The sequence below is a fragment of the Dendrobates tinctorius genome, unplaced genomic scaffold, assembly GCF_039654945.1.
Source record: "Dendrobates tinctorius isolate UK_male_01 unplaced genomic scaffold, ASM3965494v1 ptg000030l, whole genome shotgun sequence".
Taxonomy (NCBI): Eukaryota; Metazoa; Chordata; class Amphibia; order Anura; family Dendrobatidae; genus Dendrobates; species Dendrobates tinctorius.
The window spans coordinates 37,329,004-37,473,182 of record NW_027361698.1 but is presented as its reverse complement, the minus strand read 5'-3'; positions in this window follow the sequence as shown (position 1 = coordinate 37,473,182).

Genomic DNA, 144,179 nt, shown 5'->3' with positions numbered 1-144,179 from the left:
TATTTTAAATTTTTGTGGAAATTCAAAAACTGAAAAGTGGGGCAATATTATTCAGCCCCTTTACTTTCAGTGCAGCAAACTCACTCCAGAAGTTCATTGTGAATCTCTGAATGATCCAATGTTGTCCTAAATGACTAATGATGATAAATATAATCCACCTGTGTGTAATCAAGTCTCCGTCTAAATGCACCTGTTCTGTGATAGTCTCAGGGTTCTGTTTGAAGCACAGAGAGTATCATGAAAGCCAAGAAACACAACAGGCAGGTCCATGATACTGTTGTGGAGAAGGTTAAAGCCGGATTTGGATACAAAATGATTTCCCAAACTTTAAACATCCCAAGGAGCAATGTGCAAGCGATTATATTGAAATGGAAGGGGTATCATACCACTGCAAATCTACAAGACCCGGCCGTCCCTCTAAACTTTCATTTCAAACAAGGAGAAGACTGATCAGTGATGCAGCCAAGAAGCCCATGATCACTCTGGATGAACTGCAGAGATCTACAGCTGAGGTGGGACAGTGTGTCGCTAGGACAACAATCAGTCGTACACTGCACAAATCTGGCCTTTATGGAAGAGTGGCAAGAAGAAAGCCATTTCACAAAGATATCCATAAAAAGTGTTGTTTAAAGTTTGCAACAAGCCACCTGGGAGACACACCAAACATGTGGAAGAAGGTGCTCTGGTCAGATAAAACCAAAATCAAACTTTTCGGCAATAATGCCAAATGATATGTTTGGCGTAAAGGCAACACAGCTCATCACCCTGAACACACCATCCCCACTGTCAAACATGGTGGTGGCCTGATTTTCTTCAGCATGGAAGGGAAGATGGTTAAAATTGATGGGAAGATGGATGGAGCTAAATACAGGACCATTCTGGAAGAAAATCTGTTGGAGTCTGCAATAGACCTGAGACTGGGATGGAGATTTGTCTTCCAACAAGACAATGATCCCAAACATAAAGCAAAATCTACAATGGAATGGTTCACAAATAAACATATCTAGATGTTAGAATGTCCAAGTCAAAGACCAGACCTGAATCCAATCGAGAATCTGTGTAAAGAGCGGAAAACTGCTGTGCACAAACGATCTCCATCAAACCTCACTGAGCTCGAGCTGTTTGCCAAGGAAGAATGGGCAATAATTTCAGTCTCTCGATATACAAAACTCAGAGACATACCCCAAGCGACTTGCAGCTGTAATCACAGCAAAAGGTGGCGCAGCAAAGTATTAAGTTAAAGGGGCCGAATAATATTGCACGCCTCACTTTTCAGTTTTTGTATTTCCACAAAAATTTAAAATAACCAATAAATTTTGTACAATCTCACAATTGTGTCCCATTTGTTGTTGATTCTTCACCAAAAATTTACATTTGGTATCTTTATGTTTGATATGTGGGAAAAAATTGAAAAGTTCCAGGGGACCAAATACTTTCGCAAGGCACTGTATATTCAATGCATTATTCAAGGATGGATATTATGACCAATGTATGTTTTTAGATGATTTTAAAAGTTTTGTTTTTGTATGTCCTTGGTAATCAATAAAGTTGTGTATATACATTTTTTGTATTTGATCATGTGTGCACACCATTTTTGTATTGGTCTTTCTCTTCTTCCCACATGCACTTTGTTTTCCATACAAGGTGTGGAAACCTGATATTCGCATATCCCCTTCCTCTCAGCATTCTACATCATAGGTGCACCCTATTTTCCTAATATACTGCCCCCGCCTCCTGTCAAATTGAGTAGGAAGAGGAAGTCTAACATCAGCTGCAGCCCAGACTTCCTCTTCATGTTTGATTTGTCCTGAGGCAAGGACAGTGACTGATTGGGCGCCAGCATCACGTGTCACAACAGCCTCACTCAAGCTCCGGGGAAAGCGACTCCTGACACCACGGGAACAGCGATGGCACAGGAGGTGAGTATAGGCTTTATTATTTTATAGTGCCAAGCATTTTGATCCAGAAAAGGCTGTCCTAGTAGTATAGAATTAATTTAAGGTAAGAAACTAAACCAGAAACTCGACTTGGAGATATGTTTTGAAGTATTTTCCCTTCATCAATGCAAAGCAGGACACTGGCTGGGTGAGATGCTTTTGGTAGGGGATTTAAGGGGTAAAGTTTCTCTTTGTAGAGAGTGCAATGTTGGCCAAATCAGACCTCCTGCTTTGTGTTGATGAGAGGAGAACACCCCGAAACATGTTTCTATAAAATTGAGCTTTTGGTTTGGTTTCTTATCCTAAATCATATGGGTTGATATTGATTTTTAGGATTGCTGCTTCAAATAGGTCACACTAGAGAAGCTATTCTCTTCTTCATCAAGCATTTAAAAGAAGTGGTCTGTCAATTCTTTTGGTATTTTATTATTATTATTATTATTATTATTATTATTATTTATTGTTATAGCGCCATTTATTCCATGGCGCTTTACAGGTAAGGAGGGGTATACATAAAAACAAGTACAATAATCTTAAACAATACAAATCATAACTGGTACAGGAGGAGAGAGGACCCTGCCCTCGAGGGCTCACAATCTACAAGGGATGGGTGATAATACAGTAGGCGAGGGTAGAGCTGGTCGTGCAGCGGTTTGGTCGATCGGTGGTTACTGCAGGTTGTAGGCTGTAGGTTCTGCTATTAGGCTGTGCCATAATAGACATCGTGGGGAAAACTACAAAAAGACACCTTGGCATCTCGTTGAGCATTTTTTACTACCATTTACTAATTATATATTACCATTTTATTCATTGCTTAATGAATTTAAAGAAAATTGCTAACAAAAATGCTCTATAAAGATGCTTGCAAAAAATGCTTAATGAAAAATGTTAGCAAAATGCTTCAAGAAACAAAAAGCTAACACAAATAAAATATGAAGGAGCATTTTCTGAGGCAGTTTCCACTTGTAGAAATAATCATTTTTGACCACTTCAAAAAACTCAGTGTGTACATACCCTTGCTATAATTATTACATGTGAAGACAGCTTTCAAGGTTCTGAGTGCAATGCTATTGCATCAGCATTCTTTGCTTTGCTATGAAAATGTGTTCAATATTCTAAAACAAATTCCCGGGAAAGAATTAAATTATGGATAAACCTAAAGGATTATAAAATCTAGGTTTAAGACAAGCGGACTAGAATATGAATCGGACTTGTGCTGTTTGAATTTTGATCGGATTGCATACGGACAGCAGACTGACAGATGTTAATCAATACAGCTGTTCATATGAACGATCCTACTCTTGGTCCGACCGCCCGTGAGACAAAAATCACAGCATACACTACTGTGGTCCCATTTGTGGACCAGAATTGAGCATGTAAATATAGATGTATTAAGATTTAGGAAATAAATACACTTTTGGGCCATTTTTTTATTGACTGGTCTACAGAAAATAATAATAAATTAGATTCTGTGCTTTTAAAAAAAAAAAAAAGCAACATCAGGTTAATGATGTGTAACTAATCCTCTAATGTAGTTTGGTCATGTGGGTAATCAAGGTAATGACTGGTCTGGTATTAAAATGGCTCCACAGAATAACTATGTGACTGATTATGCAGGCAGGTAAATTCATATGAAGATTTTTACTTTTAATACACTGGTTAGATCTCCACCAGGTGAACCAGTACTTTCCAAGAATATTTTACTAGAACACTGTGTTTTTATTCTTAAGATCGGGATCACACATGCGAGAAATACAGCCGAGTGTCGCATCTTAATACCCGGCACTGTTGCTGGCACTCAGGAGCGGAGCGTGTGGCTCCATGCATTGCTATGCTGCCGCATGCTCCGCTCCGTGTGCCAGCGGCAGTGCCGGGTATTAACATGCGACACTCGGCTGTATTTCTCGTATGTGTGATCCCGGCCTAAGATTTTTACTCCTGCTCTATCATGAATCAGGCACTGCAGTTCTGTGTTAAAAGAGATCTGCCACTGTCACATTACAAATCAAAGAGTACAGCGGCACGTTGTATGTGTTAGGCCTCTTTCACACTTCAGTTTTTTGTGTCAGTTAAAATCCGCCAAAAAGCCGGAAAAGCGGATCCGCTCCTAACTGATGTGAACGGACGAAGAATTTTAAAGGAACTGCTGGCCGGGAAGGAGAGAGAGAAAGAGAGAGAGAGAGAGAGAGAGAATTTTTTCATCCGCCAGAAAGGATTTCAGGGTTAATTTTCTCCTGACTTCCTTTCTCCGGGCATGCGCAATGGAAAATGCGGATCCAACAACAAAAAAAACATTGCAAGGTCCGTCCAGGCATGCCGGCGGACGCAAAAAATTTGATGGATCCTCACAAAAACGGATCCAACGGATGGCCATTCATCAAGATCGGCCGGTAATGCAACTCAATGGGGAAAAAAACGGATCCACAAAATAAATGGCGGATCCGTTTTTTCCAAACCTGGCGGATTTTGACTGATGGTCAAAAACGGAAGTGTGAAAGAGGCCTTAGATACATGCAAACACTGATTATGTGAAATTTAAAGTGCATTGCTGTCATCTAGAATTTAATTATAAAATGAAGGTACTTAATGCACAATTTGGTCAATTCACGTGTGCTGACTACAGATCACATATATTACATAGTATATGTTAGACCTGATGAAGCTGATGCACTTACTTTGAAAATCCAATGACTGTATAAATGTTTTTGAACGCTTTCCTGTCTAATATTAAAATTAGCTGGCTTATACTGCCTTATTGACATTGATTTTCAAAATAAGTGCATCTGCCTCATCCGATCTCACAGATCTATTTAGTAATGTATGCATTTCTCTTGATAAATACAAGCTTTGTTATTATTGAAAATAGTTATTGATTTTTAAAGCTTCTAAATTAGGGGTGCTTTCATTTCTTTGCCATGTTCAGTGGTCCCGTCGGGGCTTATGCCAGAACACCCTGCAAAAATAATAACAAAGCTTGCATTTATAAAGAGAAACGTATGACTAGAGATATACCAAACTTCTTAGCTGTTGGACCTTAAGTAAAAAAGACATGCCATGGCAAAAAAAATAAAAAAAAAATATATACACTCACTGGCCACTTTATTAGGTACACCATGCTAGTAACGGGTTGGACCCCCTTTTGCCTTCAGAACTGCCTCAATTCTTCGTGGCAGAGATTCAACAAGGTGCTGGAAGCATTCCTCAGAGATTTTGGACCATATTGACATGATGGCATCACACAGTTGGCGCAGATTTGTCGGCTGCACATCCCTGATGCGAATCTCCCGTTCCACCACATCCCAAAGATGCTCTATTGGATTGAGATCTGGTGACTGAGGAGGCCATTTGAGTACAGTGAACTCATTGTCATGTTCAAGAAACCAATCTGAGATGATTCGAGCTTTATGACATGGCGCATTATCCTGCTGAAAGTAGCCATCAGATGCCTGTTCTTAGCTGAGAGGAGTGGTACCCAGTGTGGTCTTCTGCTGCTGTAGCCCATCTGCCTCAAAGTTTGACGCACTGTGCGTTCAGAGATGCTTTTCTGCCTACCTTGGTTGTAACGGGTGGCAATTTGAGTCACTGTTGCCTTTCTATCAGCTCGAACCAGTATGCCCATTCTCCTCTGACCTCTGGCATCAACAAGGCATTTCCGGCCACAGAACTGCCGCTCACTGGATTTTTTTTCTTTTTCGGACCATTCTCTGTAAACCCTAGAGATGGTTGTGCGTGAAAATCCCAGTAGATCAGCAGTTTCTGAAATACTCAGACCAGCCCTTCTGGCACCAACAATCATGCCACGTTCAAAGGCACTCAAATCACCTTTCTTCCCCATACTGATGCTCGGTTTGAACTGCAGGAGATTGTCTTGACCATGTCTACATGCCTAAATGCACTGAGTTGCCGCCATGTGATTGGCTGATTAGAAATTAAGTCTTAACACACAGTTGGACAGGTGTACCTAATAAAGTGGCCAGTGAGTGTATATATATATATATAGATAAAAGATCATTTAATTCTACTTAATTTTGTCTCTGGTACTCTTTGGATTAAGGATGAGTTTATGAAAGGGAATGTTTATGAGAGAAGAGTGGATGTTTAGAACACTGAAACTGGATAAGATGCATAACGGGGTAAACATAGTCAGTAATTGGTGCTGCGCAACCACAGTGTGTGAGCCTTTATATGTAAGAAATAGTACAATCAGAGTAGTGGAGTCCTCATCGAGATTCTTTTTTAGAAGTGTTTCTGTGTTTCTGAGGTGGTAGGTGAGTAACAATTTATTCATAATTACAATTGGAACAGTACAATATAAATTGGTTGGTGCCAGGCTTCCCAGGCAAAAAAAAGTCCCAATATTTTCCCAAAATTAGACAGGAAAACAAAAGTTAAGACAGCACTCCATGATATTTCCAGGTGAAAATATGATAAGGTTTATTCAGACCCACATGTCTGGGCAACGTCAAACTGAGCCTTTCTAAAGCAGTGGGTATTGCAAACCAGTGTGATTATATAGACATAATTAACAATCATTAAGTATTCATCAACCTGTGTTAAAGTGCTTCAAAAATACATTACATCCAATGAATAAAAAACGTCATGCTTCATAGATCACCATTCCATCTAGATAAAGTGATATTGCGCTAAAGTGCAATTTCTATAAATATTCATTTCTTCACATTTCATACTATCACATGTCAACATACAATTTTATTGCTGTTATATCAAGTGCAGCTGTGCAACAGTACTTCATACCATCTCACTGCCATAGGATGACGCTATCCCACATGGAGGACGCCATTACCGCTGCTTCCAGTGTTTGTTTTGGTTTACTGCGCATGTCTCCACGCAATGTTATGTAATGTTAGGCTGTTGGCCAATACTATTTGTTGTTTGTTCACTTCTAACTAGCGCATGTGCACTTCCATCGGTAGGTGTCCCAGCGCCATCTTGTGCATGGTATTTCCAATCTTCGCATGTGCACTTATTACTCCTGGTGCTTCAACGCCATACAATTTACAATGTAACAGCCAAGCCAAACATCACAGCTGAGGCTAGCACCCCCAATCCACAAGGCATCTTCAGCCTATACACACCCATGTGTACATACAGCTCTGACAAAAGTTAAGAGACGGCTGCAAAATTTTCAGTTTTTCTGATTTTTCTCTATAGGTATATTTTTGAGTAAAATATAAATTGCTCTTTTCTATAAACTACTGACAACATGTCTTTGAATTTCCAAGCACTAAATTTTGTATTTATTTTCAGAAAATGAGAAATGGTCAAAATAACAAAAAAATGCAGTGCTTGGAGAGCTCAAATAATGCTAAGAAAACAAGTTCATAATCATTTAGAATCAACAATGCTAATGTTTTAACTCAGGAAGAGTTCAGAAATCAATATTTTGTGGAATAACCATGATTTTTAATCACAGCTTTCATGCGTCTTGACATGCTTGCCACCAGTCTTTCACACTGCTTTTGGGTTACCTTATGCCACTCCTGGTACAAAAAATTAAGCAGTTCTTCTTTGTTTAATGGCTTGTGACTGTCCATCTTCCTCTTGATTACAATCCAGAGGTTTTCAATGGGGTTCAGGTATGGAGATTGGTTTGTCCATGACAGGGATTTGATGTGGCGGTCCTCCATCCACACATTGATTGACCTAGCTGTGTGGCATGGCGCATTCTCCTGCTGGAGAAAACAGTCCTCAGAGTTGGGGAACATTGCCTGAGCAGAAGGATTCAACTATTTTTCCAGGATAACCTTGTTATGCAGCTTGATTCATACGTCCTTCACAAAGATTAGCCTGCCCAATTCCAGCCATGCTGAAGCATCACCAGATCATCACCAATCCTCCACCAAATTTCACAGTGGGTGCAAGACACTGTGGCTTGTACCCCTCTCCAGGTCTCCGTCTAACCATTTGACGACCAGGTGTTGGGCAAAGCTGATAATTACACTCATCAGAGAAGATTAACTTACTCCAATCCTCTATGGTCCAATCCTTATCGTCTTTGGCAAACTTCAGCCTGCTCTCCTTTGCTTCTCATTGATGAAAGGCTTTTTTCTAGCTTTACATGACTTGAGTCATGCCTCTAGAAGCCTGTTACAAACTGTTCTTGCGGTGCACTTCACCCCACCAGCCATTTGCTATTTCTTTTGTAGGTCACTTGATGTCATCCTGCAGTTGCTTAGTATCATTCAAATAAGATGCCAGTCATCCCTGTCAGTGGAGAGTCGTTTTTGTCCTCTGTCGGTCTGTAGCTTTGTTGTCCCCAATGTCTGCTGCTTGACCTTGTTGAAATAGTACTGCCATCTTAGAGATTTCAAGGATGGAGGCAACATGATGCTCACTGTATCCTTCTACTAGTAAAGCCAGAATTGAGCCCTTCTTTTCCTCACTCAAGACTTTTCTTTTCAACTCCTTTGGCATGGTTAAGTTATTTTTTCATTCCTATTACGTTTGGGATATTACTAGCACTTGTTTTGCCATCCAGCCAGTCCTATTGCAAGAGGATTGTGAACACCACAGCAAGGTTTTTTATACTTTCCTTCATTAAATAAGATTTGGTTCAGGTGATCACCTAATCAGAAGCACATTAAATAGAATGAGGTGTACTCTGGTTGGAATTCAACTGACACTGGAATGGAATAGCTGTCAGACATAGCTGTCTGACAGCTATATATATACCATTTTTTTACATTGTAAAAATTACAAAAAGGAAAATAGGCTGATGCAAAAGTTTGTGCACCCTGCATGGTTAGTACCTAGTATAACCCCCTTTTGAAAGTATCACAGCTTGTATACTATTTTTGTAGCCAGTCAAGAGTCTTTCAATTCTTGTTTGAGGGATTTTCATCCTTTTTTCCTGAGAAAATTCTTCCATGCACTGATATTTTGAGGTCTTGCCACAGATTTTCAATGATGTTCAGATCAGGAGACTGTGAGGGCCATTATAAAACCGTCAGCTTGCACTTTTTGAATAGTCTATTGTGGATTTTTACTTGTATTTGGGATAATTATCCATTTGTAGATGTCATCCTCCTTTCATCTTCATCTTTTTTTTTACAGATGGTGTTATGTGATGAATGAGTCACCGTAGGAGGCAAAAGCAGAAATACAAGCTAAGTCCAGAAAACCAGAGAAGTTGGCAACTATCAGATTGCAGACCCCTGAACCTATCAACACAACTAGCAGTAGCCGTGGGGGGTTCCTACGATGCCCTAGACCCCTCGATCACAGCCAGAGAATTACATAGGCCTAAAGAAAGAAAGGGGAAATCTAAACTGCCCCAGAGCAGACCCCAAAGCAATAGGCAGCCCCCAACATATAATGACGGTGAAGAAAGATGAAAATACTAACACAGACAGAAAGATAGACTGAGCAAAGACGGAGCCCAAAAACTACCTAGATAGGAAAGTACAGGAAGGCTGCTGTCTGCAATCTGCCAAAACCCTATCAAAGACATAAGCCAACAAGCTGATATGAAAAAGGCCCTGAAGCAGCTAGGCTTCAAAAACTAAATCAGCACTCAGGTATTTTCAGAAGACAGAGCTAAATGAATTCAGCACACCCCAGCAGGGAATGGCAGAAATCCAGAAAAACAAAGCAAAACAAAGTCAAGCACCAAAGCAAAAGGCCGAGCAGCAAACTTAGCTTTAGAGGAGCAGGAATTTAGACTGGTCTCCAAGGATCCCACAGAGAAATCACCCGCAGGGCAGAAGGGTGTCGGCAGCCTTATATCCAGTCAGTAACTCCACTCAACCAGTCATCATCATCAGCCTCAGGTGTTTGTTAATCAGGCTCACTACCTTTCTTTACCAGAAGAGGGAGTTCCTCGGGCCTCAGTAATGAAGGGGAAAATGAACTCACAACAGTGTTATGTTTTCATCAAAAATTTGTTTAAATTTCATTTAATCCATTCTTCACTCTACACAAGAAATGTTCCTTGTACCATTGGCTGCAACACAACCCCAATGCATGATTGATTCACCCCCATGCATATTGGTTGGCAAGATTTTCTTTTCCTGAATTTCTATGCCCTTTTTCTCCACACATACCTTTCATCATTGTGGCCAAAGGGTTCTATATTAAGCTTATTGGTCCACAGGACTTGTTTCCAAAATGCATCAGACTTGTATTTTGCAGTCAAGTGGGGGTTTTGATTTGCCTCTTTAGTAATCCTAAAAGCAGTTCTCACTGAAATGTTGCTTGGTTTTCCAGACCTTATCTTGACCTGCACTGTTCCTGTTAACTGCTATTTCTTAATTATATTTCAAACTGAGGAAAGGGCAATTTTAAATTGCTTTGCTCAGTTCTCGTAGCCTGCTCCTGCTTTGCGTTCCTTCACCATTTTCATTTTCAGAGTGCTAGGCAGCTGCGTAAAAGAACCCATGGATGCTGTTTTTTGCACAGGGTTAGAGGAGGCTGGGTTTTTATGAAGCTTGGAAATTTGCATCATCTGGCCTTTCCTATTGATGATAGTGAGCAAGTTATAACCCTAACAGGCTAATTAAGATATGAAACTTTGGTCAAAGTTATCTGAACGCACAAGTCTCTAAAGTTGCCTAAACTTTTGCATCTGCCCATAATACATATATATGTACCCTACTTCATCACTATAGTGAGTCTTATGATCTAATCCACTCTGCTACATCACTGAACTAACTCTGCTGGGCCACTCACTCTACTCTGCTTCTTTGGTCTTTGTACTCTGTGTCTTCAGCCTCTACAGCCCTATTCCTCCATATGCTCTCCATTAGAGTTGAGCGAAACGGGTCGAAAAAATTCAAAAGTCGCCGACTTTTGTCAAAGTCGGGTTTCATGAAACGAAACCCGACCCTAGGATGAGGTCGGCCACGAGGTCGGCGACTTACGCGCCAAAGTCGCGTTTCAAAAGTTTGTTTTGCGCTCTTTTTCAGCCAATCAGGATCCACGGACACTGTGGGCAACGTGATGACATAGGCACGGGTCACCACCATCTTTCAGAAGGGCATGCAAGTGATTGGCTTGCTTTGGTGGGCGTCACAGGGGGTATAAAAGGGCGTGCACGCCGACCGCCATCTTACTTCTGCCGATCTCAGTATAGGGAGAGGTTGCTGCTGATTCTGTAGGGAGAGCATTAGGCAGGGAAGAAGACCAAAAAACTGCTTCTGCTGCTAGCGATTTGGCCTGCACAACACACCAGTCACTGTGTGTGCAGTGCAAGGGGAGGCTATATAGTGGTGTATCAGTGGTGTTGGTTGTTGGGCTGCCTTCTAAGGCTTCCTGACAGGCTGGCATTGCTGTTTACCCACTGCTCCGCAAACTGCTTGTTTAAAAGCAATCCAATCTCCCTTATCCTCTAGTCACTTTGGTCACAGCTGTGCCATCAAGCCTGTCACATAGCGCTCAGATATTCATTGGGCCTCAAACTGCTTTTTTAAAAGCAATCCCAATTTTTTTTTTGTCCTGCTGAGAAGAAAAAAAAACTGCTTCTGCTGCTGATAGCAATTTGGCCTGCACAACACACCAGTCACTGTGTGCAGTGCAAGGGGAGGCTATATAGTGGTGTATCAGTGGTGTTGGTTGTTGGGCTGCCTTTTAAGGCTTCCTGACAGGCTGGCATTGCTGTTTACCCACTGCTCCGCAAACTGCTTTTTTAAAAGCAATCCAATCTCCCTTATCCTCTAGTCACTTTGGTCACAGCTGTGCCATCGAGCCTGTCACATAGCGCTCAGATATTCATTGGGCCTCAAACTGCTTTTTTAAAAGCAATCCCAATTTTTTTTTTTGTCCTGCTGAGAAGAAAAAAAAATGCTTCTGCTGCTGATAGCAATTTGGCCTGCACAACACACCAGTCACTGTGTGCAGTGCAAGGGGAGGCTATATAGTGGTGTATCAGTGGTGTTGGTTGTTGGGCTGCCTTTTAAGGCTTCCTGACAGGCTGGCATTGCTGTTTACCCACTGCTCTGCAAACTGCTTTTTAAAAGCAATCCAATCTCCCTTATCCTCTAGTCACTTAGGTCACAGCTGTGCCATCGAGCCTGTCACATAGCGCTCAGATATCAGTGGGCCTCACACAATCCAAAAGTGTCCAGTGTCCAAAAGTGTGTGCAGAGATTCAAAATCTCACTTATCCTCTAGTCACTTAGGTCACAGCTGTGCCATCAAGCCTGTCACATAGCGCTCAGATATCAGTGGGCCTCACACAATCCAAAAGTGTCCAGTGTCCAAAAGTGTGTGCAGAGATTCAAAATCTCACTTATCCTCTAGTCACTTAGGTCACAGCTGTGCCATTGAGCCTGTCACATAGCGCTCAGATATTCATTGGGCCTCACACAATCCAAAAGTGTCCAGTGTCCAAAAGTGTGTGCAGAGATTCAAAATCTCACTTATCCTCTAGTCACTTAGGTCACAGCTGTGCCATCAAGCCTGTCACATAGCGCTCAGATATCAGTGGGCCTCACACAATCCAAAAGTGTCCAGTGTCCAAAAGTGTGTGCAGAGATTCAAAATCTCACTTATCCTCTAGTCACTTAGGTCACAGCTGTGCCATCGAGCCTGTCACATAGCGCTCAGATATTCATTGGGCCTCACACAATCCAAAAGTGTCCAGTGTCCAAAAGTGTGTGCAGAGATTCAAAATCTCACTTATCCTCTAGTCACTTAGGTCACAGCTGTGCCATCGAGCCTGTCACATAGCGCTCAGATATTCATTGGGCCTCACACAATCCAAAAGTGTCCAGTGTCCAAAAGTGTGTGCAGAGATTCAAAATCTCACTTATCCTCTAGTCACTTAGGTCACAGCTGTGCCATCAAGCCTGTCACATAGCGCTCAGATATCAGTGGGCCTCACACAATCCAAAAGTGTCCAGTGTCCAAAAGTGTGTGCAGAGATTCAAAATCTCACTTATCCTCTAGTCACTTAGGTCACAGCTGTGCCATCGAGCCTGTCACATAGCGCTCAGATATTCATTGGGCCTCACACAATCCAAAAGTGTCCAGTGTCCAAAAGTGTGTGCAGAGATTCAAAATCTCACTTATCCTCTAGTCACTTAGGTCACAGCTGTGCCATCGAGCCTGTCACATAGCGCTCAGATATTCATTGGGCCTCACACAATCCAAAAGTGTCCAGTGTCCAAAAGTGTGTGCAGAGATTCAAAATCTCACTTATCCTCTAGTCACTTAGGTCACAGCTGTGCCATCAAGCCTGTCACATAGCGCTCAGATATCAGTGGGCCTCACACAATCCAAAAGTGTCCAGTGTCCAAAAGTGTGTGCAGAGATTCAAAATCTCACTTATCCTCTAGTCACTTAGGTCACAGCTGTGCCATTGAGCCTGTCACATAGCGCTCAGATATTCATTGGGCCTCACACAATCCAAAAGTGTCCAGTGTCCAAAAGTGTGTGCAGAGATTCAAAATCTCACTTATCCTCTAGTCACTTAGGTCACAGCTGTGCCATCAAGCCTGTCACATAGCGCTCAGATATCAGTGGGCCTCACACAATCCAAAAGTGTCCAGTGTCCAAAAGTGTGTGCAGAGATTCAAAATCTCACTTATCCTCTAGTCACTTAGGTCACAGCTGTGCCATCGAGCCTGTCACATAGCGCTCAGATATTCATTGGGCCTCACACAATCCAAAAGTGTCCAGTGTCCAAAAGTGTGTGCAGAGAATCAAAATCTCACTTATCCTCTAGTCACTTAGGTCACAGCTGTGCCATCGAGCCTGTCACATAGCGCTCAGATATTCATTGGGCCTCACACAATCCAAAAGTGTCCAGTGTCCAAAAGTGTGTGCAGAGATTCAAAATCTCACTTATCCTCTAGTCACTTAGGTCACAGCTGTGCCATCAAGCCTGTCACATAGCGCTCAGATATCAGTGGGCCTCACACAATCCAAAAGTGTCCAGTGTCCAAAAGTGTGTGCAGAGATTCAAAATCTCACTTATCCTCTAGTCACTTAGGTCACAGCTGTGCCATCGAGCCTGTCACATAGCGCTCAGATATTCATTGGGCCTCACACAATCCAAAAGTGTCCAGTGTCCAAAAGTGTGTGCAGAGATTCAAAATCTCACTTATCCTCTAGTCACTTAGGTCACAGCTGTGCCATCAAGCCTGTCACATAGCGCTCAGATATCAGTGGGCCTCACACAATCCAAAAGTGTCCAGTGTCCAAAAGTGTGTGCAGAGATTCAAAATCTCACTTATCCTCTAGTCACTTAGGTCACAGCTGTGCCATCGAGCCTGTCACATAGCGCTCAGATATTCATTGGGACTCACACAATCCAAAAGTGTCCAGTGTCCAAAAGTGTGTGCAGAGATTCAAAATCTCACTTATCCTCTAGTCACTTAGGTCACAGCTGTGCCATCAAGCCTGTCACATAGCGCTCAGATATCAGTGGTCCTCACACAATCCAAAAGTGTCCAGTGTCCAAAAGTGTGTGCAGAGATTCAAAATCTCACTTATTCTCTAGTCACTTAGGTCACAGCTGTGCCATCGAGCCTGTCACATAGCGCTCAGATATCAGTGGGCCTCACACAATCCAAAAGTGTCCAGTGTCCAAAAGTGTGTGCAGAAATTCAAAATCTCCCCTGTCCTATAGACACCTTGTACCTTGTTTTACATACTATATAGTTTGTTGGATTTTGTCTACATTTCTACCAAAAATGAGGAAGGCTGGTGGAAGAGGCCGTGGAATTGGGCGGGGGTTGGCAGCTGGTAATGATGGTGTTGGTGGTGGATCTGATGGTAGTTGCAAGAGCAAAATAGGACCGAATGCAGGAGGTGTTGAGCCTGCGTCATCGTCTGGCTACATAAGGCCTCGAATGCTTAGTTTTCTAGGAGTTGGCAAACCGCTTTTAAAGCCAGAGCATCAGGAAAAAGTTTTGTCTTACATTGCTGACTCAGCCTCCAGCTCTATCGCCTCCTCTTCTTCAGTTGTAAAAAGTAAAAGCACTGTGTCGTCATTGAAGGCTCATGTTCATGAACCACACCTTTCCTTGTGTCCTTCACCCCAACCAAGATTGAAGGATGACGCAGGCCATACTACTGATTACTCCATGGAGCTGTTTTCACATACCATGCCTGGATTATCAAGTGAAATGGTGAATTACCCAGGCCAAGATGAATCTGACATGGAGTGCACTGATGCACAGCCGCTGATGGATGACTCTGCTGGTACATTCACTCAGAGCACTACATTGTCCTCGCAGTGTACAGAGCCAGATTCTGACCCTGATGAGACTCAGGTGCCCCTTCCCGCACACTATACCACCATACACGGTGACACAGAGGAAGGTGCACATGACATAGAAGAGGAGGTGATGGATGACCCAGTTGTTGACCCAGATTGGCATCCATTGGGGGAAGAGGGTGCTGCTTCCAATAGCTCGGATGAGGAGCATCCACAGCAGACATCGACATCACAACAGCTGTTATCTGGCAGGCCCGGAGCACTCCAAAGACAGGTTCCAAACATCAAAAGAGTTGCTGGACAGCTTGTCCAGAGGGTCAAAAGATCACAGCGTGCTAGGCCGCAAAATGTCTGCCAAAGTAGGAAGAGTGCAGTGTGGCACTTTTTTGAACAAAATCCTCATGATCAGGCCAAGGTTATCTGTAAGAAGTGCGCAAAGACCTTTAGCCGAGGGAAAAATCTGAAAAATTTGAATACCAGTTGCATGCTTAGACATTTAACCAGCATGCACTTGCAAGCGTGGACACAACACCAAACCTCAAGTGCCACATGTGCAACTGATCACAACGAAGGTAGTCATCAATGCTACATTGTTTCCCCCACTGTAAGCCCACCAGATAGCACAGCAGCAAATGTTGAGGTGTCGTTGCAAGGCCACAGCAGTCAGGGAATCCCACTGTTATATCAATGAAAGACTGATTCTAGGCCATCAGAAAGAACACCAACTCCATCACCATCATCAACCCTCTCTCAGTCCGCCCTGTCCACCGCTACTTCCACCATATGCAGCTCTCAAGTCCAGCTCACCCTCCCAGACACTATGAGTAGGTCAAGAAAGTACTCAGTCTCTCATCCGCGTACACTGGGTTTGAACGCCTACATTGCCAAACTAATCTCGTTTGAGATGATGCCCTTTCGGTTGGTGGAAAGCACAGCTTTCCGCGAACTCATGGCCTATGCAGTACCACGCTATGACCTACCCAGTCGCCACTTCTTCTCTCGCAAAGCCATCCCAGCCCTCCACCATCATGTGAAAGACCGCATTGTCCATGCACTCAAGCAGTCAGTGAGCGGAAAGGTGCACCTCACAACTGATGCATGGTCCAGTCGGCATGGCCAGGGCCGTTACGTGTCCATCACTGCGCACTGGGTTAATGTGGTGGATGCAGGGTCCACAGGGGACAGCGGTGGTGGGACAGTGCTGCCTAGCCCACGGTATAGGAAACAGTTGGCTGTAGGCGTTCCACCCTCCTCCTCCTCCTCCTCCTCCTCCAGAAGCGAAAGCTCGTCCACAGAGCGCAGTCGTACGAGCACTCCATCTGCAGCTGCCACTGTTGCACACGATGTGTCCCCCTATCGAGCAGCTAGTGGAAAGCGTCAGCAGGCTGTGTTGCAGATGATGTGTTTGGGCGACAGACATACCGCCGAGGTGCTGTCCGAGTACTTGAAGCGACAAACTGAGTCATGGCTGGGCAGTGTACATCTTGAGGCAGGCAAGGTAGTTAGCGATAACGGCCGTAATTTTGTGGCAGCCATAGCCCTTTCAAAACTCAGCCACATACCTTGCTTGGCTCACACCTTGAACCTGGTGGTGCAGTGCTTCCTCAAAAATTATCCGGAGTTAACAGCCCTGCTCCAGAAGGTGCGAAGACTGTGCGCGCACATCCGCCGGTCGCCTGTACACTCCGTTCGTATGCAGAAGCTGCAGCGATTGCTCCACCTTCCCAACCACCGCCTCATTATCGACATTGCAACAAGGTGGAACTCCACCCTGCACATGGTGGAGCGGCTGTGCGAGCAGAGGCAGGCCATAATGCATTTGTGGGAGGATACACGGCCAGGCACTTTGAGAGCAGACATGGAGTTGACAGGTGTGCAGTGGTCGAAGCTGAAAGACCTCTGTAAAGTCCTTCAGTGTTTTGAGGAATACACACAGCTGGTAAGCGCAGACGACGCCATCCTAAGCATGAGCATCCCACTTATGCGTCTGCTCATGCAAACTTTGACGCACCTTAAGGAGCAGGCGTCTGCAGCCAATGTTGATGAGGAGGAAGAGGAGGTGGGAATCCTTGATGACATTCAGCCATTGTCTGCTCAGGGACCTCTCCTGGACGAGGTGGAGGAAGAAGAGGAGGAGGAGGAGGATGATGGAGATGATTACTTAGGGGAGGAGGATGCATCTCGTGGGGCAAGTGAAAATGTTGGCGTGGCAAGGTCTGGTACAGGGTTTGTGCGTGACTGGAGGGATGTGGATTTGCCAGAAAGTGCTCCTCCAACCAGCACTCGCAGTGCATCATTGACACCGGGAACATTGGCCCACATGTCAGATTATGCCTTGCGGATCCTAAAAAGGGACCCCGCATTGCCAAAATGATGAACGATGACGACTACTGGTTGGCCAGCATCCTGGATCCACGCTATAAAGGCAAATTACAAAACATCATGCCACAGGAGAACCTTGACCTAATATTGGCTAATAAACAAGCAACTCTGGTAAATCGGTTGCTTGAGGCATTCCCAGCACACAGCAGCGGTGATGGTTCTCACACGAGCCGTACGGGCCGGGGGCAGCTTGGCAGAGGTGTTCGTGGTGCACACAGCAGAAGTGGCGTTGGAGACAGGGGTTTCATGACAATGTTGTGGACTGATTTTTCAAATACCGCTCACACAACTGGTAATACTGCATCGATGGAAAGTGACAGGAGACAGCAGTTGTCAACCATGGTTACAAACTACTTTTCCTCCCATATCGATGTTCTCCCACACAGGTCATTCCCCTTTGACTATTGGGCCGCTAAACTGGACACCTGGCCTGAATTGGCACAATATGCCTTACAGGAGCTCGCTTGCCCAGCTGCAAGTGTGCTATCGGAAAGAGTCAGTGCAGCTGGATTAATCCTGACAGAAAAAAGGACCCGTCTGTCAATCCAAAATGTGGATGATCTAACCTTCATTAAAATGAACCATGCATGGGTTTCCAAGGATTTTGTCCCACCTTCCCCTGATGATACATAGGGTGACAGAAAAATGGCTTGCTTTGGTCCACCTCTTCCTGGAACTTGACCTATTTCACCTTTTGCATCAGCTGAATGTCCAACATCAACATATGCCACTTTCTAAAACTCCCTAACTGTGCTGCCTCCCCCCCCATGGCCGGGGTCACCACCTAGCGCATGACACCGTGCGAGTGCCGTTGCCCTGGACAGGTGGGTAGGCCGACTCTTGGGCGCGGGCACTGGCACAGGGTCCCTCATAGTGCAATCAAGTGTCTCTGACGGTGGTGGTGCACACCCGCCGTCAGACACACCGCTGTACTATGAGGGGCCCAGTGCCAGTACCGACGCCCACGAGTGGGCCCCCCTTGCTTGGGCAGGGCCCCAGCATTTGCAATCTTTACCTCTCCCTGCTCCTCCGCTGTGTAATCTGGGCCGTCAAATCCATATTGTGCCTGACACCGTATGAGCCTGCCTCCTGAGACATATATTTTGAATGTGTACACTATCCATACATGTTATCCAGGGATACGGTACCCTTTCTAACCTTTGTGCAATCACGTGCAATCCATACTGGGCCTTACACCGTCTGAGCCTGCCTCCTGAGACATATATTTTGAATGTGTACGCTATCCATACATGTTATCTGGGGATACGGTACCCTTTCTAACCTTTGTGCAATCACGTGCAATCCATACTGGGCCTAACACCGTCTGAGCCTGCCTCCTGAGACATATATTTTGAATGTGTATGCTATCCATACATGTTATCCGGGGATACGGTACCCTTTCTAACCTTTGTGCAATCACGTGCAATCCATACTGGGCCTAACACCGTCTGAGCCTGCCTCCTGAGACATATATTTTGAATGTGTACGCTATCCATACATGTTATCTGGGGATACGGTACCCTTTCTAACCTTTGTGCAATCACGTGCAATCCATACTGGGCCTAACACCGTCTGAGCCTGCCTCCTGAGACATATATTTTGAATGTGTATGCTATCCATACATGTTATCCGGGGATACGGTACCCTTTCTAACCTTTGTGCAATCACGTGTAATCCATACTGGGCGTGAGAACGGCTGGCGAGCTGTTAAGCAAGCTACAGCACCTGTGGTTTGCACACGTAAGTTTTTCATTTTTTCAGGAATGACGGTTAGGCCTAATTCCGGAACTGCAGTTGACCTGCACTTACTGGGAAATCATTTTCGCGGGTAATAATTGTAATCAGTGATCCCCATCACTAACGTTGTTCAGCGGGTTATCTGCACCTGTAAGCGACAAACGCTGGCCTTTCAGTGTAGCGCACATGCAGCCACGGACATGTAAGGGCATGACACACCAGTTATTGGCCAATCTCATGTTCCAGAGCCTCACGTGTCCCTCTAGTAAGCCGGACTCGGACCGCGGGGCATTACGGAGTCTCGTTCGTTAACGGAATTAAGCTTGCAATGTGTGCATCTGTTCTGTAGCTGGCATGGTTGAGGTTTCCCAGGTGGAGTCGAATTTAACCGTAGGCTCCACTCCTGGTGGTGCCCTTCTGGACATTCCTTTAAGGTTCAGCTTTGCAACCATACTGCCCACGTAAAACAAACACTTTGCCTTCATGAACGCTGTTTGGAGGGTCATGACTCGTGGGAATAACACCGCCCAAACAGTTAACCTGCTAGAGAGATCGTTCATTGCTCCAAAGCATGACAGCACACTCCCTAGGAAGAAGGTAATGCCACTGTGGCGACCGTACTCCTGGGGGCGACACAAGTGCACTGATGCCCAGCCACTGCTCGATGAATCTGCTGGTACATTGACCCAGACCACTACATTCCCCTCGCACGCTACACGGCCTGAATCTGACCCTGATGAAACTCAGGTTACCCTTCCCATGTACAGTTCCATCTTACACGGTGACAAAGAGGAAGCTGCAGATGAAAGTGCAGGTTCGACCCACCTGCCATCAGATACACCACCGTACTATCAGAGGCCCTGTGCCAGTGCCGTCGCCAACGAGTGTGCCCCCCCTGCTTGCTCAGGATCACAGCACTTGCAAGGTTGAAATACTGTGCAGTGAGATGGAAGATGGGGACGACGAGGAGTCCAGACTAGTACAGGGATTCCCTAGCGAGGAGACTTATTTGATTGTTTTCAATGTTGGGACAGCAATTTTTGGGGAGCACTATACTCTGGAGAATGATAGATGGGGCCCACCATACACTGGAACATTCCAAAGGTGGACATCAGACACTGGAGCAGCATTTACAGGGCCCATTATACACTAGAGCATTAGAAATGGGGTCCATTATGTTTGGAGCATTATTTGGGCCCATAAGACAGTGGAGCTTCATCCATGGGGACCAACATATACTGTAGCATTATGTGGAGCTCATCATATACTGTTTCAAACATTATATGGGACCAATGATTCTGTATGGAGAAATAGATGGGCCTTGTCATGAGATGTAAAAAGTGAAGTATTTTTCATTGTACTATACCGCTATTTCTCTGGCGTATCGGAGCATGATGAGTTGTGGTATGTGTTAAAGGGGCGCTCTTTCGCCCAGGGCACATGAAAACCTGCAGCCAGCCCTCCCCCCCACAACTTTAGCCAAATAACCCCCATTTTTCAGTGCGTAACTTGTATTATGAAGTTAATTAAGGTTGACAAGCTTAAGTAAGAAGAATTGATGCTTTTGGCATTCAAATGAGCACTGTAGGTGTGTTTCCTGTCCTCCTCTCACTGCCGCCTTTTATTCCCCATTGACTTACATTGGGTTTCGTGTTTCGGGACGACCCCGACTTTTCCCTATAATCGGACTATCTTGCTCGACCCGACTTTTGGAAAAGTCGGGTTTCACGAAACGAAACTCGACCCTAAAAAACCAAAAGTCGCTCAACTCTACTCTCCATCCTTAACAACCTTTCTTTCTCCAACCAGTATACCATGGTGAATCAATGTCATCTGTCCTTGTTTCACTATGACTTCAGACCAAGGGTTTTGATGACCCAGCTAGTCGCATGAGACCTAATATAATCTCTTACATGCAATTAATGAACAGAAAGAAGTCCTGTTACTTTTATTTTGAAGTGTTTAATACAAAGATTAGATTGAAAATAGTGTGATTGCTCGGGTCTGACCGATGAGGTCCCCACCAATTCCTACAATGGTCCATACAGTTATAACAATTACATGAATGTAAATAGGGCTAGATTCAGAGGGAAGTAGTGCAGACAAATGACTAGACACGCAGAAAGGAAAATAGCACAGATGCATGCCAAAATATAACAGTCATTGTACATATAAAGATAGATAAGGAAATAACAGCATAACAAGGATTGTCAGAGGAATAGGCAAACAATAGAAAATATAAGCATTAACACATACTGAGATACGTAAGGTCATTCATCCTTGACCAAGCATAAATCATTCTGACTCAGATGTTAAAAAAAAGAGTAAAAATTAAGCAATAAATTAAGCAATTTAAAAAACATTTTTTTTACATAAAAAAAGAAATGGATGTGTTTAAATAGAAAAATGGTGGCACACTCACCTTCTACAATCCCTTCAGATTCAACTCCGGATGTTCGTGAGATCTGCACCAGATATGAAAGCAATGTAATTGGCTGCAGTGGTCAGATGACTATAAAATCACATTGTCAGATAAATAATGACCTGCACTTGTACCCACAGGGGCGCAGGTAGGTGAATATGCCACCATTTTACATTTTAAGCACATAAATGACAATTTTTTTTCTAATACAGGCAACCACTTAAAAGAAAACCAGTTAGTCGATTTATGCTGCCTAACGCTCAAGCTGCATGAATCAAAGCCTGATTGTATGATTGCTCTGGTGTTTTAACCCCTTAGTGACAGAGCTAATTTGGTGCTTAATGACCAAGCCAATTTTTACAATTCTGACAACTGATTAGGTTATAGCTCTGGAACGCTTCAACATATCCCACTGATTCTGAGAATTTTTTTTTTGACATATGGTACTTCATGCTAATGGTCAAATTTCTTTGATATAGCTTGCATTGATTTATGAAAAAAATGGAAATTTGGAAAAAAATTGTGAAAATTTTTCAATTTTCAAACTTTTAATTTTTGTTCCCTGATATCAGAGAGCCATATTGCACAAAATAGTTATTAAATAACATTTCCCACAAGTCAACTTTACATCAGCACAATTTTGGAAACATAATTTTTTTGTTAGAGCGCTATAAGGGTTAAAAGTTGGCAAGCGATTTCTCATTTTTCAGCAAAATTTACAAAACCATTTTTTTAGGGACCACCTGACAGTTGAAGTGAGTTTGGGGGGTCAATATAAAAGAAAATACCCAAAAGGGACACCATTCTAAAAACTGCACCCCTCAAGGTGCGCAAAACCACATTCAAGAAGTTTATTAACCCTTCAGGTGCTTCACGAGAGCAAAAGCAATGTGGAAGGAAAAAATGAACATTTTACTTTTTTCACAAAAAGCTTATTTGGAACCAATTTTTTTATTTTTACAAGGGAATCAGGAGAAAATGGACAACAAAATTTTTGTGCAATTTCTCCTGAGTATGCCAATACCCCATATGTGGGGGAAAGCCACTGTTTTGGCAAATGGCAAGGGCTCAGATGGGAGGGAGCACTGTTTGAGGGAGCACTGTTTGACTTTTTGAATGCAAAATTGTCTGGAATCAATGGTGGCGCCGTGTCACGTTTGGCGACCCACTGATGTACCTAAACAGTGGAACCCCCAATTCTAACTCCAACCTTGACCCCAACACACCCCTTACCCTAATCCCAACCCTAACCATAACCCTAACCACAACCCTAACCTCAACACACCCCTAACCCTAATCCCAACCCTGACCGTAATCCCAACCCTAACCGTAAACCCAACCATAACCACAACCATATCTTTAGCCCAACCCTAACTTTAGCCCAATCCTAACCCTTGCCCCAACCCTAACCATAACTTTTGCCCAACCCTAACATTAGCCCAACCCTAACTTTAGCCCAACCCTAACCCTAATGAAAAAATGGAAATAAATTCATTTTTTTATTTTATTATTTTTAAGTAACTAAGGGGGTGATAAAGGGGGCTTTAATTTACTTTTTTTTATTTTCATCACTGTGATAGAGTCTACCACAGTGATTAAAATAAACCAATAGGAAAAATTTCCTATTGTTGCCAGTTGCCGGCCGCCAGATCTCAGTGGGCGCATTGCGCATGCACCCGCTATTTTCTTCCCGGAAGAAGACCCTGCCGGCAGGGGGAAATCATGGGGGATGCAGGAGGATCCAGGGACACATGAGGAACCAGGGGGGAATCAGGCTACCCCATTTCTCTCTCCTCTGATGTGCAATCACATCAGAGGAGAGAGAAATTAAATGGGAAATCGGACTTTTATTTTTTGCGGTTGCCGCTATTGTTAACAACGGCGATTTCAACACTGGGGTTGGTAATAACCAACCCAAATCATGTTCTCTGGGGTCTCGGCTACCCCTGATAGCCAAGACCCCTGAGAAATTCCAACACTGGGGGGGTCGCTATACACTTATTTCTCAGCGCTGATAAAAAGCAGCGCTGAAGCATAAGTACCCTTAACTGCCACCATTAAAAGGCATAACGGCGGTCATTAAGGGGTTAAAGAAAATATAATTTAAAAATCTAGCTGGGAGAGATATAACTAGTCCTGCACCGCTCACATATGGCTTCTCCCCACATTGGTCTAGGTGATTGACAGACATGTACACACATGAGAGTGACTTAGAAGTTCTGTAAAAACCTAGAGAAATTTTAGGAGAAGCTAGCCGGAGTCGGTGCCAGTCTTGTCGTGTCTTTCCTTATGGTCCCTAGCCTGATTTTTAAACTATGTTTTCTCTGGAACATTTCAGAGAAACACATACCTGCAATTGTGCAGCCAGTATCTGATTCATGTTGCCTGTGGTTTGGGCAGCATGAATTGACTGACAGGTTCCCTTTAATAATACATATATTTTTGTATACAGTGATGTGATTTAGAAAAAAATGTGTTCTCTTTTGAACTGTTGAACTGTTTTATAAATTGTCTATCCTGAGAGCATCCCCCTATGGATGTCGATATTATACCAGTACTCACACTAAGAGCTTTGTCAGACAGGGTCAACTCAGCTGCAGAAGCATGTATGAAGATTCTATGGGAGCTTTATTCTCAGACTTAATTCTTGAATTATGCACACAGTAACAGCAGGTGAAAAGATAATTCTTAACCAAAGATGTACAGAACATGTACCTGACAATGAGGGCTGACCAAATACTAAGTGAGGAAGAATAGAGGGGTTCCTTACATCAGAGCAAGACTACAGGGAGGCACTCAGGACGAAATGCAAAATGTTTCCTGATTGCAAATCAATATAACAGCATCAATACAATCATACTACTATACTGTTTAATTCCCAAGTCGTTGGAAATGACATTGTCATCACATTGTCAAAATTACATTGTATGCCTGATTGCTTCAAACTAAAGGCAAATTAAGTATTAGTTTTGTTTTTCCCTTCCCCTCTTCTTTAACATGATCTATGTGGCACCTTAGGCAATTTACAGAATTTTGCTTTCTCACACCTAATAAGAGATGAGCATATCTTTTGAAATTCAAATTCACCGGGGTTTGCTGAATTCATCCTAAAAATTTGATTTGCAGCAAATACATTTACCATGAATCGTAATACTGAAAGGTCACTAATGAAAACTTACATACCTTAGGAATTCTACAATTCATTTCTATATTGTCATGAAGTATAATGGACCTAAACAACGTTCTGGGTGAATATGGAGATGGAATCTAACTCTGCTCGGCAAACCACCAGTCCAGCTGTGCTCCCTCTGAGACCCGTTGATCTTTGATCCCATGGATGGTAAGGAAGCAGAGGAAGCTCCTAATGGTGTGTGCACACGCTGCGGATTCTGCTGCAGTTCTGCAGCGGATTTGGCCGCTGCGGGTCTGCAGCAGTTTTTGCTGCGGTGTACAGTACCATTATTCCCTATGGGAGTAAAAAAACTGCAGTGCAGACGGTGCGGATTTTTCTGCGCGTTTTTTCTGCGGTTTCATTGACATGTCAATTCTTTCTGAGGATTCCACTGCGGTTTGCCATCTCCTCCATTGTGGAGATGAAAAACCGCAGGGCAAAACCACAGAGCAATCCACAGGTAAAGCCGCAGGTCTTTTGACCTGCAGATTTACCTGCGGATTTTACAAAATCCACGCGGCCAAATCCGCACCCCATTCCGCAGCGTGTGCACGTAGCCTAAACACTGCTGTGCAGAGGTGAGATGTGGAAAGGAAAAAAAAATGCAACAAAGCACAATGAAGGTTATATGATTCTTACTGCAGGGAATATCTCAAGTACTGTTCCCAGCCATACAATGTCTGAGAATCCACGGGATAGGGTGAGATAGACCATGTGATGTCATAGCTGCAGGACATTATGGAGAAGCCCACATGGCAATGCAAAGAACCATTTTCCCACTCTCTTATACTTTAGCAGTGTGTGAAATGGTGTTGGGCACTTTTTTCTTTTGCGATCCTCGCAAATTGAATCACAGAGTGAACCGTAAATGTTAGGAAATTCGAATCGGAGTCAATTCTTCACTAGTCAGTCCAGTCATCTCTACATGTTACAGTTCTACAAAGAAAAGACAATTTCATCCAGTTTAAAATGCAGAGAAAAGGAGAGTACAATGGCTTTTTAGTACTTTTACTACTGATTTTATTAAAACACATAAAACATATTGTGATGTATGGTTAGGTATGAAGTTTGTTGAAAATCCAGCTTTTATATTAGGTTTCTGAAAGGCTGATTATCAAAGGTTTAGTATACACATGCTATAATTGAGCACTGGAAAGAATGTAAACATGGAAGCCTGTAATTTCTCATTTTATTATAGCATTCACATAGTTTCTGAAACTACAAAAGACCTTATAATATATACATAGTGATAAAAAAGCATGTACAGAGACATTTTCCTTGCATTGTAAAAGCACATGTCTATGTAAACATACTGCATATTAGTCCATGCTAGTGTAACGTGGCGCAGGGCGGTATCTATGTGTAAGGTACTCATCTCCTACACTCCGGCACATTATACGAAGGTGGGGGATCTGGCTGGATGTGTGGACCTGTGCTGTGGGGGCGCTATGTCCTTGCAGGCTGCATGTAACTGAAGTCATTGTTTTGCCAGAACTACGTGTTGGACAGTTAAATGAGGGCAATCAACATTCAAAATAAACTTTTTACTAAACAGGAACTTGGTAGGGAATATATACAGTACTTAGGGGGTACACAACTTTACAACCGTTTCCTTCACGATACAGAGCATTTTTAACAGTTACAACGCCTTCCTCTTTACTCGCTTATTCTGTATCTTCAACGTTCCTTTTCACTTCACCACAACCCAGCTCAGCACTACAGTCCAGTTTGTAAGAGTCCTATGCTCAACCCACATCCTTTTCCCCTTAGGGGAGCTACTTTGCCAGTATGGCGGGTACTTATTTCTTCTGTCTCTGACGCTCTGGAACTCCCACCCAGGGCACTCTGTTTGTCTTACATACTCTTTCTCTTTACTTCTCTTATATGTAAACTCTAGGCCATACTGATAGGATTCCTGACCTAGAACCTATCAACAATGACTATATTCTTTCACTCACTTCTCTTCTACTTCTCCGCTCATGATCTTGCTATCCTCTGTCTCTATGTTCTCTCTCAGTAAGCACACCCATGGCATGCGGCCCTGCTCTTATTAGACCTTAGGTCTTTACTTTGCCCACACTGGGCCCTTTCTAACATTCTAACAAGAACTGTCTCTTGTCCCTTAAGCTTAGCCCCTCCGACTTTGGGCTATTCCCAAACATTAACTCTCGCTTTCGCTGCAGTCAGGCAACACCCAACATTAACATCATTAATGCCAGTCATCATTCACATAACACAACATCACAATGTGCTTGTTCTTCAAGGGGGAATGTTGGGCAATATGTTCATTTCCTTACACTACATTTATGGGTCCCAATAGATGTGGTGCACTCAAAGCTGAAAGGCAGCTTATCAAAAAGTTTTCATACCATTTGTAGAATGGTTGCTTATGAAGTAGTGTCCACCCTGCTTCTTTTCCAAGATATACAGTATTAGGTAAGGTATCAATGCCCGGGAAAGGTTTGTACAAAGAGAAAATAACTGATTACAGACAAATTAAGAATTTAAAGACATAGTAATTTGCTAATGTGGATCAACAGCCAAACTAGATGCTATGGATCCATGGTTTTATGGGTGCTTTGGCTTCCTGCCAATCGTGTGGCTACTTGTGCCCACATAATAAGTCTCTTGGGTGGGGTTCAAAGCATCAGCATCAGCCGGCAGGTTCCTCAGTCAGCTCACTCTGATGGGAATAATCCTGTAAAGAGAGCATAAAAATTGTTGGAAGTTAGAGCTGAGTGAAACTTTTGAAATTCAAATTTGCCAGCTTCATCAAAGTTTCACAAAAAATATCTCAATATTGCAAAGCCTGACCAGAAAAATTTTGTATAAGACTGAGGTCCTCTGAAACTGTATTGAACCCCTTTTACTGTTTAGCACAAACACATCCTTTTTAATGTCTCTGTGACCTGTATCTATCTCTCTAAGGAGGACAGATGGTAACCAGTAACAACTAACAACCTATTTAACAACACACTACAGTAATAGACTTTTTGGGGTACTTAAATTGCAAATCTAAAATAGGCTGCTGTATTCAGGTGGGTTTAATATTGGACTTTTACAGCAGGTGTGTTTAAATTTCTGGAATGTCAAGAATTTTCTTTGGTCTTTAAAAAAAATAATAATAAAGGCAAAAGAAATATAAAAAAATAGCTTATGCCAAAATGCACATTTTTTGTAATTTGCTTCGACGGGTATTCGGCAGAACGGCACTGGCTGCCTTTTTTTCTGGGCCATGAAAAGGTTGGAAAAAAATGCCTATGCTCATCTCACTAATCACCTCTCTGGCCCCTCCACTCCTCAGTATCCCCTGCCCAGCTCTAATGAGGTCTGGGATAGATCCCTACCTGTGAACACAAAGTGACGTAAGTCATTATGTCATAATGACCTTATGCTCACTTGTGCAGAAACATCCTGCCCAGAGGATGCCCAGGGGATTAAGCGCTCACAGTGATGAGCAGAAGAAGCAAAGAGGAACAAATTTGTGATGGTGGACATGGGAGAGGAGGAGAGTTGAAGCATTCTCTTTATTTTTTACACTATACTATTATAATGTATGGGGTCTGGAAAGAAGAGGAGAGACATTAAATTTGCGAAAACTAACTTCTGTGTGAATTGAATATCCAGGGAATAGGCAAAGTCGAATTTTGCCAGATACATCTCTACATAAGCTAGAACCATTGGTTTCAGACACCACAACCAGATCTAGGTCACTGTAACTGCAAAGAAAAGCTGTGCACTCTGATCTATTATCCAAAGGCTGTAAATCTTAAACCCTTTACCCCCCAACCTTCATGACCAGGCCAAATTTTACAATTCTGACCAGTGTCACTTTATGGGGTAATAACTCTGGAACATTTCAACAGATCCCACAGATGCTGAGACTTTTGTTTGTATCATATTGTAGTTCATGATAGTGGCAAAATTTTTCTATACGACCTGCAATTATTTGTGAAAAAAAATCTGAAATTTGGCGAAAATGTTGAAAGTTCCACAATTTTCTAAATTTAAATTTTATGCCTTTAAATCAGAGAGCTACGTCACACAAAATAGTTAATGAATAACATTTTACATGTCTACTTTACATGAGCACAACTTTTGAAAAATGATTTATTTTGTTAGGAAGTTATGAGGGTTAAAAATTGACTAGCGATTTCTCATTTTTTAAACAAAATTCACAAAAAACATTTTTTTAGGGACCTCATCACATTTAAAGTGACTTTAAAGGGTCTACATGACAGAAAATACCCAAAAGTGACACCATTCTAAAAACTGCTCCCCTCGTGGTACTCAAAACAACATTCAAGAAGATTATTAAGACCTCTTTCACACTTCAGTTTTTTACAATCATTCACAATCCGCCAGGTTTTGAAAAAAACGGATCCTCAATTTTCTTTTGAGGATCCGTTTTTTTCCCCATTGACTTCCATTAATGGCGGATTGTGACGGATTGCGTCCGTTGCATCCATTTTTTTTGAGGATCCGCCAAAAGTTGCTGTCCGTCACCATCCTCAAAGATTTCAAAACGGAGCTTGCAACGTTTTTTTCTGTGGCGGATCCTCCAGACACTCATTTAACCCGAAATTCTTTCTGGGTGCCGGACACACAAAAAAAAAATTCTCTCTCTCTCTCTCTCTCTCTCCTTCCCGGCCAGCGGTTCCTTTAAATTTCCTCATTTTCAGGATCCGTCTGAAAACGGATCCTGTGCCATCCGTTCACATCAGTTGAGAACGGATCCGCTTGTCTGACTTTTTGGCAGACTTGAACTGATGCAAAAAAATGAAGTGTGAAAGAAGCCTAACCCTTTAGGTGCTTCACAGGAAATGAAGCAATGTGACAGAAAATAATAACATTTAACCTTTTTCGCAAAAATTTTACTTTCCCAAGGGTAACAGGTGAAAATGGAGTAAAAATATGGTTGTGCAATTTCTCCTGAGTATGCCGATACTCCATATATAGTGGAAAACTACTGTTTGGGTGCATGGCAGGGCTCGAAAGTGAAGGAGCACCGTTTGACTTTTAGGCCGCCACAGCGGAAACGCATAAAAAACGCTAATAAAATGCATCCCCATGCAATCCTATGGGATTCCACAGTTGCTGTGTCAATGCTGCGGATTTTACCGCTGTGGAATCGCATAGCCATTGGAGAGAATTGCGCACTCCTTCTGAGGAAGATATTGAAACGCGCGTCAAGGGGTACACTGCAGCAGTGAGGACTTTGGGTAAATATGCTTTATTTCAATTCTCTCCAAGTGTGCTGATATTTATTGTTGAGCACGTGATTGCTGGCCATGGTATATAGAGAAATATGCATCTTGTCTATCGTCTAACTATTTATCTTTTATGAACAGGCCAACTCTTTACTATGAGTTTTGTATTGTTATTACCCTATTCAATCTCCTTTAGGATTTGTTCTAGCCTTTAATGTATCTATTTGTATTATACAGAAATTATTTCCATATGTGATGATTATAGGCGGTACTGTCCTTTCTGTTCAGTGTGTGCATTTATAATTTTTGTCTTGTATGTGATATTCCCTTTTTATATGTTGACATGGTTCAATAAAGAAAAATCTTTTAATGCATTTGCTGGAGGACTTTGTTTCTTTTTGGTTGTTGAATTATTGTTTTGTAAGGATCTGAGATGTGAATTTGGTCTCCTATTGGCCAGCTCTTAGTCACATGGTCAATAGGAGGAGCTGTTTTTCCAGACAAGTCTAGAATGTTCTTTAGTCTGAGGGATGCCTTCAGGGAGACAAGAACACATGTGGAGGAGGTTTTTATCTCAAGATCTCCTGCAGGCGTAAAAGCCTAAGTTCCCTCTAACCTCTGCAGACATCATTCTATTTCTGACAGGATTCACCACATGTAAAGTATTGCTGACAGGATTCACCACATTTAAAGTATTGCTGACAGGATTCACCACATCTAATGAATTGCTGACAGGATTCACCACATCTAAAGTCTTTATGACAGGATTCACCACAGTTTCTAAATTCACCTATAAGTACTTGTGCACGTGGCGTGACACACTGTGGAGATAACCCCAAGTACAGGTCTGTAACCTCTAATTGCTGTATCTACCTCCCTCTGTAAAATTCAAAAAGACACTGTCCAGTGCTCTTAAAGCTCCAGACCCCAATCACATCTCAGCATCTAAGTGTAAACTGTAATTGCCGTGGACTACCCATGAGAGACTGTTCCTTATTTGTTCCAAGTTATAATTACCGCTCCTGCTGAAGTAAAAGCAACTGTTATCCCCGAGACCGGTGTGTGTCATAATTCCTTAGGCTGCGGACACCGTGTGGGGGTGGATAGCAGGGAATGTTCAGCCTGGTCATTACACTTGTGTTTTGTGGGAAAACGCATGCGAATTCCAACATGGGCACTTAGCCTTAGACTGCAAAATTGTCTGGAAATTAGAGTGAAAGTCACGTCACGTTTGGAGAACCCCTGATATGCCAAAACAGTGGAACCCCTCACAAATATTCCCATTTTGGAAACTAGACTCTCCAAAGAACTTATCTAGATTTGTGGTGAGCACCTTAAACCCCCAGGTGCTTCACAGAAGTCGATAACGTAGAGCCGAGAAAATAAAAAATCACTTTTTGATCCACAAAAATGATATTTTAGCCCCAAATTTTTTATTTTCACAAGGGTGATAGGAAAAAATGGATACCAAGTACTGTTGAGCAATTTCTCCTGAGTATGCTGATACCCCATATTTTGAGGAAAACACTGCTTGCGCGCCGATATGACTGAACAGTGGAAACCCCGCTACAAGTGACCCCATTTTGGAAACTAGACTCCTCCGTGAACTTATCTACATTTACACACAGGCTGGTGTTGCATTAATAAGTGGTGTTCTTGTATATCCCCCTTCTGTAACACACTCATCACCTCTTTTGCAACCTTCCTTTTTCGTGCATTGATGGACCTCCCTTGTGAAATGTTGGCTTGATACAATATGAGCACTTTCAGTTCTGGAAGTACTTGGGCCCATTACTTCCTAATCTCCAAAGAATCACTTGATCACTACTTCCTGGAACTGAAGGTATGATGTCTGGCCTGCACATTTTGATTGAATGAAAGCATTATGCATTGCCATCTGTACGATGTGAACAGTCAGGTTGTTGTACCACACCTTGGCTTTTCTCATGGCAGTGTACAGCTGAAGGACTTATTCAGAGAGATCAACTGCCCCCATACTCTTGATGTACCCCAGTACACAGTGTGGTTTGTGGACCTGTGTAGAGGTACCTTGTACAGTGTTGGGGGTGCTGCCGTCACTATGTATAGTGGTCAAGAAAAGGACATCACTCTTGTCCTTTTACGTGACCACCAGCCTGTTGTTGCTAGATTGGGTTTTGCTCTCACCCTTTCTGAGCAGCTGCTCAATCAGCATCTTAGGGAAATCTCTTTGATTTTTGCAGACAGTATCACATGTTGCAGTAGCTTGCACAGAGAGGGACTTGAAGAGTGGGATGCTGGTATAAAAGTTATCTACATAGAGATGATAACCTTGATCCATCAGTACATGCACCAAATCCCACACAATTTTCCCACTCACTTCCAGGACAGGGGGGTATTTAGGTGGTTCAGTCTGGGAGTCCTTCACTTCATGAACCCTAAACTTGTGGGTATACCCTGAGGTACTCTTACACAGTTTGTAGAGCCTAATTCCGCACCTGGCCCTCTTATTGGGCAGGCGTTGCCAGAATTTGAGCCTCCTCTTGAAATGGATTAGGGACTCATCCACGCAGATGTCCCTTTGGGGCATGTATACCTCAGTAAACCTGTTGCTGAAGTGATCAATGACCAGCTGAACTTTGAAAAGACGGTCAAAGTTGTGCATTATCATTTTAATGCAAACATTTTGTAATGGTTTCAAAATGTTTACTGGTCATTGCCATGCGGAACACAGGAGTGTTGGATGAAAACATCAACACTCCAATATTGCCGTAATTCTGTCTTCTTTCACTATCCCTATGTGAAGGACCAGGCCCCAAAATGTCATAATTTCTACTCAGTTAATTTCTACAGTTTTTGTTCGAAAATTATGAAGCGCGGTTTTGTGCCAAAGATTGCCGGGCATACAAATTTGTTTCGGCCGCCATAAGGTTTACAAAATCTTCAGAGAAAAAGATTTTAAAAGGTCCATTGCCTGAGGCGGTGGTGTCAAATTTAATTCCTGATTTCATCATAATCTTCCAGGGGGCGAAGTTCATACTGGGTGAGTAACGGTGGGTGCTGGTTCAGTTTCTGTTCAAGGGGGTCTGCATAGCAGTTCACAATCACTTGAAGAAGGAAGAGGAGGAAAAATAAAGGAAGGTGGGAGCCCCTGGTCCGGACACACCCAACTACAGAGTCATGACACTGACTCAATTCAGTGAAAAATACTGTAGTAGATGACGATTACTATGGTATATTTTTAATGTCCCTAATCTAAATATTTTTTTTTTTTTTTCACAAATAAAACACCAACAGCTGGAGGTTATTCACTAATGTGCGGTGATCAGTGCTTGAGGGCTGTAGTATGCACACACGGATGTTATTCTTCTTTTCGGGTGCAGACACTAGCTCAATTCAGTAAAGAATACTGTAGTAGGCAATGATTACTATGGTATATTTTTACTGTTCCTAGTCTAAATTATTTTTTTATTTTCTTTTCATAAAAAACGGATTTTAATCACTGAAGCACGGATGATTCCATTTTTCTGTGCTGACACTAACCTTAACTCAATTCAGTAAAAATACTGTTGTAGACGCCGATTACAACAGTATATTTTTGCTGTCCCTAATTTAGTGTTATCAACTAATCTAAATGATTTTTTTGCTCAGATCTTTCTTTCAAAAAAGTAGAGTACAACAACCAGGGACTGATCAGTGATGTTCATCATTGACCAGCGGTCGACGGCTGTAGGATGCACACATGGACTTGGTGCAAAAAGGGGACACATAAAAAATTAACAGGAAAAAAAGTCCTTGCCAAAAGCGAGCACGGGTGCTAATCAGTGGTGTACGTCTATTCAGCGGCTCAGCTGTTGTAGGAAGCACACACGGAGTGGAGCGAAGGTGGGTAAAAAAATAGTTAGCAAAAGAAACAGTTGTGGAAAACAGCAAGTTTGAGTGTTGATCAGTGATTTGCGTCACTGATCAACTCTTGGCAGCTGTAGGACACACACTCAGAGGTGGTGCAAAGGGGTGGTGAGATAAATGGTCAGGGACAAAAAAAAGTCCTGGAAAACAGCGACCATGGACGTTAAACAGTGATTTGTATCACTGATCAATGCTTGCTGGCTGCAGGATGCACAAGAAAGAAAAAACTGCTAAAAATCGAGCAATCAAGTACAGATTAACACTTGGCAGCAGAAATAGGATGGGGAAAATGGGGAGAAGAGAGGAGAGGAGGTTTGGGGTGGAATAGGAAGGATAAGGCAAGGATCAGGGAGGGATCAAGAACTCTTCTTTCTTCTTCAGCAGCAGCAGGAGCACAAACACCAGCAGTGATGGACAGGCTTCAAAAAGTCTGTGGTACCATAAGACTCAGCACGGCACACAGAATGACACAGTCAGGTCAGATGCTGTCTGTGCGCTCTGACTGGTGCGATAAATGCAATCAGAGCTGGTTCTGGTGACTCCATGGTTTCTAGGCTCAAGCCTACAATCGGTGTTCTTACAGCACCAATTGTAGGTTGCACATCAGAGTTTCAATAACAGTTATCGTAGTTGTGGGGGGGGTGTCGCCTCCCAAAGGCAATGACTCCATATGCCCTCCTGTAGGATGGCAACGGGAATTTAATGCAATCACTGTGACTGGGGACAGTAATAGTGACAAAGCATATTCAGGAGGAGCGAGTAAATGCCAATGCAGCTGGCCACTCAGCACCAGATGAAGCTGCGGCAGCGGGGTCAGTAGTGAAGAGGGACTCTGGTTACTGCTTCTTTCAACCCTATACTTCCATCCTGTGGTGAGAGGTTCTCTGGTCACGCCCACTATTTCTCGGTGATAAAGACCAGTACCGCTAGAGTTTATTTGTGGGTAAATATGTCTTCTGCCACTGGTAGAGGCAGAGGACTTGAATCATCCTTGGAAGCTAGTATCAACAGGTGTGGATTTTAGGCACAGATGTATAGGAATAGACGGAGAAAGAATAATGATTCAGCTATGGGACACAGCTGGACAAGAGTGCTTTCACAAGAGCATGGAAGAGCACTACTATAGGAATGCATGCTGTGGTTTTTGTTTATGACATCACCAACATGGCAAGTTTCCAGAGTTTGCCAGCCTGGATAGAGAAGTGCAAGTGGCATTTACTTACCAATGATGTGCCCCAAATTCTGGTTGGAAATAAATGTGACCTATAGGACTCCATTCAAGTACCCACTGACTTGGCTCAAAAATTTTCTGATTATACAGCCTACTAATGTTTGAAACCTCTGCCAAGAATACCAATGGCCATGTTGAAGCTATATTCATGACACTGGCGCACAAGCTAAGTTCTGGAGCTAAGATGTCTTTTTCATGCAGTTGCTATATTTGAGTTTTATGATAGCAGTAAGGCACAATGGAGAGGCCCCTGCAGGAACCCTCTCTCTGTATGGTTCAATCTTCAGCAGTCTGTGACATGGCACTAAGTTTTTGCTAGAGGAAGTGATTACTCCTTTTTGGATTAGTATCAGGTTATAGTCTGCAGCATGTATCAATAATATGGCCACATAATGATGACATTTAGGGATGAGCGAGTACTGAAGTATTCGGACTCGCTGTACTTGTTACGAGTACCTCCTAATACTCGGGTACTCGCAACGAGTAGCGAGTCCAATGTAAGTCAATTGGAAAGGCAAGAAATGGGCTGTGTGTGTGAGCTGGGCTGGGCAGGGACTGTGCAAAGACTGGGCCAGGCTGTGCAGTACTGTGCTGGCTTGTGCGAAGACTGTGCTGGGCTGTGTGGGACTGTGCTGGCCTGTGCGAAGACTGTACCAGGCTGTGCGGAACTCTGCTGGCGTGTGAGAAGACTGTGCCGGGCTGTGCGGGACTGTGCTGGCCTGTGCGAAGACTGTGCGGGACTGTGCTGGGCTGTGCAGGTACTGTGCGGGGACTATGCCGGACTGTGTTGGACTTTGCAGGTACTGTGCGGGGACTATGCCGGACTGTGTGGGACTGTGCCGGCCTGTGCGGGACTGTGCTGGGCTGTGCGGGGACTGTGCCAGGCTGTGCGGGACTGTGCGGGGACTGTGCTGGGCTGTGCGGGGACTGTGTGGGCTGTGCCGAATATTGCGAGGCGAGTAGTGAAATACTTGCCAGGATTCGAGTACCGTGAGTACCGCGTTACTCGCCGAGTACCGAATCCTAACGAGTATACTCGCTCATCCCTAATGACATTATTTAATCTCAGGGCTTAGGGTGCATGCTCCCTCTTAAAGGAACAGAGCACACTGTCCTAAATTGTCCCCGGCCAGTGGCTGGGAGACACTTATTATTTTAGACACCTCCACCTGATGGAAGGTGCTTGAGCAACGTATTCACTCTGCCTGGTTGCAAGCTTTCTAATTCTCAGTTCCCCTGAATCTTAAAGTAATTGTCTGTCCCTGCCTGTCCCTGTGTTTTTCTGCTTGTACCTTTCTTCCCCTACCTGCTGTTTGTTACTGCATTATAGTTCTCAGTTCCCCTGAATTTGCCTGCATCTGCCAGTCCCTGCCTGTATGCCTGCCACACTGCCTGCATCTGCCAGTACCTGAATGTATAGCAGCCATACCAGCCTGCACCTGCCAGTGCCTGCCTATATACCAGCCTGTTATGATTAGGTCACCGAGGAGGATAGTTGGGAATAAGCTAGGCAACCAGAAAACCAGAAAGGTTGGTAACTAAGCGAATTGCAGACCCCTAAAACTAACAACTAGAATTAGCTGTGGGACGTACCTACGCTTCCCTAGACGCATCGGCACAGCCAAATAGTTAACTGAGCCTAAAGCAAGAAAGAGGAAAGCTAAACTGCCCCGGAGTAGAACCCCAAAGGAATAGTTAGCCCCCAAACATATATTGCCAGTGAGACAAGAGGCACAAACACAGGCAGAAAATAGAGTAACCAAATGGTGGGGCCCAAACTGTCTAGATAGAACAGGACAGGAAAGATACTGTCTGCAATCACGCAAAAAACCTAAGAAAAATCCAACACATCTGATACACAAAAATACTGAGGGCACACGATCTCTCCCCCACTAGATCAGCATTCTGGTGTGAACTGGAAGCAAAACAAAAGATACTGATATAACAGGGGACTAGCAATACTGAACAGACCGACATAAACTGTGGCATTTGGAACAGGGTCCAGCACTGGTCCCAGCAGGGCACAATGCTGAACCCACACAGAAAAGCAGAAAGCAGAGAAAGGCAAAAACTGGATCAAATGCAAAAAGATTCCAGCAAACAAATAACTTATCTGAACGATGCAGGACCAAGCAGGGGGCAAGCGGACTTCAAAATGCACAGGAAGAAAAACCAAATCACCAGCAACAACTGAGGGAAGCTTGCTGACTTAAATCTTCCCAGGCTTTAACACCTGACCTCCAATCATCCTCTTCAGGTGATTGACTTCTGTCAACCTGACCAGCTCCATTACCCGCAGCAACCACCAGAGGGAGCCCAAACTCAGAAGTCAAAAGAGTTCACAACACCAGTCGTTCCAGCCTGCACCTGCCAGTACCTGCCTGTATACCTGCCGTACCAGTGTGCACCTGCCCGTGCCTGTCTGTATACCAGTCATCCCTGCCAGCACCTGCTGTTCCTGTATTCCTGACGTGTCTGCATGTACCAGATAAACTTTCCTTCTGGGCCTTTCTAACTTCCTGCCCCTTGGAAGACAGCTGCCATGCATCCAAGGTCCATCCTGGTGTAGCACCTGGTGACTATCTGGAGCCAAGTATAGCTACACCATCTGGGGCTCTAGTGAAGAGTCAGGTGTTCACCTAGTTACGCCCCTCCAAGCTCTCATCGAACCATGGCACAGTGGTTCCACAACTCCTGTTACAGCTAGTACTGGAGTTTATGTAGAGGTTTTTATACAATTACAATATGTATTATTGTAGTGCTCCGGCCGGCGAGTCTCGTTTACAAGGTGCAGGGGGACCTGTCCGGCATGCCTCCTCCACTCCCTTGCTCCCTGGTTGCAGGGGAGTGAGCATAGGGCGCGCACACATCGCTGTTCAAGCATTTAAAAGGTCATCGCACACATTTTCCTGAAATGTCCTCTCAGCCAAACGCTGAGAGTTCTGGGTGTAGTTAAGGTCCTCACTTCCTTTGGGAGGTGCCTGGACAATTTTGTGTTGTATTCTCAGTTGCCGTCCTCATGTCTCAGACCAGCGGTTGCTTGTGTGGTCTTTATCTCTCCTTTCATTAACACGTGTTTTCTTCTAGTTCCGTTTCCCGTCCATCATCTGTCTGTGGACTCTGTCGGTACCCTCCGGATCATCTGGTACTTCTCCTCCGGTTCCCTGGACCTCCCATTATCTTCTCTGGTGTGTCTCTGTCCCTCTCAGGTCTGCCCCTCTGGTCTTGGAATCGTTTCACTTGAGTCTCCTTTGTTGTATCTGTACAGTCCCTGTATAGGGGTTCGCTCACCGGGGCTTCCTCAGAGGATTTTGGTGTCTCGGCCAGGGAGTTTTTCCTGTGGATCTCCTTGTGTGAAGTCACCAATAAAGTCTTGCAGTATCTTACGTCCTGGTCCAGTTGGTTCGTAGGGTTCAGCTTTCACAGTATACTCTGTTGTCCAGTGGGTTCGCTATCTCCATTCCGCCTGTGTTTTATCAAGACCAAAGTCAGCGCAGATGTCTACCAGAAAATTTTAGAGCACTTCATGTTTCCCTCTGTATATGATTTCGCTATAGAGTATCAAGTAAACATGTTTTTTAAGCTTTTAATTTCGAGTTACACATCATGGGATATGTCAAGAGAAAAGGAAAGATAATGAACGACACCTACTACTATACATACCTGACTAATAATACTGTTTTGCACCACCACAACCAACACTGCAAAAATAATATATTTTGCAGTGTCTAAATAGTAGTGCAACATGTTGCTTAAATACTTGAATTTATGCTGCCTAATTGTGTGTGTATATATATACATATATATATATATATATATATATACACCTCAAAAAAAGTTAACACCAAACACTAAATTTTTTCGAGCAGTATATATATATATATATATATATATATATATATATACCGTATATACCTGTATGCAGCTGTATGCAGCTCTGGCAAAAATTAAGAGACTGCTGAAAAGTTTTCGGTTTGATTTTTCTCTTTACAGGTATATTTTTGAGTAAAATGTAGATTGCGCTTTTATTCTATAAACTACTGACAACATGTCTTTGAATTTCCAAGCACTAATTTTTGTTTTTATTTTTCAGAAAATGAGAAATGGTCAGAGTAACAAAAAAATGCAGTGCTTGCAGACCTCAAATAATGCTAAGAAAACAAGCTCATAGTCATTTAGAAACAACAATACTAAACTCAAGAGTTCAGAAATCAATATTTTGCAGAATAACTATGATTTTTAATCACAGCTTTCATGCGTCTTGGCATGCCTTCCACCAGTCTTTCACACTGCTTTGGGTGACCTTATGCCACTCCTGGTACAAAAATTTAAGAAGTTATTTTTTTGTTTGATGGCTTGTGAATATCTATCTTCCTCTTGATTACATTACAGAGTTTTTCAATGGGGTTCAGGCCTGGAGATTGGGGTGGACATGACAGGGATTTGATGTGGTAGTCCTTCATCCACACATTGATTGACATAGCCGTGTGGCATGGCGGATTGTCCTGCTGGAAAAAACAGTCCTCAGAGTTTGGGAACATTGTCTGAGCAGAAGGAATCAACTGTTTTTCCAGAATAACCTTGCATGCGGCTTGATTCATACGTCCTTCGCAAAGATTAACCTGCCCAATGCCAGCCATGCTGATGCATCCCCAGATCATCACCGATCCTCCACCAAATTTCACAGTGGGTGCAAGACACTGTGGCTTCTATGCCTCTCCAGGTCTCCGTCTAATCATTAGATGACCAGGTGTTGGGCAAAGCTGAAAACTAACTCATCAGAGAAGATTACCTTACTCCAGTCATCTATGGTCCAATCCTTATGATCTTTAGCAAACTTCAGCCTGACTCTCTTTTGCTTATCATTGAGGAAAGGCTTTCTTCTACAGTAGCTTTACATGACTTGAGCCCTGCCTCTAGGAGCCTGTTACGAACTGTTCTTGCTGTGCACTTCATCCCAACTGCCATTTGCCATTCCTTTTGTAGGTCACTTGATGTCATCCTGCGGTTTCTGAGTTTCATTCGAATAAGATGATGGTCATCAGTGGAGAGTCGTTTTTGCCCTCTGGCGGTCTGTAGCTTTGTTGTCACCAATGTCTTCTGCTTGACCTTGTTGTAATGGACTGCCGTCTTGGAAGTTTTAAGGATGGAAGCAAAATGACGCTCACTGTATCCCTCTGCTAGTAAAGCCAGAATTGAACCCTTTTTTCTTCACTCAAGACTTTGCTTTTCAACTCCTTTGGCATGGTTAAAAGTTATTTTTCATTCCTATTACTTTTAGGCTATTACTAGCACTTGTTTTTTCATCCAGCTTGTCCTGTTGCAAGAGGTTTGTGAACATCACAGAAGTGTTTTTTATGCTTTCCTTCTTTAAATAAGATTTGGTTTAGGTGATCACCTAATCAGAAGCACATTTAGTAGAATGAGGTGTACTCTGGTTGGAATTCAACTGACACTGGAATGGAATGACTATCAAACATGTAGAGAAGCTGATTTTTTTATAAAACTGTGCAATGGTCTCTTAATTTTTGCCAGAGCTGTATAATACTAGAGCAGCATGGGTTTCCTCAAACTGCTTTTAAAGTGTTTCTTAGCAGCAGAGTGCAAACTGTTAATAACAATCCATGCTGGCAAGAAGGTAGCAGTCTATTGCCAAAGAGCAACTGAGCTCACAATCAAAATTGATTTCAAACACTCTGTTGATTCCTTGCAAATTGATTGGCTCATATTATGGAGCTGCAGATCTGATTCTTCTCGTAAGACCAAGTTCAGATGGTTGTATTTCACTCTCTGTATACAGAGCCAAATGCTCAGTCTGACCAGGTGTCTACTGATCCAAACGTACAACCTTATATATGTTGCTATAAATTTCAGTCCATGATCAGTCCATGCATTGCAGTCTGTATACAAACTGTGGAATGCAGCCACCTGAACCCAATCTAAGCTGAGTGGTGGACTTGGTTAATGATAATGTTTATATCTTTTCTGCTCTGTTTTTGGCTTTATGTGTGTGATTATCAGGGTAGTAGACATAGCTGATGCTATAGGACCCAAAAGCGAAGGAGGTCCATCTTCATTCAAACATCAGGTGCAGTAAGTGATGACTATTGAAGTAGAAGGGTAAAGAGAATATACCCTATGTCGCTAATCAAAAACCTAATAATACATAGGGATCAAACGATAATATAAAGAAAAAAAAATGATTTCAAAATAAGGCATGAAATGAGTATGAAATGAGTGTCTGTAGCACCAGTTTAGAATTTCTGAGAAACAGTTATGTCTCAATTCTGTATAAAAGGCCATAAAGTCGACACACTCTGCATTCCATAGCCTTATTTTCAGCCTTTCTAAATTCCTTACAAACGATCTAGACTTCCAATTGTTAATATCTTATTCTTTTAAAAAAAAAATGTGAGACACCCTCGTTCTTACATCAGAAGAACACTGGTTCTTCTGTCTTGAGATTAACTGTTCCCAAGATCTGAAAAGAAAAGAAGTTGTTTAAATGGAAAGGGAAAATTCTTGTTCACTGTCAGAAGCTCGGCTTATCACAGCAGCCCCCTATTTTAACTCGATTGCAAACGATATCAGTGATCAAAGGGAAAGAGCCCCTGCAGGAGCTTAGGTGAACAGCATGGCAGCCGCAATTCTTCCTGTTGATCAGAAAGCAGGAAAAGACTTTTGACATGAAAGACAGCTTAACCAGAACAAGAATGGCAATAAACCATCTGTAAAGTGCTCAAGGTTGCCCTTGAACTAATGCAAATTGTTCCAAACAATTTTTCCCTTTCTTCAGCTTGAAGGTTCCCTGCAATGTCATTTATTCAGTCACATGCTTACCTACAAAGGCTCTATATAAATAGAAGTACAGTGCTCTTGTGTGTGTCTTCAATGCTCAATCTCTGTATTGTTTAGCATTTTAACAGTTATTTTAGTTACTCTTTACTAAATAAACTTTACCAAACACAGGTTAACAACCACTCTTCAGGGTTTGTGTAATTATTAACATATAATGAAAAAATCTGACTTGAAATACGCAAGTTTTAAAGGCCTAAAATAAACAACATAAAGACCAATAGGCAAAGCTGATAATAATGTGTTATGTTATGCTTGTAAAATCTGGATTAAGAACCAATTGCCCAATATATTTGACACAAGCAAATCGTTTCAGTGGACCCAGCTAATTCAAACAATTTGAGATTTGATTCGCAAAAATGCTTGCTGCTATTTTACACAAATCAGCCAGAGAAAACTCAAATTACCTTGGACACAGCTGAGCACAGTCTATCAGCAGGGACTGTGTATACAAGTAAATGCATGGAATGCAGCAGCCATTTTGAAGTGAATCTGGATAATGCTGTCAGAATTGACAGGTTAGTAATAGAGATAGGAAGAGAAAGCAGTAAAACACTGAATAAACATTACAAATAGTGTATGACAGATCAATAGTGAAAAACAGTCATCATCTGTTTATCTATAGCTATATACTGAAAGTTAAGGTCACTTTGAAATTACTACTGTAGTGTAATTAGTTGTATATAGTCCTACAAAACTCAGAGTGTTATACATGTCTTTTCAGGGCAAGGGAAGTTCTTGTGATTCACTATGAATTGATTCAAATTTGTCAAAGCTGATGAATTTCATCTTTAAGGGTATGTTCCTCACGGTCAGTAAATACCTATTCCACTGACGCCCTTGTCTCCTGGAAGAGGATTAAAATAAAAAAGCAACAACATCCTTACCTGTCAGCTGAGAAGATATACATCCTGTCAAACGACGAGCCCAGCTCTGCTACATCTGGATGCCTTTGGCTGAACGGTGGATTTATGCCACTATTCAGCCTGACATCCAGACCACAGCTGAGCTTGAAGATGATCACTGGAGAAAACTCGACTGATCGTGAGAACTGCAGTGTACGTGAACTTCCGACTAAAACATGGTACACCATTATTTAAATTAGTACACATGCATAGTAAGCTGCATTCCTGCACTTAATACGCATGCGATTAGGAAGATAATGTGGTTTTACCGCAGACTGAGCATTTCCACTTTATAAATTGACATGCTGTGGTCTGGAAAGAGGTGCCACATATCTGTCTCTGCGGGTGAGCCGCGGACATCGGTGCACACATAGTGGGCATGGGATTTCTTGAAATCCCATCCACTATGCTGTACCATCTGGATGCTGCCGGTTGGACACTGCACAAATACGCAGTGTCCAACCCCCAGTGTTTACTGACTGTGTGCACAATCCCCAATATATCTGCAAACAGGAAATTACTTTTTTCTTTCCTAGAAGCCAACTTTCAATTAGCTTTATCTAGAGTGACAAAAAATGCATGCGATGAAAAAACACATAAAAAACGCATGCAAAAAATGCATCAAAAACGCATGTAAAAACACGTCAAAAACACAGGTGACCTTAGATGCAGATATGGTACAGATTTCACCTGCATCAAATCCTGAACAAACACTGAGCCATTCATGATTGTATGCACATACCCTAATAAGTATATCTATTAGCAGCTAAGATGGTTCATACAAATTCCATCCTGAGGCACCAACCCATAAATTTGGCTGCAAGCCCCATTTTGCGGGCATCAAACCTTTAAATCGTACACAATAGTGACCTTCGTCTTCCCCCCATCTTCCCTGGGTGAGTCCTAAGATGAATGCTTTTTTACAGTTGTGCTCAAAAGTTTAAATACCCCAGCTGAATTTTTGCTTTCTTGACCTTTTTCCAGAGAATATGAATAATAACACCATAACTTTTTCTCCACTCATGGTTAGTAGTTGGGGGAAGCCGTTTATTGTTAACCTGCTGCATTTTCTCTTTTTAAATCATGACAAAACCCAAAACATTCAAATGGCACTGATCAAAAGTTCACATACCATGGTGATTTTGGACTGATAACATCCATAGAAGTTGACATAAATGGTTTGAAGGGTTACTAAAGGTAACATCCTCATTGGTGACCTGCTTGCTTGTAATCAGTGTGTGTGCATAAAAGCTGATTGAGTTTCTGGGATCCAGACAGACTCTTGCTCTTTCATTCAGTCACTGACATTTCTGGATTGTGAGTCATAGGGAAAGCAAAAGAACTGTCAATGGATCTATGGGAAAAGGTAGTTGTACTGTATAAAACAGGAAAGGGATACAAAAAGATATCCAAGGAATTTATAATGCCAGTCAGTAGCGTTCAAACTGTATTAACAAATGAAAAATCAGGGGCTCTGTAAAAACAAAACCACGGTCAGGTAGACCAACAAATATTTTGTCTGCAAATGCCAGGAAAATTGTTTGCCATGACTGTATATATAAAAATAAGCAGAACTTCGTTTAAATGAAAAAAACTGGAGGACTCTTTATTAGCCGATATGGCAACATGTCAGTTCCATCGGAGTGCTGCCTATGGGTATTCGTTCCAAAGCTATGCATCCACTGCACAATATTTGCTGCTGCTCCATTATAATATACATATGTAATATGTACAGTTGAAACCAGACATTTACATACACTATATAAAAAGACACATATGCAAGTTTTTCTTAATATCTGGCATGAAATCAGTATAAACCTTTCCGGTTTTAGGTACTGCTATTTTGAGGTCTAGCCACAGATTTTCATTGATTTTCAGATCAGGGGACTGTGAGGGCCACTGTAAAACCTATAGCTTGCGACTTTTGAGGTAGTCTATTGTGGATTTTGACGTGTGTTTAGGATCATTTGTCCATCTGTAGAAGCCATCCTCTTTCCAACTTCAGTGTTTTTACAGATGGTGTTATGTTTGCATTGAGAATTTGTTTAAATTTCATTGAATCCATTCTTCCCGCTACCCATGAAATATTCTCTGTGCAATTGGCTGGTTCACAACTCCAAAGCATGACTGATCCAACCTCATGCTGAAAGGTTGGTAAGATGTTCTTTTACTGAAATGTTGTGCCTTTTCTTCTCCACACACACTTTTGATCATTGTGGTCAAAAGGTTCTATTGTAACCTCATCGATCCAGAGGACTTATTTCTAAGATCTATCAGGCTTGGTTACATGTTCTTTTGCATACTTCTGATGCTCAATTTTATGGTAAGTATGCAGGAATGGTTTTCTTCTGATGAGTCTTCCTTGAAGGACATATTTGTGCAGGTATCTCTGAACAGAAGAACAATGTACCACAACTCCAGGGTCTGCTATTTCTTAATTATATTTCGAACTGAGGAAAGAGCAACCTGAAAATGCTTTGTTATCTTCTTATAACCTTCTTCTGATTTGTGGGACTCCACAATTTTCTTTTTCAGAGTGCTAGACAGCTGCTTAAAAAAAAACCCATGGCTGCTGTTTTTTGGTACAAGACTGGGTTTTACTAAAGCTGGGAAATTTGCATCACCTGGCCTAACGATAATAGTGAACAAGCCATAACACTATCAGACTAATAAAGGTATAAAATATTTGTCAAAGTTATTTGAGTACACAAATCTCCATAGGTGCCCAAACTTTTGAAAAGGCCCATTTTACTTTTTGTAATTTTTAAAATGTAAAAATTGAACAAATACATATATTTTTGCCCAAAAAACAAAGGAAATGTGTCATCTCTAACTTTAGGCCATTTAGAGATTATTTCATCTTCAAATTGCTTCACTGTTCACGATAACAGTAATTTTGACCAGGGGTGCATGAACTTGTAAAGACAAGTGTATATATACAGCTCTGGCAAAAATTAAGAGACCACTTCCAATTGTTCAGTTTCCCTGATTTTTCTCTTTAGGCCGGGGTCACACTGGCGAGGAATACGGACAAGTGAGAGGCGTTAAAAGCACGCATTACACACGGACAAATGATTCTCTATGGGGTAGCTCCCAACAGCCGTATAATTCTCACCCGTATTCTACGGACCGTGCCAATTGCAGCATGCTGCGATTGTCAGCGTACTACGCCCATAGTATGCCAATGCAAGTCTATGGGTGCGCAAAAAATATATAGATTACACAAGGACCACACGTATGACTTGCGAGAAATACGCAGGTCTTTTGGCTGGTGACAGGAAATGGGCCAATCCATCATCAGGAAGCTTAGACATGCAAATGAGCTCAAAAAGCGCTCCAGACATCCAGGAAGTATGCCTCCACGGAGTACATCAGCGTCATGGCGCCATATTTTCTGAATGTGGAGATATTGATTGTGTTACTGCAGAAGCGGCCAGAACACTGGGACCAACGTGATGCCCATTATGCCAACTGGGCAAGAAAGGAGGCGTCATGGAGGCGCATATGTCGCCAGATGTTCCTTGATTTTGGTGATCGGCCATGTGAGGAGCAGCAGCAACTGAGTAAGTACAATCCAAAAACTGTTTAGAAATACCTCACATCAAAAAATGCATATAGAATCAGCCCCACCCTTCCTGTGCTTGTACTTTTTTCCTCATGAGGCGGGTAGATTTTGATGTGACCCATGGTTTTACACTGCCATCATTTGGCACAGGCCACAAGCTCCTCATCCTCCTAGCCAACCAAGTTATTAAGTGTAGCTACTTGATACATGAACTATTGTGACCCTGTGTATCTGGCCTGGATGGCCCAATTAGATATGCCTCCCTGGGTAGAAAGCACACCCCAGAAGGCCACATGCCTAGGCTACTGGTAGCAAATTTGACCTATCAAATATGTGAAATTGAGAATATTTCCTGTCACATTGCAGTGGAAGATGTGATGAGATGCTGGCGCAGCATCCGCGACCAATACAGGCGGGAACATCAGCAGCGGACCAGGAGTGGTGATGCGGGCCACACAAAGAGAAAATATATTTATTATGACCGCCTCTCCTTCCTCGCCTCTATTCTGGATCTGAGACCGTAAGTAGATACCTCACACCACATTACACAGATATTTTACAGGGCCAAAAATATTGATTTATTTTTGGCACTGTTCTATTTCATAACAGAACTCAGTCCAACCTTACGGAGAGAGGAACTGGCTCAGATACAGAGCCCATCATTGATCCTGTAGGGGATGAGGAGGCTGGCCCATCTTATCCCCCTATAAGAAGCATGGGTGAAGAATCCTCTCAGGAAAACCCAGTGCCTGTGCCACAAACCCCACCACCAGGACCACATCCACAACCAGGACCGTCTGCTGCTGCACATCGTGCCCTTTCCCGTGAGGTAAGGCTCCGTATTCGAGGATGTTTTCAGATCCTGCTTGATGCAAGCACACACCCCAATACCCCATATGAGTTATTTGAATACCTGGAGAGGTGGCAGCTTTCACCCAGAAATCTAATGCACCTTAGACCACCCACACACATGCTTGCTCAAGCAGGCTCTGCGGATCCTCAAATACGTGGGCCTACACCTCACCTCCTTCCTCCCCCTACCCAACCTTTACAACAGCAGTTACATATGTCTGGCTCTAGCCAACCTCACCAATATGGCCACTTTTTCCCACCCAGTGTTGGAGGCTGGTCCCAACCTGGTTGGGGTCGACATGGCTATATTGGTGGGTATGAGACACGGGTCTACCCGACCCAACAAGATGCCCCTGTTCATTATCACTCTGGCGAGTACCAAGCCCAATCCCAGGAGGCAGTACACTACCCACATCATGGGCAACAGTATGCCCCCACACAGGGCGATGGGCAAGTTGGGCAAAGTAGCCAGCAGCAAACACAGGCTGGTCTTCCACCTTCTCCTCCCCCAACATACCAAAATGTATAATATTTCCATTTTGTTATTGCCTAATGTTATTTTTGTTGTTTTCTATGTGTGCAAATTTTATTGTCACACAATGTTCACATCTGCAAAAAGGCCAATTTGGCCCATTGCCACATTTCTGATATGGCAAGAATATGTTTTGCTTTAAAAAAAACAAAAAAAAGGCAAAAGTAAACATTTGTCTACTACATTTTACGTCTCTGTCTCAATTCTAAAAAACCGTGTCAGCATACTAACATAGCTTACCAATGCAATTAAACAGTCATAGAATCAGAAGGGGAAGAAATATATATATTTAGACACACAGAAACCAAAATATTATAACATAGACACAGCATGCTCTTGCCAAGAAGTTTCCTCCTCAGGTGACATAAAGTAATTTGTGAACATATCACGCACTTTGAGGCCAGAGAGCGGTCTATGTTGAGCATTGATAGGTGTCTCGCCCTACGCACATTGTCCAACCCACGCACAAAACCAGCAGAGGAGGAACAATCATGTATCCTGGTGAAGTTATGAAGAGTCACACAGGCTTTAACTACTTCATTAACATTTTGTTCACTCAGCTGAATGGCAGACTGGAGTACCTGCCATTTTGCACAAAGAATGCCAAAGGAACACTCCACCAGTCGCCGAGCACGTGATAGGCGCAAGTTAAAAATTCTGTGCCGGTGGTCAAGGTTGCGCCGGGGATATGGCCTCATGACATTGTGTGTTAACTGAAATGCCTCATCTGCCACAAGGACATAAGGGACAGATTCTTGAGTGGAGCCTGGTAGCTGGTGTGGTGGTGGTAGATCCAACTGGTTGGTGCGTAACCGCCGAGCCATAATGGAAGTATTGAAGACTCAAGAGTCTCACGTCCTTCCATAGGCCCAATGTCAACAATTATAAACTTGTATTGAGGGTCGACGAGAGCCAACAATACAACAGAAAAGTATTGTTTATAATTAAAGAATTGGGAGCCAGAGTTCGGCGGCTTTCGCACCCGGATATGTTTGCCATCAAGGGCCCCAATACAATTAGGAAACTGGCATTCCTCCTCAAAGTCCCTTGATATCTTCAACCAGTCTTCCATCCTGGGCTTGGGCATGATGAGTTGATGTAGTCTTGACCATATTTCACTACATGTCGACCTGACTATGCCAGAAATGGTAGATCTTCCAATCAGAAACTCATGGTGGAGGGCGGCATAAGACAGGCCAGTGGACAGGAAGCTGAAGAACAACAGAAAAGGAACATTTTAGAATGCACAAATTAACCAAAAAACAGGTACATACATACCAAACTTATTAGAATTTCAGATCTACTAACACACACATATTTGGTCGCACAATGACTATGTGATATTCAGTACATACGTATTACACATAACATTCTGGTCTGTAAGTTTCAACATACCTGGAATAAGATGAGGGCATTAAAATTAGTCCATGAAGCAATAAATACATTCTTTGGGCAACACATCATGAACATAGAGAATGTGGTTGTGTAGTACATACCGTAATGTGAGTATAAGTCGCTCCCCTGCAGATATAGCTTTGTGCATCCTTGTGTCCTGAAAGGTTATCCCAGGGCGCACTGTCTCCAAGAGTCGATCAAATGTTGCAAGGCTCATGCGACAGTGTTGGTAGAATTTTGCAGGATGCTCCCGCAGAGAAGAATAGAGGCGGTGAAAATGACCTCTTGTGAGTCGTTGCCTCAAAAGTGGATGCACCCACATGCGTCTCCTCCTCCGCGGATCCACTATCACTGGGTATGGTTGACCAAAGCGGCATGACAAAAGCCAGTTGAAGAGAACCTGCTCAGTTGTGTTGAAACTCAGACTGTCTGCCATGTTGCACATACAACATCAACGCACCTAGTGAAGGCAAGGTCACAAAAGGACAGAATGGAGGCTGCCACCTGTTCCTGAGGCAATAAATAGGGTGCAGGCTAATTATTTAAATAGTTAGCAGGCCTCAAAACCGTTAAATGTCCATTTTTCAAGCCTGCGAGAAAATCTTGCAATATGGATTCCATACGGATTCCATACGGACTGCATATGGATGCTGACATGTGCAAAATACGCGACCACACCTTGCTTACTGATGACATACGGAGTACTATTTAGGGGTCATTCATCCGTATTACGCATGTAAACTACGGACCGTATTTTGCGTCAGTTAGTGTGACCCCGGCCTTATAGGTATATTTTTGAGTAAAATGTAAATTGTTCTTTTATTCTTCAAACTTCTGACAACATGTCTCCAAATTTCCAAGCAATATATTTTGTTTTTTTTTTCTGAAAAGGAGAAATAGTCAAAATAAAAAAACAGTACTTTCAGACCTCAAATAATGCAAAGAAAGCAAGTTCATAATCATTTAGAAACAACAATACTAATGTTTTAACTCAGGAAGAGTTCAGAAATTAGTATTTTGTGGAATAACCATGATTTTTAAAAACAGCTTACATGCGTCTTGGCATGCTTGCCACCAGTCTTTCACACTGCTTCTGACGCAAAAATTTTAGCAGTTCTTCCTTGTTTGATGGCTTGTGTCTATGGATCGCCTGCCAGGGCAATGGGGATACTCGGTAGTGGGCCACTTCTTAAAGGGGAAGTGTCACAGCAGCGACCCAGTCCGTGACCCTGGGCATCCAATAAAAGGGATAGCAAAAAAGGGATAATAAAGTTTGTAATAAAGTGTTCGGGACGCCACCTGTGGTATTCGGTCAGGGGACCGACAATGCTATGCAGGTCCTCTGGGATGGTGACAAGGCAGCAGAGATGGTTGAGCTCTCCACAGGTAGAGTTGTATCCCAGGGCAGTTTGGGTGTAGATGTTAAAGGTGAGGATGGTGAATGTGGTGCAGGGCAGGTGATGCAGGAATGATTCAGAAAACACAGCAGGGTGAAGTTTCCTTTACCTTTTACTGAGCAATGCAGGTATAGTCCAGGGCTCAGGTTACAGATGGTTCTGGAGACGGTCAGCCTGGAAGCAATTTGGGAATTTCTTTAATCATGTGGGTTGTGATGCCTCCTTTCTAGCACTATTCTCTGAGGTACTTGCTGCTATATACTCTATTCAAGTCCCTCTTTTTGTTGGATGCTTAGGTAGAACTCCACTCGCATGACAGGCAGCTGAAGCCTGCTTCATTGGTCTCTCCTGTCTGGCATCTTCGGCTCACATGTGCTGCTGTGTCATCGAGTATCAGTAGGGGACAGAGTATCTGCAGTCTCCTGCCCTCTGGATTCTGCTGCCAGGGCTTTAGTACCCACACAGCCTCAGGCTCTGGTGCCTGGTCACTGGTGCTCAAGCCTGGGGTGAGCTCAGATGGAGCTCCTATCCCCAGTCCCTCTCCACATGTCTTCTCTCAACTCTCTCCACTAACTTACTCCTCCTGACCAAACTATACATCATCCTCTTGATTACATTCCAGAGGTTTTCATTGGGGTTCAGGTCTAGTGAATGGGCTGGCCATGACAGGGTTTTGATGTGGTGGTCTCTTAATTTTTGCCAGAGCTGTATATACTGTATATGCATATACAGTATCTGCATAGTACCACATCTCCTGTCCTGTATATATACACTGCAGTGACATTTCTCCTGTCTTGTATACTTTGTGTGAGATTCTCAATATCTGTATTTTTCTGCATAATTCACTCTGCACAGCACCACTTCTCCTGTCCTGCATCCTGCATATATATACTGTACAGCACCACTTCTCTTGCCCTGTATACTGGGTAAATGTTGGATGCAGTTTTCAGCATCTGTATATATATATATATATATATATATATATACAGATCTGGCAAAAATTAAGAGACTACAACATCAAAACCCTGTCATGGACAGCCCAATCTCCAGACCTGAACCCCATTGAGAACCTCTGTAATGTAATCAAGAGGATGAAGGATAGAACTGCTTAAATTTTTTGTGCCAGAAGCAGTGTGAAAGACTGGTGGCAAGCATGACAAGACGCATGTAAGCTGTTTTTCAAAATCATGGATATTCCACAGAATATTGATTTCTGAACTCTTCCTGAGTTAAAACATCAGTATTGCTGTTTCTAAATGATTATGAACTTGTTATCTTTGCATTAGTTGAGGTCTGAAAGCACTGTTTTTTTTTTGTTTTGACCATTTCTCCTTTTCAGAAAAAAAAACCCAAAACGTATTGCTTGGAAATTTGGAGACATGTCAGAAGTTTGTAGACTAAAAGAACAATTCAAATTTTACTCAAAAATATACCTATAAAGAGAAAAATTAGACAAACTGAATATTTGGAAGTGGTCTCTTAATTTTTGCCAGAGCTGTATATATAGGGGGCAAATACTTTTTCACACAACTGGATATATATGTATACGCTGCACAGTACCACCTGACCAGAAGTGTCATTATTGGTTTATTTTCTACATTGCTTTAGGCAAATAAAAATCAATCTTGAAAACCTGTTTAAATGAGTTATCCCAGGTTTAGAAGTTATTCCCTATCTTCTGGATTGTGGATAACTTTCCAATTGTTGCAGTTCTGACTGCTGGGACCCCCCAATCCCAAGAACTGGAGTTCTGAAGGCCACCATGTAAATGGAGCTGTGGTTGATCTTACACACTGCCACACATTCTCTTGTGGCTCTTCAAATAACTGCTTTAAGAAAGTGTTGAAGGGGCATGGCCAAGTAAAGCAATATTCACTGTTTGGGGGCTATAGGTATTATATTATGTTGGCTGGTGGGGTTTGTGCGCCAGGGCTACTTTTTTTTCCCAGTTCGGCACTACCCATACAGCAATACAAAATTATGTTAGGCTGTGCTTTGATTCTTCAGCATTGTAAGAAATGATGTTGGGAGTTTTTGTATTTTGTGATTTACAAATAGAGTTGCAAAATGATTTTGCATGAAGGCATGATTTTTAGGAATTTTGACTCAAATTGGATCATCCGTAGAACTCATTTACTCATCTCTAGTATTGACATACTCTAGATCAGCCAGATGGAGGCCAAAAGGGGATGCATATCAGGAGCTCTCCTGGATTACATGCTAAACTTTGGGGTAAAACATGATATGAACAGGCCTTAATGTGTAATAGCCCGGTGTGTTGTTGTTGTCATATTAAATTATAATAACATCAAATAAGAAAACCTTGTGAAGTCAGCACCACCCTGCTGCAACTTTTCTTACCTTTTGATATTGTTTTGTAATTCAGAAGCCCATTTAATCAAGAAAACCATCATGAGCTAGAATTATAAAACAGCACCACTGCTGGAGATCTTAAGGTTACCTCCTTTGATATCTAAGGCCGTGAATGTATTGGTGGTGCACATGCTCAACCATCATTCCAGTCAAATGGAAGAATTATGGCAGGGAACAATTTCTGGGAAACTAAAAGGTATGAATTTCTGCTTCAGTATCTTCAATTACCATATCTGGGAGCAGCATAATGTAGGCAGAGACGTTGATTGTATTGATTTGTCACTTATTGGACTATTTGCTGCAGTTTTGATAAAACCACTGTTTTAGCAGCAGGAGATTATTACTAAATCAAACCCGCTGCTATGCAGTTTAATTTAATCAACTATCATGTTAACAGGTACGAGTGGGGCAGAGATCTGCCTGCGGCTATCAACCTGTTAAATTTCATTGTCAATATTTGACAGCGGCATTTAACATGCGCCAGCAGGGGGCACATCATTCCATGACATGATCGGAGGGTGCTGATAACTTGCCATGACAGCTGTGGGTCTACTGAAGACTCCCGTGCCTGTAATTACAAGACTGCTGTACAATAACAAATTATATTGTGGTGCCGTGTTAGCCAGAAAAATCGATGCGAAAACTTTTCTGCCCAATGATGACAAATATATTCTAGGAGTGATACTTTTATTGTCTAACCAGAAAATATTATGTTTGCAAGCTTTCAGAGCACAGAGGCTCCAAGACTGCTGTGAAAGCCAGGGTGTAGCTGCCATGCATAGGTGTTCGTGATTTTACCTATACATAGCAGTGCTCATGCCCTGCTATGTAAAGCATAAGCCATCAGAGGATCACAGCTTCAGCCCCCCAAGGGGACTACTAAATACAGTAAAAAAAAAAGTTTTTAAAGACTTGAAAAAAACAGAACACAAAAGTTCCAATCACCCCTCTTTTGCTCCATTAAAAATAAAACAATTAAAAAAATATAAAATATACATATTTGGTATCGCTGTGTTCAAAATACAGAATAAATTAATCAGATCAGTAAATCGTTTTAAGAAAATGAAAATCGAAATTCCAGAATTCCTTTTTTTGTGTTGCTGCATCTTTGCAATAAAATGCAATAAGAGGCGATCAAATCATCGTATCTACCCCAAAATGGTATCAGTAAAAACGTCAACTCAAGGCAAAAAAAAAACCTTCACCGAGCCCGTATCCCAATAATTGAAAGCGTTACTGAGCTCTAAAAATGGAGTCTCAAGCAAAATGATTTTTTATACAAATTTTTTAATTTATTGTCATCAATTAAATAAAAAAAAATGTATGCATGGTATCTGCGCAATCATAATGAACTTGAAAATCATATTGCCATGTCCGTTTTACTGTATAGGGCACATGGTAAATGAAAAAACAACTGTGAAATTGCACTTCTTTTTTTGCAGTTTAAGCACACTTGGAATTTTTTTCCAGCTTTTTATGTACCGTATACACAAAAGTAGGTAGAAGAAAGCTGTGAGCTCGTTTATTTAGTGGGTTTTTTTTGTGACAAAAAATGATAAAGTAGATAAAGTAGAATAGAATCTCACCGTAAATCAGATGAAAGAGTTAAGTCATAAAAATCTAAAAAAGATATGTTTTCACATTGCAGCCAAAATATGCACCTTTGTTGCCATAAAAGCAAATAAAGGTTGTGGTCAAATTATAGGACATAGGAAAAAAGGAAGTGAGGAGTAAGTTTTATCGCTTTGAAATTTTATTGTTTCAATCGTACTTGCAAAATAAATGTCACAGTGGATAAGTTTGGATTATGTTTGTCATTTTTACAACTAGTCTGCTTCCTCCTAATTATGGTTGAACATGACATAGGGTTTTTATGGTCATTTCTGGGAACAATTATACAATCATATAAAGAAGTCACATAGGATTTAAGGTCTTGTAAGCTATTTGGCAGTGCTGAATTCTACAAATTCATTCATTTGGTGAGAGAATAAGCAGATGCCCATGACTTTTTTTCTTTCTCTATTACTTCCATTGAAAATATAATGTTTCCTCTGAATAATTGAAAAAAGTTGCATTTAACTTCCTTTACAATGTATATGAATTTTTTAATTGCTTTCTGATAACTGACATACAGTAAAAAGCATAATATTAAGACATTGTAATGCATTATGAAAATTCCTACACAATGAAATGAATGAGCTTACAATATAGTGGTTGTGTTATAAATCATTGGGCATAAGTTCAACCAGGAAAGACAACTACGTGGAGTTTGCCCAATTTCCTCTATTTTTTCCCTCAAAAAAAGTTCACTTGGCACGTACAGAATTGTCCTAGTGCTAGCACAATTGAGAGTCAATGGACCATATAGTGCATTGTTTCACATATATTAATAGTTCAAATTTAAAAAAATCTACATCTACAAAAAGTGTATAATGTTGGTGGGTGTGGACTCACTCTGCAACAGGCCGGGTTAGCCTGTAATGGTGTGACTCAGTGTCTACCAGGTATTCACTAAGGTCTCTGATGGTGATAGGCTGGACCGCTGGTATAGACCAGGTACCACTCAAGGACAGGCCCCGGGACTGCAGCAGCTGAAAGGAGGGTCAAAGACTCAGGTACGAGGTACAGGTGGGAGAGACCAAAGCGTCTTCAGATGGTCCAAGGTCGGCAAAGGCAGCACATGTTCACTATACAAAGACGGGGTCAGGAGTGGAGATGTCAGACAGTACGGGTAAACGAGCAGAGTCAGGAAAATTGAAGACGAGATGAGATAACACACAAATTGAATGCTGGAGGCAGACAGGAAAGGGAACCAAAGTTCATGCGAGGATTGAAGGATGGAGTTGCCTGATATATCACCTGCTGACAGAAGATCTCTGCAGGACTAAATTGATGCAAATTCCTGCAAAGTATGGCCGTGCTCCCTATAACTCCCAACAACAGGGCTGGAAGAGGGACACCAGGCAGCTCAGAGCAATGGACAGGTACTGGAAGGAGCAGAGCAAGTACGCGGTGAGTAGGGTGGTGCTTCGTTGGCCGATGTAGCAAAGTGGAAGTATATTCCACTTTTCTAGCACGAAAAAGTGACATTTTTCACAAATCTTAGGGAAAATCTTGTCTGATTTTGTGCTTTCTCATTAATTTATAAGTGACTGATTGTGAGTGTAATTTATAAGTGACTGATTGTGAGTGCAGTTTCGCTATGGAAGTCGGTTATGCAGTGGCCTGACTGATAATAAATGTAATAAATAATAAATTATGATATTAATAATACATTTGGTGTATCTTACTCTCTACTGATTGTAAGGGGTTAAGAAGGGTACATTTCACATATAGACTAGAGACAATTGAACCAAGGGAATTGAATATTACTCAAAGTTTACAAAAATACAAATTCATCACACTGCGATTTTTTTGCATTTCGCTTCTTGGCGAATTAAAGGGAATCTGTCACCCCATTTTCGGCCTATAACCTGCGGCCACCGACATCAGGGGCTTATCTACAGCATTCTGTAATGCTGTAGAAGAGCCCCCAATGTAACCAGAAAGATAAGAAAAACAAGTTAGATTATACTTACCGGGGGCAGGGGCGGGTGCGGTGGGTGTCGCGGTCTGGTCCGGGTCCTCCCATCTTCATGCGATGATGTCCCCCTTCTTATTTCTGATGTGGCTCCTGCGCAGGTGTACTATATCAGAGAGGTCCGGTGCCTGTGCACTGCAGTACTTGACTCTGCCCTCACCAGGGCAGTAAAAAGTATGCCTGTGCAGGAGCCGCAGCAGAAGTAAGAAGGAGGACGTCATCTCTAGAAGATGGGAGGCGCCAGACCGGACCGCGACACCCATCGGACCGGACCCCTGGGTGAGTATAATCTAACTCGTTTTTCTTCTCTTTCAGGTTATAATGGGGGCTTATCTACAGCATTACAGAATGCTGTAGATAAGCCCCTGATGCTGTGGCCGCATCTTATAGGCCGAAAATGGGGTGACAGATTCCCTTTAAGCAAAGTGACGGCCAGCATCTGTCATTTTTCTGAACTGAAAAGGGCCATCAAAAGGTTAAAGGAATAAAAAATACTTATACTTAACTCACCACACACCTCTTCGAACCCTTCATTTGTGATTCTTTTTAACCTCACTGCATCATCTGATCACTGATGCTCAGACGGGAATCCCTGAACCTCTCACGTGAGGCCGTGACTTCTGGATGTGATGAGGCCCAGGATGGTTCTACAGATGTGCGCAAAAGGGCACAGAGTACATTGTGACATCAAGTTATGACCTTCCATTCACTTGCATAGTACACTCCTGGGCCTCATCAGAACTAGAGGTCCCTGACTAGGAAGAGACCTAAAATTTCAGTGCGAGCTCAGCAGTGATTAGGAAATGACCAAAAGCACAAAAATAGATCTTGAATTTGCTGATAATAACTTGTCTCCAAATCAAGTTTTTGGGTAAAATTCATGCAAACAGATTAATTTGAAAATTGCCTGATTTGCTCATTTCTAGTAGAGACCTCAGTGCCCATACTGAATGCAGGTTTCCTGAACTTATAGTTTTATACTGTATGTCTTTAAGGCTTTAAGTTTTGGTTAGGATACCCATGGTAAGTCCAGGCACTGAGATCATGAAATATGCTTGTCTCAACCCAACTGGTGTATGAAATGCCAATGTAAGTAAATTCTCTTTTATGTTTTTTAGTAATAATTTATTGTTTGACAATAGGTTCTCTGAACACAAAGGATAAAAAGGTAAAAAATGTTAATGGAAACTTCTTTTTGGTACTGTATAGATATTACGTTTAAACGATTGTTTATTTTACATTGTCTTGATTAATTTTACCATACTTTTTCAAAAAAGCTTTCACTAAATCGATGTTCAAGTGATTAAAGGCTGCAGCCTGCCTATTTTCAATCACACCCATGAATCCAAAAGAATGAAAAACATGTGATAAAGCAGATCACTGCTAAGATGACCTGAAACTAGATGCTAATTGCCAGCCATGATGAAAAGATTCTTAGATTATTCTTGATTACAAACATAGAGGTTAGTGACGTACATTTAAGGTTTATATTACTCCTGTGAAAGAGACTGACTTAATGCTCAATGTAGTATTGTGCCGTAGCACTGGAAAATTAAGAATGTTATATCAATCATATACAGTGGATATTAAAAAAAAAGTCTACACACCCCCTGGTAAAGTGCAAGATTTTTTTGTGAAGAAAAAAAATCATACCTTGAACAATCATTTCTAGACTTTTTCCACTGTTAATGTCACCTATGATCTGTACAGTTCATTTTAAAGACAAAATTAAATCTCTTTTGGTGGTAAAAAGAAAAGTAAAGAACTAAAATAATGTGGTTGTATGAATTAAATAAATTAAAATAATGCTTTTTTGAAGGACCTTTTGAATTTATGACAGCATTCAGTCTTTTTGGGTAGGAGTCTATCAGTTTGATCTCACCTTCTCATCTAGAATTGGCAATCTTTGCCCACTCTTCCTTGCAGTAGCGCTCCAAATCTGTTGGATTGTATAGGCCTCTCCTGTGTACAGTCCTTTTCAGGTCACTCCACAGATTTTCAATGGCATTCCAGCCTGGGCTGACTGAGCCATTCCAAAATGTTTCATCTGGGAAAACTATTCTTTTGTTAATTTAAAGGTATGCTTAAAAGGAACCTTAAATGTAAAATAATGCCATTAACCTGCAGATATGGGGTTATTATGCAGGTTAAACAGTGTTCTGACATGGTGCAGTGCCCACACTTAGAGCCCCACTATAAGGTGGAAATGAACTTCATTCCACCAGACAGGTTCGGTCTTTCAGTCACTTCTCTGTGCCTAGATAGCGATGGCTGTATCCACGACCCCAGCACAGACAACAAGGGGCACGGTTACAGCCACTACTGTCTATGCACTAGGGGGTGACTAAAACCATGCTGGAGCTGCCCCTGTGTCTGAAATAGTGAGCCTACTAGGAGGAATAAAGTCTATTTCCACCTGGCAGTGGTACTCTCAGTGAGGGTGCTGAATGGTGTCAGAACGCTGCTAACATGCATATTAGCCCCATAGCTGCTGGCTAATAGCATTATTTTACGTGATACATTCCCAATAAGGTCATTGTCATGTTTTGTCTTGAATTCCTGTATACTGTCTTTTTATTTGATGAAGGTGATTCTCCTGAAACGTGTTACTTTTAAGCAATAACTACTTTTTACTTGACCTTAGCATAGATCCCTAAGTTGTCCACTACAACCAATCCAGCAGATGGACACCCAACCAGGAGCGATCACATTTCCAAAAATAAGTGGCAGACACCACCAAAGTGGCATAAATTTCATGAGAGTAGAAATAGTGCAATAGGGACCGACACATCACCCACATCACAAACCCAGCAGATGGACACCGAACCAGGAGTGTTCACATTTCCAAAAATTAATGGCAGACACCAACAAAGTGGCATAAATTTCACAAGAGTAGAAATAGTATAATAGGGACCAAAACGTTTTTCACGACAGCAACCCAGAAGATGGACACCCAACCAGAAGTCTTTAAATTTAAAATAATTATGGACAGACACCACCAAAAGTGGAATAAATTTCACCAGAGTAGAAATACTGTTGTATAAAGGGAAGCGATATCTCTTCAATTACAGCCAAACCCAGCAGATGGAGACCAACTACGTATGACTGTTCATATTTCCACAAATTTGTGTTAACATCTGCAGAAGCAGCAACAGCAGGCACAGAAGCCACACTAAAGATATCACAGAGTGCAATTACGTGAGATCAATGCAGCACACTAAAAACTTCAACATCGCCTAGTTTGTACAGTCTGCGATTGGGGTGCAAAAGTCCTAGGAGATCCATGACTTGTTCATCTTGATGAAAGTTAGGCAATCTACAATTTCAGGGGACAGCCGGATGAACTTATTCATCAGGACACCACCTGCAGCGCTGAAGACACGTTCTGAGAGAACGCTGGCTGCCGGGCATGATAAAACCTCCAAGGTGTGAGAGGCAAAATCAGGCCACTCATCCATTTTGAAGACCAAAATGTGAAAGGATCCTGATGGTATTGATATTCAATTCTAGATACTCCTGCACCATCCTCTCCATTTGTTCACTACATGTCAGACTTGCTGGTGAACAAGCTGGCCTAAAAAAAACAAGTGTCAAACTCACAGAAATTGCTTCTGCCACTGACACTACTGCGGCTGCTAATGTTTTGGTGATAACAAATTGATGTGCCAGAGGTTGGAAGTCTAGAGCTGCGATGCACACTGTTTGCCTCTCTACTTTCTTGGGGAAAACCTCCATTAGATTGTGTAAAAGCGTTTTTCAGTACTCCAGCATTCATGGGACCCTTTCCTGGACAGAAAGAATCTGGCAAAATATGGTCTTATAATGTGGATTTAACAGAGTGGCAACCCAGTAGTCAGCACTATTTTGAATCATAACTATACAGTGTTTATGCTGCAGATAGTGCAGCAAGAAGGCACTCATATGTTTAGCTCTTCCATGAGGTCCAAACCCATGCTGTATTGGTGGCTGGAAAACACTGATGCTTGTTTCCTCCGTCCCCTCCTGCTACCTTAACTGGTAGACCTCTGTAGCAATGTAAGTCGATGACACGAGTGGAGTAGACACCAGAGATGAGCATTCGGTGGCTTTGCTTTCTGCAGCAGCACATCCAGGCTGGGATAGGGGTGCAGAAATCGCTGTATCAGCTGCTATCTATACCCACTTCTTTTAACCTCTCACAACTTTCAACCTCTGTGACACACTAAGAGAGTAACACCACTGATCTTGTCTTTGTCCGACTGTGTTCAATTTCCTACTTAGATAACTCACCTTCACCTTTCTACACCAAGAAATTAGGACTAACCACAACTTACACATTTTTAGGCACTCCCTAAAAACACATCTGTTTAGGGCAGCCTATCACTCTCCCTAATCAAAGTCCTTTTTATGTATAGCCCATTCTCTACTTCTCTCATCATAATTCGCCATCAAACTTAACCACACCCAAAAGCACTACAACTATTAGCTGGTGACTACCTCATGCAGCTTTTATCTACCCCATTTCCCAAAATGGCTTCACCATCATTGTAAATAAGCACCTGTGCTTTGTGTAATCCCCACCTCATTGTAGATTGTTGTAAGCTTTTTCGAGCAGGGCTGTCATTATTTTTGCTTTAATTATTGGATTATCGTCAACTTTGTAACTTATGACTGTTTTATATAAACTGCTGACTTGTTAAATTCTGTGGGATATGCTTGTGTTATATAATAAAATGTATTATTATTATTAGTAAATTGAAGATGGTGAAGTTGAACCTCGTAGCTTTGTCATGTGGAAGCAATCTTTTGCATAATCACAACTGCACGAACGAGGACTAGCCACTGTGCTAACAGAGAGTGGAATAGAGTGAACATGACAAACTGCTGGACTGTGAGTGAGGTGTAGGCAGGGATGCTATGGTGGTTGAGAAAAATGTGATGTGCTTGGTGTCTGAGATCGATCAAAAACAGCAGGCATATCCACTTTTGTAACAGCCGATGGACTCACACTGCACTACTTTAGCGGGTAAACAAGTGGAGGTTCCACAGATGGAGAACTATGTGAGAACAATTGCCACGTTGACAGAGGTGAAAGAAACAGCAAATGTAGTTAATAGGGCACCTGCTAGTCCACATTTTAGGGCAGTGATAGGCATGTTGAAAGCGCAGGTTCCGATTCATGCATGTAATAGGCAAATTGTTGGATATTTTGCCTCTTCTCAGTCGTTTTTTACAAAAGTTGGCAGATAACGTGAGTTGGGTCATCCTTTGTGGTGTCAAAAAAGGGCCAGGTTAGCCAACCCTTGTCGCCACTGCAAACTGCAGACCCACGACCACTGCTTACCACAGCCAGAGTTGTGACTGATGATGCAGTGCTTGTCATGGTTGCATCACTCACTGATGGTGCTGGAAGCCACAACGTAACCTACTCGTCTTCCTCCACCTCCTCTGATGAGCTACTCAGCTGTGTGCCTCTGGGTTTACACCAACCTAATCATCATCCTCTCTGTACTCCCATTTCTCACCCTGAGAATCACCCTCTTCCTCTTCCTGCCCTGACAGCACAGAACAATTCATGTGTGCCTCAGGTATCTGACCTCATCAGGATCACCTCCATCTCCTGGGGTTAACATCTGGTGACGAGGGTCTGGTTTCTGCTTGGACCCTACTTTGTCCAGCTTCGGTTCCAGCCGTAAAACGATTTGCCCATCAGAGCAGATGCTTTCTGCCTCTTGAGTTTCTGAATTTTTAAAGCAGACCTTTGATGCCCATGGAAAGGAATGTGGAAACAGCTCTGCCTATTTGCCCATCTGTGGGTCCCCACAGTCAGTTGGGTGGATGGAGAGTCATGATGATAAGACATAGAGTACCTCCTGATAGTAGTCAGTCGGGGCAAGGGCGCCCATTAGCTCAGTAGGGATGGCTAGCCCTGGGCATCATCGTGCCCCGTAACGTTTTGACAAGCTTCAAGCTCAGCATATATTTGTGACCTGTATCATCACAGGAAGGAATTACAGCAGCAGTGCTGGCAGTGCAGTTAACGTGGGTCTGCAGTTGCTAGTGAAGACTAAGCAGTACAGGCACCTCACTTACTATGTGGCAGCTAATCCCATGGGCAGATGCCCTAAAAGCCGGGGTGAAGCATCTTTGGGAACACCCAAATGGAGTGAGGCTGGGCACTGAAGACTGTGTGGGACCATTCGGCATGGTCTGTCCCAGAAGCGGGCTTCGTGACAGAGAGAGGATGAAAGGGACAGAAGAGAAGCTGGGTGTTGTGAAGCCTGATGATGATGATGCTGGAAAGAATATGAATATGCTGCGTACAAGTCTCAGTAAAGTTGCTCCATTTAAAGTTGAACTGGACTGTGACTCCATTATTTCCAAAGTGGATCCTGAAGTCCTCCAGAAACGTGCAGAGGACCCTGATGAAGCTGGGACAGGCACAGCAGGTATGCTGAGTGATGGTCAGCATGTTTACGTGATGGGAGGCCAGGGCACACTGATGCAGATGTTGGTGGCCTTACCTCCAGTGTCAGGCCCTCAATTTTTATAATGTGAACACTCCAAGTTGGGTGTCTATCTGCTGGATTGGGTGTAGTGAAAGACCTGTCATTCCCTATTCTACTATTTAAACTGTGATGAAATTGATGCCACTTTGGTGGTGTATGCCAATAATTTTTGGAAATGTGAACACTCATGGTTGAGTGTCCATCTGCTGGATTGGGTGTAGAGAAAGACCTGTCGGTCCCTTTTCTATTTCTACTGTGGTGAAATTGATGCCACTTTTGTGGTGTAAGGCCCTCATTTCTTTAAATGTGAATACACCTTGTAGGGTGTTCATCTGCTGGATTGGATGTAGAGAAAGACCTGTTGGTCCCTATTAGACTATTTCTACTGTGGTGAAATTGATGCCACTTTGGTGGTATCTGCAAATAATTTTTGGAAATGTGAACAGTAGTTGAGTGTCCATTTGCTGGATTGGGTGTAGCAAAAGACCTGTACTGTAGGTCCCTATTCTACTATTTCTACTGTGGCGAAATTGATGCCACCTCTGTACTGTCAGCCAATAATTATTGGAAATGTGAACACTTCTTGTTAGGTCTCTGTCAGGCTTCCACTTCCTTGCACTCAACTGCACGAGTTACTATCCTTAAATTTTTCTGATAATGGTAGTCTGGAAAACTGATATTTGTGCCACCTGAGAGTAGCTCAGCATGAAAGCAGGTAGAAGTGTGGCATGTGTTATCAGGACTCCCAGCAAAGGGGCCCTACACCGATCCCTCACCCACCTCACCTTACTGTGACATTCATTGGAAAGCAGTAAATGTTGTCCCAGACCCCGATACCTCATGCCTGGCTGATTGCTGCACTTCCATGCTGCAATTTGTACTGTGGGTGAATTGAGGCCACTTTTCTGGTGTCTGTCCCTCATGTGATGTGTTTTAGCAGCATTTGAGGCCATTTTAAGGTGTTGTGCATGCGTTTGTTTTTTACTATAATGGCATTCGGTAATGTTTGGCGAATATTCAACGAATTAATCTGCAAATATTGCAAATTCGGCGAACGTAATCCGAATCGAAAATTGAAATATTCCACTCATCTCTATATGTAACCTCTCCTCATGTACAGCACCATGGAATCAATGGTTCTCTGAAGAAAATTAATAATAATAATCCTCTGCATGATGTTCCGCACAGTCCTCACCCCTGCCCTCCTTGCCAGACCACACACAACAGAAAGCTGTAGCAGTTGGCACCTATGTCTTTCATCATCAACAAAGTTGTGCTGTGGGGTTCTGCTGACTGTTTACATTACCCCTACCTTATACTTATAATCCAACAGAACAAGCGGTTGTGCATCAGTGCACTCAATTTCTTCCAATTGTTAGCCCGGTCCAGGTGGTTGGCCCATGGAGCCACAGCCAGCAGACTCACCAAAAAGCAGAAGTGACTGCTGCATGACTTGGGGCTGAGACTTCTTGCCTAATTTGCAAGAGGGTGAGGTAGAAGACAGATGCCCTTGGGCTTCATGTTCAAAGTCTGTGCATTCAGCAGGGGACTGGATGGAAGACAAAGCAAAGGAACTGTAGGCACTCTCAATCAACTGATTTAAAACTACCTCTACTTGTTCTGGCCTCACTATTCATCCAGCAGTACTTGTGCCTACTAAATTGTGCAGTCTGTCCTATCGCCTGCGTGGAAGGAAGGTTGTGGAGTTGGTAAACCAAACCTCTGACTCCAACTACTCAATTTCCCTGACTCCTGACTTCACGATTCCGGCTCCACAGCATTGCCTCACTACTGAGCATGTACACTGTTAGCGTGGATGGTCAGGAGCGGGAGCTCCGAGAGTGGACCCTCTGGGCCGTGGCACCGAGGGACCCCGGGCGAGCTGCCAGGTGGAACCGACCCCTATACAGGGACCGTTAGGAGCAGACCCAGGGGTTCGAGTACCACGGTAGCCGGTACCGAGAGGGGCGGCTCAGGAGGACCGGAGTAAGACTGAGACTGGAGTAGGACGGCAGGAGCACTGAAGACAGGACTGGAGTAGGACGGCAGGAGCACTGAAGACAGGACTGGAGTAGGACGGCAGGAACACTGAAGGCAGGACTGGAGTAGGACGGCAGGAACACAAGGCAGGACTGGAGTAGGACGACAGGAACACTGAAGGCAGGACTGGAGTAGGTAACCAGGAACACGGGTAACAGGACTGAGAAGCTGCTGTGAGGAGCAGCCGAGACAGGAACTGCAGGAGCAGAGTGTGCACGATGGAGCGAGGCCAGAGTGTCAGGAAACACAACGATCAGGCGCCTCCCTCAGGGGGAAGCGGCCTGATATGGCCCCGTCTGGTCAGCCATTGGTCCAAAGGTGCTTCCGGGTCAGGGCACAGCCGGAGCATAAGGAGCAGGAAGGAGGCGCAGCCGCGGCCTATGGCGCATGCGCATAGCATGCAGGGAAGGCATCGGTCGCGGGCCTGTCTCAGGTGACCGCCGCGGCCGTCGGGTGGAAAGAGGCTGCAGCGTGGGAGCGGAGGGCGACTGCGGCGTGGGAGCGGAGGCCGGGTAAGTATGGCGGAGCGGTGTAACAGTACCCCCTCCCCTAAGCCGCCCCCCCCGGAGATTAACAAGAAACCTCTTGAGGATACGGGGAGCATTAATATTCTCCCGAGGCTCCCAGGATCTCTCCTCAGGACCAAAGCCCTTCCAATCAACGAGAAAGAAAGTCCTACCTCTAACCCTTTTCACAGCGAGGATGTCCTGCACTTCAAAAACATTGTCGGCACCCACCGGCTGAGGACCAAGATCAAGCGAGGAATGAAAACGATTCAGCACCACAGGCTTCAGGAGAGAGACGTGAAAGGTGTTCGGGATCCGGAGCGAAGCAGGCAACCTCAATTTGTAGGCAACTTCGTTAATACGTCCCAGAATTTCAAACGGACCGATGTAGCGTGGACCCAACTTGTAGGAGGGCAGTTTTAGTCGGACGAATTTGGAGGAGAGCCAGACCTTGTCGCCAACACGATACGGAGGAGAATCCAACCTCTTTTTGTCTGCATAGTTCTTCATCTGATCAGCGGATCTCTTGAGTGATGTGTTGGTCTCAGCCCAAATCTTAGAAAATTCCGAGGACAAGGCATTGGCCGCGGGTACCTCAGAGGCAGGGGTTATCGGAAGAGGGACACCAGGATGTCAAAAACAATGAAAAACGGAGACTTGGCCGAAGACTCACCAGCATGGTTGTTATAAGCGAACTCTGCCCAGGGAAGTAAGTTGACCCAATCGTTCTGGTGGGCGTTAGAGAAGTGGCGTAAGTATCCCGTAAGTGTCCGGTTGGTACGCTCTACTTGTCCGTTGGACTGTGGATGGTAGGCCGAGGAGAAGTCGAGGGAAACGTTCATAAGCTTACAAAGCGAACGCCAGAACTTGGAGGTAAACTGAACCCCTCGGTCAGACACAATGCGTCGAGGTAGTCCATGAAGCCTGAAGACTTGATGAATGAAGATCTCGGCCAGCTCTGGCGCTGAGGGAAGACCGGGCAGAGGGATGAAGTGAGCCATCTTGGAAAAACGATCCACCACCACCAGAATGACTGAGCAGCCCGCAGAGCAGGGTAGGTCGGTGATGAAATCCATGGCGATGTTCTCCCAAGGAACCGTAGGGACAGGCAACGGAAGCAACAAGCCAGACGGAGATCTCCGTGGCACCTTGTTCTTTGCACAGGATGGACAAGAAGCCACAAAGTCGAGTACATCTTGGCGAAGTGAGGGCCACCAGTAGTGACGTTTGATAAGGTCAAGGGTCTTCTTAGTTCCGGCATGGCCGGCCAGTTTGGAGGAGTGCCCCCATAGAAGAACCTTTTGCTTGAGATTCTCTGGCACAAGCGTCTTGCCAGGCGGAGGAGTAAGCCAGTTCACTGGAGCCACGGTGATGATCCTAGTGGGATCAATGATATGTGACGGTTCCTCCGTGGATTCGTGTGGTTGGAAGACCCTGGACAGGGCGTCGGCTTTGGAATTCTTGTTGCCGGGACGGAATCGGAGCTCGAAATCAAATCGGGCAAAAAATAAAGACCATCTGGCCTGGCGAGGGTTTAGTCTCTGGGCAGACTGGAGATAGGCCAGATTCTTGTGGTCCGAGAAGATGACAAAAGGATGGACAGCTCCTTCCAGGAGGTGGCGCCATTCCTCCAAGGCCAACTTGATGGCCAAAAGTTCCCGGTCACCGATCGAGTAGTTACACTCGGATGGAGAAAAGGCCTTTGAGAAGAAGCCACAAGGGTGTAGGCGACCGGAGGCGGTTCTCTGGGACAGCACCGCCCCGGCACCAGTCGAGGAAGCGTCCACCTCGAGTACAAAAGGTCGATCGCTCTCAGGGCGATGCAGGACCGGAGCCGTGGAGAAAGCCCGTTTTAGGGACAGAAAGGCCTCCTCTGCCTCAGGAGACCAATCCTTGGAAGTAGACCCTTTACGGGTGAGCACAGAAATGGGTCTTGTGATCGCGGAGAAGTGGGAGACAAATTGCCGGTAATAGTTGGCGAACCCGAGGAATCGTTGTATCGCCTTTAATCCGACGGGGCGAGGCCATTTGAGGATGGCAGACAACTTCTCGGGATCCATCCTTAGACCAGCGTCGGAGATAATGTATCCCAGAAATGGCAGAGAGGTCTGTTCGAAGAGACATTTCTCGATCTTTGCATACAGACGGTTCTCCCGAAGACGCTGAAGCACCAGGCGGACACTCTTTCTGTGGGACGAGAGGTCCGGCGAGAAGACGAGGATGTCGTCTAAGTACACAACCACACAGGAGTACAAGAGATCCCGGAAGATCTCGTTGACGAACTCTTGAAAGACTGCAGGAGCATTGCAAAGACCGAAGGGCATGACCAGGTACTCGTAATGGCCATCTCGAGTGTTGAAAGCGGTCTTCCACTCGTCACCTGCGCGGATACGGACCAGATTGTAGGCTCCTCTGAGGTCCAGCTTGGTAAAGACCCGAGCCCCTCTGAGACGGTCAAACAGTTCCGGAATGAGTGGAAGAGGGTACCTGTTCTTGATGGTAATCTCATTCAAGCCCCTATAGTCAATGCATGGCCGTAGAGTCCCGTCCTTCTTTTTGACGAAGAAGAACCCAGCTCCCGCGGGCGAAGAGGATTTCCGTATAAAGCCTTTGGCGAGGTTCTCTCAGACGTACTCGGACATGGCGGTGGTCTCCGCGGGAGACAGAGGGTAGATTCTGCCCCTTGGGGGGGGTTGAACCAGAAACAAGTTCAATTGGGCAGTCAAACGGCCGGTGTGGAGGGAGGACCTCCGCTTCCTTCTTATCAAAAACATCGGCGTAGGAGCTGTAAGCTGGAAGAAGACCCGGGAAGTCTGGAGGTGACCGTGGAGCGGCCGCCAGGCGGACAGGAGTCAGACAGCGAGCTTGGCACGGGTGCCCCCAGTGGAGTATCTCCCCAGAAGACCAGTCGAGAACAGGCTGATGAGTCCTTAACCATGGAAGACCGAGTAGAATGGCGTGAGAGAGCTTAGGTAAAACGTAAAAGGCTATCTTCTCTCGATGTAAGGCTCCGATTTGCAATTCCACCTCTTCAGTGACCAAGGTGACGGTCACCTGTAGCGGTTTGCCATCCACGGTGGCAATCTGAATTGGGTTAGATAGAGTGACTACAGGAATTTGGTATTTGTCTACCTCTTCCGGCCGAATGAAGTTACCCGCTGAGCCCGAATCCACGTAGGCCACCTCGGAACCACGCCTCCCTCCTGAAACCAAAAGCACAGAAACCGTAAGGGGTTGAGAGGAATCATCATCATCACCTAGGAAGGCCTCTCTTACCTGACCTAGGTGGAGTCGTTTCCCTGTCTCTTAGGACAGGTGCGGATATAGTGTGACGAATGACCGCAATAGAGGCACAGACCTTGTGCCCGTCTCTCTCTCTGACGTAACTCGGCCAACCTGAGATGATCTATCTGCATGGGCTCACCCGAAGAGAGGGAAGAAGATCCGACTGAACGTGAGCTGGCCGACTGAGTGAAAGGAGAAACTGACCTGGAGGAGCGCCTGTCTCTCACTGACTCCCGAGCGTGCTCCAGGAAGCGCAGGTCAATGCGGGTAGCCAGCGAGATAAGTTCCTCTAAGGTGGATGGGGTATCTCGACCAGCGAGTTCATCCTTTATTTTACTAGAAATACCGCGCAAGAATGCCCCCACCAAAGCTGCGTTATTCCAGCCGAGCTCAGAGGAAATAGTGCGAAAGCGAATAGCGTACTGTCCGACCGTGAGAGAGCCCTGGTGTAAGTTAAAGAGTGACTCAGTGAGAGAGGCTAACCGGCCCGGCTCATCGAAAACCTTACGAAACGTATCCAGGAAAACCGGGAGACTCGAAACGACCGGGTCGTCACGTTCCCAGAGCGGGTTTACCCAAGAAAGGGCCTCTCCCTCCAGATGGGACATGATGAAGGCCACTTTGGCCCGGTCCGAGGGATATTGCTGCGGCAGCCATTCAAAGTGGAGACTACACTGATTTAAGAACCCCCTACAGAGCTTGGGATCCCCGGTGAAACGAGGCGGCTTGGCGAGGCGGGGTGTCGGAGGAGCAGCAGAAGCAGGGGGAGGAGTCGGCACTGCAGCGGCAGCCTGGAGGGCCGACAAGCGACTATCAAAGGAGGCCATGTAGGACAAAATGTGGGTTTGAGTATCTTGCTGCTGACCCAGCTCCTGTTGGAGACTGGCCAGCTGAGTGGCATTTCCAGGATCGGCCACCTGTAAGGCCGACAAACGGGTGTCCATCGACTTCATGATTGACATAATGCGCCCCTGATTCTCCCGTAGGAATAGCAACTCTTTCTGGGTAGCAGCCGTAGTACCGGCGGAGTCCATGGCCTGATCGTACTGTTAGCGTGGATGGTCAGGAGCGGGAGCTCCGAGAGTGGACCCTCTGGGCCGTGGCAGAAGGGACCCCGGGCGAGCTGCCAGGTGGAACCGACCCCTATACAGGGACCGTTAGGAGCAGGCCCAGGGGTTCGAGTACCACGGTAGCCGGTACCGAGAGGGGCGGCTCAGGATGGACCGGAGTAAGACTGAGACTGGAGTAGGACGGCAGGAGCACTGAAGACAGGACTGGAGTAGGACGGTAGGAGCACTGAAGACAGGACTGGAGTAGGACGGCAGGAACACTGAAGGCAGGACTGGAGTAGGACGGCAGGAACACAAGGCAGGACTGGAGTAGGACGACAGGAACACTGAAGGCAGGACTGGAGTAGGTAACCAAGAACACGGGTAACAGGACTGAGAAGCTGCTGTGAGGAGCAGCCGAGACAGGAACTGCAGGAGCAGAGTGTGCACGATGGAGCGAGGCCAGAGTGTCAGGAAACACAACGATCAGGCGCCTCCCTCAGGGGGAAGCGGCCTGATATGGCCCCGTCTGGTCAGCCATTGGTCCAAAGGTGCTTCCGGGTCAGGGCACAGCCGGAGCATAAGGAGCAGGAAGGAGGCGCGGCCGCGGCCTATGGCGCATGCGCATAGCATGCAGGGAAGGCATCGGTCGCGGGCCTGTCTCAGGTGACCGCCGCGGCCGTCGGGTGGAGAGAGGCTGCGGCGTGGGAGCGGAGGGCGACTGCGGCGTGGGAGCGGAGGCCGGGTAAGTATGGCGGAGCGGTGTAACATACACAAGGTGCAGCACAGATTCATTTCAACTAATAGCCAACATTCTTAAATCAGGAATGGAACAGACATATAGGACATATACAGTAGGACATATAGACATATAGGACAAATAACTTTCTCAAATTTTTATTAAAAAATTTGCAGCACATACTTTATTGAACTACTGTACCCAATCATTGCATATTTTAGGAGTTGGAGTCAGTCCATTTTATACTCCAAAATGGACACCATCTCCAACTCCACAACTCAAAGTTCACAGCACTGGTAGCAGTCACAGATCGACTATGTCCTCTCTCTTCCTGCACCATCTACATCACTACCAGCAACAACACACGGCCACATCCTCATTGTTTTGAACCCAAAAAAGTATTGCACTGCCAGTGTAATAGTCTGCATGTCTAGCAGATTATTACACAGCCTGTTTTCAGAGTACCCTAACCCCTTAAAAAACTGAAAAAAAACCGCCTCAAAACCAGTGAACCAGTGTTGGCTACCTGCTCTTCCTATGCCTCTTCCACCAACATTTCCACCTTAACCACTTGGACCTCTGCCTCTTGGTTCTAGATTGTTATTTTTTTACACTATGTTCTTTTAAGTAAGTTCCCTAACAAAAACAAAAGTAACACATAAACACTTGGACCTCCGCCTCCTGGATCAAGATTATTATTTATTTATTTTCTTATTTTAAATAATTTCCCTATCCACATTTGTTTGTAGAGCAATTGTACTGCTCTTACCCCCATTTAGTTCATTTTGCAGACCACTGGCCCTGACTATGACCATTTTGCAGCCATTTTAACCACTTACCAACATCGGGCGTAAATCTACGCTGATGTCGGACTCCCTCCCTTTGATGTGGGCTTCAGAGGTGAGACCACATTTTTTCTGGCACATGTCAGCTGTTTTGAACAGCTGATATGTGCCTCTAACAGCCGCGGGTGGAATCACGATCCACCCGCCGCTGTTAACCCGGTAAATTTAATTTCACTGTTAAACTCTGACAGCCGCATTTAACTCGTGCTTCCGGCAAGTGCGCTGGAAATCCCACCCATCAGTAACCCCGTTATGTGATCATGGGTCACTGGTGGGTCGGCATGACAACCAGAGGTCTTCAGCAGACCTCTATGGTTGTCACTGCTGGATTGCTATGAGCGCCGTTCTGTGGTCAGCGCTCATAGCAAGTGAGCAATTCTGCTAAATACAGGCGAGCTGATCATCGCCTGTATGTAGCAGAGTCGATCAGGTTATGGCAGCTTCTAGTCTCCCATGGAGACTATTGAAGCATGCGAAAAGTAAAAAAAAGTTTTTAAAAATATTTTAAAAATTTAAAAAATATAAACGTTCTAATCACCCCCCTTTTGCCCCATTCAAAATAAAACAATAAGGCCGGGGTCACACTAGAGAGGAATACGGACGAGTGAGAGGCGTTAAAAGCACGCATTACACACGGACAAATGATTCTCTATGGGGTAGCTCCCAACAGCCGTATATTTCTTGGCCGTATTCTACGGTCCGTGCCAATCGCAGCATGCTGCGATTGTCAGCGTACTACGGCCGTAGTACGCCAATGCAACTCTATGGGTGCACAAAAAATACGGAGTACACACGGAACACACGGCCAATCCATCATCAGGAAGCTTAGACATGCAAATGAACTCAAAAAGCGCTCTAGACATCCAGGAAGTTCGCCTCCACGGAGTACATCAGTGTCATGGCGCCATATTTCCTCAATGTGGAGATGCTTATAGTATTAGTGCAGGAGCGGCCAGAAATATGGGACCAACGTGATGCCCATTATGCCAACCGGGCAAGAAAGGAGGCGTCACGGAGGTGCATATGTCGCCAGATGTTCCACGATTTTGGTGATCGGCCACGTGAGGAGCAGCAGCAACTGAGTAAGTACAAACCAAAAACTGTGTAAAATTACCTCACATCAAAAAAGGCATATAGAATCATCCCCCCCCCTTCCTGTGCTTCTACTTTTTTACTCATGAGGCGGGTAGATTTTAAGATAAGATAAGTTAAGATAATCCTTTAATCGTTCCACCATGGGGAAATTCAGAGCATTACAGCAGCAAGGCAGGAACAAGTACAGATACAGATGCATAAAGGCATTACATTGACAGTAGGTAGGTACATATGCGAAAAAAAAAAAAAAAAAAGATATAACCAGACTATCATAACTTTGGATCTATCAGTTCTCTGTTTGGGTCGTTCTCCGTTTTGGACAGTGCCGGTTATACAGCCTAACTGCAGCAGAAAGGAAGGACTTTCGATAGCGCTCCCTCTCACATTTAGGATGAAGTAGCCGGTCACTGACAGTACTGCACATCTTTGTCACGGTCTCATGCATGGGATGGGAATCATTCTGCACCATGTAGCTCACCTTGGCCAGTATCCTCCTGTCGCCTACTTCCTGAACTGGGTCAAGGGGGCATCCCAGGACAGAGCTGGCCCTTCTAATCAGTTTGTCCAGCCTATTCCTGTCCCTGGTTGATATGCCACTACCCCAGCACGCCACACCAAAGAAGATGACTGATGCCACAACAGAGTTGAAGAAGGATGCAAGGAGTGCCCCTCTAACTCCGAAGACTCTCAGCCTTCTGAGCAGATAAAGCCTGCTTTGGCCCTTCCTGTACACTGCATCCAAGTGATGGGCCCAGTCAAGCTTATTATTGAGGATCACACCAAGGTACTTATAGGTGTCGACTATCTCAATGTCATTTCCCCGAATGTTCACCACTACTGGTGGATTTTTGCCCTTGCGAAAGTCCACCACCAATTCCTTGGTCTTCCCGGAATTAATCCTAAGGTGGTTCCTCTGACACCCCTCCACAAAAGCTTGGTTAGTATCTCTATACTCTCTTTCATCTCCTCCTGTGATGAGGCCTACTATTGCAGAGTCATCAGAATACTTCTGCAAGTAGAAGCTAGATGAGTTGCACCTAAAATCCGCAGTGTACAGTGTGAAGAGAAAAGGGGCAAGAACTGTACCTTGAGGTGCCCCTGTATTGCAGATCACTGTGTCTGACACACTGTCCCGAACCTTTACAAACTGAGGTCGGTTCGTGAGGTAGTTAAGGATCCAGGTGGAGAGTTGGAGGTCCACACCAACAAGGCCCAGCTTGTCTCTCAGTAGACCTGGCTGTATGGTGTTAAAAGCACTAGAGAAATCGAAGAACATTATTCTCACAGTGTTCCCAGGTTTCTCCAGGTGAGAGAGAGTCCTATCTAGAAGGTGGATAATGGCATCATCCACACCAATGCCTGGCCTGTAGGCAAACTGGAGAGGGTCCATATCCGAGCTCACTAGAGGACGGAGACGATTTTGATGTGACCCATGGTTTAACACTGCCATAATTTGTCCCAGGCCACAAGCTCCTCATCCTCCTAGCCTACCAAGTTAGTAAGTGTAGTTACTTGATACATAAACTACTGTGACCCTGTGTATCTGGCCTGGATGCCCCAATTATATATGCCACCCTGGGTAGAAAGCACACCCCAGAAGGCCACATGCTTAGGCTACTGTTAGCAAATGTGACATATCAAATATGTGAAATTGAGAATATTTCCTGTCACATTGCAGTGGAAGATGTGATGAGACGGTGGCGCAGCATCCAAGACCAATACAGGCGGGAACGTTAGCAGAGGTCCAGGAGTGGTGATGCAGGCCACCTAAAGCGTAAATACATTTATTATGACCGCCTCTCCTTCCTCGCCCCTATTCTGGATCTGAGACCGTAAGTAGATACCTCACACCACATTACACAGATACTTTACAGGGCCAAAAATATTGATTATTTTTTGGCTCTGTTCTATTTCATAACAGAACTCAGTCCAACCTTACGGAGAGAGGAACTGGCTCAGATACAGAGCCCATCATTGATCCTGTAGGGGATGAGGAGGCTGGCCCATCTTCTCCCCCTACAAGAAGCATGGGTGAAGAATCCTCACAGGAAAACCCAGTGCCTGTGCCACAAACCCCACCACCAGGACCACATCCACAACCAGGACCATCTGCTGCTGCACCATTAGCCATACTGGAGGAGCAGGGCAACATGAGCAGCAGCCCAACTGGCCAGATCTGGGCCTCACCACAGCCTGCTGGACCATCCCGGCGAGGAAGAAGAAGGCACTAGATCCCTGCCCAGGATACATGTACAAATGTGGACACTGGGGTCCTCAACTATTTGGCAAGAGTCAATACTGATGATGGCGAGGAGGCATACTCGCGCAGCCTGGCCCATTACCTTCGTGCCCTTTCCCGTGAGATGAGGCTCCGTATTCGAGGATGTTTTCAGATCCTGCTTGATGCTTGCACACACCCCAAAACCCCATATGAATTATTTGAATATCTGGAGAGGTGGCAGCTTTCACCCAGAAATCTAATGCGCCTTAGACACCCCACACACATGCTTGCTCAAGCAGGCTCTGAGGATCCTCAAATATGTGGGCCTACACCTCACCCCCTTCCTCCCGCTACCCAACCTTCCCAACAGAAGCCACATATGTCTGCCTCTAGCCAACCTCACTAATATGGCCACTTGTTCCCACCCAGTGTTGGAGGCTGGTCACAACCTGGTTGGGGACGACATGGATATATTGGTGGGTATGAGACACGGGCCTACCAGACCCAACAAGATGCCCCTCTTCAGTCTCACTATGGCCAATAGCCACAGAAATCCCAGGAGGCAGTACATTACCCACATCATGGGCAACAGTATGCCCCCACACAGGGCGATGTTGGGCAAAGTAGCCAGCAGCAACCACAGGCTGGTCTTCCGCTTTCTCCTTCCCCAACTTTCCACAATTTATAATTTAGCCATTTTGGTATGGCATAATGTTTTGTTTTTATTTTTGTCTGTATGTGTGCAAATGTTATTTTGAACAAATGTTGACATCTGCAAAAAGGCCAATTTTGCCCATTGCCACAGTTCTCATATGGCAATAATATGTTTGGCTTAAAAAAAAACAACAAAAAATAGGCAAAAGTAAACATTTGTCTACTACTTTTAACGTCTCTGTGTCAATTATAAAAAACAGTGTCAGCATACTAACATACACTTACCAATGCAAAAAAACACTCCAAGAATCATAAGGGGTAGAAATATATATATATAGACACACAAAAACCAAAAATTTATAACATAGACAAAGCATGCTCTTGCCAAGAAGTTTCACCCTCAGGTGACATAAAGTAATTTGTGAAAATATCACGCACTTTGAGCCCAGAGAGCGGTCTACATTGAGGGTTGATAGGTGGTCTCGCCCTACGCACATTGTCCAACCCACGCACAACACCAGCAGAGGAGGAACAATCATGTATCCTGGTGAAGTTATGAAGAACCACACAGGCTTTAACTACTTCATTAACATTTTGTTCACTCAGCTGAATGGCAGACTGGAGTACCCGCCATTTGGCACAAAGAATGCCAAAGGAACACTCCACCAGTCGCCGAGCACGTGATAGGCACAAGTTGAAAATTCTGCACCGGTGGTCAAGGTTGCGTCGGGGATATGGCCTCATGACATTTTGCGTTAACTGAAACACCTCATCTGCCACAAGGACATAAGGGACAGATTCTTGAGTGGAGCCTGGTAGCTGGCGTGGTGGGGGTAGATCCAACTGGTTGGTGCGTAGCCGCCGAGCCATAATGGAAGTATTGAAGACTCAAGAGTCTCCCGTCCTTCCATAGGCCCCAATGTCAACAATTATAAACTTGTATTGAGGGTCGACCAGAGCCAACAATACAACAGAAAAGTATTGTTTATAATTGAAGAATTGGGAGCCAGAGTTTGGCAGCTTACGCACCTGGATATGTTTGCCATTAAGGGTCCCAATACAATTAGGAAACTGGCATTCCTCCTCAAAGTCCCTTGATATCCTCAACCAGTCTTCCATCCTGGGCTCGGGCATGACGAGTTGATGTAGTCTTGACCATATTTCACTACATGTCGACCTGACTTTGCCAGAAATGGTAGATCTTCCAATCAGAAACTCATGGTGGAGGGCGGCATAAGACAGGCCAGTGGACAGGAAGCTGAAGAACAACAGAAAAAGGACATTTTAGAATGCACAAATTAACCAAAAAACAGGTACATACATACCAAACTTGTTAGGGTTTCAGATCTACTAACAAACACATATTTGGTTGCACAATGACTAAGTGATATTCAGTACATATTACACATAACATTCTGGTCTGTAAGTTTCAACATATCTGGAATAAGATGAGGGCATTAAAATTAGTCCATGAAGCAATAAATACATTCTTTGGGTAACACATTATGAACATAGAGAATATGGTTGTGTAGTACATACCGTAATGTGAGTATAAGTCGCTCCTCTGCAGATATAGCTTTGCGCATCCTTGTCTCCTGAAAAGTTATCCCAGGGCGCACTGTCTCCAAGAGTCGATCAAATGTTGCAAGGCTCATGCGACAGTATTGGTAGAATTTTGCAGGATGCTCCCGCAGAGAAGAATAGAGGCGGTGAAAATTACCTCTTGTGAGTCGTTGCCTCAAAAGTGGATGGACCCACATGCGTCTCCTCCTCCGCGGATCCACTATCACTGGGTATGGTTGACCAAAGCGGCGTGACAAAAGCCAGTTGAAGAGAACCTGCTCAGTTGTGTTGAAAGTCAGACTGTCTGCGATGTTGCACATACAACAGCAACACACCTAGTGAAGGCAAGGTCACAAATGGACAGAATGGAGGCAGTCACCTGTTCCTGAGGCAATAAATAGGGTGCAGGCTAATGATTTAAATAGTTAGCAGGCCTCAAAACAGTTAAATCTCCATTTTGCAAGCCTGCGAGAAAATCTCGCAATACGGATTACATACGGATCACATACGGATGCTGACATGCGCAAAATACGCGACCACACCTTGCTTACGGATGACATATGGAGCACAATTTAGGGGTCATTCATCCGTATTACGCATGTAAACTACGGACCGTATTTTGCGTCGGTTAGTGTGACCATATAAACACACACATATTTCGTATCGTTGCATTCAGAATCGCCAGATCTATCAATATAAAAATGAATTAACTTGATCGCTAAAACGACATAACATGAAAAAAAGTCAAAACACCAGAATTACTTTTTTTGCTCACCACAACATTGCATTAAAATGCAATAACGGGCAATCAAAAGATCTTATCTGCACCAAAATGGTATAATTAAGAACATCAGCTCAGCATGCAAAAAATAAGTCCTCATCCCATCCGAGAAAACAAAAAATGAAGATGCTACAATTTTTTTTTTTTTAAACTTTGGAATCTTTTTTCACCACTTAAATAAAAAATATGGTGAGTGCTGTTTTTTCAATATTGAATGCACTTGGTCTTCAACACGTCTTTCATGCACCAGTTTAGCTCACTATGAAGTGGTATGCTTTATACTAAGGACAGATTCAGAATGCAGTCAACAGTTTGGTGCCATTTTCTCTGCTTTTTCACTTTTTGCTGTTAAATAAAAAAGAATCTAGATATATTTGGTGTCTATGAATTTGTAATGACCTGGAGAATCCTAATGGCAGGTCAGTTTTAGCATTTAGTGAACATGGTAAAAAAAAAAAGCAAACGACTGTGGGATTGCATTTTTTGGTTATTTCACCACACTTGGAATTTTTTTTCCTGTTTTCGAGTGCATGACATTGTAAAACCAATGGTGTCATTCAAAAATACAACTCGTCTTGCAAAAAACAAGCCCTCTCATGGTCATTTTGACCAAAACTAAAAAAGTTATGGCTCTGGGAAGAAGGGAAGCAAAAAATGAAACTGGAAAAACAAAAATAGCTCTAGCCGTTTACGGTTTAACCCCTTTCTGACATCAGACGTACTATCCCGTCCACTGTACCCAGGCCCGTATGACCGGGGAAGGGATAGTACGTCTAAGCGATCAGCGGCACTCGGGGGGGGGGCACCGCTGATCGCGGCTGGGTGTCAGCTGATTATTACAGCTGACACCCGGCACTATGTGTCAGGGGCGGTCACGGACCACCCCTGGCACGTTAACCCCTGGCACACTGCGATCAAACATGATCAAAGCAGGAATCGCTAAATCATCCCAGACAGATGTCTGTCCAGCCTCTGTCTGAAGACTTCTATTGAAGGAGAACTCACCACCTCTCGTGGCAGCCTGTTCCACTCATTGATAACTCTGTCAAAAAGTTTTTTCTAATATCTAATCTGTGTCTCCTCCCATTCAGTTTCATCCCATTGCTTCTAGTCTTTCCTTGTGCAAATGAGAATAAAGCTGATCCTTCTACAATGTGACAGCCCTTGAGATATTTGTAGACAGCTATTAAGTCTCCTCTCAGTTTTCTCTTTTGCAAGCTAAACATTACCAAATCCTGCAACTTTTCCTCATAAGACAGGGTTTGCAGATTGGTCACCATTCTGGTTGCTCTTTTTTGAACTTGCTCCAGTTTTTTGATGTCTTTTTTAAAATATGGCACCCAAAACTGGACACAGTATTCCAGATGAGGTCTGACCAAAGAGGAGTAGAGGGCAATAATGACTTCATGTGATCTAGACTGTATGCTTCTGTTAATACATCCTAGAATTGCATTTGCCTTTTTTGCTGCTGCATCACACTGTTGACTCATATTCAGTCTGTGATCTATTAGTATACCCAAGTCTTTTTCACATGTGCAGTTGCTTAGCCCTATTCCTCCCATTCTGTATATTCTTTTCTCATTTTTATTGCCCAGATGAAGTACTTTGCAGTTTTCCCTGTTAAAAACCATTCTGTTAGTTGCTGCCCACTGTTCCAGTTTATTTATATCTTTTTGAATCCTCTCTCTCTCTTCTCTAGTATTAGCTATCCTAGCTTTGTGTCATCAGCAAATTTAATCAGTTTACCCTCAATTCCTTCATCTAAATCGTTGATAAAGATGTTGAACAATACAGGGCCCAGGACAGAGCCCTGTGGTACCCCGCTTGAGACATTCTTCCAACTGGATGTGCAGCCATTTACGACCACTCTTTGGGTCCGATCACTAATCCAGTTATGAATCCACCTAACAGTTGCCTTGTCCATTCCATACTTAGTCATTTTTTCAATACGGATTGTGTGAGATACTTTGTCAAATGCTTTGCTGAAGTCAAGATATACTTTATCTACAGCAGTTCCCTGATCCACCCAATCAGTGATTCTGTCAAGGAAGGAAATTAAGTTAGTCTGACATGACTTATTAGTTACAAACCCATGCTGACTCTGTTTAATCACTTCATTCTTATCCAGGTACTTACATACATGTTGTTTAATAATTTGTTCAAAGATTTTTCCTGGCATAGAAGTCAGACTTACCGGCCTATAGTTGCCTGGGTCCACCTTCTTCCCCTTTTTGAAGACAGGAACAACATTTGCTCTTCTCCAGTCTTCTGGGACTTCTCCTGTTCTCCAAGAATTTTCAAATATTACGGAGAGGGGTTCAAAAATGTCTTCTTCTATCTCCTTCAGTACTCTGGGGTGTTATTCATCTGGACCTAGAGACTTGAATTCATTTAGGTTAGCTAAGTATTTTCTCACTCTCTTTCTGTTTATAAATATCCTGGATTCTTCTATTCCCTTAATAGGACAGAGAAGAACAGTTGATGTTACACTTCCTTTCTGAAAGAAAACAGATGCAAAATAGGAATTTAAAAGTTCGGCCTTCCCAACATCCTGTCTTACCATTTCATCATTTTCATCCTGTAAAAATCCTATGGCATCTTTGACTTTTCTTTTATTATTGACATATCCCTAAAATCCTTTATTATTGCTTTTGACATCTCTTGCAAGCCTCCATTCATTGTCAGCTTTAGATAATCTGATTTGTGCCCTGCAGGTTCTGCAGACACCATTATATTCTTCATTAGATATGCCTCCCTCTTTCCATTTTATAAACATTTCTTTCTTCTGTTTTAGCATGTGCTTAAGTTCTGTGTTCATCCATCCTGGATTCCTTAAACGTTTCCTATTCTTCCCTCTTTTCAGAATTGTTAACAATTGTGCTTTGAGAATTTCATTTTTCAAGATTTCCCATCTTTCCTGGACATTTTTGTCCTTAAGGATATCCAGCCAAAGGCTTAAAATCTGCCTTACTGAAATCTAACCTTGACGTCTGAGTCTTCACAGGTCTTCCTCCTCTAGTTATCCAAAATTCTAACTTAGCATGGTCACTACCTCCTAGGGTACCAGCCACTTTTGCCTCCTCAACCATTTCCTCCCTGTTTATAAGGATTAGATCCAAGGTAGCAGTTCCCCTTGTGTTCTCCCCTACCTTTTGACAGCTGCCAAACATAAGAACCCGCTAAAAATAGTAAATCAAACCCCCCTTTATCACCCCCTTAGTTATTATTATTATTTATTATTATTTATTTATGTAATGCCATTAATTCCATGGTGCTGTACATGAGAAGGGGGGTTACATACAAAGTTATAGATATCGCTAACAGTAAACAAATTTACAAAGACAGACTGGTGCAGAGGGGAGAGAACCCTGTCCTTGCGGGCTTACATTCTACGGGATAGTAGGGAAAAGACAGAAGGTCGGGGGTGCAGCAGCAGTTAGGGAAAAATAATAAAATAAAAAAATGTATTCATTTCAATTTTCCCAATAGGGTTAGTGCTAGGGCTAGGGTTAGAGTTAGGGCTAGGGTTAGGGTTAGGGCTAGGGTTATGGATAGGGGTGTGTTGTGGTTAGGGTTGGAGTTAGAATTGGGGGGTTTCCACTGTTTAGGCACATCAGGTGCTATCCAAACGCAACATGGTGTCTGACCTCAATTCCAGCCAATTCTGCATTGAAAAAGTCAAACGGTGCTCCTTCCCTTCCAAGCTCTGCCATGCACCCAAACAGTGGTTTACCCCCACATATGGGGTACCAACCTACTCAGGACAAACTGCACAACAACTTTTGGGGTCCAATTTCTCCTGTTACCCTTGGAAAAATAAAAATTTGGGGGCAAAAATATCATTTTTATGGAAAAAAATATGATTTTTTTATTTTTATGGCAATACATTATAAACTTCTGTGAAGCATTTGGGGGTTCAAAGAGCTCACCACACATCTATATATGTTCCTTGGGGGGTTTAGTTTTCCAAAAGTCACTACTTCCCTTCCAAACCCCGACTTGTGCCCATACAGTAGTTTTCTCCCACATATGGAGTATCAGCATACTCAGGACAAATTGGACAACAATTTTTGGGGTCCAATTTCTCCTGTTACCCTTGGGAAAATAAAAAAAAATAGTGGACTAAAAGATAATGTTTGTGGAAAAAATAGGATTTTTTTTTATTTTCACGCCCGGGTGTTATAAACTTCTGTGAAGCACTTAGGGGTTCAAAGTGCTCACCACACATCTAGATAAGTTCCTTAGGGGGTCTAGTTTCCAAAATGGGGTCACTTGTGGGTGGTTTTCACAGTTTAGGCACATCAGGGGCTCTCCAAAGGCAACATGACACCCGCAGACCATTACATCAAAGTCTGCATTCCAAAATGTCACTACTTCCCTTCCGAGCCCTGACGTGTGCCCATACAGTAGTTTTCTCCCACATATAGGATATCAGCATACTGAGGACAAATTGGACAACATTTGGGGTCCAATTTCTCCTTTTACCCTTGGGAAAATAAAAAAATTGGGGACTAAAAGATCATGTTTGTGGGAAAAAATATGATTTTTTTTTATTTTCACACCCGGGCATTATAAACTTCTGTGAAGCTCTTGAGGGTTCAAAGTGCTCACCAAACATCTAGATAAGTTCCTTGGGGGGTTTAGTTTCCAAAATGGTGTCATTTGTGGGGGTTTCAAATGTTTAGGCACATCAGGGGGTTTCCAAACGCGACATGGCGTTCAATGTCAATTACAGACAAAAAAGTCAAATGGCGCTGTTTCCCTTCCGAGCTCTGCCATGCGCCCAATTAGTGGTTTACCCCCACATGTGGGGTATCAGCGTACTCAGGACAAATTTGCACTGTAACTTTTGTGGTCCTGTTACCCTTGGAAAATTAAAAATTGGGGGTAAAAAGATCAATTTTTTGTGGAAAAATATGATTTTTTTAAATGTATGGCTGTACGTTATAAACTTCTGTGAAGCCCTTGGGGGTTCAAAGTTCTCACCACATATCTAGATAAGTTCCTTGGAGGGTCTAGTTTCCAAAATGGTGTAATTTGTGGGGGTTTCCACTATTTTGGCACATCAGGGGCTTTCCAAACGCGACATGGCGTCCGATCTCAATTTCAGCCAAAAAAGTCAAATGGCGCTGCTTCCCTTCCGAGCTCTGCCATGCACCCATATAGTCATTTACCACCACATATAGGGTATCAGCGTACTTAGGACAAATTGCACAATAACTTTTGGGGTCCTGTTACCCTTCGGAAAATTAAAATTGGGGGAGAAAAGCTCATTTTTGTGGAAAAAATATGATTTTTTTTAAATGTACGGCTGTACGTTATACCCTTGGGGGTTCAAAGTTCTCACCTCATATCTAGATAAGTTCCTTGGGGGGTCTGGTTTCCAAAATGGGGTCACTTGTGGGGGTTTCCACTGTTTAGGCACATCAGGGGCTCTCCAAACGTGACATGGCGTCCAATCTGAATTCCAGCCAATTTTGCATTGAAAAAGTCAAACGGCGCTCCTTCCCTTCTGAGCTCTGCCATGCGCCAAAACAGTGGTTCCCCCCACATATATGGTATCAGCGTACTCAGGACAAATTGCAAAATAACTTTTGCAGTCCAATTTCTCCTGTTACCCTTGATAAAATAAAAAAAATTGGACCTGAAGTAATTTTTTGAGAAAAAAGTTAAATGTTCATTTTTTTAAAACATTCAAAAAATTATTGTGAAGCACCAGAAGGGTTAATAGACTTCTTCAATGTGGTTTTGAGCACCTTGAGGTGTGCAGTTTTTAGAATGGTGTCACTTTTGGGTATTTTCTACCATATAGACCCCTCAAAGTGACTTCAAATGTGATGTGATCCCTAAAAATAAAATGGTGTTGTAAAAATGAGAAATCGCTGGTCAACTTTTAACCCTTATAACTTCCTAACAAAAAAATTTTGGTTCCAAAATTGTGCTGATGTAAACTAAACATGTAGGAAATGTTATTTATTAAGGTTTTTTTGCCATATCTCCGTGATTTAAGGGCATAAAAATTCAAAGTTGAAAAATTGCGATATTTTCAAAATTTTGACCAAATTTCCATTTTTTTCACCAATAAATGCAATTCATATCAATGAAATTTTACCACTATCATGACATACATTATGTCACGAGAAAACATTGTCAAAATCACCGGGATCTATGGAAGCGTTCCAGGGTTATTACATCATAAAGGGACAGTGTTCAGAATTGTAAAAATTGGCCTGGTCAAGAATGTGCAAACCACCCTTGGGGTAAAGGGGTTAAAGCACCGAAGTTCAGTTCCCAATTGACTTCTTTTGGGTTTGGTTCCAGGGTCAAGTTCAAGGGCAAATTCAGACCTGTACTGAACTTTTTACTGTATGTTTGTCGAACCCAGCGAACCTGAACATCCATGGGTTCGCTCATCTCTTGCAAACTGCAGCCTTGTTTCTTTTCTGTCTCTGCATCAGCAATGTGGTCCTCCTGGATCTCCTGCCACAGCATTTCATTTTGAATTTCTTTGAATTAATTTTTCTTTGCAGTCCACTTTGAGAGAGATTAGCTACAGTTCCTTGGGTTGCAAACTTCTTGGTTATGTTGCACTCTGTGGATGAAGGAACATCAAGATCTCTGGAGGTAGACTTGTAACCTTGAGATTGTTAATATTTTTCAATAATTTTTGTTCTCAAATCCTCAGACAGTTCTCTTCTCTTTCTGCTCTCCATGCTTAGTGTTGCACACACAATGCAAATATTAAGTCAACCTATCTCCTTTTTATCTGGTTTCAGGTGTGATTTTCACATTGCCAACACCTGTCACTTGCCACGGGTCAGTTTGAATAAGTATCACATTCTTGAAACAAAGTTGTTTACCCAAAATTTTGGAAAGTTGCCAACAATTTTGCCCATCCAATTTTTGAGGTTGTGTGTATAATTATGTACAATTTGCCTTTTTTTCCTCACCTTTTTTTGTTTTGTTCCAATACACACAAAAGAAATATACGTGTATAACAAAACATATGTGTCACGATCCATGTTGGATTGTGACACATAAAAGCACATGTAACCTTTTTTTTTGCTTTAAGCTGTTTGTTTAAAGTTAGTTTTGCCCCCGGTGGCCATTAAGGTCATTACACAGTGGTGTCTTTAGTTCTAATTTTGCCCTGGTGGTGGCTAGTATTATTACACGGTAATCACTAGCAGGTGTGATTGCTCTGGCTCTTGTCCATAAAGGAGAGTCAGGAGGTCTCACTCACTGTTGGTAATATTGGTCATTTCCAACCATCCTTGGTGGAGGAAGGAACTAGAGACCGTGCAGCTCAGTCAGAGTCCTGGTGTGGAAGGAGCAACAGTGAGAAGTTCCTTGCAGCTCTGACAAAGCTTTGGTAGTAGCAGCTATTCAGGAGGAAAGCTGCACTCAGGTGCTGGACTCTGTTGCTGGGAGCAATAGCAACAGAGCAAAGCTAAGTGGTTTTTCCCTGTTTGTAACTTTCCTTATGTGTGTTTTAGTGCAGTGGTGGGATTAGTTTCTGCACCGTCCAATTCATTAGAAAGGGATAGGTGCAGGGTAAGCTAGGGTTTTTAGGTATCTTGCTCGTCGCCAGGTGTGGAACCGGCCTAGGGACCGTCAGGAGTGTAGAGACAATGACTCAGGGGAGTGCAGGAGGTCTCCACGTCCCCGTTACCTATTGCAGGGCCCTCCATTGTATCGGTTTCCCTGGTGCTTTCCTTATCTCTGTAAATTCACCCTGCTGTAGGCGGTGTATCCAGCTGCACATTTCATTGTTTAAATTCACCCTGCTGGCGGCAGTGTATCCAGGGTCAAGGGTGTCATAGAAATTCGCCCTGCTGGAGGCAGAGTATCCAGTCACCCGTGACATTACAATATGTAATTGCAGTAATTTTCTAAGAAAAATACTTTATTTTCTGGAAAAATTTCAAGGGTGCCAACACTTTTATTCATGACTGTATACCTTGTCATTGTTCTTGTAATCCATGATAATCAGTATTCTGGTCTTGATTGGTGTTCACAATAAGCAAATAAAAACAGTAACCCAATTTGCTTCACTCACATGGTCTAACTTTCTGAAAAACTAAAACTGGATATGCATACATTCATAAAGATTTTTAAAATTGTCAGTTTTAATAAATTACTTCAAACAACCCTTGTCTCCTTGACTTCTCGCCCTTCCATCGTTTGGATGTTTTTGTTACAAATACTGTAAAAGAAATACAGGACGGCAGATTATATTTCTAAGACTCAAGGTTAGTAACAAGAGATTTTACCATTGAGACAAATCAATCAAAATGAGTCATCATTGCTCATATTGAAACACCATTAAAATAGCATTTTTTTTTCTGAAATAATGGAAACGCTAAGAGCATCTTCACTTCCTGCTCAACAAGCAAGTATGTTCAAAGGAAACAATGCCAACTAATTCCTTTGCAAATGAAGTGACAACTTGTGCACATTGGATTCATAGATTTTATGTCTGAAGAGACAGATGCAGCCTTTTCAATGCATTAAATCCCAGTAGGGAACAAAAAATGTGAAGGAGGCTTTTCACACATGCGATTGCGCACATCGGAGGACATCCTGTTAATTTGACTCATTCTCCCATGATTAGCTGTGGTGGTGTACCAGCTCATTGCTGACAGCTGTAAGTGCCTTTCCTATGACAAAATTCTAGGAAAGAACAGCAGCAAGGAGATGTCAAGAGTATCACACAAAATAAGGAACATTTTTAAAGAAATGAATCAGTATTTGGGTTGAACAATATTTTTTATTTGGAACTCTGCTGATGGGCCTCATTGACCTTTTCAGACCATCTGAGCTAATAAATCCTTAGACCTCCAGTTCCGAATGTTTTGGGTAAGGTCAGGATGGCAAATTTCCCTCTTCTACAATATCAGATGTTATGGTAATTCCTTTTAACTAATGAGTAAGAGCAAAGGAATGTCTTCAAACCTCTTCTAGACCCAGTGGAATCTGCTGAAAATGTATGACAGCTGTGAGATTTGGCTAGGCTTTTATGAATGTATGAGAGCTGGCAGGAGAAAACTGGGATGACTGATTGCACATATAATGTGTACATAATATTTGTTTCACAACCTCGTGTTTCAAACAGCAAAACAATATTAAAGTGTAATCAATGTGATTGCCATTATTGTGTCTTGTGACTGAGAACTGTTGGGACCATGCAACTAAACACATCATTGTCATTATTTTTTACTCTAGCGTAAAATATAATACACTGTACATACTAAGAAATTATATGGGCATATTATTACACCACTAGGATCCAGATTATAAAAATGATTTCTGTTTCTGGGAAAGAATTCATACTGATGGCTTATGACAGGTCACTGATCTCTCAGTGGCCAGCCCCCTATTTTACATACTGATTATTATATGTATTGCAGCCTGATCGCATCTATAATGTGCATTTAACTGTTTTATTTAGTCATATACAGTGATTCTGAAAAAAAAATCTTTCTCAAAATGGCGCCGGCTGCGCATCCACAGTAGCATCTATAGGCGATCTGATAGATGCTAATGTACAGGTGCTGTCAGCACCATCTTGGTGGAGACAATTTTTTCTTCCTCTAGCAAAAGGGCACCGGCGGCGCCTGCACTGTAGTGTCTATCGGTGATCCAATAGATGCTACTGCGCAGGTGCAGCTGGTGCCATCTTGGGGTGCAGACAATTTTTTTTCCTCTAGCAAAATGGCACTGGTGGTGCCTGCACAGTAGCATCTATAAATAAATAACAAATAAATAATCTTTATTTTTATATAGCGCTAACATATTCCACACAGCTTTACAGATTGCTGATATATGCTACTGTGCAAGTGCGGCTGGCGCCATTCTGAGTAAGATTTTTTTTCAGAATCATTGTATATGACTAAATAAAACAATTTAGTGCACATTAAAGATGTGATCATGCTGCAGCGCAAGCTCTGCCGCCGGCGCCTGTCTGCTGAATGTGATTTTTTTATATATATATATATATATATATATATATATATAAGATGCTGTATGTAAAATAGGGGGCAGGTCACTGAGGCATCAGTGACCTGTCACAAGCCATCAGTATGAATACCTAAGCAGAGCTCCACATAAAGATCCTGCTACAAGCCAAACCGGAGATTGAGAATCTCATTAACTGAAAACTGAAAATAGAGATTAAACAACAACCACAAGATGGATTTCATCAACCAAGGTATCATTTTAATCAGTATAATGGTGCCAACCCAACACTGTCTGTAGGTTACCCAGCACAATCTTGCTGACAGGTTCCCTTTAACAAAGAAAACCCCTTCCCATTTCAATCTGTCAGCAATAGTACCACATGGAAGAGAAATGTCAAAAGACCCGAGAAAGAAAATAAACTTCTTTACGTACGAAAGATGAATGCTTACAAATAGATCAGCAAGCTTTACTTATCACTCTTACTGTAGCAAAAGAAATACAAAAATTTAACAAAGATGGCACTGCAACCATCTCAAAGAGACATTCAAAATGACCATGTGAGTTAGCCCTTAAACATGAGCAATTTCTGATGAGAAATGTTGAAGAAAATCTACATGCAAGTTCACTGCAGTTAGCTAAAGAAGTATGAAGCCAAACTGGGGTGAGTGTTTCCCATGACATAATATGGCTTACTCTGCAGAGGAATGACAAGCATCACACCGACAACAGAAGTTTTCTTAGACTCATACTTCCAGTCCTTTTAATAAGCCTACAGGACAAAAAAAACAGCCAAATACTGTGTCTAAAGGTATGTGTTAATGTCACGCGGGGCTTAGGACAACTAAGGCAGAAATACCCGGGGCCCCTGTGGTGTCCCTTTCACTAGGGGAAACCCTGTCTGACCCTCAACCCAGGGTTTTTGCTGAAGGTGCAAATGCCTGAGCCTCCACCCTTTCCTTATCTCCTGCTCAGCCCTGCACTTAACCCTCCACCCTCCACCCAGTGAGGAGACACACCACCAAAGCTCCCACACAAATAAGACAGACAGGGAGAACTTAAACTGCACTGCGCCGCACACACACAGGAATATACAGTAATGTGAACAGGGCACAACTAAACACAAATATGGGAAGGAGAAAGGATAACGACGGATCATACGACACCAGATACGAATCTCTCTCTCTGCAACACCTCCACTCCAGACCGGAACCACTTGGTATGAAAACACAAGCTATAATCGGCGACACCCATATGCCAGTATGACTATTTAAAGACCGTGGGCGTGACTAACCTTCCAACCTGGTCTCCAGCAGGATTAACCCCCGAGAGCCTGAAGATCAAGCCGGCGCCACTGAGGCTATAGTGGCTGGAGGTGGAACTACCTCTGCCTGCCGGACGCTGTGGTGTGAACAGCGTCTGACATGACAGTACCCCGTCTTCTACGAGGGACCCCAGGGCCCTCAAGACTCATAGGACCCGGCTTGTCCGGATGACGACGGTGAAAAGAACTGACCAGCCGATCCGCATGTATGTCTGAGGCTGTAACCCAAGACCTCTCCTCCGGACCATACCCCCGCCAGTGCACCAAATACTGAAGAGTACGGCGTACTATTCGAGAGTCCACTACCTTGGCGACCTCGAACTCTAAATCGCCATCCACCATGACTGGAGGTGGCATCGGCGTCGTGTCCACCAAGCCTACCACCTTTTTCAATAAAGCCCTGTGAAAAATGTTATGTATTTTGTACACCGCAGGAAGTTCCAACCGATAAGCCACTGGGTTAATGATGGCAGAAATCCTAAAAGGCCCAATAAACCTTGGACCCAGTTTTAAAGATGGAATTTTGAGTTTTATGTTCTTCGTAGCTAACCACACCCATTCACCCACACACAGGCCCGGACCTGGCACGCGTCTACTGTCAGCCACCCGTTTGTACCTGGCACTCATGCTCAACAAACGCTGTTTCACCCGCCTCCAGACTGATGACAATTGGGCTCCTAGCTGATCCTCCTCCGGGACACCACCGGAGTCACCCTGACGTAAGGTACAAAACTGAGGATGTTGACCGTACACACAAAAGAATGGAGACTCTCCTGATGACTCTTGGCGGTGATTATTTAACGCGAATTCGGCCAGAGGAAGGAAAGTAGACCACTCCTCCTGGTTGTCGGACACAAAACATCGTAAATACTGTTCTAGATTTTGGTTCATGCGCTCAGTTTGTCCATTAGACTGTGGATGAAACGCCGATGAATGTGACAACTTGATCCCCAACCTTGAGCAAAAAGCTTTCCAAAACCTCGCCACAAATTGCGTACCCCTATCAGATACTATGTCAGATGGTACTCCGTGGAGTCTGACCACCTCCTTCACAAATACCTGAGCCAACGTCTTAGCATTGGGCAAAGAAGACAACGCCACAAAATGCGCCATCTTTGAAAAACGGTCAACCACCACCAGGATGACCGTGTTCCCTGCCGAGGCTGGCAAGTCAGTGATAAAATCCATGGAGATTTCTGTCCATGGCCTATTGGGTACCCCCAGAGGCTGTAGCGTGCCAGCAGGACGGGTTCGGGGTGACTTAGCCCTAGCGCACGTGATGCAAGCTGCCACGTACGAGACCACGTCCTGCCGGATTTTGGGCCACCAGAAACGACGCGATACCAGCTCTAAGGTGCCCTTCACCCCTGGATGACCAGCCAGTACCGAATCGTGGTGTTCCTTCAACACCTTAAGCCGAAGATGCAGGGGTACAAATGATTTGTTGGCGGGAAGTCCTGGTGGTACCTCCTCTTGGGTCTCGGCAATCTCCGCCTCTACCTCCGTCGTGAGAGCCGAGACCACTACCCCTTTCTGGAGGATGGGTACCTGCTCTTCTCGAGGTTCTCCCCCCGGAAAACACCTAGACAAAGCATCCGCCTTGGTGTTTTTAGCCCCGGGACGGTACGTCACAAGAAAATTGAAACGAGTAAAAAACAATGCCCAGCGAGCCTGCCTAGGAGACAGACGCTTGGCCGACTCCAGATAGAGCAGATTCTTATGGTCGGTGATAACTGTGACCTGGTGAGCCGCCCACTCCAAGAAGTGTCGCCATTCCTCAAAAGCCAGTTTGATGGCCAACAACTCCCTGTTGCCGATATCATAATTCCGTTAGGCCGGCGACAGCTTCTTGGAGAAGTAGGCGCATGGATGCATCTCGCTCAAGGACGAGCCTTGAGACAGTACTGCCCCCACTCCCACCTCCGACGCATCAACCTCTACCACAAAAGGTTTAGACACGTCTGGTTGCACCAGAATGGGGGCTGAAGCAAAACTATTCTTCAGACGCTCAAATGCACGTATAGCCACCTCAGGCCAGTTCGCCAGATCGGCACCCTTTTTTGTCATGTCCGTGAGCGGTTTGGCGACAGTCGAAAAGTGTTTTATAAATTTCCTATAATAATTCGCAAACCCAAGGAACCGCTGGAGTGCTTTCAGACTCTCCGGCCTCTCCCATTGCAGCACCGCTTGCACCTTAGCGGTGTCCATTTTAAAACCGGCTGCGGACACAATATATCCCAAAAAGGGCAACTCCTGGACAAAAAATAAACATTTTTCCAGCTTAGCATAGAGCTGGTTCTCCCGGAGCAACTGTAACACCTGCCTAACATGCTCCAAATGAGTGTCCCGATCGCTAGAATAAATGAGGATATCATCCAGGTATACAATCACAAATCTCCCCAGGACATGAGCAAATACATCATTAATAAAATGTTGGAAAACGGCAGGCGCGGTGGTCAACCCAAACGGCATAACCAGACTCTCAAAATGACCCTCAGGAGTGTTAAACGCCATCTTCCACTCATCCCCCTGACGGACCCTTATGAGGTTATACGCCCCCCTGAGGTCCAGCTTGGAAAACCATTTCGCCCCGCTACCTGGTTGAACAAATCCGGGATCAACGGCATTGGGTAGGGATCACGGATAGTAATCTGGTTTAACTCTCGGAAATCCAGACACGGGCGTAACCCCCCATCTTTCTTCTTAATGAAGAAAAACCCTGTGGCTACAGGCGAGGACGAAGGCCGGATGTGTCCTTTGCTCAGACTCTCCGCGATGTAGTCTTTCAGAGCTTGCCTCTCAGGACCAGAAATATTAAACATCCTGGCCTTAGGTAATTTGGCCCCGGGTTTTAACCTAATCGCACAGTCATAGGCTCTATGTGGAGGCAGGTCTGAGCAACCCTTCTCAGAGAAAACATCCGCGAAATCCTGCAAAGCCTCCGGCAGGCTGGGCGTCACGGCGGACACACATGTGGCCAAGCAATTGTCTTGGCAGAAACCACTCCATTGCACTATGTCCTGAGTTTTCCAATCAATTACCGGGTTGTGCCTGGACAGCCATGGAAAACCCAGGACCATTTGAGCTGGGAGATTACGGAGGACCCTACATGTAACCGACTCAGAATGTAGGACCCCAATGTGGAGTTTCACCTCTGCCACAAACTCAGTAATCTCCCCTTGAGGGAGGGGAACAGCATTAATGGTCACCACCTGTATGGGGTGAGGAAGTTTTTCGATCTTAAACCCGGCGGTGTGTGCAAACTCCTCATCTATGAGATTGGTAGCGGAACCGCTATCCACAAACACTGATATAGGTAGCTCTCTGCCGGCGATAATAACCTTGGCAGGGAGCATACATTGAGATACCATCATGGAGGATATGCATACGCTCAGTTGGGTCTCCTCCATACCCTCTGAGCTTAACAGTTTTCCGCCGATGTGACCCTCTTAGGTAGTAGCGGGCAAACGTTAACATAATGACCTCTTTTACCACAGTAGAAACATGCTCCGGGCTTCCGGAATCCCGGAGCGCGAGGCTGAACCTGTGCCACGCCAGCAATCTGCATAGGTTCAGGGGACTCATCTACTTCAACCACACCTGCACCTCTGCTTTCCCCCAGAGGTAGCGTCTCCTGTGCCCCCTGGCGAAAACGGCGATCAATACATATCACCAAACTCATGGCAGACTCCAATGATGCCGGAGTCTCATACATCAGGAGGGCTTGTTTCACCCTCCCTGATACCCCATGAATAAACTGGCTCTGCAGTGCTGGGTCATACCACTGTGTGTCTACAGCCCAGCAGCGAAATTCCAAACAATAGTCCTCTGCCAAGCGCTCCCCCTGGCGGAGGGCGCGGATTTTAGATTCCGCTAGAGCCAGTCGGTAAGGGTCATCGTAAATGAGCCCGAGGGCAGAAAAAACATTATCGACCGAATGAAATGTAGCAGAGTCAGCTGGTAAGGAAAATGCCCATGCTTGGGGGTCACCACTCAGTAATGACAACAGCAGCCCTACTCGCTGGGCCTCATTACCTGAGGAGATTGGCCTCATGCGGAAGTATAATTTGCAGGCCTCCCGAAATACGACAAATTTGCTGCGATCGCCTGAAAATCGTTCTGGCAGCGGAAACTTCGGCTCTGCACCGATACCTGCAGATGCCGTTTGCACCTTTGCTACTACCAGGCCCTGCTGCTGAACTGCCCCTTTCAACTCGGAGACCTGTAAGGACAGCGCCGCCAACTGGCGGGTCATGGAATCCATGGGATCCATGGACTCCTGAAAAAATGTGGGCCGATTATAATGTCACGCGGGGCTTAGGACAACTAAGGCAGAAATACCCGGGGCCCCTGTGGTGTCCCTTTCACTAGGGGAAACCCTGTCTGACCCTCAACCCAGGGTTTTTGCTGAAGGTGCAAATGCCTGAGCCTCCACCCTTTCCTTATCTCCTGCTCAGCCCTGCACTTAACCCTCCACCCTCCACCCAGTGAGGAGACACACCACCAAAGCTCCCACACAAATAAGACAGACAGGGAGAACTTAAACTGCACTGCACCGCACACACACAGGAATATACAGTAATGTGAACAGGGCACAACTAAACACAAATATGGGAAGGAGAAAGGATAACGACGGATCATACGACACCAGATGCGAATCTCTCTCTCTGCAACACCTCCACTCCAGACCGGAACCACTTGGTATGAAAACACAAGCTATAATCGGCGACACCCATATGCCAGTATGACTATTTAAAGACCGTGGGCGTGACTAACCTTCCAACCTGGTCTCCAGCAGGATTAACCCCCGAGAGCCTGAAGATCAAGCCGGCGCCACTGAGGCTATAGTGGCTGGAGGTGGAACTACCTCTACCTGCCGGACGCTGTGGTGTGAACAGCGTCCGACATGACAGTTAAATAAAACAGAACCGAGAAAAAGAGTTGGATTCCAGACAAGAAATACAAATAAAACCATATCCTTTATTGAAAATATTAATAATAGCCAAAAGGGCATAATACTAAAAAAAAGTTGTATATTTCAGGCAAGACTTAGATGTATCAAATATGAATGAATAAATAAATAAATGCATGCAAAATGGATGGCTGTAATATTGTAAGTACAATATACAGAGTATGAGGATGCTAAGTTAGGTAGGACACAGAGCAGACAGAGCTGCAAGTGACAGACAATATGTCAATCCATATGGAGCGTAAATGAGTGCTAATCCTTATAATTGATATTAAATATGGTATAAAAGTGTGATCGGTAAAACACACAAAACCCCAATGAAAATGCAAATAGAACATACTCTACGGAGTGGTAGCTAATTCAGCATCTGAAACATGGTAGAAACATGGTAATTTCAAAAAGTTAATAAATACCTAAAGGTGACCATCCAATGAGAGTTATAATTACCCATCCTGAAGCAAATGCTCAGGGTAAGTATTTAAGTGTACAAGGGCCAATCCAAAAAAGAACCCAATAATCTATGAATACCTGAAATAATGGTCACTAGTTACCCTAAAACATATGTTATACGCCAGCACAAGCATAGTAGACAAGATCGGAAGAGAACGATGAATACAGACCCATGCCGTCACGTGGCCCCAAATGTTAGTCACAGGATTATGACGTGGCATGTGGGCACATCAGCATCAGTTAAATTGCTGCTTTATACGTATAATGTTGAGTGGCTAAGTGAATATGAATTTTTATTGCTTTTTAATTCCATGCATTTCTTATATTTTTCAGTTAGGAAACCTCACAGTGGACTACAAAGCAATTAGGGCTCATGTGATTTACATTGAATAAATTCATATGAATCAAATTTCCTAGCCAGTTTTGATATAATTTGAATTTTGTCAGATTTGCTCATCTCTAATGGGTACGTTAAGATTTTTTTTATGCAAGAAAAAGAGATGCAACAAGGATTTTAAAAACTGACACATGGACCAAAAATGGATGCAGGCCATTGAAATAATTAAAAGAAAATGTACCATTGTCCTTGTATAAGGAAAGTAACTGATGTGTGAAATCGGACTTATATTGAAAGGGGTTATATAATTTCTAAATTACAATAAATGTTTACAGGTTAGATTATGTCATACCTTCATCAGAATATGGCTAATCAAGGCCCAAGGTCTTTTTACAGTTTTCATTCACACAGTACTTCTGTGAAAAAAGGATTAAAGGGGTTTTCCTGTATGTGAAAACAAATGTGCTGACTGCCAGTGACAAACTCTTTTGTCATATATCTGATTGGTGGTAAAACAATATTTTACACTTTGAAACTGTTCATTTTTATTTTGTCATGTCTATTTACATAAAAATAGAATGACAAATTTCTGTTTTCACTGTTACTGACATCCCGTGGTCAACTAAGACTACTTTCACACTAGCATTTTTTTTGCGCTGCAAGCACTCTCCAAATGCATACAAAAAAATGCATCAATATTTTATGCGCATACGTTTTAACCAGTTTGACTCTTAAAACGCATGCGATTTTAAACGCTGACGTGCGCATGTCCATGCGCACGCCAGCGTTCCCATAGACTGTATTGTGATTTTTTGCGCATTCCGTGCACATGCATGAGCACGCGTTTTTTTACACAGGTTGGACGCACAAAAAAGGCAACAGGGTGCGTCCGGCGCACATAGGCGCACACTGCAAAAAACGCATGCGCACAAAAACGCATACAAACGCTAGACCATGCGCACCCATGTTAAACATAGGGGCGCATTGCACATGCGCATGTATGCTCACGATGCTCTGCGCTAAAAAACGCTAGTGTGAAACCAGCCTAAGCTTGACTGCAGACTAACAAAAGGGTCTGTATACAATGATTAACCATGATATTTAAATCACTGATAGGAGCAATGTAGAGAATTGAATGATATGCTTTAACTTATTATTAGTATGTATTGTGGGTACATGAGCAAAGCTTTTGAAATTCAAATTTTCCAGAATTTTTTAAAAACCTGTGATTCACATCTAATTGATTCACCACAAATTGCAGTACTTCAAAGTTTCCAATTATCCTGAAAAGATGAGTGAAATTCTCTATAACCTAGGACTGTAGGCAACCTCTTTCAACCTTTTTAACATAAAGGTTAAGTGCCCATGTTGCAGAAATGCTGCGGAAATAGCATTGTATGGGATGCTTTTTAACGAAAGTTTTTTAAGCGTTTCCGCAGCGGCAATGCAACGTGGGCACACAGCCAATCACAGTCTTATTAAGGTTAAAGTGACCTCACCATTAAAAAAGAAAAACAGTCCGATAATTATTCCTTAGTCATTTGTGATGAGACAGATCATTCTGTTCACAGTACAGACTCAAACTGGTGGTGTCACTTACAGAGATAACATCATCCTGCTGAGACTGAAATTTAACCACTAAGTTGTGTTTTTTCTGCTTTCTTTAAGATGGATCTTCGTTCTCTTGAGGCCAATTGGCTTTTACAGGCAGAAAATGTTTTTAAAGGGGAACCAGTACAGGACAATCCTAACCATAATAATATACGTGAGCTTAAAAGCAAACTCAAGAATTGTTTCCACCGTAGAATAAAAATTTGGTGGAATAAAGTTTTTTTAGAAAATTATTTAAGTAAAAATCTTATTCCTAGACGTTTAAGAGTGCAGTTGTTCCCTTCTTATGGAAGAGATGATGCCAAATTCTCATCAGCATGGGAGAATATTTGTAATATTTGCTCTCGTTCTTTTTTGTCATTAATAGTTGAGTATAATTCTCAGTCTTTACCTATACTTGAGAAAGAGATTGAGGGTCTTAATATAGACCTCAGTAAATTGATTACACCTGTTGAGACAGAGAAATTTAGAAAAGAATTGGAGGATCTACATGTAACCTGGGAAAAACAAATTAAAGATGTCAAAACAAAAAAATATTCCAGGGATTTATCAGATGCAGAGAATAATAGGGTATATAAGTGGAAGCTCCCTTTAAGACAGAATAGGAAGAGGAGTAATTCTATGACTTCATCCACATCTATGGAATCCTCTCACTCTGGCTTTGGAAGAAGCTATAATACAAGGAATCGTAAGCGGAAGAATAACCCTACATGGGTGTCCCCGATCCGGAAAAAAGATACCATAGGTTCGAGTGGCGTATCGTCTAACAAGGTAATAAATCTATCCAATATTGATCTGACGCCTCAGCAGATGGAAGTTTTAGAACTGGGGCTTAATTTTTCACCTACTGCTAAATTTGATACGTTCTTAGCAATAAAAGATCTACATCTTTTTGCCCGTAGACTCCTACTTAAAAAATTACACCATAGGACTAATGATAGAATGGATAAGGTATTTGAAACTGAGGAAGAATTAGAGGCGTTGGAAACTTTAAATGAACTACTTTTGGAACAAGAGCCCACAGAGAAGGGTAAGTTCCCTAGAGCTTTGGTTCCTAAAATCCAAAAAATTTCCACCTCTTACCTTGAATGCAAATATTGATCTATTTGTTAAACTGGTCAGTTTGGATTTGAAAAATATATCAACTGGTATTCCTGATTACAATTGCACTTTGGATCAGATGAAAGCAATTAAAGAACTCTCTACAAGAACAGATGTAGTTATAAAACCATCAGATAAAGGTGGTAATACTGTAATCTGGCCATGTACTATGTATGAGAAGGAAGTGTATAAATTATTGAGGGATACCAAGTGTTCTAGGAGACTTACTTTTAATCCCCTCAATTCTTTTTGTTCACAGTTAAAAGATATTCTGACTCAAGCAGTTGATTCCTCAGTCATTACCAAAAAACAGATGGAATATTTGATTTTGGATCATCCCACTATTGCGACATTTTACATACTTCCCAAGGTACACAAAAATGCCATGTGTCCTCCTGGCCGCCCGATTGTGGCAGGCAATAATAATTTTTGTGAGCCTATTTGTAAGTTAATTGATTATGTTCTCCATCCCTTGGTAGAAACTCTACCTTCTTATCTGAAGGATACAAATGATGTCTTACGAAAAATGGATGGCCTACAGTTGGAAGAGGATATGATTCTGGTGACTTGTGACATCGAATCTCTTCATACATCCATAAGACATGAGGATGGATTGTTTGCTGTCAATCAATTTCTGTCGATGTCCAATGAAGATGGTGAGTTTTGTGAATTCATCGTGTGTCTCCTCCAGTTTGCACTAACTCATAATTTTTTTATTTTTTCTGATCAGTTTTTCCTACAGCTCCAGGGCACAGCTTTGGGGGCAACTTTCGCGCCCTCATATGCTAATCTGTTCCTGGGGCTGTGGGAGAGAAGAATTTTTACCACTGACTCTACACCTTTGGTGGATAGAGTGCAATACTGGGGGAGATACATTGATGATATTCTTTGTATTTGGCAGGGTTCTTTGGATGAACTACATAAATTTATGGACCATCTAAATGAAAATGATTTGAATCTACGTTTGACCTATAAAGCGGGAAGATCCAATGTTGAATTTTTGGATGTTTTGTTCCAAGTGGATGATGCTGGTTTTGTCTATTCCGATGTGTTCCGCAAACCTACCTCGACAAATAGTCTCTTGCACTTCTCTTCTTCACATCAACGTAGTCTCATCCGTGGTATACCTGTGGGACAATTTTTACGTATGCGACGTATTTGCTCAAAGGAAGAATTGTTTGAAAAACAGAGCAGAGATCTAAGCATGAGATTTAGGGAAAGAGGATATTCCGATGCATATATTGAGCAAGGTTATTGGCGAGCGAAAAGAACCGAACGCCTATCGGCACTTCATAAACGCAAGTCCAGTACTCAGACCTTAGATAAGGTACGTTATATTTAAACCTTTAATTGTAAGTGGCGTGAAGTCAGTACTATTCTGACAAAACATTGGAAAGTTCTTCAGTTGGATCCGGTCCTTGCACAATATTTATCTCCAAAGCCTGCCATTACATTTAGGAGATCAAGGAATGTTCGTGATACACTTGTACATAGCCATTATAGGAAGAAGGAGGTTAATGCTTTTGGATCACGGGGCCCGAAATGGGGCTGTCGTCCTTGTGGATCATGTGTGGCATGTCCAAATATAGAGAGGTGTGAGGATTTCTCCAATGCTGATGAGAATAGATCTTTTTAAATTTTGCATCATATATCATGTACAACCACTGCAGTAATCTATTGTGCGAGCTGTCCCTGTAACCTAAAATATGTTGGCTTAACCTCTAGGGAATTTAGGCGTAGGGTGAGAGAACATGTTTTGGATATTAAAGCAGCCAAAAATGTCTCCGATGTCGACTCCCTTAAGACATTACCAAAGCATTTTAAGTTATTCCATCAATGTAATGAATTATTATTAAAGGTACGAGGGATTGATCATGTAATATTGAACTCTAGAGGAGGTGATATTAAAAAACGTCTTGCACAAATTGAGTCCAAGTGGATTTTTAGACTGGACACGATTGCACCCAAGGGCCTCAACGAACAGTTATCTTTTAATGCGTTTTTATAAATGTTTATTAATTTGATTCTTTTTTCTTTGCTTTTAGTTTGTACCTGATCCTTGGAATTCTTTTATCCATCTGATCATCCATCTGATCACTTGCATTTAATTACTTTCACATTATTTATTATGTTATATTTGTATTTGTCCATTTATATATGTATATATATATTTTTTTTCACTTTTTTTCACTCGATCGCACGTGTGTTTCACTGCACTTTTATTTTTATTTTCACTTTTATTTTTTATTTTATCATCATTATTTATTATAAAAATTATTGTAATGTATGGATGTATTCATATGGTTGTACGTATATCTGTTATTGAAATGACATATTTATTCTATAGTTCCCCATCTTTTTCAATGTAAATCGTATTTTTTTCAATGTAAACTGTATTCTCTTCAATGTATATTCAGTTTTCTGCGGTCATTTATATAATATTCATATCTGGTTATATATACTATTAATGGATATGTTATTAATTGTTATAACTATCTTTTGCTACATTATGGCGTTTGCATTTTCTACTAGAGCATACAACAATTGCCGCAATGGTATGCTTCTTTGCACTATCCACTCTGGAGCGTGTCTCTGTGACTTTTCACTCCCCCTCCCCTTGTAAGGGAGGAGTTATCTTTGTTTACACTGGGTGCTGCAGCACGTGGATGGTGACGTGCTGCTCCCCGCCGAAGGGGCGTAGTTATCTCCGCCCTGTTGATTCAGCTGAGCGGACGGGTCCGGACGTGTCACTTCCGGGTCCGGCCTCCTGTCAGCAGTACACACACTAGTATTGGGCGCACCATTTGCGGCACTTCCGGCCATCTTTATGGCGGCTGTGGCGTGCGTTCCACGCTGGAACGCACATGGTTATCACCTTATGCACTTATTTTTTCTTTTGATCTCTGATGTGTATATGTGACTAGTTTTGGGAGACATTACATTGAATATGGGGCTTGATTATCATTATTTGTATCCATTCTTTTGATTATTTGTATATGGGAACTAAAAGTTTCCATTGGTTTGGGTTACATATAAATACTTCCCCTTTTGCATTACTACCTCACTCCTTGAGAAAGCCACGGTAGGCGAAACGTACATTGGAGGGAGCTGGAGACGCATTTAGCCACTGACCACAGGTATCTATGATCTTATTACATTTCCTATGCACTTTATTTGAGTTTTTATACTCTTTGTCTGTTCATTATATGCACCTTGATGTGGTTGGAAATTTTTATGATCACTATATGTACTTATGGCTTATGTGTTCTCTATGTAACTACCTTCTTACATCATGTTTTTTTATGGTATTGCATTATGTCTTATATGTCTGGTTTCTCTTTTATTGTGTAATTAATAAAATATTTTTAGTCTTTATTATCTGGACTTCTATTTGGTTTATTCATTAGTTGAGAAGGTTTCTATTGTCTTTCATGAATATCCGTACATGTTATATTGGTTGTTGGCCTGTGGCCAAAAACTAGTTGAAAAAGGATAACACTGCAATACACAGCACAGCCGATGCTAGGTAGCTAGGTAGCTGTAGATGGTGTGCAGACACATGAAACAATGTATACTTTTGTAGAGTCTGAAGTTTTCATCTGAATATCAAAATCTCTTCAAACAGCTAGTCAGTGGGTGTGCCAAAAAATAATTATACTAAATTAAAGGGATATTGCAGGTGCAAAAAAAATTACTGGCTGTCTCTATAATGTGTTCACACACCCCACTGCTACCAATTTTCCCTTTCAGCCCTCTGCGGCCATTCTTATGGTCTATTATCATTTATATTCTGAATTTCCTGCTAGATTTTGCCTTGTGCCTGGAAAGTATATTTTGCAAGTGACAGGGCTGTATTTGTCACACAGCTCCCTCACTTTCTTTCTCACTGGCCACCATCTTCAAAGCACCATTATGAGACTTACATAAAGTCTCAAGATGGAAAAATCACTGCCCACACAGTTTCTCCTTTCCAACATTCCTCCCACTGTACCTGATATGTCCTATTCTATGACTTTCCTGCTGTCAGTAATGTTACATGGGCTGACACTGGCAGGCTCACTATACTGTAAGCAAGCAATGAGTCACATTATGGATTCATCTGTTAGAATTTATTCTAGAATTCTGGAACACCCATCACCATTCTCTTTGGCTTATTGAAAGTGTTACTATTCTCTGCGGAGCCTGCACTGCTTCTATGGCTTCTGACCTAATTCTGTGACTATTTAGAGAAAGTAACTTTTTTATGGCCTCACCCACGAAATGATCCAAACCTCTCAGAATTATAATTTATCACTTTTTGTGCATGAATTAATATGTTAATTCAGCCACCACAGAACCACCTGCATATATTTCCAACAAAAACATCTTTTATCCAAGCAATTAATGTGAAGCAGATTTGACAGGAAAGAACCTGTGGTATTAGATTGATTCACCATAATTATGAGATGTCTGCTTTTGTTGCCTATGGGTGAACACAATGTGAGTCAAGATTAAAAAATAGTCATCTGCAATTGTACCACAATATAGTCTATAGAAAATTTCCTGAAAGACAATCACAAAGTCTTTTTCGTACAGTTGTTTTGTAATGTCAAAGTTTAGCTGGCACTGAAAGAAGAGATTGTGACCGGAGCAGAGCAGGGGCCCTGGAATTCAGCGGAGGATCAACAGGGGCCTTCAGCAGCAGGAACAGTTGAGTGGCTAAGTGAATATGAATTTTTATTGCTTTTTAATTCCATGCATTTCTTATATTTTTCAGTTAGGAAACCTCACAGTGGACTACAAAGCAATTAGGGCTCATGTGATTTGCATTGAATAAATTCATATGAATCAAATTTCCTAGCCAGTTTTGATATAATTTGAATTTTGTCAGATTTGCTCATCTCTAATGGGTACGTTAAGATTTTTTTTATGCAAGAAAAAGAGATGCAACAAGGATTTTAAAAACTGACACATGGACCAAAAATGGATGCAGGCCATTGAAATAATTAAAAGAAAATGTACCATTGTTCTTGTATAAGGAAAGTAACTGATGTGTGAAATCGGACTTATATTGAAAAGGGTTATATAATTTCTAAATTACAATAAATGTTTACAGGTTAGATTATGTCATACCTTCATCAGAATATGGCTAATCAAGGCCCAAGGCCTTTTTACAGTTTTCATTCACACAGTACTTCTGTGAAAAAAGGATTAAAGGGGTTTTCCTGTATGTGAAAACAAATGTGCTGACTGCCAGTGAGAAACTCTTTTGTCATATATCTGATTGGTGGTAAAACAATATTTTACACTTTGAAACTGTTCATTTTTATTTTGTCATGTCTATTTACATAAAAATAGAATGACAAATTTCTGTTTTCACTGTTACTGACATCCCGTGGTCAACTAAGACTACTTTCACACTAGCGTTTTTTTTGCGCTGCGCTGCAACCACACTCCAAATGCATACAAAAAAATGCATCAATATTTTATGCGCATGCGTTTTAACCAGTTTGACTCTTAAAACGCATGCGATTTTAAACGCTGACGTGCGCATGTCCATGCGCACGCCAGCGTTCCCATAGACTGTATTGTGATTTTTTTGTGCATTCCGTGCACATGCATGAGCACGCGTTTTTTTACACAGGTTGGACGCACAAAAAAGGCAACAGGGTGCGTCCAGCGCACATAGGCGCACACTGCAAAAAACGCATGCGCACAAAAACGCATACAAACGCTAGACCATGCGCACCCATGTTAAACATAGGGGCGCATTGCACATGCGCATGTATGCTCACGATGCTCTGCGCTAAAAAACGCTAGTGTGAAACCAGCCTAAGCTTGACTGCAGACTAACAAAAGGGTCTGTATACAATGATTAACCATGATATTTAAATCACTGATAGGAGCAATGTAGAGCATTGAATGATATGCTTTAACTTATTATTAGTATGTATTGTGGGTACATGAGCAAAGCTTTTGAAATTCAAATTTTCCAGAATTTTTTAAAAACCTGTGATTCACATCTAATTGATTCACCACAAATTGCAGTACTTCAAAGTTTCCAATTATCCTGAAAAGATGAGTGAAATTCTCTATAACCTAGGACTGTAGGCAACCTCTTTCAACCTTTTTAACATAAAGGTTAAGTGCCCATGTTGCAGAAATGCTGCGGAAATAGCATTGTATGGGATGCTTTTTAACGAAAGTTTTTTAAGCGTTTCCGCAGCGGCAATGCAACGTGGGCACACAGCCAATCACAGTCTTATTAAGGTTAAAGTGACCTCACCATTAAAAAAGAAAAACAGTCCGATAATTATTCCTTAGTCATTTGTGATGAGGCAGATCATTCTGTGCACAGTACAGACTCAAACTGGTGGTGTCACTTACAGAGATAACATCATCCTGCTGAGACTGAAATTAGTAAAGTTCTATATTTTCCATAACGCCCCTATTCCCTGCTCATTAGTACACTTGCCATAAGGAAAGGAGACCAGCCATGACCTGAATTTGGTAGTACAACTGGCCAGATTGCTTTTGCTAGTGGTGATGGTGTTAAGCAGCTTGTTCGGCTGACAGCTATTTCCCCTGACTCTCCCTATACACAGGAAAGCTTTCCTGAGATCTCTGTGAGTGAGCCTCTGCCTATCTACCAATGGCCTATCTTTGTGCTGAATAACAGGAAATTTAACAGGCTGGATCCTCATCTCCCTAAACATCATCTGCTGAGAAAAGTAGGAAATGCCATGATACCAGCCCCCATTGGGGGCCATTGCATGCTGTGATTTAATCTACGATTATTTTGTACACCCAGTTCCTTCTCTACAAGTGACTCTCCTATTTTACTTCCTTCAAATTGAAGATTTTTAATATCTAGATTTAGTATCTAAAACTTTATATTTAATCATATTAAACCTAATACACCAATTGAATGCCCAGATATTCATTGTGTCCACGTTGGCTTGTAGTTTATGAACATCTTCCAAAAACTGCACTATCATATATACCTTTGTTAAGTTTCCAGTTAAAGCTTTCTGCATTGTGATATATTTTGGTGACACGGTGTAAACACATTGTGCGTTTGCGTTGACTTATCCTAATATCCTCTGCTGTTCACTACTAGGACTTGGCTGTTGTCTGTGCTTGCCATATTAACATAATTATGCAAATTGTCTCTTCAGAGAGGACGAGGACTAGAACTCTAGTGCCACCTATGGGATGTAGCAATCCTAAAAGTCAATGTCGACCCTTTAAAGAGCCTTGTTACATGACTTAGGATAAAAGCCAAGCCAGAATCTCAATTTGCAGACACTGTGTTTCGGGGTACTGCCCCTCGTCAGTGCAAAGTGTGAGATCTGGCTTGGCTGTGAGAGAGGTGTCTGACCGATATCCAAGAAGTATCACTTCTCCTTGTGGAGAATGACATGCTAAGCATGTCGAGATGAGGAGACTTAAAGCCGCAATGCTCCTGTGGGAAATATGCTAATTATGCAAATTGTCTCTTCAGAGAGGAAGAGGACTAGAACAATAGTGCCACCTATTTAACAACACACTGCTGTCATGAGTACCTTGTTTATTTGCATATCCAATCTCCCTCACTACATCACATCAATTTGCAATGATACTATCAATGCAAGATACAAGTAAAGAAAGGTCTTGAGCACAAAAAACACCTTTCACCTTTATGGACTATATTAAAGAGGTTATCCACTACTTTTACATTGATGGCCTATCCTATAGGATCAGTCATGAATGTCTTATTGGCTGCGGTCCGGCAACCCGCACCCCCATTGATCAGCTGTTATTGGTGGCGGCAACAGTAGCTTCCGGCCAGAAGTATTTACTTGTGGAGCTGGCCGTCTACTTGTAGTGGCCACCACAGTTTACCACACATTTGCCTGCTATGCAAATCAAAAGGAGGTGTAGTACAATCCCCAGCCACTACAAGTAGATGGCCAGCTCCACAAGTAAGTACTTCTGGCCTTCGGCAGCCGCCATCAAATACAGCTGTTGGGCGGGGAGTCCGGGTGCCGGACGCTGGTCAATCAGACATTGATGTCCTATCATAAGGATTGGTCATCAATGCAAAGTAGTGGATAACTTATTTGGCATTACGCTGTCTATAATGTTTTGATGTACATTGAAGATTAGTATGTGCCCATCTTATGTCTGTATTCTATATAGAATACTAACAAATGCACATTTCTGAATTAAATGACTTCAAGAATTTCAAACTTTTTAAGTGAGTGTCAAAATAATTATTGCTACTTAACTCAAATAATTAGTTGCTCATCTTGTCTCACAGCAGGAATAATATAAAGATAGTTTTGTTCGCCATTAATCCCACTTATAGGGACTTGTGTTCTCTCTCACGCAACTCTTAATAGTAGTTTCAGGCTCAAAACCTAAATCTATTTTTTTTAAATCATTAACAAGTATCACATAACCTTGGTCTTATTAGAGACTAACATTGATGTTACTTTTCTTACTGATCACTAGATCAGAAATCCAGAAATTAGACAATGAGATGCGGATTAAATGAGATTTTGACAGAACTCAAGAGAGCAATAAAGTCCATCAAATATTTATAATGGGAAATCTGAGTTATGTGTCTGCATCCACAAATAAGGTAATAGCTTTACACCGAAAAGAGGGTATTTACCGTGTCAATCATATCACAACTCATATTTGTTAGGATAAACAATGTACTGTAACTATGGGATCTTCTGAGAACATGTTGAAACACAATGTAATTGTATGGGCAACATGTGCTTTGAGAATTCATTTTTACAACAACCCTCAGGATGAATTTTATTCATGCAAATGTTAAAATATCCATGACTGACAGATATGTTGCCCTCCATCAATCAACACTTTACCTATGGTAATAGCATATAAAATCTGCCTTTGAGTTTTGTCACGGTTAACGTTCTTTAGTTGTCCTTGAGATAAATACGTTTATTTATGGAAGCTACACAGTGAGTATTGAATAAAAAGCAAAAAAAAGCAATAAAAAAAGTAAAAATACAAATTAGCTTTAATCATACTTGATGAAAGTAATTTCCCTGTAAAATGTCCCTTTTTATAAAATACCATTAATTTCATGGTCATATTTGTATTTGTTATTAAGTGAATTTGACAATGCATGAATGCATGCACTATTTTAGATTTTAAAGGAGATCTATCAAATGATTTATATGACTACCAAACCAATAACAGTACTGGGTTGGTGACTTAGAGGGAATTTGCCACCACATTTGACCTATCTAAACTACTAATATGGGCAAACAGGTTGTAGAATGCTGATAAAGGTAGGACTGTTATGTCTCATAGCAGATGCCTTTTTGTTGATAAATTATATATAACTAGCTGAAGAGCCCAGCGCTGCCCGGGCATAGTAACTAACTGTGGTTAGTTATAACAAATTATAATTATCCTCCATCCCACAGTCCCGTGCCCATATACCCATCATACATATCCACGATCCCATAGGCCCGTGCCCATATACCCATTATACATATCCTCCATCCCATAGTCGAGTGCCCATATACCCATCACACATCCTCCATCCCATAGTCCCATGCCCATATACCCATCATACATATTCGCCATCCCATAGTCAAGTGCCCATATACCCATCATATATGCTCCATCCCATAGTCCCATGCCCATATACCCATCATACACATTCGCCATCCCATAGTCAAGTGCCCATATACCCATCACACATCCTTCATCTCAAAGTCCCATGCCCATATACCCATCATACATATCCTCCATCCCATAGTCCCGTGCCCATATACCCATCATACATATCCTCCATCCCATAGTCCCGTGCCATATACCCGTCATACAGATCCTCCATCCCATAGTCCAGTGCCCATATACCCATCACACATCCTCCATCCCATAGTCCCGTGCCCATATACCCATCATACATATCCTCCATCCCATAGTCCCGTGCCCATATACCCATCATACATATCCGCCATCCCATAGTCCCGTGCCATATACCCGTCATACAGATCCTCCATCCCATAGTCCAGTGCCCATATACCCATCACACATCCTCCATCCCATAGTCCCGTGCCCATATACCCATCATACATATCCTCCATCCCATAGTCCAGTGCCCATATACCCATCACACATCCTCCATCCCATAGTCAACCATTATGACATCATAATGAGCGGTGGGGCTTGAAACCTATGATGACATCAGCGTCGCCATGGCAACCGTTATGACATCATAATGAGGGACGGGGCTTGATACACACACACTTTTTCCCCATTATGTAGATAGGGGCAAAATTGATTGGTGAATTGGAGCGCGCGGGGTTAAAATTTCACCTCACAACATAGCCTAGGACACTTTCGGGGTCCAGACGTGTGACTGTGCCAAATTTTGTGGCTGCAGCTGTGACGGTGCGGATGCCAGTCCCGGACATACACACACAAATGCATGCATACATACACACACTTGAGCTTTATATATTAGATTATAACTGATACATCTGCAGGTTCCTCTCAGCTTCAACTTCCAGGTCACAGTCAGACAGGGTTGTAAGGCTAGTTTCACACTAGCTTATTTTCCATGCAGCGCTCGGCGCTGCTAAGCTCCGCCCCCTGCCGGCTCCCTGCCCACCCAATCCAGTCATCGCCGCCTACTATCGCACACGGCTGCATGCGATCTGCGCACCCTATCTTTAGCATAGGGTGTGCAGACCGTGCGCTAGTAGGATTTTAGCGTGCGCTGCGCACTTTTGAAGGTGCGCCGAGTGCGCCAAAATGCAACATGGTGCGCTCGGCGCACCTTCAAAAGTGTGCAGCACACGCTAAAATCCTACTAGCGCACGGTCTTAGCGGCGCCAAGCACTGCGTGGAAAATAAGCTAGTGTGAAACTAGCCTAATATTGCTAAAATACAGCAGAGCTGTGAGAGCAGCAAAAAAATTGCTTGCAAGAAAACAAATTACATTTCTCCTGTTCTGTGTTAGTTACTTGTATCACACTGATAACTCCCCCTTTTATTTAAAATAATCTCTGGATACGGAGATATCTACTAGACCGCATCCTCCCCATAACCTGGAAATGGTCATTTACGTAAGATAAAAAATGATTTCTCAACAACAAGACATCTGATATGAGGCATGCAGGTAGGACTTTTTTATGCAGTCTATAACCTGCATGCCCATATTAATAGGTCTAATGTGGTGGTGACAGATTCACTTTAAAAAATGGCTAAGTTTTTTGTTATATCATTGTTCAACCTCTGCAAAGATATGATTTTGTAATACACTTCATCACTTATTTTTATCTCTTCTCTCCTTAAAATCATGCAGCAGCGTTGTTCTAACTGACTTGTTCAAGCGTCCTATGAAATTGCATTCAATTACTGCTCAGCAAGAATCCATTCTCTGTAAACGGCCTATGTTAGGGACTTTCCCTGTCTTCCACTCAAGAGTTACTTCACCCCTTAAAGGAAAGGTCCTGTACTCTTGTTATTAACCTGTCCTGGTGTAGGGAAGGTGACCTGACGGACGGACGGACTAGTCAGAGTGAAGAAAGATAGGTTTGCACAGTGTAGGTAGGAGACAGTGATTACAGTGGGGAAACAACTAGAAAAGTGTAGTGGACGTGCAGTACCTTGGGATGACCATTAGATGGCAGGGTGGAGTGTGAGCAAAGGACTTTACAGCAGCTTAGGGCTTTAGAAACCGTTGGTCATGGGGGGCGTGGTGACAGTTAGTGACAGTTTCAAGGAACCGGGGAAGTTATAAATACTGAGGGAGGGTTCCAGAAAGTTCCAGTCCCCAGGGGGAGCCCAGGTGACAGGAGGACTTCGCCAGTCTGTGTGCCCTGAGGAGAATCCGACCAGGGGGACTGAGGAGAAGAAACGTCAGGGGGGTGGTCCTGACAGGGAAGGACCGCAGCAGAGACAAGGCTCTGGGTGGAAGACACCGTATGTGTTACGACGAAACTGATTAGTAAAGTGCTGTTGGTGTACGGGCCTAAGGCGGCCACAGTAACCGAGCTGTCAGGATTGTCACAGTGTGAGACGGGACGTGACGTGTAAGTACGTCCCTTGTGTAACATATGGTGTTGAAGCGGCCTTGAACACGGAGGGCAGAGAGAGATATCGCGGTGTACCGCGAGGACCGTCAGTCGGACGGTGAGCAATAAACTTTGACCTGTTGCACCCAGAATCTGCCTCATCGTGTCTCTGTATCATCTCTGCGCGGTATAAAAGTAGGACCACCCCCCCCAGCTCGGCACCCCACCACCGACTCTACATTTGGCGTAGTCGGCAGGATCGCCGCCGCTAATACGCTATCTTCTGCGGCAGGCCTGCAACTGAAGGACTGAGGAAAACTTGGACTGCTCTATTTCGGATTATAAACACCTGTGGACTAAAAATTACTGACCTGTGGATTACAAATTGGGACGCTGTGTCGGATCTGTGTTGCTTGCAGAGGATCCAAGGCAGTAGCTGATTCTGCCCAAAATGGCGGTATTACTTCAGCGCAGAGGAGAGGTCCGGGTGTTTGCAGTTGTTCAGAATGGACTGGGACCCCCTCCAACGTACCCCAAAAGGAAGCAATATATGCCCGGAGACCGACGTTTCCATATATTGGACCCTGGCAGATGGATGGAAAGGTCTGCCAACGCCCCACCCAGCAGGAGGAGTGGCACAGAAGAAAAACTTGGCTGCGGCTGTCTGACGCCATTCGAGTTCTGCCCAACGGACGGTATGAGATGCTGCGGGTGTCGGGGCATCGGCCGCCTAGAGTGGCAATGGCGGCGAGAGATGGAGCTGCACCAGAAGTCATCTTCAGATTTACGGGCAGGCAGCGGGATGCTGAGCCGGGGAGCGGAGCCTGAGGGGAGTCAGCGAGAACGGCTGCCACCAATACCAGCAGAGGACTTCTCAGCGGAGCCCCCAAGTCCGGAGGGAAGGCCCGCAGGACAGTGGAGCAAGGAACGGAGGCTGCGGGGGAAACTGCGTGATGATGGAACGGAGGCCGCAGCGCCGGGGAAGGTGAGAGTACCCCCGGCCCTACCAGTGCCTCCGCAAGTGGCCCCCACCATTCTGCTGCAGCACGCGGCCCCCTGCGCACCGGAAGGCCTAGTTACCACGGGCCCCGTGGTGTATGCAGAGCTGAGCGAGGCCCCCGCTCATGTCCCCGAACTACCCCGCCCGGAGTCACCAGTGCAGAGCTCACCCAAAGAAGACGCTGCTGCGCTTTCCCTGCTAATAGCAGCTGCATCGTTGAAATCGGCCGTTACTCCAGCTCCGTTGGAAGTAGTGGATGCGGCCTGTCCTGAGGCCGCGGTTATGCCGCTGCTGGAGTCGGCTGCGACCAATTTAGCGGGCCCTGTGATTCCAGCCCCCGAGGACCCGGTTCTCCCCATTTGCCACCTGACCCCAGCGGCTGCTGGGCCGCAGAAATCTTCAGCCGTTTCTGTCTTGCGGTCTTTTTCAGCGGAGTCCCGCCCACCGGACTCCAGGGCCCGTGCTGTTCCCTCCATGTGGGAAGCGGAGGTGATCAGGAAGAAAAAGGCCCGGGAGCAGGAAGTGTGGAACCTGCTCCACACTCAAGGAGAGGCCGTCATGGAAAAGAAGAGGACTTGAATGGACACCCTCAGTATCCCCGTGGAGCCCTCACCTCTGTCCATTGAGAGTGGTATAGACTGTCAGGAGTTCGATGCACCGTTGTGCAGATTATAAGGACAGTTGCATTTAGAAAAAAGTTTTGTTGTTGTTTAACTGATGCAACTATTTTCTCTCTCTTTCTTTCTTCTTTCTATGTTCTTTATATACGAAAATATGTTTACCTGACAGAACGGGGATACGGAAAAGTGGAGGAGTGTCCAGGTCCAAGGAAGGGGGGAGGAGGAAAGAAGACATGCAATGTTATGTTGTTATATGTTGGTTTTAAAATGAGCAAAAGAAAACGGAAAAAAAAAAAAAATTATAAAAAAATGGGTACTTGTGCTATTATAAAGTTGTATGATGTATAATATGCAAAGTAAAATGCAACAGGTCCGGGTAAGGGAAGGTCTGCGGGACCAAAGGAAAGTGTGAGATCCGGTAGGGATCTAAGAGTTGAGGTCTGGGAGACCGGGACGCCGACCATGACATGTAATTGAAAGAAGGAAAATGAATGGGAAGATGTGAGAAAGACAGCCGTCCTAGGTCAGGTCCCCAACACCACGGACACCCCTGAAGAAGGAAAGGCGGGCGCCGGCAATGATCTGGTAGGTGAGTGGCCTCGATCATGGCGTACCGGATAGTGAAAGGTAACAGTAGGGGAGAGTAGGGGAAAGATACACGCCGTAGAGAGAATACGGGTGTACCTTGCCCAATTTGAAAGACGTTGTCATGTGGCGTGCGCGCTGGTGAGTAGCAGTAGGCTGCTCAGAGCATAGTGCTCCCAGTATAGTTCGGCCCCCGCAGATAGTGGGCTTGGCTCAACTTCTGGTCCGACAACAGAATGTAGGTGTAGATTCAGAACGACGAAGGCAGGGATGACGATTGTCGAGGACGACAATGGACAAAGGAAGGGGGAGTGTAGGGAAGGTGACCTGACGGACGGACGGACTAGTCAGAGTGAAGAAAGATAGGTTTGCACAGTGTAAGTAGGAGACAGTGATTACAGTGGGGAAACAACTAGAAAAGTGTAGTGGACGTGCAGTACCTTGGGATGACCATTAGATGGCAGGGTGGAGTGTGAGCAAAGGACTTTTACAGCAGCTTAGGGCTTTAGAAACCGTTGGTCATGGGGGGCGTGGTGACAGTTAGTGACAGTTTCAAGGAACCGGGGAAGTTATAAATACTGAGGGAGGGTTCCAGAAAGTTCCAGTCCCCAGGGGGAGCCCAGGTGACAGGAGGACTTCGCCAGTCTGTGTGCCCTGAGGAGAATCCGACCAGGGGGACTGAGGAGAAGAAACGTCAGGGGGGTGGTCCTGACAGGGAAGGACCGCAGCAGAGACAAGGCTCTGGGTGGAAGACACCGTATGTGTTACGACGAAACTGATTAGTAAAGTGCTGTTGGTGTACGGGCCTAAGGCGGCCACAGTAACCGAGCTGTCAGGATTGTCACAGTGTGAGACGGGACGTGACGTGTAAGTACGTCCCTTGTGTAACATATGGTGTTGAAGCGGCCTTGAACACGGAGGGCAGAGAGAGATATCGCGGTGTACCGCGAGGACCGTCAGTCGGACGGTGAGCAATAAACTTTGACCTGTTGCACCCAGAATCTGCCTCATCGTGTCTCTGTATCATCTCTGCGCGGTATAAAAGTAGGACCACCCCCCCCAGCTCGGCACCCCACCACCGACTCTACATTTGGCGTAGTCGGCAGGATCGCCGCCGCTAATACGCTATCTTCTGCGGCAGGCCTGCAACTGAAGGACTGAGGAAAACTTGGACTGCTCTATTTTGGATTATAAACACCTGTGGACTAAAAATTACTGACCTGTGGATTACAAATTGGGACGCTGTGTCGGATCTGTGTTGCTTGCAGAGGATCCAAGGCAGTAGCTGATTCTGCCCAAAATGGCGGTATTACTTCAGCGCAGAGGAGAGGTCCGGGTGTTTGCAGTTGTTCAGAATGGACTGGGACCCCCTCCAACGTACCCCAAAAGGAAGCAATATATGCCCGGAGACCGACGTTTCCATATATTGGACCCTGGCAGATGGATGGAAAGGTCTGCCAACGCCCCACCCAGCAGGAGGAGTGGCACAGAAGAAAAACTTGGCTGCGGCTGTCTGACGCCATTCGAGTTCTGCCCAACGGACGGTATGAGATGCTGCGGGTGTCGGGGCATCGGCCGCCTAGAGTGGCAATGGCGGCGAGAGATGGAGCTGCACCAGAAGTCATCTTCAGATTTACGGGCAGGCAGCGGGATGCTGAGCCGGGGAGCGGAGCCTGAGGGGAGTCAGCGAGAACGGCTGCCACCAATACCAGCAGAGGACTTCTCAGCGGAGCCCCCAAGTCCGGAGGGAAGGCCCGCAGGACAGTGGAGCAAGGAACGGAGGCTGCGGGGGAAACTGCGTGATGATGGAACGGAGGCCGCAGCGCCGGGGAAGGTGAGAGTACCCCCGGCCCTACCAGTGCCTCCGCAAGTGGCCCCCACCATTCTGCTGCAGCACGCGGCCCCCTGCGCACCGGAAAGCCTAGTTACCACGGGCCCCGTGGTGTATGCAGAGCTGAGCGAGGCCCCCGCTCATGTCCCCGAACTACCCCGCCCGGAGTCACCAGTGCAGAGCTCACCCAAAGAAGACGCTGCTGCGCTTTCCCTGCTAATAGCAGCTGCATCGTTGAAATCGGCCGTTACTCCAGCTCCGTTGGAAGTAGTGGATGCGGCCTGTCCTGAGGCCGCGGTTATGCCGCTGCTGGAGTCGGCTGCGACCGATTTAGCGGGCCCTGTGATTCCAGCCCCCGAGGACCCGGTTCTCCCCATTTGCCACCTGACCCCAGCGGCTGCTGGGCCGCAGAAATCTTCAGCCGTTTCTGTCTTGCGGTCTTTTTCAGCGGAGTCCCGCCCACCGGACTCCAGGGCCCGTGCTGTTCCCTCCATGTGGGAAGCGGAGGTGATCAGGAAGAAAAAGGCCCGGGAGCAGGAAGTGTGGAACCTGCTCCACACTCAAGGAGAGGCCGTCATGGAAAAGAAGAGGACTTGAATGGACACCCTCAGTATCCCCGTGGAGCCCTCACCTCTGTCCATTGAGAGTGGTATAGACTGTCAGGAGTTCGATGCACCGTTGTGCAGATTATAAGGACAGTTGCATTTAGAAAAAAGTTTTGTTGTTGTTTAACTGATGCAACTATTTTCTCTCTCTTTCTTTCTTCTTTCTATGTTCTTTATATACGAAAATATGTTTACCTGACAGAACGGGGATACGGAAAAGTGGAGGAGTGTCCAGGTCCAAGGAAGGGGGGAGGAGGAAAGAAGACATGCAATGTTATGTTGTTATATGTTGGTTTTAAAATGAGCAAAAGAAAACGGAAAAAAAAAAAAAATTATAAAAAAATGGGTACTTGTGCTATTATAAAGTTGTATGATGTATAATATGCAAAGTAAAATGCAACAGGTCCGGGTAAGGGAAGGTCTGCGGGACCAAAGGAAAGTGTGAGATCCGGTAGGGATCTAAGAGTTGAGGTCTGGGAGACCGGGACGCCGACCATGACATGTAATTGAAAGAAGGAAAATGAATGGGAAGATGTGAGAAAGACAGCCGTCCTAGGTCAGGTCCCCAACACCACGGACACCCCTGAAGAAGGAAAGGCGGGCGCCGGCAATGATCTGGTAGGTGAGTGGCCTCGATCATGGCGTACCGGATAGTGAAAGGTAACAGTAGGGGAGAGTAGGGGAAAGATACACGCCGTAGAGAGAATACGGGTGTACCTTGCCCAATTTGAAAGACGTTGTCATGTGGCGTGCGCGCTGGTGAGTAGCAGTAGGCTGCTCAGAGCATAGTGCTCCCAGTATAGTTCGGCCCCCGCAGATAGTGGGCTTGGCTCAACTTCTGGTCCGACAACAGAATGTAGGTGTAGATTCAGAACGACGAAGGCAGGGATGACGATTGTCGAGGACGACAATGGACAAAGGAAGGGGGAGTGTAGGGAAGGTGACCTGACGGACGGACGGACTAGTCAGAGTGAAGAAAGATAGGTTTGCACAGTGTAAGTAGGAGACAGTGATTACAGTGGGGAAACAACTAGAAAAGTGTAGTGGACGTGCAGTACCTTGGGATGACCATTAGATGGCAGGGTGGAGTGTGAGCAAAGGACTTTTACAGCAGCTTAGGGCTTTAGAAACCGTTGGTCATGGGGGGCGTGGTGACAGTTAGTGACAGTTTCAAGGAACCGGGGAAGTTATAAATACTGAGGGAGGGTTCCAGAAAGTTCCAGTCCCCAGGGGGAGCCCAGGTGACAGGAGGACTTCGCCAGTCTGTGTGCCCTGAGGAGAATCCGACCAGGGGGACTGAGGAGAAGAAACGTCAGGGGGGTGGTCCTGACAGGGAAGGACCGCAGCAGAGACAAGGCTCTGGGTGGAAGACACCGTATGTGTTACGACGAAACTGGCCAGTAAAGTGCTGTTGGTGTACGGGCCTAAGGCGGCCACAGTAACCGAGCTGTCAGGATTGTCACAGTGTGAGACGGGACGTGACGTGTAAGTACGTCCCTTGTGTAACATATGGTGTTGAAGCGGCCTTGAACACGGAGGGCAGAGAGAGATATCGCGGTGTACCGCGAGGACCGTCAGTCGGACGGTGAGCAATAAACTTTGACCTGTTGCACCCAGAATCTGCCTCATCGTGTCTCTGTATCATCTCTGCGCGGTATAAAAGTAGGACCACCCCCCCCCAGCTCGGCACCCCACCACCGACTCTACATTGGCTCCAGAACTGGGCTTTGCTTCCTCAAACTATGGCTGGCTATACATTCAAATAGTAGTGAGTGAAAAGTAGTCCATGTGCTTCTCACCTCACTTCTCCTATTCCTCCTGCTGTTCGCACCCTCTTCTCTTCTTTCAAGGCACCTGATAAACTCCTCACTGAAATTTCTGTTGCAGTCCAAGCCTGCCACTCTGTTGAATCAAGGTGTCTGCTATCCTACTTGTCTCTGGTACTCCTGTGTTTTACCCATCGCCAGAAACAAGATTGCAGATTTCTTACACATTTCTGCTAGTCATGTGTGCTTCAGATCTCCTGAAACAAGATTCCATATTTCTTACACAACTCTGTTGCTTATGCGCTCTCCATGCAGTTTACTTTGGTTAATCCAGTACTCTTAAGGCCCTTTTACATTTAGCGATGCACCAGCGATCCGACCAGCGATACGACCCGGTCAGGATTGCTGGTGAATCGCTAAATGATCGCTAGTGAACTGTCACACAGGCAGATCTCACAGCGATGCAGCAGCGACGCAGCGCACGATACTCACCTTTCACACTCAGCGATCCAGACATCCTCCCGCCCGCCTCCACGCGTCGCTCGTCACACACAGCAGGAAGCCCAGCAGGAAGCTGACGACGAGAAATGGAGCTGCCTGATCTCGCGCGATCAGCGATGGACAGCGGGGGAGCCGGTCGGAGGTAAGTATCACACATAGCGATATCGCTAGCGATATCACTATAACGTCACAAAATCAGTGACGTTTTAGCGATATTGCTAGCGATATCGCTATGTGTAAAACCCCCTTTAGTTCCACTAATCCACCTGTCGTTCTGCATATCTAGCCCTACTGGCTCTCGCTGTTCCACATGCTGTCCAGCAAGATCAATCCTGCTGCATAAAAGTCTCCAAGCTGTGCTATTCACCCTGACCAATGGCTTAGTAAGCATACCTCACCAGCTGAGTCCATAACAAGCCTGATTGTGAACACTGTACTGGATTTTGCTTAGTAGCAGGTGAAAGCAGATTCATAAGGTGCTCGAACTAGGTAGTCAAAATCACACTTTCACATGGTTGTTAGGAGAGATGGAAGCAAATTAAGGTAATAAAATATATTGCAAATATACATAACTTTGCAAATGCTGATTGCTAAATAATAAAATGTAGTTTCTTTTTAAACACATGTGGAATATCACTGTTGCCACCGATAATGGACTTTGCTATCCATATGAATTTTCTATTATGGGCTCACTTGGTGATGTAGCTTATCTATGTTGAAGGTTATGGTGCGCATGGACTCAAAGCAATGGCGCAGCAATCATTGAGGATTATGAGAACGGGGTATGCAGACTGACAGGAAAAGACAAGCACAGCAGTAAACAGCAGAATACAGAGAGCCAGGAGTGTGGATATACACTGTGTTCCAAATTATTATGCAAAAAATATTTCCTCATATTTTCTCTAAATTACCTATATGAATTGCAGTCATTGTTATTTTCCAGTTATCTACTATTCTAGTATAATTGCAATGTTTTTGAACAAACTGCCTATGAAAACAGTATATTTTTAAAAATAAGAAACACTCAAAATGCATGTTCCAAATTATTATGCACAGCAGAGTTTTCAAACTTTTTATTTTTATTTTGAACAAAAAAATGGTCAATTGTGAAATTATAAGCATTATCAGCTTATTACAAAATGAAATCAAACAGTTTTCAAGTCAAAACTTTATTCTAGGTGATGTTACATTTGCACATAGGACCCCTTGTTCGAAAGAAGCTTCTGAACTCTCTCGTCCATTGAATTTATCAGTTTTTGGATGGTTTGTGCTTCAATTGTTTTGCATGTGGACAGAATACCCTCCCAGAGCTGTTGCTTAGATGTGAACTGCCTCCCGCCATCATAGACACTCCTTTTGATGATGCTCCAGAGGTTCTCAATGGGGTTGAGGTCAGGGGAAGATGGTGGCCACACCATAAGTTTGTCCTCCCATAGCAGCCAGAGATGCAGATGTGTTATTTGCAGCATGAGACGGTACGTTATCATGCATGAAAATGATCTTGCTGCGGAAAGCACGGTTCTTCCTCTTGAACCATGGCAGGAAGTGCTGTTTTAGAAACTCCACATAGATTATGGAGTTCATCTTTACCCCTTCAGGGATCCTAAAGGGGCCGAAAATCTCTCTTCCCATGATTCCAGCCCAAAACATTACTCCACCTCCTCCTTGTTGGCGCCTTAGCCGTGTTTTCATGGGGTGTCCATCAACCAGCCATCCTCTACTCCATCCATCTGGACCATCGAGCGTTGCACGGCACTCATCGGTGAACAAAACAGTTTGGAAGTCAGTCTTCATGTATCATTTGGCCCACTGGAGCTGTTTCTGCTTGTGTGCAGTGGATAGAGGTGGTCGACAGGATGGCTTACGCACAGCTGCAAACCTCAGAAGGACCCTGCATCTTGTTGTTCGGGGGACGTTGGAGGCACCAGCAGCTTTAAAAACTTGTCTGCTGCTATGACAAGGCATTTTTGCAGCTGCTCTTTTAACCTGATGCAATTGCCTGTTGGAAAGAGTCCTCAATTTTTCCTTATCAGCACGCACACGTGTGTGCTGGGAATCAGCTACATACTTCTTGATTGTGCGATGATCACGATGAAGTGTCTTGGCAATGTTGATTGTAGTCATGCCTTGACCTAATTACTCCACAATTTGTTGCTTCTCAGCAGCCGACACATCCTTTTTCTTTCCCATTTTGGCAAAAAATGTAGGCTGCTTAATAATGTGGAACAGCCTTCTTAAGTAGTTTTGACTTTATTTGGACACACATGCCAAACTAATTTGCACAGGTATCTGCAATTGCTTTCAGTTATATAAAGAGCCCTGACACACATCACCATCCATGAGTTTAAATGACAAACAAAAAAATTCCAACCTTATCACTCCTAAACACTTTTTGCATAATAATTTGTAACACAGTTTATATTTGAACTGTAAATGTATAAACAGAAAACACATGGTTAACTGCAGGCAACAGTCTTGAACAGGCAACTGAATACTTGCTTGCAGAGAAGATACACACATTGTTTTAGCAGTGTTGCAGTTACAGGGCCAAAGAAGAGTTTGCTATGATTACAGCAAATAAATGCAGGAGTAAGAGAGAAAGTGAATGCAGAATGATGAACAACAAGCAAGAGTATAATGTAGTGTTTGCCTGGTTGCTTAAAAAATCTTGCCTGGACTAAGGCAAAAGAGAAGGAAACAGCGCACAGCGCTAGTGCCAGGATAGGTAACAATTTTAAATGCCCAGTAGGCAGTAGAACAGCCATCAGATGACTTGCTAATTTGCATAAAATACTTTGAAGTGCAAACACAAACTGAGACTACAAAAGTATGTGTTAAGTCCCTGGGCTGTCATTGGTTTAGTAGCTATAAACCAACTTTCAGACTGACTAAAGATTTTACTGAGCTCCGTAAAGAAAATAAATATGGAGAACAAATTTAAAAGACATAGCTCCTGATTCATCAAACCTTTTAAGCCAGAATTCTGTTGTAACAAGCTTTGAAATGTTGCAACGTTTGGCACAATTCGAGGCTGCACTCAAATTTTGAAACTTTTGGCTTTCTCACTCCATTTTAACCTAGCTCCAACAAAGTGGGCGAAGATGGGGTGGGACAGGACAAGTGCATTCAGTATAACAGAATATTCCTCATGGGACTGCAAAACATTTTTACAATTGTAAGGGTGTGTGCACACGTTGCAGATTCTGCTGCGGATCCACAGCGGATTTGGCCCTGCGGATCCGCAGCAGTTTCTGTTGCATTGTACAGTACCATTTAATCTATGTAAAAAGAAAACCGCAGTGCACACGTTGCAGATTTTTCCACGCGGCTTTTCTGCGGTTTCAAAACCGCAGCATGTCAATTCTTTGTGCAGATTCCGCAGTGGTTTGGCACCTGGTCCATGACAGGTGTCAAACCGCAGGCTAAACCGCAGTAAATCCGCAGATAAACCACTTTTGACCTGCTCATTTACCTGCGGATTTGGACAAATCTGTGCGGAAAACTCCGCAGCAGAATCTGCAACGTGTGCACACACCCTAAATAAGAGAATAATCACCATTAGACTGTTATTTTAAAACAAGCCGAACATATAAAAGAAGGAAAAGATCAGATTTGAGAGTAAATAAAATGAAACAATGAATTAGATGAATTTCAAAGTCAATAAAAGTCTCATTAGCATTGTATCACTGTTAACATTTCTATATTAACTATGTTATATAAATTCTAAATTAATTATTTTTATTTTGTTTATTTCAAACTGGATAGAAATCCTCATAGGAAAAGTGAACTTTCCTGCAACTAAGCATCCCTAACAAACTTACATTTTATTTTCATCCTTGAAATTTCATTTTTTTTTTAATTCTCATGCATAATTACAGGAGCTTTTTTATCATTTCTTTTTTCCTTCATTTTTCTTTTTTCTTCTTGCAGAAACACAAAATACAGATAATAAACTAAAACTCATTCACAATTGAGTTGGTAAAGGAGTAATGGAATTTGCTTGATACTAAATGTTGAATTAGGTGCGACATATACACACGTGGTCAAAATTGTTGGTACCACTCGTTTAGTAACAGAAAAAACCCACAGTGGTGACAGAAATAACTTGAATCTGACAAAAGTAATAATTAATGAAAAATCTATGAAAATGAACAAATGAAAGTGAGACATTGCTTTTCAACCATGCTTCCACAGGATTTTTAAAAAAAATAAAACTCATGAAATAGGCCTGGACAGAAATGATGGTACAATTAACTTAATATTTTGTTGCACAACCTTTTGAGGCAATCACTGCAATCAAATGATTCTTGTAGCTGTCAATGAGACTTCTGCACCTCACGACAGGTATTTTTGCCCCCTCCTCAAGAGCAAACTGCTCCAGTTTTCTCGTGTTTGAAGGTTGCCTTTTCCAGATGGCATGTTTCAGCTCTTTCCAAAGATGCTCAATAGGATTTTGGTCAGGGCTCATAGAAGGCCACTTCAGTCCAATACTGACTCACTCATAAAGTGAGACTAGGGACTTTTTTTTTTTTAAGTGGCGGAGGAATACAGTGCGGAAGGATACCTACCTTCCGTCATTGGATTCCTGCAGCCCGTAGAGAACGATGGCATCAGCTGATTCTGCAGTTCTCTACCCAAGATCGTCGTGGGACACACTCGTGGACTGCTTCGGATCGTGGGTGAGTATTTTTGTGGTTTGTTATGTTAATATTTATTCCGTAAAAGACAATGGCTTCGGGGAACAATGTGACAAGTATTGGTAAGTATGTTACTCTATGTTATATGTACTGTATGTCTATGTATGTATTGTATGAATGTATTGTATGTAGTATGTATGTAGTATATATGTGGTATGTATGTAGCATGTAGTATGTATGTAGTATGTAGTATGTATGTAGCATGCATGTAGTATATATGTAGTATGTATGTAGCATGTAGTATGTATGTAGCATGTAGTATGTATGTAGCATGCATGTAGTATGTATGTAGTATGTATGTAGTATGTATGTGGTATGTATGTAGCATGTAATATGTATGTAGCATGCATGTAGTATATATGTGTTATGTATGTAGCATGCATGTAGTATGTATGTAGTATGTATGTAGCATGCATGTAGTATGTATGTAGTATATATGTGGTATGTATGTAGTATGTATGTAGAATGTAGTATGTATGTAGCATGCATGTAGTATATATGTAGTATGTATGTAGCATGTAGTATGTATGTAGCATGCATGTAGTATATATGTAGTATGTATGTAGCATGTAGTATGTATGTAGCATGCATGTAGTATGTATGTAGTATGTATGTAGTATTTTTTTTTTTTTTAACATTTAACACATTAGCCGGATGATGGGACTACTACTGTCCCATCATTGGCTAATGTGTCAATCACTGTCATGGTAGCAGGCATCGCCAGATGGGACTTATAGTCCCATCAGACGATGCTTGCACAGACCCCCGGACATCAGCACAGCCCCCCGGCAGGCCGGCACAGCCCCCCGGCAGGCCGGTACAGACCCCCACAGGGTGCACAGACCACCGGCAGGCCGGCACAGCCCCCCGGCAGGCCGGTACAGACCCCGGGCAGTCCACACAGCCCCCCGGCAGGCCGGCACAGCCCCCCGGCAGGCCGGTACAGACCCCGGGCAGTCCACACAGCCCCCCGGCAGGCCGGCAGAGACCCCCGGAAGGCCCGAAATGACGGCGCATCATGATGCGCACACACCGCGCATCATGATGACGTCAGGCTGTCAATCAACTTTGAACTTCCGATTCCGATGCCGACTTCCGATATTGAAAAATTATCGGAAGTCGGTATCGGAATTCCGATACAGCAAGTATCGGCCGATACCCGATACTTGCGGTATCGGAATGCTCAACACTACTTATAACTTTTACCTTTAACATGTTTGTCTATAATTTTCTTTCTAATCTCTCCTGAGACAACTCTTTCCCTCACTTCCTCTGGTCCATGTTGATTATGATGCACACCATGTTACAAAACAACAGTTGAGTTGAGTATCTGGAGCCCTATATACAGGCCCACTCACTCATTCCAAGATTGTAGACACCTGTGACGCTAATTAGAGGACACTCCTTAATTTATCATGTCCCTTTTGTCACATTATTTTCAGAGGTACCATCATTTCTGTCCAGGCCTATTTCATGAGTTTTATTTTTTTTTAAATTCTGTGGAAGCATGGTTGAAAAGCAATTTTATCTGACTTTCATTTGTTCATTTTGATATATTTTTTAATCTATTATTACTTTTGTCAGATTCAAGTTATTTCTGTGACCATTGTGGGTTTTTCTGTCATTAAATGAGGGGTACCAACAATTTTGATCATGTGTGTATCAGCAGAAGCATTTAATAGTCTCTTGTTGAGGCTGTCACCCATAATGTGCTGCATTGACTTCCACCTTACATGGTGTAGACCAGACCTCTGCAAAATGTGGCCCGCGTGCCACAAGTGTTCCAGTCCAGCACATGGTCCGAGACAGCCAATGGACTATGAGCTGCATCATGCCATCCCCAACCTGCCGCACTTGTCCGATGTCATTTCCCGAAGCCCGTGTCTGATATCACCGTTATCCACATCCTGAGGATGTAGATAGCAGTGAATAGATTGGTGGAGGATGGAGCAACTGGTACCTTCTTCTGCGGTGTTGCTATCAGTGTGTCAAGAGTGGGAGAAGAGAGTTGCATTGACAATCCAACACAATGAGCAGCACTTTGAACACATTTTATAAGTGGTCATAAACTTTTAAATAACTCATAAAAGAATAAAGTTACGATAAAACCAAGCACACCATTGTTTTTCTTGTGAAATTCTCAATAAGTTTGATGTGTCACATGACCCATTGGAAGAAATAAAGTTGGATCCAATATGGCCAACTTCAAAATGGCCATCATGGTCACCACCCATCTTGAAAAGTTTCACCCTTCCCATATACTAAAGTGCCGCAAACAGGAAGTTTATATCACCAACCATTCCCATTTTATTTAGGTTTGTCCATATAAATGGCCCATCCTGTATTGTGTCTGCTGTGCAGAGTCATTCTACTAGAGATTGAATGAAAACACTGGGGGAACAGGAGCGAAGTAAGTATGTGTTTTTTTATGTGTGTGAAATGTGTGCATTTATATAGAGGGCTATGTGATGGCTCATACTGTATATAGGGAGGCAATGTGGGAGTTCATACTGTACACAGGGGGCTATGTTTGGGGATCATTCTATATAGGGAGGCTAAGTGGGGGCTCAAACATTATGTATGGAGGTTTTGAGGGCTCATACTGTATATAGAGGCTATGTAATTACTCATACTGTATTTAAGGGCTATGTGGGGGTTCATACAATACATAGAGTGGCTATGTGGGGACTTATACTGTATATATGGGCTATGTGGAGGCTCATACTGTATAAATGGGGCTATGTGGGTGTTCATATTGTATATAGGGGCTATGTAGGTGCTCATACTGTTTATAAGGAGGCTATTTGGGGGATCAAACTGTATTTAGGGTAACTGTGTGGGGCTCATACTGTATAAAGAGGGACTGTGTGGGCTCATACTGTATATAAGGAGGTTATGTAGGAGCTCTTGCTATGTAAAAGGAGGCTATTTGGGGGCTCATACTATATATAAGGGGACTGAGGGGGCTCTTACTCCATATAGGGAAACTGTGTAGGAGCTGATACTGTATATTTGAAGACTGTAGGGGCTCATGCATGGGCTGTGTATGGGCTCATAATGTATGAAACTCAAACCTTATATAGGATGGCTGTGAGGGGCTCATACTGTATGAAGGGTATATGGGGACTCATACTGTATGTTAAATAGGTAACTGTGAATGAACTCGTACTGTATATAGTGGGCTGTGTGTGGACTTATACTGTAGAAAGGTGGCTGTCCGTGTGCTCGTACACAATATAGAGAGATGTCAGCATACAGTACTTAATTCTGCTCAATATTAAGTGATATAATTATTGATATTAATATTAATTGCAAGTGATATATTAATATTGAGCTAAATTAATTTAAGCCATGACAGTAGGTTCGGCTCTCTACAATCGCCAAGGTATCTCATGTGACACCTTGGGAAAATGAATTGGTCACCCCGGGTGTAGATCTACTTCATTTCATGCTGTGCATGGCTGATTTTATAATCAGACACTGAAAGTCTTCCATGGAATAGGACTGTGCACTAGAGCATGTGCAGCATCAAGCAAAATGTTTTTCTGTACAAACATCTATATTATACAGGACCAGTGCTCAATCAACGGAGTTGGTGGTACTTACATAATCAAATTACTTCACAGAAATGGACATTGGAATTCAGATCTTATAACAGTAAATTATTAAGTCGTTCCCATGGTTACGACAACTAGCAACTAACTGTCACTATATGAGTAGTCATAATCATAGATCCTTGAGATACTGCATTGCCTGCACATGATGAAAGCGACATAACGAATCAGAAGAATTATACAACATTTCTAACTGGAGGTATTTGCTAATATTATTATCATTACACCTACTAGATATTGGGATAGGAACTTGGAGATGGGAATACCCCATTAAGCATACTTTCAATCTTAAAACTATGAAACAGAATCTAAAATGACAATGTGAACAAACCCTTATTTGTTGGTTTCTTTGTCAAATGAATGTAAATGGCGCCAAAACTAAAGGAGCTGTTCAGACTTGGGCTAAAGTTTGTTGTCATTCTATGTGATTGGAGACTTGAGAATCTTCAGAGTGTGCTCAGATTCCCTGGTGCCAGCACCCCGAGCGGGCAGTCATGTTACCTCAAGTATGCGATTTGTATACTTTCAGCCACATTATGACTAGATGCATCCAGCTACGCTCAATTCACTTGTATTGAGCGAGGATGTGCACATCTACTGAGCAAATTACGTACTTGTGGTCACGCACCTGCCCATTCCAGCGCCGGAATCAGATTGCGCGCTGTGAGGATTGAAAAGTCTGCAGTCACAAAAAAGTCTGGACAACCCCTTTAATCTCAAGAATATTTAGAAGGTTGATTTGAATATGGACATAAATTCCTACTTTGGCTATTTCTGTATAACGCACATCATTGTGATCCTACAGATTTGAATGCCTTTGTCATATTTTGTAGTCTGCTCTATCTGTGTGTCTTACTAAATTTATATCTCTGGTCTCTGGTTAGAAATATTCTTTCATCTTCATTTTAAAAAGTTTTTATTCAAGGACCTCACAGAAGGAAGGAAATATATACAGATAATTGCCAAGAGTTGATGCTCTGAAGGCTGAATCAATGAACAAACTCTGCGTCTTCTAAGGTAATATGTTCCTCCTGGGCAAATTTGAACCTGTAATTTGCAAATACCTTTTACATTTAATAACAAACTCTAAAAAATCTACAAAATTCTACCAAGTGTTATACAATAATATACTATTATAGGATTAGTAGATTAACCTGTTTGAAGTAAACTACCAAAAAATAATTAATGGGCTATTCTCCTCACCTTCGTAATTATTTACTCACACATATACTTTCTAAAGCAAACTCAATCTATCTATCTATCTATCTATCTATCTATCTATCTACAGTGGGGAAAAAGTATTTAGGACGGGTTCACATTAGCGTTCATTGGACTTGGCGGAGGGCTGCATACTTCCTCCATTAAGCTCCGCCTACTTACACATACTTCTGCATGCGTCCTGTGTACCTATCTTTAACATTGAGCTCGCAGGACATGCGGATGTATGCAGATGTGTCATTTTGACGCGCCAGCCATTCGCACAAAACGCAACTCAAAATCTCACAATACATGGCCCCATTCAATCTTTCATGTGCACAGATCAGTTGTCTTGGTCCCTTTGTGGAGAAACAGCCCAAAAGCATGATGTTGCCACCCCCATGCTTCACAGTAGGTATGGTGTTCTTTGGATGCAACGCAGCATTTTGTCTCCTTCAAATACAAGGAGTCTTGTTTCTACCAAACAGTTGCACTTTGGTTTCAACAAACTATATGACATTCTCCCAATAGTCTTCTGGATAATCCAAATGCTCTCTTCAGACGGGCCCAGACATGTACTGGCTTAAGCAGGGGGACACATCTGGCACTGCAGGATCTGAGTCCCTGGTGGCATAGTGTGTTACTGATGGTAGCCTTCATTATGATGGTCCCAGCTCTATGCAGGTCATTCACTAAGTCCCCCCATATGGTTCTGGGATTTTTGCTCACCATCCTTGTGATTATTTTGACCCTATGGGGTGAGATCTAGCATGGAGCTTCAGATCGAGGGAGATTATCAGTGGTCTTGTATGTCTTCCATTTTCTTATTATTGCTCAGACAGTTTATTTTATCACACCAAGCTCCTTGTCTGTTGCAGATTAAGCCTTCCCAGCCTGGTGCAGGGCTACAATTTTGTTTTTGGTATCCTTCGACAGCTTTTTAGTCTTCACCATAGTGGAATTTGGAGTCTGACTGTTTGAAGTTGTGGACAGGTGTTTTTTATACTGATAACAAGTTCAAACAGGTGCCATTACTACAGGTAATGAGTGGAGGACAGAGGAGCCTCTTGAAGAAGAAGTTACAGGATTGTGAGAGCCAGAAATCTTGCATGTTTTTAGGTGATCAAATTCTTATTTTCCACCATAATTTGCTAAATAAATCTTTCCAAATCAGACAAGGTGATTTTCTGAATTTGTTTTCTCATTTTGACTCTCATAGGTGTGGTCTACCTATAATGTCAATTACAGGCCTCTTTCATATTTTTAAGTGGGAGAGCATGCACAATTGGTGGCTGACTAAATACTTTTTTCCCCACTCTATCTATCTATCTATCTATCTATCTATCTATCTATCTATCTAGATCTATATATACAATCCTAAACATTGCATTTGCAACACCAAGGAAGAAAAGTCTTGAAGTTATGAAAATCATAGGATCGATAGACATGTTAATGATATACAAATGTAACATAATTGAAGCTTCATTTTAAAACATCTCAATTTAATGAGTATTGAGTATTAGTGCCACGTGCAGAAATATCCACATTTAAATACATTCATTTGCATGCAATCAATGATGTTATTAATGCTTGTCTAAGGAATGTTCAGCTACACTTGGGAACGCAAATCATCAAGATCCTTTGCTTGCAGCTCCTTTTGAAATTGCAGAACAATAACATGCCAGTGAAGTTGTAGGTCAAGACAGCACATTTAGGCCTTGTAAACAGCTCACATAAGCACAAATAAAATATATACGGCCTGGCAATATTATGTTAAAAAACTGCTTGTGGCATACCGAGAATTCTCTATGAACTGCATTTGCATTCATTGATCATGGCAGAACATTCCTCAGACACGCAATAATAACCTCACTGATAAAATGCCAGGACATGTAAGTGCAAGTATTTCTGCATGTGGAACTCATACTTATTGATGAGCAAGCATAATCGTGGATATTTGGTACTCGGCGAGTAATGCGGTACTCGCCGTACTCGAAACAAAGCGAGTATTTCACTACTCGCCTCGCACTACTTGGATCTTCTACCCAGCAGTTGCCAATCACAGTAATGCCTCAGCCTTCTTTGGTTGTGGGCGGCATTACTATGATTGGCTGGCTGCCCATTATCGTAGCCTATGAATCATCATAGCCTGACACTAAGCCCTGACACCGCCATTTTCTGCTCTTTGCATGCAGAACACAGCAAGTGTAGGGAGAGTGAGATCAGCTGCTAAGGAGAGTTGTGTTTTGTTTGTGTAAATCATCCAGAAATTCTCTGTATAACCCAAAAGCTCTTTTCAGAACTGAAAGTATAAGGTCAGGGACTGAGTAGTGACAGTTTTCCCAGCAATTTTTAGGGTCTCATTTATCCCTGCAGGGCAGTTTTTTTGTGCAGTTGCGGTGCTGCTGTGTTCACAGCGAATAGGACCCGCGCACGGTACTGCACAACTGACACACAGCCTACACCGCTGTCTTCTGTGGTGACTGTGGTACGTAATCTCGCCTTAAACCTCAGGGCAATTTTTTGTGCTGTTGCAGTGCTGTGTTCACAGCGAATAGGACACACGCACGGTACTGCACAACGGACATGCAGCCAGCACTGCTGTCCTGTGTGGTTACTGTGGTGCGTAATCTACGCTCAATTCACTTGTATTGAGCGAGGATGTGCACATCTACTGAGTAAATTACGCACTTGTGGTCACGCACCTGCCCATTCCAGCGCCGGAATCAGATTGCGCGCTATGAGGATTGAAAAGTCTGCAGTCACAAAAAAGTCTGGACAACCACTTTAATCTCAAGAATATTTAGAAGGTTGATTTGAATATGGACATAAATTCCTACTTTGGCTATTTCTGTATAACGCACATCATTGTGATCCTACAGATTTGAATGCCCTTGTCATATTTTGTAGTCTGCTCTATCTGTGTGTTTTTCTATTTTTATATCTCTGGTCTCTGGTTACTAATATTCTTTCATCTTCATTTTAAAAAGTTTTTATTCAAGGACCTCACAGAAGGAAGGAAATATATACAGATAATTGCCAAGAGTTGATGCTCTGAAGGCTGAATCAATGAACAAACTCTCCGTCTTCTAAGGTAATATGTTCCTCCTGGGCAAATTTGAACCTGTAATTTACAAATACCTTTTACATTTAATAACAAATTTTAAAAAATCTACAAAATTCTACCAAGTGTTATACAATAATATACTATTATAGGATTAGTAGAATAACCTGTTTGAAGTAAACTACCAAAAGATAATTAATGGGCTATTCTCCTCACCTTCGTAATTATTTACTCACACATATACTTTCTAAAGCAAACTCAATCTATCTATCTATCTACAGTGGGGAAAAAGTATTTAGGACGGGTTCACATTAGCGTTCATTGGACTTGGCGGAGGGCTGCATACTTCCTCCATTAAGCTCCGCCTACTTACACATACTTCTGCATGCGTCCTGTGTACCTATCTTTAACATTGAGCTCGCAGGACATGCGGATGTATGCAGATGCGTCATTTTGACGCGCCTGCCATCCGCACAAAATGCAACTCAAAATCTCACAATACATTCAATCTTTCATGTACACAGATCAGTTGTCTTGGTCCCTTTGTGGAGAAACAGCCCAAAGCATGATGTTGCCACCCCCATGCTTCACAGTAAGTATGGTGTTCTTTGGATGCAACGCAGCATTTTGTCTCCTACAAACACAATGAGTCTTGTTTCTACCAAACAGTTGCACTTTGGTTTCCACAGACCATATGACATTCTCCCAATAGTCTTCTGGATAATCCAAATTCTCTCTAGCAAACTTCAGACGGGCCCAGACATGTACTGGCTTAAGCAGGGGGACACATCTGGCACTTCAGGATCGGAGTCCCAGGTGGCATAGTGTGTTACTGATGGTAGCCTTCATTATGATGGTCCCAGCTCTATGCAGGTCATTCACTAAGTCCCCCATGTGGTTCTGGGATTTTTGCTCACCGTCCTTGTGATTATTTTGACCCTATGGGGTGAGATCTAGCATGGAGTGTTGTGAGCTCATCTGTACATTCACCTTTTGAGTCCGAGGATCTCCCTGGTGAAGGAAGGTAGTGAGGCTGATTTGGATGAAAGAAATCAATCACGTGATCAGGTGGATTGTGACTGGGTAACAGGAACTTCAGATTGGATATTAGGCAGCCGACGCCCTTCTGAGTGGCTGGTGATTTCTCTGCTGGATTCTTGGAGACCAATCTGATTCCTGTTTCCCAAAGATAAGTTTTTGCTCTGCTATTGAACTTATTAGTTTTGGTTTTGTTTACCTTGTTTTTTGAGTTCAGCCATCCCCGGCCGGGGATGTGCTGGATTATTATTCCTTTATCAGTGTTCTCTTTTGCTCTGCTTTCAGGATATTCTGAGTGCTGATATAGGGTTTGAAGTCTAGTGACTTCAGGGTCCTTTTTGCTTATCAGTTGTGTTGGTAATATTTTTAGCAGGGTTTTCTCGGATTGCAGACAGCAGCTTTTCTGTCCTGTCCTTTTTAGTTAGCTTGGGCCCCATCGTTTGCTCAACCTATCTTTCTATCTGTGTTAGTGTTTTCATCTCGTTTCACCATCATTATATGTTGGGGGCTGCCTATTGCTTTGGGGTCTGCTCTGGGGCAGTCAGTTTTTCCCTCTTCTCTCTTTAGGCTTATTTAGATCTCCGGCTGTGATGAGGTGTCTAGGATCACTGTAGGAACACTCCACGGCTACTGCTAGTTGTGTGATAGGATTAGGGGTCTGCAATCTGCTAGTTTCCAACCTCTCTGATTTTCTGGGCTGAGCTTGTGTTTTGTTTTTTCCTCCTCGGTGACTCAATCATAACAATGGAGCTTCGGATCGAGGGAGATTATCAGTGGTCTTGTATGTCTTCCATTTTCTTATCATTGCTCAGATAGTTTTTTTTATCACACCAAGCTCCTTGTCTGTTGCAGATTAAGTCTTCCCAGCCTGGTGCAGGGCTACAATTTTGTTTTTGGTATCCTTCGACAGCTTTTTAGTCTTCACAATAGTGGAATTTGGAGTCTGACTGTTTGAGGTTGTGGACAGGTGTCTTTTACTACAGGTAATGAGTGGAGGACAGAGGAGCCTCTTAAAGAAGAAGTTACAGGATTTTGAAAGCCAGAAATCTTGCATGTTTTTAGGTGATCAAATTCTTATTTTCCACCATAATTTGCTAAATAAATCTTACCAAATCAGACAAGGTGATTTTCTAAATTTGTTTTCTCATTTTGACTCTCATAGGTGTGGTCTACCTATAATGTCAATTACAGGTCTCTTTCATATTTTTAAGTGGGAGAGCATGCACAATTGGTGGCTGACTAAATACTTTTTTCCCCACTCTATCTATCTATCAATCTATCTATCTAGATCTATATATACAATCCTAAACATTGCATTTGCAACACCAAGGAAGAAAAGTCTTGAAGTTATGAAAATCATAGGATCGATAGACATGTTAATGATATACAAATGCAACATAATTGAAGCTTCATTTTAAAACGACTCAATTTAATGAGTATTGAGTATTAGTGCCAAGTGCAGAAATATCCACATTTAAATACATTCATTTGCATGCAATCAATGAGGTTATTAATGCTTGTCTAAGGAATGTTCAGCTACACTTGGGAACGCAAATCATCAAGATCCTTTGCTTGCAGCTCCTTTTGAAATTGCAGAACAATAACATGCCAGTGAAGTTGTAGGTCATGACAGCACATTTAGGCCTTGTAAACAGCTCACATAAGCACAAATAAAATATATACGGCCTGGCAATATTATGTTAAAAAACTGCTTGTGGCATACCGAGAATTCTCTATGAACTGCATTTGCATTCATTCATCATGGCAGAACATTCCTCAGACAAGCAATAATAACCTCACTGATAAAATACCAGGACATGTAAGTGCAAGTATTTCTGCATGTGGAACTCATACTTATTGATGAGCAAGCATAATCGTGGATATTTGGTACTCGGCGAGTAATGCGGTACTCGCCGTACTCGAAACAAAGCGAGTATTTCACTACTCGCCTCGCACTACTCGGATCTTCTACCCTGCAGTTGCCAATCACAGTAATGCCGCAGCCTTCTTTGGTTGTGGGCGGCATTACTATGATTGGCTGGCTGCCCAGCATCATAGCCTATCAGTCATCATAGCCTGACACTAAGCCCTGCCGCCGCCATTTTCTGCTCATTGCATGCAGAACACAGCAAGTGTAGGGAGAGTGAGATCAGCTGCTAAGGAGAGTTGTGTTTTGTTTGTGTAAATCATCCAGAAATTCTCTGTAAAACCCAAAAGCTCTTTTCAGAACTGAAAGTATAAGGTCAGGGACTGAGTAGTGACAGTTTTCCCAGCTATTTTTAGGGTCTCATTTACCCCTGCTGGGCAGTTTTTTTGTGCAGTTGCGGTGCTGCTGTGTTCACAGCGAATAGGACGCGCGCACGGTACTGCACAACTGACACACAGCCTACACCGCTGTCTTCTGTGGTGACTGTGGTACGTAATCTCGCCTTAAACCTCAGGACAATTTTTTGTGCTGTTGCAGTGCTGTGTTCACAGCGAATAGGACGCATGCACGGTATTGCACAACGGACATGCAGCCAGCACTGCTGTCTTGTGTGGTTACTGTGGGGCGTAATCTCGCCTTAAACCTCAGGGCAGTTTTTTGCGCTGTTGCCATGCTGTGTTCACAGAGAATAGGATGCACGCATGGTACTGCACAACTGACACGCAACCAGCACCGCTGTCCTGTGTGGTGACTGAGGTGCGTAATCTCACCTTAAACCTCAGGGCAATTTTTTTGTGCTGCTGCAGTGCTATTTGTAAAACACAAAGCAGTACTAGGCTGTAGTGCTACCTTCCACAAAGCACTAACTGCTCCTTGTTCCCCAATATCTGCATCTGAACATCTGCAACTATGGCAGAAAAATACAAAATTCCTAAAAAGGCTGTTGTGAAGGGACAGGGACGTGGACGTGGGGTCGTTGGTGCCCAACAAGGCACAGAGTCTGGGAGACCGAAGAATTTTGATGCATCTAGGTTCCTGGAGGAATTTCCCGGTATGGAGCATAAACCGGTCTGGAAGCCAGGAGAACAAGAGCAGATACTGTCTTGGATGGCTGATAAGGCCTCATCGAAATGATCTAGCAGCACCCAATCGTCCATGACAAAACAGTCTACTGTCCATACAGATAATGCTGGGTCATCCTATTCTCAACCTGTTCCTTGTTCATCACCTAGTCAGGAGTCACAGGAAACATTTGACCCAAACCTTGGTCACTCCGAGGATCTGTTTGATCCATTTCCTTGCATTGCCTCTGGCCTCTCACCGCGCGACATTGAAAAGGAACATGAGGGGGTATCGTCTGTTGATGATGGCCAAATATTTGAAACCCCACGGCCAGAAGACAGCCACTTTCATCCACGTGATATACTGGGTGAAGAGGTGGAGGCTGATTTTGATGACACACAGTTGCCATCTGGCCAGTCACCCATATCAACAAGGAAGGAGGATGACATGGATGACGAGGTGGTCGATGATGAGACCACCAATCCGACCTGCAACGTTGGCAAGCATAGCCAGCACAGCAGCACAGAGGATGAAGGTGGATATGTAGCACCAACAAAGGCACTAAGAGCTACTGGTTTGAGCAGAGTGCAAAGTGTGTCAACTGTTGCAAAGAGCAATCCCTCTGTGCCCCAAGTGAAGGCAAGGGTGCGTTCAGCCACTGTCTGGAAAAATTTTTCTGATAGTCCTTCTGAACCAAATATTGTCATCTGTAGCATCTGCCATAGGAAGCTGAGCAGAGGCCAGGGCAAAGGCAACCAAAGCACCACCAGTAGGTGGAAACACTTGGCAACTAAGCACCCTAGTCGGTGGGCTGAACAACAGGGTACCAAATCAGTGTCTGCGACTACGGGTCAAACCACTGCCATGTTGCCTGTAATACGTCCTTTCCAATCTGCTGGACAGGAAGCTGGTGATCCTCATACTTCTTGCTCACAAGCTGCGGTTGCACAGACACAGGCCACAACAAGCTCATCTGTTGTGAACTCATTTTCTGGTCTACCAGTTGTGAGTTATCCTTCTGGGCTCCCTCTAGTGGTAACAGGAGGTAGTGAGGTTGATTTAATTAGTAGAGATCTTCCACCTGATGATGAGGACAACGATTGGATCTCTGGAATCTCAGACTGGATTTAAGACAGCCAACGCCCTATTCTGGTGCTGGTGATTCCTTCTGGCTTTTCAGGTCTAGGTTTTCAGCTCTGTTCCAGTCATCTCAAGCTAAGTGTTTCTGCTAATGTTCACACTTGATTTTGTTGGTCTATTCAGTTTTTTGTGTGGTCAGCCAGCCCCGGCTGGGGCTGTGCTGAATTTCCACTCTAATTTATCTGTATTTGCCAATTTGCTTTTTGTCCCTTATTAGATTGGCCTCTTTTTTGCTCTGTCTCAGAATATTTCAGAGTGCTGATATAGTGGTAGAAGTCTAGTGACTTCAGGGTTAATTTTGTTGGATATTATTTTTGTAGGGTTTTTTGGGCAGATTGCAGACAGGGTCTTTCCTTTCCAATCCTTTCTAGTTAGTTTGGGCCCCATCATTTGCTCAGCCTATTTTCCTGCCTGTGTTTGTGTTTTTATCTTGTTTCACCGTCAATACATGTGTGTGGGCTGTCTATTCCTTTGGGGTCTGCTCTGGGGCAGTTAGTTTTCCCCTTTTCTTGCTTTAGGCTTATTTAGTCCTCCGGCTGTGAAGAGGCACCTAGATTCATTGTAGGAACGCTCCACGGCTGCTGCTAGTTGTGTGGTTAGGATCAGGGGTCTGCAATCTGCATAGTTACCAACCTCTCTGGTTTTCTGTGACTTAGCTTGTTTAGTTTTCCTTCTTCTCAGTGACCCATTCATAACACTCATCCACTTGTTTGTCCCAGGAAAGCGTCCAATTGTCCATGCTCCAGATGTATGAAAGGAGGCGTAAATACCAAGCCACGCACCCACAAGCACAAATACTGAATGTGCACATTGCCAAGTTACTAGCCATGGAGATGTTGCCGTTTAGGCTTGTGGGGACACAGTCTTTCTGTGATTTTTTGGCTGTGGCTGCCGCACGATACTCGGTTCCCAGCCGGCACTATTTTTCAGGGCGTGCCGTCCCCGTGTTACACTAGCACGTCTTAAACAATCTAAAGCGTGCTCTCACCAATGCCATAACTGGGAAGGCCCATCTTACAACAGCATGTAGACAAGTACTTGTGGCCAGGGACGATGCATCTCTGTCATGGCACACTGACTCAACCTGGTGGAGGGTGGGACAAAGTCTCAAACTGGACAATCAACTCATATCATACCCACACCACGAATAGCGGGCCCAACCTTAATCAGGGTTTCTGGCTCATCATATACATCCAGTCTCCCCTCTTCCTCCTCCGCCTCGTCATCCTATGCTGAATTACCCTCCACATCACTCCCAATTTGGGAGCTGTGCAGCAGCACATCGGCAAAGCGGCAAAACGCTCTTCTGAAGCTGATCTGCTTAGGTGAAACACCACACACTGCAGCAGAGTTCTGGCAAGGAATAAAACAACAGACCGATCAGTGGCTCTCCCCACTGCAACTCCAACCTGGTCTGGTTGTCTGCGACAATAGGCATAACTGGTGGCGGCTTTAAAGCTTGGGAAGCTGGTACACGTGCCATGCATGGCTCACGTGCTGAACCTAGTGGTGTAGAAATTTATGAAAACATACCCTGACTTGCCGTACCTACTTGAGAAGATGCGTCATATTTGCGCCCATTTCTGCCAATCCTCAACTGCTGTTGCCGGTCTTGCAGCGCTTCAAAAGCAATTTAATTTGCCAAACCACAGACTGATTTACGACCTGCCAACACGGTGGAACTCAACATATCATATGTTGGCAAGGGTATGTGAGCAACATAGGGCACTTGCTGAATACCATCTTAAACATGCCCGTCACACTGAGACTCAGCCAAGACACATAACAACTGTTGAGTGGATGTGGATCACTGATATTTGTGAGGTGCTTGATAACTTTGAGTACTGCACCAAGCTTGTGAGTGGTGATCAGGCTATTATCAGCGTAACCATCCCTATGCTATGTCTGTTGAAAAAAATCACTGCAGAATGAAAAAAATGGAATCTTTGCGTGCCCAGCAGCTGGGTATGAAGCAAGATTTCACAATGGGTGATCCTACCCAGCCCAGCCAATATCATCAGGTAACATTGGGGGATGAAGATGATGATGAAAATGAGGAGGGAGTGGACTTCTTTTTCAGTGGTACCGAGGGGACACCTCATGCTACAGAGGAGAATCCCAACCCCAGCTACATGTCTATCCAGCATGGGTGGGCTGGAGAGGAGGAGGTGGAGGAGGAGAGTCAGTGTGAGGAGAGGATGGGTATTGTTCCTCCTTCAGGGGTCACAGAACATTTGCCTCTTTGCAGCTTGGCACACATGGCACACTTCATATCTGACTGTCTGTGCCAAGACCCTCACGTAATCCACATTTTCAATAGCAACCTATACTGGTTGTCCACCTTTCTAGACCCACGGTACCAGGACAAATTTCCTTTGCTACTGTTGCAGTCAACAAGGGATTTCACAATGGAATCCTTCAAGAAGGCCGTTGTCGATCATTTGATGGCAACAGCACCCTCAGTCATCACTTCTAGAAGAGATACCAGCTCTGTGCAACAGCATGCATTAATGGGGAGAGATACGCCAAGCAGGTCCAAAAGAGGTGGTGGTAAAATATCAACAAACTGGGCCATCTTCAATAAACCGGCTCATCACCAAGGACTAGCTGGAACAGTAGCAATGTCAAGGAGGGAGAAGTTGAACACGATGGTCAACGACTATCTAAGTGACCATACTTGCATCCTTCCTGATGCTTCTGTACCGTTTAATTACTGGGTATCCAAGCTGCATAGTTGGCCCGACCTCTCCTTCAATGCCTTAGAGGTGCTGGCCTGCCCTGCTGCTAGTGTGATGTCAGATCATGTTTTCAGTGCCGCTGGGGCAATGATCACAGATACACACACGGTTGACAACAGAGAATGCAGACAGGCTGACTCTGATAAAATTTAACAAGGACTGGATTTCACAACAGTATTTAAGCCCTCCAGATGACAGTATCTCAACCTAAAGTCACCCAAAACTTTTTTTTAAAAATTGGTGATCACATCCATCCCTTCCCATACAAGCACCTTTTCTTCTTACACATGTTTTCAAAACCTGCTTCTGACACGTGTACCTCATGGTCAATAAGCTAAAATCAATGTTACGTTAATTAATATTTCCCATCGGAGGCACTTGTGATGAGAGTGAGACCCTTTTTCCTTCATCAACTATGGTATCATGCCCCTTGGGCTAATTTTTGGAGACACTATGGCTATGCCTGGATATTGGGCACTGCAACCTCTATGCTAGTAGTCCTAGCTTCATCATAATTGTTTGGCCCTTCAGACCTGTCTTGCTTCATTCATCAACTATGATACAGCCCCTTGGGCTGATTTTTGGACACACTATGGAAATGCCTGGTCACTGGACACTGCCACCTCTTTGCTAGCAGTCCTAGCTTCATCATAATTGTTTGGCCCTTCAGACCTGTCTTGCTTCCTTCATCAACTATAATACAGTCCCTTGGGCTAATTTTTGGAGATATTATTTCTATGCCTGGACACTGGGCACTGCCACCTCTATGCTAGTAGTCCTAGCTTCATCATAATTGTTTGGCCCTTCAGACCTGTCTTGCTTCCTTCATCAACTATGATACAGCCCCTGGCGCTAATTTTTGGAGACACTATTGCTATGCCTGGACACTGGACACTGCCACCTCTATGCTAGTAGTCCTGGTGTTATCATAGTAACATAGTAACGTAGTTATTAAGGTTTAAGGAAGACTTTAAAGGCCCCGTTACACATAACGAAGTCCCAGCGATCCCACCAATGATCCGACATGGAAGGGATCTCAGGGACATTGTTAGGCTGATCGCTGGTGAGCTGTCACAAATAGACAGCCCCTCCAGCGATCAGGACCAGCGAGCTAGCTGGTTTCCAATGTAAGCAGCGGGTATCTAAGAGCCGCGCGGCTCTTGGATACCCGCTGTTTACCCTAGATAGCAGCGTGCACGCTGGTTTCCAATGTAAACATCGGGTAACTAAGAGCCGCGCGGATCTTGGATACCTGCTGTTTATCCTAGATACCAGCATGCGCTGGTATCTAGGGTAAGCAGCGGGTATCCAAGAGCCGCGTGGCTCTTATTTCACAATGATTACGCTGGAAACCAGCATCCAGCGTTGCTGATTGCTGGTCTCTCGCTGCCACGCGATGCGTGCTGGCCAGCGGGAGACCAACGATCAAAAAATGGCACAGGACGATCCTGCATGATCAGCGATACCCGGCAGTGGGGCCGTTCGCTGATCCCAGTCACATACAGCGATATCACTGGAGAGATCGCTGATGCGTCACAAAATCAGCAATCTCGCTAGCAATCTCGCTGTGTGTGATGGGGCCCTAAGTCCATCTAGTTCAACCCATATCCTATCCTAACTTGCCCTAACATGTTGATCCAGAGGAGGGCAAAAATAAACTATGTGACAAACAAAAAATCATAAATGTTTGGCCCTTCAGACCTGTGTTGCTTCCTTCATCAACCATGATGCAGCCCCTAGGGCTAATGTTTTGAAGACACTATATCTATGCCTACACATTGGGCAGTGGCACAGCAAGGACAGTAGTCTAAGCTTTATAATTGTGAATCCCTTGTGATGATGATGATGATGGGTGGCTTCTTCCTGCGTTAACCATAACACAGCCCCTAGGGCAAATTGCTCTCCTTACACCACTTACACAATTAGCTGTCAGAAGATTGCCTCCATCATCACTCGCTGTTACGGCACTTCTGATATATCAATGGCACTGCGCAAGAGGCATACGAGTCCCGATCTGCCGGCAAAAAGCCACAGGACTTCAAATAGTGTTTGTACATTCTAGTGAAACAGTGGTGTAAAACCACTCATGCCGCCTCTGACCAGGTGCCCCCATTTAATACAGTATAATCAATATTGAAGTTGATCGACCAAAAAAGTTATACACCATATTTTATAATCCATATACGTTGGAGCGCGTTGGAGCAGCTACAGGAATGGGGTGATGCTGAGGGTTCAGTGCTGAGAGGAGGGGGGGTGTCAATGGTGCGAGGCTGAAGCAGGCTCTGGGCTTGCAGAAAATGTCAGCTGAGTCCCTGCACTTCCATTTGTTTTCACTGCGGTTGACCTCTGTAAAATGGCAACCAGAGCTGCACATGCACAGATGCACAGATTGATATTTTGGCTCCTGAGATCTCGTTTCCTGAAATCTCAATCTATGCATGCTCTGCCTCTGGCAGAGCTTTTTACGAGGTCCATTACAATGAAAACTATGGGAAGTGCGAGGACTCCACTGACATTTTCTGCAAGCCCGAAGCCCACCGCAACCTTGCACTGCCAAACACCCCCTCCTCTCAGCCCAGAGCCTGCAGCAGCGTTCCACTCCTTCCACTGCTGCCAGCTTCCTGCTTCCTGGGACCCCGCTCCCCCACAGCCACCTGTACCTGTAAGCTGCAGTAAAAGTGGACTATAAGACACACCACTATTTTATTTTTAAAAATTCCTCCCCAAAATTTGGGGTCATCTTATTCTCTACAAAATACGGTATATACAGTTGTGCTTAAAAGTTTACATACCCCAGCAGAATTTTTGCTTTCTTGGCATTTTTTTCAGAGAATATGAATGATAACACCAAAACTTTTTCTCCACTCATGGTTAGTGGTTGGGTAAAGCCATTTATTGTCAAATTAATGTGTTTTCTCTTTTTAAATCATAAGGACATCCAAAAACATCCAAATGACCCTGATCAAAAGTTTAAATGCCCTAGTGATTTTGGCCTGACAACATGCACAGAAGTTGACACAAATTTGTTAGAATGGCTACTACAGATAACATCCTCACCTGTGACCAGTTTGCTTGTAATCAGTGCATGTGCATAAAAGCTGAGTGAGTTTCTGGGACCCAGACAGACTCTTGCATCTTTCATCCAGCCACTGACATTTCTGGAGTAATGGGGAAAGCAAAAGAATTGTTAATGGATCTACAGGAAAAGGTAGTTGAACTGTATAAAACAGGAACGGGATATAAAAAGATATCCAAAGAATTGATAATGCCAGACAGCAGCGTTCAAACTGTGATTAACAAATGGAGAATCGGGGCCTCTGTAAAAACAAAACCACGGTCAGGTAGATCAACAAAAATGTCGCCAACAACTGACAGGAAAATTGTTCGGGATGCAAATAAAAACCCACAAATAACATCAGCTGAAATACAGGCCTCTCTGAAAACTAGCGATGTGGCTGTTTTAAGATGTACAATAAGGAGGCACTTGAAGAAAAATGGACTGTATGGTTGAGTGGCCAGAAGAAAGCCATTACTGAGCAAATGCCACAAAGTATCTTGCCTACAATACGCAAAACAGCACAGAGACACGCCTTAAAACTTCTGGAACAAGGTAATTTGGAGTGATGAGACCAAAATTGAACTTTGTGTCCACAACTATAAACGTTACATTTGGAAAGAGGTCAGCAAGGCCTATCATGAAAGGAACACCATTCCTACTGTAAAGCACAGAGGTGGCTCGCTGATGTTTTAGGGATGTGTGAGCAACAAAGGAACAGAAAACTTGGTCAAAGTTGAAGGCAAGATTAATGCAGCACGTTATCAGCAAATACTGGAGGCAAATTTGCACTCATCAGACCAGAAGCTGCACATGGGACATACTTAGAGGTTCCAACACGACAACGATCCAAAACACAAGCATACGTTAACCTGTCATTGGCTACAGCAGAACAAACTGAAGGTTGTGGAGTGGACATCTCAGTCTCTTGGCCTTAATATCATTGAGCCACTCTGGGGAGATCTCAAGCGCGCAGTTCATGCTAGACAGCCTAGGGATTTACTACTGAGATTCAGTTCCACCTGACAGTAAACAGTGGATTTCTCTTACCTAACGGGATGTGCAGGACATCTATAGAGGGAAAAGACATTGGAGTCGCTCCTTGATCAATTCATCAACTATTTTCGCTGCTCACAGCCATCTGAGTTCTCTGTATCACAGACCCCAAACATGACATCTTGTCATAACTCCACGCACGCAATTTATGAAGCATCTCCTTACTTTGTGCTTCAGTGTTGCTTGCATCAGGTATTACAGTGCTCTCCAGTTGGCAGATCTGTTCACCTCTCCCCACCAGTAGAGTCCTATGGCCCAGGATTAATAATTACTCCAATTGGGACTTCTCAGACTGGACTTCCTACAGAGGTACAGTCAGGAAGAGAGAGGTGAAGGTTTAATGTGAAATTTTTAATGGGCACTACAAAATGCCTGATCTCAGCGCCAAACAGGTCAAACTTCTCTTAGGCCCTCAACAGAGCTAAGTCAGGAGAATCCTGGTATCTTTATGCATTGTACAGACTTAGTTTCTGTCTTTAATGGTTTTCAACATATGACCTCCCATCTATGCAAGTCTGCTTAGATCAAACCCTATAATGAATGAGGGATATGGTAAAGGCTTTAGCAACATGTAAAAATACAGAAAAACAGATATCTTGGATAGATAAAACATATCAAACCTATCCAGGTGGTCCTCCAAGCTGTTCATGCATTGCAAGAGAAAGTTGTTAATCTGTAGCAATAACACACCTTCAATTGGTAATTTTCTTACCATATTTATTCAAGACCATGTTGCAAAAATTAATACACCACAAAGTAAGTGTAAAGAGTAAAGCTAAACTTTAGAGTACAAAATTCTAATTTAAAAGACTTGAACCAGAGATAAGTTAATTATTCATTAAACAGGTGTTCAGCAAGAAGTTCACTATAAAAGGGCATTACTTAGCAAAGAAATCCTCTACACCTAAACATACTCATCTTCGAATGAGAAGAGTTGAAGAAAATTTACATGTATGTTCACAGCAGTTAGCTAAAGACGTAGACACAATATGGCTTAGAGGATTGGCATGCATGCAATTTTCCTAAAGCCCACGCACAAAAAAAGTGCCTACAATTTGACACAGCCCATAACTACTTAGACTCTATACTTTGGATTGCTAAGACTAAGGTTTTTTGTGACCAATGACTTCAAAACTGTATAGTATTGATGAGGATTACAAAAAAAATGCATGGTGCCTACAGTGATGAACAGTAAAAGAAAAATGCATTGTGCCCACAGTGAAACATAGTGGTGGAAGTGTCTTTATGTGGGACTGCATGACTGCTGCTAATGTTATGGTGCTACATTTCATTGATGGTATCATGAATAGTGATGAACGAATTTGTTTGGAAAACCATCACCAAACATAAATTCGGCACGAATATGGCACATTTGGATTCCTGATTGGAAGCACAAGGAAAATTTTATAAAATCGGAAACATTCAGTAAAAAATGCGGGAAAATATTTGCGTTGCCACAAAAGTATTTTCAGCACTTTGGTTATTATAATGGTGGTGTCTCATGAGCATGGGACACATGTTTAATGTGGGGATAGGGTTTCCAGGGCTCAGAGTCGCGGCATTCTTGTAAACAGTAATTTTTTCCCTAACTTTATGTGTGCACATTGTGGTTTGCAGGGCTCAGAGGCGAGGCATTCTTACAAGCAGTAATTTATTTTCCTAACTTTATGTGTACACATTGTGGCTAGCCAATCAGGGCGCAGGAAACATCCACAGTGTCCTGACAAAACAGCTAGTGTCATTGGCTGCTGATATCATATGTCCCTCTCAACATAAAGAGTGGACATCTTGTTTTAGCACCATTTTGACACTGTAACAGCGCAGAGACTGCTCTTTCCTGATGCTGGCACTGTCAGCAGCTAGATTTTGGTTTCTATGCAGATAGTTTAGCTAGGTAGTGTCCCTTGTAACTGTGAAATCGACCTTCCAACAATTTTTTTATTTTTGCCATTACTGTGGTCTACAGACAGCAAGGCACATTTCATACAATTGTATTGTGCACTGCTTCTATTGTCCTCCATGCACAAGTATAACGTGCTAAATTTTATATTTTCACTAGCTAAATGTGAGACAGCATGCCATATTCCACCTTGTCATTTAGTGGTGTGGTGACATTGTTCTGTGATTTTAGCTGTTGTGCATGAAGAAATATTTTTTGGAGGCAGTTGCTATCGTGATTCACCATGCCATATATCACCTTGTTATTTAGTGGCAATGAAATTCCACAGTGTGCATAGCGCATGAACATTAAAAAAAAATTAATTTTTTCTGTTGATAAATGTGATACAGCACGCCGTATTCCATGTTTTCATTTTGTGGCAGTGATATGATCCTACACTGAACACAGTTTAAATTTCCAATTAATACAAATTTTATTATGCACACAACAATGCAGAAAAATAGTATCAGAAAAATATAATAAGGCCGGAGTCACACTAGCGATAAAATCGGACGAATGCAATGCGATTAAAAATCGCATTGCATTCGTCCCAATGTTATTCAATGGTGCTGCTCCCATCATGCGTTTTTTTATCGGATCCGTTCCTCGGACCGAGACAATCCCAGCATGCTGCGATTGTCACCGATTTTCAGATCAGATTCGCCAATGCAAGTCTATGGATGCGATAAAAAAATCGCATTGAAAATGCACCACACGTGTGACTTGCGATTAAATCGCAAGACTTCTCAAGGTCATCAGGAAAGAGCATCAGGCATTGGCATTGGATGTCAATTTGATGCTTAGATGCGAATAAAATCGGTTCATTGCCGGAAATTCTGACGACAGACGGATCCCTGGACAAGAAATCTTTATGCGATTTCGTACCGTAAAAATCGGTCCGAATTTTTAATGGTTGTGTGTGACTCCAGCCTAACAATATTATAGGTAGATGGTTGACCCAGCTTAGGGGAAGGAATTTTTTTCCCTATGGAGAAAATTGGCTTCTACTCTGTGGGTTTTTTACCTTCCCCAGGATCATCAATGCAGAACAGCTGCACTAAAAATAGGCTGAACTAGATGGACATAA